This window comes from Pogona vitticeps, chromosome 2, assembly GCF_051106095.1.
Source record: "Pogona vitticeps strain Pit_001003342236 chromosome 2, PviZW2.1, whole genome shotgun sequence".
NCBI lineage: Eukaryota > Metazoa > Chordata > Lepidosauria > Squamata > Agamidae > Pogona > Pogona vitticeps.
The window spans coordinates 192297062-192440186 of record NC_135784.1 but is presented as its reverse complement, the minus strand read 5'-3'; the positions used below and the strand labels follow the sequence as shown (position 1 = coordinate 192440186).

Genomic DNA, 143125 nt, shown 5'->3' with positions numbered 1-143125 from the left:
GTCTCTGTGGCCGGCAGATAACTTCCCTCTTCCTCTGTTGCCCCAAAGGGAACAAAGCATCTCTTGTACACCCCGGAGAGTAACAGGTTTTCTCTGCCACCAGCTTCGATGGCCACAGCCCACTCCTTTCGACGCACGAAGGGGGCAGGGGCTTGAATGTCGAGGACTGGAGGCCCACGAGAGCCCCACGGAGCAGCCCCTCAGAGGGACCAGAAGCCTCTCCCTGGTGCCACTACTTGTTGTCCGTGAGGTAGCTTTTGTCTCGGTCCAAACCAGAGGACGCCTCGTTCCGCCCGACCTGCCGCTCTGAACTTCCTCAGGCCAAAGCCCGGGCCCTGAAAGGGCAAAGCAAGGCAAGGCAAGGCTAGGGAAGGCGCCCTGTGGTGCAGAGGCCGCCCAGACCAAGGGAAGACCCTTCCGAGAGGGAGAGGGGAGATGGTCGCGTGTTGCTTTCTTTTCTCTCGGTCAAGCCCCACCGCAGCTGCACCAGGGAGCAACGGCGCGAGATCCGCAGCTCGCCTCCCCACCAACTCCGCCGAAGTGCCCCTAAAGTTCCTCGACGCCCAGCGGTGCGCGGGTCAGCACCGCGCGACCTGAACCTCTCCTCCCGCCACCACCATCACCACCACCACCAAATCTCGGACACCCTGCCGCGCGCACACACACACACACACACACACGCACGCACACCTCCCCTTCCCACACCGCGATCCCCTCCCCTCGGCTGCAGCACCTGGCGCCGGCGCCCCTCGCATTGGCTGCGCGCGCCCATCAATCAGCGTCGGGCGCTGCTGACATCATGCTGCAGTAGAGGGGCTGGGCCGGGCTGGGGCAGAGAAGGCAGGCAGCCCGAGGAAGCGGCAGGCAGGCAGCTCCCGCCCTGCCCAGTCCAGTCCAGTCCCGTCCCGTCCCGGGGAGCCACGCCAGCTGCGCGTGCTCTTCGTCCTCGGAGCCGCGCTTCGGCCGCCCCGCACCTGCTTGCCCAGAGGTGGGGTGGACGCCGTCTGCCGGGAGGGCCGGACGGGAGCCGTCAGGGGAGGACCAGCCAGCCAGAGACCGACGCCCCGCTCTAGGGAGCGGGAGTGCCCCCCCCGGGCTCCTAGCCAAGATGGGCTGGGGGCAGCCTCTCGTCTCCCTCGCCCTCTGCCTCGCCCTCCTGTCCGGTGCCCTCGGCAACAAAGGTGAGTAAAGGGACGCGCCCCCCCCCCGACGGCGAGCTCCCGAGGGAGATGGGCAGGCGGGGCGGCTGGTCCGGGGAGATAGGCGGGCGGGTGCGTGCGTGAGTAAGTGAGCGGGATCCCTCCGCGCCTCCCGGAGACTGGCCGGCCATCTGGTGAGAGGCGAGGCGCAGCTGTTCGGCTGCCTTCTAATCCATCCCATCCCCGGGGCTACTGGAGGTGGTGGCTGCGGGTGGGGGGGAAAGGGCTTGGCATTGGCCACCAACCCGGAGCCTCCTCGCCTTTTGCGTGCCAACCTCCTCCTCCTCCCCTCCCTTTGCTCCTGCTCCTGCACCCTTTCTCACTTGCTCCCCTTCTGCAGCTTCAAGCCCCTCTTTGCTTCCCAGGGGCTGCCCACCCACCTCTGCGCCTCCTGTTTATTTCCTTCCCACATCCTTTTTTCACTCCTTCTCTTGGCACACGCCCAGCGGCTCCCCATGTTTTGCCTGTTTTCCAAACCCTGTCGATCAAAACGTGATGTGGCTTCTTTAGCTGTCCTTCTCTGTCTGTTTGTCCATCTTGTGCTGCCTGTGCTTCTGCCTGGAGGCATCAGTAAACCAGCATTCTCCTCATTTTGTATTGTCTCCTTGAAGCCTTGGATCTTGGTTGGCTCCTCTTATCTGTCTTATTAATTATGATCTATGGGGAAGTGGAAGGAGAGAATTGCATATCTAAAGGGTGGGACTGCTGAACATGGAGAAGAAGGGGATGGTAGAACCATTTCAGCATTCCAGGCATGGACACTGAACACACACACATACGCACACACACACACACACAAATCTGTGCATAAGAAAAGCAAGATGTAGGTTAGTAGATCTATGGTTGTAGGCATCAACACAACGAAATGTATTTTAGGAGAATAGAGGAGTAAGAGAACTGGGGTGGGGTTGGGGGGGGTAGAGAGAAAGATCCAGAACATTCTGGGGAGGTGGAGAAGACCCTCTGACCTCCCTTCCCTGGGATGCAGCAGAAGGAAGGTAGGCAAGCCTGTTTGGACCGTCTGGTTTCTGTTGCCACTTCTCTCCTCCCTGAAAAATCTTGCATGTGGAGTGGAGCTATGCAGCATCATTAGGATTCTGTGTGCCTCTTGGTTTTGCAGATAGAGTAGACCTGGTGTTGCTTCTCTCTGATATCGCATTCTAAGCACATGCAACCACTGATGACTGGGTTTGCCTCTTATGGTAGGAATCTGCTTCGGTCCCCAGATAAAGAGGCTCTTTTCAAGAAATTGCCGAGGGCTCTTCAAGTGGCTGATGGGAACAGTGAAGGATTTATTTCTCTTCCAGAAGCTTGTTGCCCCAGCAACAGGAGTGTCTTGTATTGCAACAGCCTCCCCCCTTTTTTTTCATGTCTGAAACAGGGACATAGCATGGGGGCACAGGGTGAGGGGGGGTTGTATTATAGCTCTGTCCAGGAGAAAAGCAAAGCAAGGTGTATCATCTGCAAATTGCTCGGGAAGGAGAGGCAGTAGATCTTTGTCTGCTTGGTTTTGTAGGTCAACCCTGGAGTGGATCTGATGAAATGGTTGTCATGACTTACTGGTCCCTTTGTGACTTCCTGCCCCATGATCCAAATCCTCGGGCCCCTTCTTGACGGTGCTGCCTCAGCCTTTGCACACCTGAAGTTCTTCAGGTCTGATGTGCAGCTGTCCTGCTATTCCAGCACCAGGCTGACCGCAAAGGCTGACTGATAGCCCCTAGTCCCAAACTGCAATTTCTGCACTCCCTTCCCCCCCTTCAGCAGGTGTCCATCAGTGTCTAGTTCTACATTTACATAAGGTACAGGAGCAGAACTACCATGCTACTCAAACCATTGGCTTTTTGAACAGTGGCAAACTGATGGGGCTCTGTCCCTTTGGGGGTCCCCCCATCTCCTACATAAGATAGATGTATCCCATCCTATCCCACCTGTATTAATTTGTCTTAGCCTTCCCAAGAAAAGTTAGTGGTATGTTTTATAGTAGTGAATTCTATTAAAAAAAATACTTATGTGTGATGGGGACCTGCTTTTGGCTGTATGGAATGTGCTGCAAATCAATTTGGCTAGAGGACTAAAAGTTCTATCAGTGTGAGAGAGGGTGAAATTTTAATTTCTGTTTCTCCTCTCCACTCTGTTCAACAACCCTGGATTTGGCATGGACCCATCACCTGGGTTTTTTTCATGTACAATGGCATCCCACGAGAGAACCTGAGAGGTTCATGGCTAGTGGCAGCCTTGTAGCTGGGAGGAGCTCGGATCCAGGCATACATAAACATAAACAAATGGATGTCTTCACAAGAAGGCTTTTTAGGGTTTTTTTTTTTGCTGTCTTTCCTATGATTGGCATGGGACCTTTTAAGGTCCTGAACTAGCACAAATGGCAGAGGTTTTGGATAGAGTTCCCACTTCAGGCATTGGTCTGCACACATTTTTCTCCCACATGAGCATACCCACACAGCCTGGGTTCTTTGGAAGTCCAGTGGCAGCAGGATTAGCCTAAGGATCTAGTGCCTGAAGGAGGAAACATCAAGCACTTCCCATTCCTTTCCCACAAATTAGTACGGAGTCCAGTCTTCCAGAAAGCTGGTTATGAGTTGGTATGGGAACTCTATATTTTAAGAGGTCATCAGCCACTGGGGTGACATCTCAATGGGCCAGTCTTTGACTTGGCTTTTCTTGGTAGGACTCGGAATCCATTTTCTGAAGTGGCTTCCTCCCCTCACTAACAACTCTGAGTAGCCATCTTCTGAGGTTCTCTTGTGGAAGTCTCCCAATGAGAGCCGTGACTAATTCAAACCATAGGGGCTCAGAGGGTCCCCTCTGCTTGAGACTGGGTTTTTGTGGGGTAGGGGAATGCCCTAACGGTCCCTCCATCATCATAGATCCTGAGACCCTCCTTTCCATTACCAGGCAGGCTCACATTCTGAAAGTCCCAAAGATGGGCATGGAGTTGCTCAGTTGTGAATGGATGGAACCATGTCTCTGGAAGATAAGCCTAGTAAAAGGTGGGGGTTGTAACTAGGCCATTGTGATCTAATCCTGGAGACCCAATTTATTAGAGATTGGTTGTGAGTGGGGGAGGGAGTGTTAATTTATAATGATTTTTCTTTCCTTGCTTTCTCTTTCAACCCCCTCCACCCTCCTCTTGTTTCCCCTGCCCTGGAGGTTGTGCGATAAAGATTAATTTGCTATTTCTGGGCCTCTGACATTTTTCGGAGCTTTCTGGCGGCGTCTGCTTCAATGTTGAGTCTGGACCGGGTCCAGCCAACAAGATTAGCACTTCAGGCAATGAGGAGGGGCCAAAGGGAACAGGGCACATGCCAGGATAGAGCAAAGGATGCTGGGACTAGGTGGGATGCATGGAGGCTGCAGAACTGAGGATATTTCATTGGCGAGCACTCGGTCCCTCTCACCCATGAATAATAACAACCTGTCTCTTCCACCCAAGCATATGGTGAATTATCTGCCTGCTTAGGTGGCACAGAAGTGGGCCGCAGTCAACGAAATCTTTTGCCAAATGAAAGCAATGAAACTTAAGGTGCCACAAGACTTTTGGCTGCGGTTCCTTCAAGTCCTTGGCTTGATCCTTTTGCCCTCATTTCCATGGAGAACAAAGCCAAAATGCTGTTCATTCCTGGTTACTCTTGCTTCTCCCTCTGTTGCATCTTCCGCTGTTGAAATTGTGGCTGTCAAGGTCCTTGGGATCAAGATCCTGACAATTTATTTCTGAAATGCTCTCTTGCATGAGGGGGAAAATGCATGTCTAACGATGGATCTCCCAAAATGAAGGTGAGAATGATGCCTGTTATGGAGCCATCAAAAGCTGTATTTTCAGTCTTCTCACTGTGTCAAAGTAAGCAGAGTGTGGTTTCTGTAGCTGTCTCCAGGTTTAGCTTCTCTAGCTTTGTATCAAGTTGACTTCCCACTCCTACTCCCCCTAAAAGCAGGGTTAAAACCCTCACGTTTCCAAATCCTTGCCCATCATGGAGCTTTCAAATTACAGGGTTTATAATGTAATAAATATAGTAATGTTGTCCTTAGTAATCATTTATGTTTCATTGCTAACATTTAGATTGTGTGTGTGTGTGTGTGTGTGTGTGTGTGTGTGTGTGTGTGTGTGTGTGTGTGTGTGTGTTGTAGAATAAGCGAATATGTAAGGATCTCTTTATGCTATCTAGATTGTGATTCAGCTAGGATGTTTACACAGCCAAATGTTGCTAGATAATGACCAGGCATTTTTTTCCAAGCATTTGACATTGTGAGAAGAACAGGGAATTGTCCACAGATTTGATACTTACATTAATTGCAACAACCGCCCCAAGATCATTTTCTGTTGTGACCCAATGTCCCCCAGCTTTTTTAAAAAAATGTGACAAATTTGAATAGCCCTCAGATGTTGCCTGCTTAAAGAAGATAAGATGAAGCAAAAGGGAGGTCTGTCGGTTGGTGGAGGTTCGGCTTGGTGAGATCTTGATAGGCAGGAAAAAATTGCTGGTGATGTTTGCACCCATGAGAGCCACTGGCAGATCCCAAAACAAGCTGGGTCAAGATCTGCCGGATCCAAACCCACTCCATTTCCCTGAGTGAGGCTGAATGTGGCCCCATCAGTTATATTGGCCAGGAACGAAAACCCGCTTTCTACATCCTGCTTTTCCTGAAGGTGGTAGGAATTTAAAATACAGTAATTAGCCAGGCTGACCGTTCGTGAAGCTGTGCAACCCACGTCCCCACCCGCATCACTTTTCCCTTTGCTGGCACAGATCAGCCGAACTTCAAATAAAGAAATCTCTCCTCCCTGGATCTATGGAGAACTGTTAGGTCCTACGTGTTATTATCCTTTTTATTTTACTTGTCCCGATAGAGCCTGGGGTAGCCGGCATAGTCCGAATTCTCATTGCTTTTCACAATAACCCCATGAAGTAGGTCACGTTGAGACCCCGTGATGGCTCAACATCTTTTTAGCCTGTGGTCTAATATGATGCCCTCTCATATGAGACACTAGGCTGTGGCCTTTGCCACCAATTGCGCTTATGTTTTGAGAGCTCTGCATTGCAAGAAGTTTTACTAGGCGGCTGGGTTGGCCCCAGACTGTTTTCATGACAAGGTGTCCTTGTTCTTCCTGCCCCTGTTGACAAAACTAAGTTGTCGTGTGAACAAGGGAATTCTTAGAATATATAAGGTATTATCTGACCAATCTTCAGTCTGAATTTCGGTGTAACTGTAGTCCTATATTACTGTCAATGATTTAAGCCTTGTTGGTTTCAACTGTATGTGCTTCCCTATTCCATTCATTTTTGCACAGAACTAGTTTCAGGATGAATTTACTCCTAACTAATTGTTCAAAGGGGCACAATTAAGAAGACTAGGGGGAAAGGTCTTCTTTGTTTTTAATTTAAATAAAGCAGCTTGAAAGCTGTACTAAGGTCTCTGTCAGTCAGTTATGACTTAAATAGCACATAACATAACATAGAGATGTATCCTGAAGAAAGATACCCGGAGAATGCAGTTACTACCAGGAAGATGTGAAGAACGTTCTTACGAATGTTAGTCATCACATGGACATGACTGATTTTAATCCTGTTAACCACTCTTTTTACACTTTCAATTTTTGCAGCCAACAAGCACAAGCCCTGGATCGAAGCTGAATATCAGGGTATTGTCATGGAGAATGACAACACAGTCCTGCTGAACCCACCGCTCTTTGCTCTGGACAAGGATGCTCCATTGCGCTATGCAGGTACATGGATGAGAGATGCAGGAATGGAGGATCTTACTTACGCATAGCCCAAGTTTGATCAAATCCTTGGCGTGTAGGGAGAAATTTGTGGTAACAGCACTGGGGAAAGGCATGATCACATGTCAATCAGTAGCACAATATGATTACTTTGAAGTTACTTAAAATAATACACACGTTTAGTAATATAAATTATGACAGCATGTTTTAAAGGCAAGGTGAGCCAATTCATCTTTCTGGACTACAATTCCCAGAATGCCACAGGGAGCTGTGCTGTTGGGGAATTCTGGGATTTACAGTCCAAACTCCATAAATCTGCATATTTGAATTTTAAAATGCTGGGAGCCTTGCTGATTCCTGAAGGGTAGTGCCTTTGCATTCAATGGCCAGAAGATAGAACAGAAGATAAGACCTATCGGTCTTGGGTGGCCGTGCACGGCATAGCCCACAGCTTCTCTGAGTTACTCAAGCCCCTTCGCCACAACAAGGCAGTGATCCAGGAAGGGGAGATAGGACAGGAGGTTGTTTTAAAAACAACACTGAAAAACTAAGTACTCAACTACCTGTACGTTTGCCATATCTGCATAAATAAAGGCCCAGACTGGTGTGGTGTTAAGCAAGTGATTCATTCTTGTTTGGCTGATTTTGGGGTTACTAAATAGCAGTTTCAAGGGATGCTCAGACTCGGCCAAGATCATAGTTTGGGGTGAAAGATTTGATCCATAGTGGCCCCAGTATAGATCGGTCCTTGTGGCATTTTATAAACTGAAGTAAGCATGCAAAGGACCATTGCGCCTTTAATGCCATGTCTGATGGGGTCCCAGTTCTCCAGAAATGATGCATACGATTCAGTCTGTGACCTGTTTGCATGAATTCCTCAGTGCTTGCAAAATCATAACTCTTTGAATGTGGAAGAGATGCTGAGAAAGGGGGGCTAATGGTAGGTTTGGGTGGAGAGCTAGAATCAGGGGAATGTGCCATGGCCTAGATCAGTGGTTCTTAACCTTTGTTACTCAGATGTTTTTGAACTGCAACTCCCAGAAACCCCAGTCAGGACAGTTGGTGGTGAAGGCTTCTGGGAGTTGCAGTCCAAAACTCCTGAGTAACCCAAGGTTAAGAACCAGTGGCCTAGATGACGTTAAGAGGGTTTGATGAATGGGTGGTGGTGGTGGAAGTGCTGTCACTTGTGAGGCTGTCTTTGTCCCTCCCTCTTCCTAGGAAGAGGCGACCCACCCGGAAGGAAATCCCACTACCTCTGATCAGTGATTTGAGACAGCAGAGGTTTGGCTTATGATAGGGCATTGTACCCAATGCCTTGATTTCAAGGCATAGTGCTTAGGGAGAGGGGCTTGTTCATATGACCAGATAGAGGGCCACTGTAGACTAGATCAGCCCTGCAGGATGGATGTTCACCTCCCTCGTAGTGGGGGAAGCCTGTATATGGGAAAGCATTCAAGGAATGCAAATGAAAAAAATCAGTAAGTAGCTCTTTCTGTGAAAGGTACACATGGGAGGTATACAAGAGAGTTTTTGTGAAAGATCTGCAAGGAAGAAACCTGGAATATCTTTGGGGGTGCCAGCCATTGCTGCTCTCCCACTCCCAACACATTACCTCTCAATAAAATATACTTATTTTGTATATACTCATATACTAACCTGAGAAGCTCAAATTCAGGACAATGCATTCAGTGTACCAGTACAAATCTATAAACTTGCCTGCTTTTTTTGCATGTTTGGTCAAAACTCAGTACAGTATGTGAGTTTCAGATCAGCGTTGTTTACCCCACCCCACTGAGTATAGAAGCTAAAAGAAGGATAAAAGCTAAGGACTGAAAACACCTTGGTAGCAGGAAACCTCCCTCTTCCAGCTTCTGGTATGTGGAAGGCCTGCGTGAGATGTTGCGTCCTGCAGTAGTTGCATCCATGACTAGTCCATTCATGTAAACAGTATGAGAAGAGCCCTCGTCCATCATTAAAAATGCAGAATATTCACACAAAGAGGGGAGCGCAGCAGTCCCGCTCTGTCTCTTGTCACCTCAATTGCCCTCCTGCATGTGGAAACCAACATGTCTGAAGCTTCAGCTACTCATGGGGCTCTCCATGTGCGTCCGGAACCTGGACAATCAGATAGAAAAGCACTCACTCTTCCGACTTGCTTCTGTACATGGGATAGGCTGATAAAACCATGGATAGAGAGGAGCAGGCTAGTGTTCTCCTCTCTGTGCACCAGCAATTCATGTGGTTTTTAGTGATCGACTAGGGCTTGTATCGTTCTAAAGGTACGGAGGTCATGGTGCCAGTTTCCTGTAGTGAACATTTTTCTCCAACATAAATATTTTGAAAGTGGTATTGAGAGAAATGACATGCCAATGGCCCATTCAAGTGACAACACACTGAACAGAAGCAGATTGTTACATGGAACAGTTGCCAAGAGCTTGTAAATAATGAGTAACAAATAACACACCATCCTATAATGAGTTGCCCCCTTTTTGTGTTCTCATCTAATAGAACATAAGAATAATAAGTGTTGGGAGCTAGTAGGTTTTATTAACAAGTGATGATTTCAAGTTACTTTTTCTAGAAATTGCCTTTAAAGGGTATTTTAGAGTCATTTTGATTTGGATGGTTCATGTTTTATGTTACCGTTTCAGACGTTGCCCTGTACTAAACTCCCCTGAAATGAACATGAGCTGAACAACAGCAGTACCATTGATTCCAACAGTACTCGCACAGGGTACACCTTGAGGGAATCTGTGTAAAGTCCAGATCCCTCAGTTGCCCACGTCTGTCAGTGTGGAAGCCAGAATGGATATGGGCTGGTTGACAGGAACGGGATGGTACTTGCTACTGTATGTGTATCACTCTTTGCTTAATGTTCTTCTTAACTCTTTCTTTCTGCTGCTTCCTTCTGGGCAACCAGGTGAAATATGTGGATTCCGGATCCATGGGGCAGGGGTGCCCTTTGAAGCAGTGATCCTGGACAAAGCGACGGGCGAAGGGTTGATCCGGGCCAAAGAGCCAGTGGATTGTGAAGCTCACAAGGAGCACACTTTCACCATCCAGGCCTATGACTGTGGTGAAGGACCTGACGGTGCCAACACCAAGAAATCCCATAAGTAAGATTGAAGGCTTATCGGGCGCAAAAGGCTGCAGTTATATCCCGCTTAACAGGCCAAGACTCTGAAGGGAATATTGTATGTGACAGAATCCTTAACTAAATCCCACCATAGTACTGTTAATGGAGGAAATGCAAAGTGCTGATCCGTGTGGGGTTTTTAAAAATATATAAGGTAGACATGCTTTAATCTAGCACCCCTGTAGTGCTGTTTTCCTTCGGATGTCAGCAAATTCCATTAACGCAGTCGGTGTGGAATTATTCCTATGATATCAGTACTTAGTTTTAAAATATACTCTCTTTTTTTCCTTTTTGATCCTCAAAATCTTTCAAAGCTTGAGCTGGAATGGTGTGGCATCCCAGAAAATGTATCGCCAAAGTTGTGTTTCTGAAGATCATGGGATAATGGGCTGGAGGAAGAGTGTGAGCAAAGGGAAGGCTTAATCTGTCTGGAGCCTATTCATTCCCCTTTTGCAAATGCTTCCTGTCTCCAGGATTGTCTGTCTCCAGCCTGACTGTGCTTGGACGGGTGGCAGCAGAAAATACAAAATACGATTAAAAATAGCCTGGGGAAATACATTTGTAGGGGAGAAATGATGGATCGGGGCAGTGGTTAAGGGCCTTTTCCTTCACAGGAAATGCTTCTCCATTAGTGTTATAAAGGAAGGCGGGGTTTGGAGTGATGTGCGTTTCCTCATAATGTACAGTTCCGGCATTGATAAGGTTTCCAATTGTGCTGTAAAATAGGGCCAGTATTATTAATGTGATGTTGGGCAGGAGTGGGATCAGGTGGGGGAGCTGATGCCGAAAGGTAAAGTCTTGTCTAAAGCCACCCCAGCAGTTCATGACTAAGCCAGAATCTTATGTGGGGACAGAAACAGCTGTCTTCTGTGGAAGAAGGACATCTCTATCAGTGTCATCTTGCACAGGCTAAGAGCCGCTATTTAGGATTTGGGATAGGCTCTTTCCAAGCCCCATCTAGTGGTACTGAAATACAAAGCACCTGCGTGCGGATCATAGCCTGAACCACCGAGCTACGGCTCCCCTTTCCTGGTTTGCTGCTTGTTCCCTTATGTCTTACACCACACAAGCTCATAGAGCTTTAATTGGTCACTCACTTTTAATTGTGTTCTGCACTGAAAGCTACTCCCCAAGGGACCTTTGTTGACATTGACGGAATCGTAATTCCTCTGCCCTTTTATTTTATTCTTGCGGAGTCTAGAAAAAGTGTGAGCCCTGTGTTCCCACTCTGATGTGTGTTTTGTGTTGCTAGGGATTTGCTTTATCAGTAGCACATGACTCAACCAGCATTCAAATTTAAGCCAAGTATTACCATAATTCAGCCCTGTAATCTCTAACTGCAACAAAGGCTGGCTAGAAAGCCTATTAACATAGAAGAATACTTTTGAGTAGACAGAGAGTATATTTCCCTGACCATTAAGTAACCACTGCCAACCCCTTTGTTTCTGAAAAGGAGGGAAAAAAGGAGGGGTCCAGCCTTCCAGGGAAGCTTGAGGACTAGCATTTATCTTCTTTAGAAGTACATTTGTAGACCAGCTCTTCATTGGCCCCCCTTTTTTAAAATCCAGGGCCACGGTCCACGTGAGGGTGAACGATGTCAACGAGTTTGCTCCGGTCTTTGTGGATAAGCTTTATCGTGTGGCTGTGACAGAAGGGAAGCTCTACGACCGCATCTTGCGTGTGGAAGCCATTGATGGCGATTGCTCTCCTCAGTACAGCCAGATCTGCTACTATGAAATCCTGACGCCAAATGTCCCCTTTCTGATTGACAATGACGGTGAGAATCTGAATGGGCCTCTGGCTGAGGAGTTCTCCCAAGAAAGTGAAGAATAATGCTGTGAAGCATACACATAATGGTATCATCATTGCTTTTGTCTCCCACTAGGTGGGAGAGATGAAACTGTCTCTTCTTATGTTATGGATGTTTGTTTTTTTAAATTAAAAAAAAAGCAACACCTGCCGAAGTCTTTCCAGTTTTCAGGGAACAGTGGCAGGTTATGATAGTGCAACGACTTGACTGTTTCCCCCTTCTCAGCCTGAAGCTGCCCCATCCCCACCTCAGCAACAGATGAAATGATTCAAGGACCGCCGTATGCTTCCCCCAATGTATGAGGAAGCAGCTTTATGCTGGTGGTTGTGAGTGGGACAGCGGCAGGAGGATAGAGAGCTGAACACCTCCTAACCTCTCTGGTGTGTTCACCTGTTCCCACTCATAGCATCTGATGATGTTTTTCAGGTTTTTTTTTTTTAAAAAAACAGATTCTTTACACACCTCTGACATACTACCTGGTTTGGCTTTTGTGTGATGGACCCAAGCAAGAGAGTTCTTGGCCTGCCCAATCTGACAGCCAGTTAACATTGAGCAATTTTATTGAAGATAAATTATGAACAAGTGAAAGGCCACCGCTTTGATTGGCTACGGCAGAATAGTACTGCCGCAGCATGAGGAGCAGATCACTGTGTTGAGTGACATAGCCAATGCACACCCATTACCATGCCCTTGACGGTTAACCAAGGATTGGCCACTAAAGCTGCATGTGCTGTACTGCTGAATGCCGGACCACTATGGGGACCCAATGGCATCTGTTGTGGGGGCTGTAATGGCCTTCCCAAGCCAATGTGCCCTTGTCAGCCCCCTACTCATTGATCCCCAGAGAGGAGGGAACTCAAGCCTACAGCCAAATGCTCTGGATCTGCTCCTGTACGGAGAACTTCCCCTCCCTGTATCCAGGGAAGTTGCATCGACACTTACAGACCTATACAATCTTGTCCTCTCCTGCCCCATTCCCTGTTACCCTTTACATATTATTCCTTTACAAGTGTGGGGTGGCCACAGCAAGTGTAGGTTGGCTGCAGAATGTACACCCTTGTAGTGCTTCAGCTAATGCTGGCTCTTTGATGAGTTTATCACACTCACATTATCTAGTGTCTAATTCTGGGACCCTACCATTTCTGCCAGGGAACATTGAAAACACTGAGAAGCTGCAATACAGCGGTGAGCGCCTGTATAAGTTCACAGTGACAGCCTATGACTGTGGCAAGAAACGAGCCTCTGATGATGCTGAAGTGGAGATTCAGGTGAAGCCGACCTGTAAACCCAGCTGGCAAGGTAGGAGCTCCTTTTCACATGCATAGGTCTTCTCCATTCATCCTTTTAACTCCCCCAAAGTACCAATCAAAATCTTTGGCTTTCGTGTGTAACTTTCTATTTTCCTCAACCGGTGGTTGTTTACTTGTCCTAAATGGCCTGATTTAATACATTATATGATGTTATATTTAGCGCAACTTGCCTATGTGTCATATTAGCAGATGCCGTCTTGCCATTTTCTCCTGAATGGAGATAGAGGACTGCTTGTTAAGACGAGAGCTGTCAGATTGTTTGTATCTTTTATTTAAAATTATTAAATGATCAACATTTTTACATAAATCTGCTGTCTGCTCTGTTGGAAGCAGAGTGTCAGTCAACTGAAAGAGATTTATTTATTTAATCAACTAAACATTTTTGCCCCAACAATATATGTTTAAATTATAAGGGGCTTAGAGATATGGTCTCTTTTTCTGACATGTTCCTCTGTTAATTAGTGTGGGGTTGACAGCCACATAAAAATACCTGGTGGTGGTAATTATGACAATGATGTGGGCAGTAAATTTTTGCTGTCTATCTTTTGTCTATCTTTTGTTTTACTTTTCTTTTTACTTGTCTGCTTGTTTAATCTCATAATTTATTCTGTGTTTTCATCAGGAGTGGAATTCAGAGAAGGCCCCATGTGGTCAAACCGTCATAGCAGGCTCCCTATGTGGCCCTTCTGCTTCATTTGAGAAATGTTGCCATTCCTTAGACATTTCCCACCAATGTTTCTCAGGCTCCAACTGTGAGGCCTCTCTACTATTGCCAGATTCTTCTCCTGCTTAGCCTATGACAACCACTTTATCCACTGGCTACAACTAGCCTTCATAATTCTTTACATAGCAGCAAAGTCTGGACCCTGTAATCAGTACCCATTAGCAGCCCACTTGCTGAATTTTGCAGCATTTGGAGTTTTTGAAAGGACTTCCAGATACAGGTATTCAGGCTGCATTCCTTTATCCAAGATTAAGCCCCATCATAGACATCGGCAGAGCATGTGAGAAGCTGTGTTCAGGCCATGTTTCTCTAGGAATCTTGGATGCAGGGAGATTTGGGCTCAACTGCCCTGCCCAACCATGGTGATCTGGGGAATCTTGGTCCGGTTATGAGGCCTATAGCATATGGGGCATGCATGGGTTGGTGCATGGCACTTTAACCTCCTTGAAGGAAAAGGAGACTCAAATTGCTATTCGTCTGTTGTTATAAAGTAGGTGATCATTTGATCCTCCATATAACTCACAGGGAGGCTAGGTGCCTTGCCCAATCCGTGCTGCCTCTTCCGTCTAGGAATTTCTCCAGTCTAGGTCCTGACATCATTTACTTTTCCAAAAATCTCCCAAAAGGTTGGAATAAAAGGATAGAGTACACCCCGGGCACGGGCACCCTGGCCCTTTTCCCTAGCATCCACCTGGAGACGTGTGATGAGCCCCTCTGGAACATCCAAGCCACTGTAGAGCTGCAGACGAACCACGTGGCCAAAGGATGCGACCGTGACAATTACTCTGAGAAGTCACTGCGCAAACTCTGTGGTAAGTATTCTCTTTAACATCTAATCAGGGGAGGAAGGGGGAGTGGAGGAACTGGGCATGGGGGCTAGTGGGGCTAGTGGTGCAGGAGAAGGACAGTGAGGGTGGGATCTTTTAAAGGGGTTACGTGCACAAATCATATGAGCCCCCATATCACACGGGTAAGCAGTGGGTCAGTATCTGTACGGTGTTTCTCCCAGCAAGACTGAAAGTGTTAGTCTTGGGGCTCCTGTACTCTCCTCCTACCAATGTGACAAACATCTGGTGTGATATTTGGACATCATGATGTTCTTGGAGTAGACTCATTGAGAGATTCTTGTGTGCAGATATGATGAAATGAGTAGGAACCACACAAGAATAGTGTAGCAATATTTCCTGGGTCATTGCTGTTTATTTCAATGAGAGTTGCTTAAGAAATCTTTCTGCCAGATGATACCCCTGTATTAATTAATGGGAGTGTGTATGTCGTGTGTGTGTGTGTGGGGGAGCCATTTGGATGTTTGAGGTCAGGCATCCAATTCTCTTGGCTCTCCTGGGTCCCTAGTGAAGGACACCATTCAGCACCCTTGAGATCAGTCTTCTGATGCTCCTCTCTTGTTCTCAACAGGAGCTGCGACCGGTGAGGTTGACCTGTTGCCTGTCCCTAGCCCCACAGCCAACTGGACAGCACGCCTTTCGGTCCACTACAGCCAGGACAGCAGCCTCATCTACTGGTTCAATGGCAGCCAGGCAACCCAGGTGCCCATGGGAAGTGGGACCGGGGCCCTTGAAGGACTGAGCGACCATTTTACTTTGTCCCTGTGGATGAAACATGGTGTGACGCAAAGCAAGAACAAGAGGGAGGAAGAAACAGTGATCTGCAGCACCATGCAGAGTGGTAAGACCTCATTCCCTTCCTCAAACCAGGACTGGCCCTACCGTTAGGCAGGGCAAGACTCTTTCCAGCATGAGATAGTGGGGAGCAGGGGGAGGAGTGACAATGAGAAGACCGATCTGTGTGAGCTCCACAACCGATGCTGCCTTGGTTGCAGTGGAGAAAGCTCTTCTGTTCTGATAGATACCTATCAGAACAGAAACCTGAAATTCTCAGGAATTTTATGCTCAGTGCCAAACTTCCTATTTGTTTGGGGTGGATTTTTTTTTGGGCGGGGGGTTTGTTTTTGTTGTTGTTTTTGGCAGTTGTGCATAATTTTGGAATGCAGGCAGGCTTAGGAATGGCTACTTGCCGACTTCCTTGTGATGGCACAGAATGTCGCCTGATGAGCAAACCGTAAAGACCTCTATAAATTTCTTTTTTTCAGGATGTTGATATACCATAAATGACTAAAATCAGTATGCTGTTGCAGGCAGGCAGGCTATTGAAGAATTATTTGGGCTAGTAGCATTCCTAGATTTATTTTCAATGCTTCCATAAAGTCTTAATGGACTACAAGAGAAAAGATGTAAGGTATAGGAACTATTGTAAAAGAAATGGAAGTTCAGATGTTTCCTCTATCCCAAGCTAAAGGAGCCGTCCCTTGTATTATGGAAGTGGATGTTCCTCTTGCTATTATTATACAGAAGACCACAGCCAGTTGTCAAGAGGCCAAGCCATTCCACATTTCATGGATGAAAACAGAGAGGTTGTGGTGTGTTTATAATGTTCCTCTTCTCATACATACGTCTCTTTGTGAACTTTGTGGAAGACTGTTATATAATTTCCAGTTGAACATTGCATTGCATTTTTTGCATTGTTTCTGGAGCAGGTGTGCTGAACTGATTGTAACAGTGTAGATTGCTTAACCTCCCAATGCATCTATTAATAGGTATTAAATTATATTTGTGATGCAGACAGCGGCAATGTTTATTATTCATGTAGGTGGCTTGGGTGGGTGAGTGTGAAAGGGAAGCAGGATGATAATATTTTGTTTCTTGGTTTGTAGACATGGGTGCTCCCCTGGCTTAAGTATTTCTGTCCCACACTAAAGTCTCTCAGCTCCAGGTGCCCAGGGGAAGAGGTTTGTGCACTGTTGCAAAACGTTGGAATTAATTTTTGACAGATTGTCCCTGAAGCAAAGCAGGACAGAAGCAGAGCACTGAGGATGTTTGCATGAAACGAGAGAGCAGAATTGCTGAATATTCCGCCTCCTACTGAAACATAGAATATTTGTATGGGTCGCTTGGTCACTTCCATATGGCTCCCTTTAATAATGGGAGGTTAAATGGAACTTACCTGGCAGCAAATATGTGGGATTCTGCCTGAACTGGGAGTCCTGGCTTTTTACTCCTACCTAAGCTGGGAATGGTAAAAGTCAAAGGATGAGGTTGTCTGGTTTGTAACTCTCGCTGTTTGGGGGAGTAGCAAATTAGTATTTTTAAATAAAGGATAGGCAGATATCAAATTGGGACTGCCCCTGATGAGCAGGAACAGATGGAGTGTAAGAGAGCAGGATAGTCTCAGGGCAGATTAACTAGAATTGTGCTGCTGGTTAATCTGATGCCCCTCGTCTGTTCCTCTCCAGAGGATGGGTATTCCCATTATTCCCTCAGTGTGCACGGCTGCCGCATCGCTTTCCTTTACTGGCCACTGCTGGAGAGCGCAAGGCCTGTCAAGTTCCTCTGGAAACTGGAGCAGGTGAGAAAACAGGTGCTCTCCCACAGCTCCCTTTCCCCCAGGCCTTTCCTTTCTTGAGGACACCCTGGTCTGGTCAATCCTTTCCTTATGGTTGCAGGTCTGTGATGACGAGTGGCACCATTATGCCCTGAACCTGGAGTTCCCCACGGTTACACTTTACGTGGATGGCGTTTCCTATGACCCTGCGCTGATTCATGACAATGGCCTTATCCACCCCCCACGGCAGGAATCTTCCCTCATGATTGGAGCCTGTTGGGCTGGTGAGCATCCCTCCTAGGTTGCAGACTTCCGTTCAAAAACTTTGGCAACGGTCAGGGAAACAGGGGTGCAGGATTTGTCCATTTTTGGATGCTACGGTGTGGGGGAGGGAAGGTGTCCAGAAGAGAATAACAAATAACAACCTGCTGGAGACCTTTGGGGGAAAAATGAGGGTAAAGTGCAATAAAATGCCCTGTCTAACAGTTAACACATGAAATAGTGTGGGAAAACTGCTTACAGGGAGAACAGAGACTCCCTGCTGTAAGCGGCTACGGGTTCGTTTCTGGGGTCAATTCAAAGTGCTAGTTTTCACTATAAAGCCCTAAATGTCTTGATCCAGGATACCTCAGTGGTGTAAGATTTTCAGGTGAGGCCTTTATCTTGGTCCCACAACCCTCACAAGTGCACATGGCGAAGACATAAGGGAGGGCTTTCTTGGTGTCTGTTTTGAGGTTGTCGCGTACTACCCCTTCAGGGGGCCAGTTCTGCTGTGTTTGCATCGGGATGAAAGAGTTTTCTCTTTCAGGCAGACATTGAGTAAGTAACTGACAGCCAAGGAAGGGATTTATAAGTAGGGGATGTTATATCTTTTATCTCTTCTTTCTTTTTTTAAACATGCTTTTTTAATATGTTATAAACCATTTTATTCAATAGTTTTCGTATGTAATAGTTTTAATTTTGTAATGTGTTTTTAACTATCATAATGTTTGTATTTCTTATAAATATATTTTCCAAGTTGCTTCAGATCCCTTTATTACAAAAAAAGTGCATGGATGAGTTTGAATGAATGAATATGAAAAGGCTTCAGTTAAAGGCAGACAGAAAGCTTCTTTTCATCCACAAGGGCTCTAAGTATTGTTTGGAACTGAATTGACAGAGGCATCTTGGCATTTACTGGCTGGAGTGGTGGTGGGAACACATAGTGTTTCATTAGCTTAGCAGGAATAGGGTTCAGGTTTCCAGAAACCTAACTTGGAAACTCTGGAAAGACTTTGCGTTCCCTATTTTAAAGGGCCACTTAGTTCTTTTGGGTTAGTGCTATTGGTTCTCCATCCCATCCCCTCCTTTTCTAGTAAGCTGTATGTAGAAAAGAAGCCCGGTCGTATGACAGTCGCCACTGCAGGGCCTCCTTGGTGTGCAAGCAACTCTCCAAGACAGATTCTCATGCTCTGAGTTGTCTTTTATTTTGCAGAGGAGAGAAACAAAGAAAAAATAAAAGGGAACGAGAACTCCACAGACGCAGGGCAAGGTATATGACATTCTTTGTCACCAAGCACGGCTGTCGCCCTTCCTCACGCATGACATTTCCCCACTTCCCCACAACCCCTCCCCTTTCCCTTACCTGTGGGGAAAAAGTCTTGAAAGCTTGACAGCTTGGCCATGCAGCTTCTTCTGGGCAGGGTGATGGTTTTATCTCTGTGGTTTAGGAAAGGGCTTGAATCTGGGACTGACTGCAGTTCATCTTTGCATCAAAGCTGGTCTGTGAGAGATGTTACGAAGTGCTACCATCTTGGCCGGTGCCCACATTTGCCTTTTACTCTTCCCTTTTCCACCCACCCACCCAGATTGTCCTTCTCTGAAACCACAAAGAGGAAACAGGGTCTTTACCCTTTATACCCACCCACTCCAACTTTTCTGCTGTGGTCTTTCTCTCCCTCAGCTGGCTGCACATCCAAGACTTTCCGCACTCTCCTTCTGAATTCCTCAGACTTTCCTCCTGTTCACATGATCTGCTTCCCTTTTTTTGCTGTCTTTGTTGTTCTCTCCCCCCCCTCCCTTTTCTTTTCGTCTGTCTCTCACACCATCCCTCCTCCTGTATCCCTCTTAGGAGACCCTCTGCCGATTCACCACTACTTCCACGGTTATCTGGCTGGCTTCACTGCACGGCCCGGCAGCCTTGAGAGCCGGGAGGTGATAGAGTGTCTCTATGCTTGTCGCGAGGGGCTGGACTACAGCGACTTTGACAGCCTTGGCAAAGGGATGAAGGTATACCGTCTCCTGGCCTCTGGTGGCATGACCTTCCCTCCCTCTGCTTGCACCTTGGCTTGGCTTCCCAGGTTGTGCTTGCTCCTTCCTGCCTCCTGCAGAATCTCCTTATGTCCTCCTGTCTGTCTCTTGACCACCGACTTCACTGTTCGCTAGGCGGCTCACCTCAAAGCCTGTTTCCTTCTTCCCTTGAAGGTTCATGTCAACCCATCTCAGTCTCTTCTCACCTTGGAGGGGGATGATGTAGAGACCTTCAACCATGCAATCCAGCACGTAGCCTACATGAACTCGTTGCGCTTTGCTACTCCTGGAGTCCGACCCCTCAAGCTGACCACTACTGTCAAGTGAGTAGCAACTCTTCATCTGTAAAAAAAATCCTGCGGATGTGGAAAGTTACTTCCTTGGATTATAGCTCCCAGAATAACATAGGTAGCTTTGACATTTGAGGGCATATACTTCTCTGCTGTTCAAATTATTATTTTACTAATTTGTGCATCACTTTGGAGGTGCTTTATAGAATTAAGAATTCTGGCTCTGTAGAAAAAGTCAGAACAGGTTTATCCTTCCTGGCCCCTCAGAATTTGCCTTTTGGAAATGGTCATTGCAAGAGCAAAGGCAATGGTTCCAGAGGTAGGCAGGGAGCCCTCCACGGTGCCGTTGTGATCCAAAGTGGCTATCGCCATGCCTTGAGGTTGCTTGAGTCTCTTGAATTCACTGTTTCGGTTGCTACACAGTATTGCTATCTTCATCCTTTTATTTTAAATCATTGTAAACTGTTCTGAGCTATGAAAGGGGGGAGGATAAAAGTTTTCTTTCAACACCCTCGAACATACATCTTCAGTAAAAGTGTTCCTTGATGCCCATTAAACACAAAGGAAATCTGCCTCCTTCAAGACTGAGTGACCGACTCTTTCTCCTGTTAGGTGCTTCAGTGAGGAGTCCTGTGTCTCCATTCTGGATGTGGAAGGTTACGTGGTAGTGCTTCAGCCGGATGCTCCCCAGATCTCCTTAAGTGGCACTTCTCACTTTGCCCGGCCAGCCTCTGATTTTGAAGGACCCGAGGGAGTTCCTCTCTTTCCTGACCTGCAGATTTCCTGCTCAATTTCACACCAGGTGCAGGCTAAGAAAGATGAGAGTTGGCATGGCACAGGTGAGTTGAGCATTTCAGGCCGGATGTTGTGGCCCACGGGCTGGAGAGTGATAGACCGAGGAGTGTAGACAGGCAACCATTTTGCTACAAGAAGAGAGGGTATAAAAATTTTGGAGGCCATTTTTAACATCTGGCAGTTATAATTGCATAGAAGGTTAAGCACTGCACCAAAACAAGCGTATAAGAAGGCATCTATTGGTTTTTACATGCTTAATTTTCCCAAGGAGGTTTGATGGCAAGAATTTTGGGAATTGTGGTTTGGAGACAATGCTAAGAGCCTTCTCCACAAAACTCCAGTTCCCAATGTTCCCCAGGACATCAGGAAAAGCACAAGGACTATCAAGACTCTGAGGAAATAAAAATAAATGTGAACCACATTTGAAATGGAATGCAGATTGCCCCTGAAACAGTTTAACAGTCCTTTTGTAATTTTTGAAGTGACATGTTTTGCTTGCTCTTGCTATAATATGAGATGGAATCAACAAATCAAGGTTTTTAAATGTAATTGGTTCATTGGTGTCATATAAAAGAGCTATATGGAATTCCTAGGCACCTTTGCAATATGATGCCTATGTGTTTTTATCCTGGCCTTTGGCTAAGAAAATGTTACTTGCTGGGCTGATACTTACGGCCTTTCAGGCTTGCTGGGAAGCAAAAATACAGCTTGGAGCTTCGTGGAGGGAGGGTGGCCTGTGGAAGGTGTAAATAAATGAGTGAGCCATCGCCCTCCCTTCTCTTACAGCTGCCTAAGCTTTTTCTGTTCTTCGCAGTGGCCGACACACGGATGTCTGACGAGATTGTTCACAATCTGGATGGTTGCGAGATCTCTCTCATTGGAGAAGAGCTGGATCCTGAGAGGGAGTACCTGGTCTTGGATGGGGCCTCCCTGCAGCAGCGAGGCCTAGAGCTCATCAACACCTCTGCCTACCTCACCATCACAGGTGGGCACCTTCGGGACAGATTTTCCCTTGTCTGGCATCATCCATCTCCTTCCCATCCCAGCCCTGAAAAGCTGAAAGAGGCCCTCCGCAAAAGCCTCTCCACACCAGCTTGATGGCATCCGTATGTCCCAGGCAAAGAAGCTGGGGCTGTACCAGATCCACATATTAAAGGCTGTGTCTGCCCTGCCAGCATGAAGGGAGACAAGGAGGGGGTGGATAAGATTTCAGCCCCAAAGGCTGCTCAAGAGGAGGGTGGGTACGTGCTCCAGACAGGCAGGGGTTTACCTTCCCATAGCTGGTTTCTCCAAATCTCTCTTTTCAATGCTTTTGAGCATGGGGAGCGGAAGCGGGTTCTGGTTAGTGGGGAAGCAGCTGGGGAGACTGCAGGGAGGTGAGCTGCATGGTAGGGAGACACCTGTTTCTCCACAATATTTTTATGTTCTTTTTAACTGGAACTTCAGTGACCTGGATGGTGCTAGAGTTCTTTCTTTTTTTAGGTAAAAACAAAACAAAATAACAATTAATAAAAATAAAAATAAAAAGGACAGAAACGTGGTGACCTTAAAGACTAACTGCTGTATTTTTTTTAATGTGAGCTTTTCCTCAGACATAAGAACTCTTGTTATTTTTATTTTGTTTTAACCTATACTGCTTGCACAAACTAACACGGCTACCTCTTCTAGAACTATAACAGGTGTATGGGCATTGTTTAAAGATATGGCAAAAGGATACTTTTCTTAGGCAGTGCTTGGGCTGCAGTGATTTAAAGTTTGAAAAGCAAGGGCAACTGATACCTTTATTAGACCACTAATGCTGGCTTTGGACATATATCAGTTGTCATAAGGTTGTGCACCAATATATTGTAATTCACGGAGGGAAGAAACCCTCACCAATGGCCACAGGGGTGTAATTTGAAACCCACACTCCTGACATGTGTTTGCAGCCTGCTTTTTCTGTAATTCATCTTTAAGAAATGGATGTGTCACAAACATATGCTGTGACTTTTTGGACTTCCGTATGTTTTCCTTCCTGCATTATTCACGATATATTGACGCAGAGCCTGTTATACATTGGACTGTGTATTACATACACTGAGAGCTAGGAAAATTTCTAAGTTTATTTCTAGTGGTCTAATAAAGGTATCACCTGCCTTTGCTTTTGCATTGTGTAAGGACCGCATGGCTTTGTTTGTTTGTTGTTTTTTTTTTTTAATTTTGATTCTCTCCAAGGTGCAGTAGTACCAGCTGCCTTGGCTATTAATAGACACTTGCTGTGCTGTTAGTGAAGTCTCTGGGGAGGTAGTGAATTCCTTCTGCTGCAGTCATTGTAGCTGTTGCAGGAGAGCTCTTGGGTTGCTTATGAGTTTGTGCTCATCTTCTCCATCCCTCCCCTGGCTTCTTTCTGAGATTCTGTTGCCAGAAATGAGCCTGTTCGGTCTTTCTGGTCACGGATCACCCTCTCGTCAAACGCCTGCGTCTTCTCCCCTTTATCCCACTCTATGTTTCTGCTTGCATTTCAGTGTTTCCATGCCAAGGTATTTTCTTCCTGTGGCTCCATCTTGCCGAACCCAGTGAAGATTTTCTTCTGTTTGAAGAATCTCTTCAGTTTCTCTTGGCTCCTGTGCTGGTCTTTAACCCTGACCCACACCAATTGTCCCCTTTGCCTCCCCTTCTTATATAAGTAAGAACAGCACAGTCATCATCATCGGATGCACCTGGCTTGTTAGCCCATCAAACTGCAGATCTGCTGGACTTCATCTTCCTCCTTTTCATTGCTTATTCACTTGCATGGCATACAAAGAAAATGAAGGAACCAGCTGGCACTATGGAGGCATCTCCTTAGAAAGGGCAAGAGAAGGGGTCCAGGCACTACTTGAAGCACTAGATGCTCTCCAAGACCATTGGGATTTTCTTACCTACATTTGCTTACGAGGTTTTCTTAGCCCCTCAGTATGTGCCCTCAGATCCAGCCCTGAGCTCAGCCAGCCTGGAATCCCCTGTCACCTCAGCGTTAATCATCTCTTATATGGGCAGGTGTGGAAAGCATTGCTGTCTACGAAGAGGTCCTTCGCCAGGTGTCCTATTGCACCCGCCGTGGCGCTGCCCTCTACGAGAGGAAGTTCCGACTTTCTTGCACTGAGATGAATGGCCGCTACTCTAGCAACGAGTTTACTGTGGAGGTGAGTCGGTCGCAAAAGCATGCGTAGAACTCAAAACTGATGTGAATACCACTGTTATCTGAAGAGTCAGTGATGGCAAGCGGAAGTCAAGTGGTTTTTGAGTTCACAATGTGACATTTCTGTTTGCAGGTGAATGTGCTTCACAACATGAACCGAGCTGCTCACCCCAACCACATTATGAGTGCCCAGCAGTTCATGCATCGAGGCCACCACCTGCCACCAGAACTCTCTGGCCACAGCCTGGCTAATGTCCATCGGAACTCTAGTATGTCCTGATACGTGCCATATAGATTGTAAAAGGATGATGAGAGAGTAGGATGGCACACAGAGTTTTACGGGGCACAACAGAGGGAAATGTGTGAGGGGATTTCCCAAAGTACTTTTCATTTTTCCAATGCAGTTGTTAGGACAGCTTGGGGAGCTGCTAATTTCATCAGGCTATTCTCTAATATGAAAAAGGGGTCATAGAGGGGGAGAATCTTACTCTCATTATAGAGAAGAACTTGAGCAGAATGGAGAGAGGAAATGAGGCCAAAGAGCAGGGCTGTTCACCGAGGGTGGTTGGTTTTGTTCTTTCATGCCACCACAGAACTGTCACAAAGCCAGCTTGCCTCAACCTCGGGGTGAAACAACCAATGCATTCAGAATATATTTGAGTGACAGTGGATAACTTCATCATGTCCTGTGACCGGGGCAGGGGAGAATGGGAGGCCCATCTTCCCTCATCATTGAGCTTTTTCGTGCTGCTCTGATAGCACCAAAGCCACCTGGAAAGTCAGGGTGCTCTTTCTTCCAAAATCACCGGCAGGCATTTCTTCAGATTCACACCTAGCAATGATCGCTCAGGCCTTAGTGAGTCCCAGGCAGAGCTACTGTAGAATTATTTGGGAAGCTCTGCTTGAAGGCTGGGATATGGCTGCCTGCCCAATGGCGGTAAAATCTGTGGTTAGTAGTTTGTACTAGTGTTACAACAAAGTCCTACCTCAGACTGCAGAACAGTGAAGGGTTGTAGCACCGTGGAAGGCCATTTGCTGTGCAGGCTGCCTTCTCTCAGGTTCAGTCCCCTGAGGCTGGGAATGGGCTCCGTCTGACACCCAGGAGAGCCATTGCCAGTCAGTGCAGGTAACATTTATTTATCTATTATATTATAATTGTCTCCAGCTTTTCCTTCTGTGAGCTCACGGAAGGGTACATGGCTGTCCTTCTCCCCACGGTTATCCTCACAACCACCTTGTGAGGTACCTCAGGTTGGGAGTGTGTGACAGGCCCAAGATCATCCAGTGAGGTACATGAGGGAGTGAAGATTTGGACCCAGCTCTCCTAGTCCAACACACGTGCCATTAAACCACATTGGCTTTCTGGCTGAGGCTGAAATCTGACTGGGTAAAGGATGAACGGATAGACATACATAAGTTAACCTAATAAAAGACTGCTAGCTAGCTTGCTTGAAATAATGGTGGGAGAGCAAGAGGTACTGTATAGTGAAGGCAAGTGCTAGATGGAAGCCAAAACGAGCCCAGCATCACAATATGGCTGAGAAAGTAGGGTGAATTTTCTTAGGGTTGTACATCTATGTGCCCTTTTTCCCTTTGAAGAGCCCAATAAGCTGTCAATGACGGAGAGACCCACATTCTCCTCATAAGCATTGGTAGCCATGGCCTGAGCAGGGGGAAGAGGTGGTTTCTCTCACCACAGGCAGAATGAGGTGATCCCATTGCTTGGACCACAAACTGCCAGTATCTGGCAGAAAATCTAAACCCTTCTTGTGCTGTTTTTACTTCAGAAGATCTAAAATAATTGGTTCCTTCTCTCTTGCTGTAGAGGGTTTTATCTTTTAAACATGCTCAGACTTTCATGAAAGGGCATGATGTCCCTAGAAAGTAATGCATAAAAAGGGAAAGATAAATTTCAGGGTGAGCCTTTTGACTCTTGACCCTGGGCCATCTGTGTCGTGATGTTGGCTGCTGCTGCTTCCGCAAAGGAGGCATGTTAACCACTGGCCATTTCCACAACCCGATCTGGTAGTCCCTGGAAGAAGCACGGGGAGAGTTGCAGGTAACACACAAGCAGCAGCCTCTGAAGCTCCTCGGCTGGCAGGCAAGGAAACCAGACCTGGCTGAGCAGGTGTCCTCCCTTCTCTCCCCTGCAGTGGTCCCCAGCGCTGCCACGATCATCATTGTGGTGTGCGTGGGCTTCCTGGCCCTGATGGTGATCCTGGGCGTCCTGCGCATCCACTCCTTGCACAGGCGAGGGGCTGATGAGCGCGAGCGCACGGGGGAGTCGACGGGGAGCCAAGGAGGTGCCCGAGGAAAGGAGAGCGAGATGTTCTGGGATGACTCGGCCCTCACCATCATCGTCAACCCCATGGAGGTGAGTGGAAGAGTGCCAGGTGGAGGATGGGGGGAAGAGGGCAACGGGTCCCCTGAGAGGGAGCTCAAGGTTGCTCTTGTGCTCCAATTCTTTTATATCTCTCCCAGTCGTATCAGAACTGCCAGGAGAGGGCAGCAGAGAGAGCGGAAGGTAAAGCCAGAGAGGTGGCTGAAGAGGAGGACAGCAGCGACTCTGAATCTCCCGACAGCCCTGGCAGCGACGCGGCCGACGACCAGCGCATTGTGGGCAAGCATGATGCCCCTTGTCGCTACTAGAGGCCCGTGACCGGTGGGGAAGACAAAGTGGAGGCTCTGCTTATGTTTAATATTGGGGATGGGGGTTGGGGAGGGGGTTTGGGGGGTTGGCCTGCCTTGCCCAATTGATTTCTCTTCCCATGCCTGCCCCACCCCTGCTCTTTCCTCCAGGCCTCTTATTTTCACAGGGGAGAGGGGCTCAAGACATGCCCATTTGGCACAGGAGGCGGAACGTCCTACTGGCACCTTCCCTGCCCCTTAGCAAAGATGGGCTGCCATCTTGTCTGCCAGGGCGAGTCTCCTGGAAAAGAAAGGGGAGCTAGAAACGAGACAATCCTTGGGCTTGGTGGCGTCCTCACATTGGTTTACCCCAAATTCTGCTGCCCAAAATCTGCCTCTAGGCTTCTCACAGCAGTCTCTGGGGAGGGACCTCTGCATTTCGCAGACTCTGGCCCTTCCCAGCTGCTGGCTTGAATTAAAGTGGGCCGGGCCTCTCCCGGATTCCATCAGCCCGCCTGAGGATCCCATCTCATCAGGCAGGGGGACGGCTGAAATGGCATGTAGGAATATGGAGAAACGAGAGGGGGACAGGGGCAAGGAGGAGAAGTGAGGTGCCCTCAGAAGCCCCCAAATACTATATATATATATTGTATATTTTTTCAATGTTGTTGTTTGAGGTTTATTCTTGTTTTCTTGTTTGAGGCAAAGAAACAGAAAAAAAAACCTGCAGCTTGTGTCGCTTTGTAAAATTGTCAATAATAGTCAAAACAACCAGAATTTAAAAAATAAAATGATGTGGAAAAGGGAATGGAGCAGATTTTAAAATAAAAAAGGATTTTAAAAGTTTCGGAATGCTGGGGGGGTCTTTCTTCAGAGACAAGAAGCGTTTTTCTTTCAGAAACCCTTACCGTGAGCTACAAAATTAAGACTTGAGTGGAAGTGAGATGATGTGCTGCCTAGGGAACTCTTTTGAGAGTTGCAGTCCAACAAACAAAATCCTGCAGACTTCTAGAAGTGGAACTCTCTTTTTCCCTAGGTCACAGCCAGCTACACTCTGGTTCCCATCTGGTACTTTCAAAAGATCCAGCACCCTGGAGCGGGGGGGGGGGGGGAGGCTGGTTGTAATTGCAAGTCCCCAGGCACTATGAGAACTAGAGCAAAGTAACAGGGACAAGGTCATGGGGTTGGAGCTGATGAGCAGTGGCAGAGCACATGCTTTCTATGCATAAGGTCCCAGATCCCTGGCATCTTCCACTCTGTCACATGTGGATCTCTCTGGCAGGTAGGTTGCCCCAACCGCTGCTTCTTAAGATGGCCTAGGGACGAAGACTCATCAGGGTGCCATGACTACTAATGGAGATACCCTGGGACCAAAGTACTGAGGCAAAAAACCAATGTTTATGCTTTGGTGTTTTATTAATAAATTACGAATACTTTTAGAACTTCCAACAAAAAGAGTTGCACTGTATACACTGTCAAATCATTAGTGCTTTGCATCATAGGAAGCTGGAAACCCATGCACAGGCCCTTATAACAAAAGGCACCAGTGGATGCCAGCTTCAGGCTGCTCTCCAGATCACGGCACAGAGCAACCTCCCTTCTCTTAGGAAACCATCCCTTAGCAGCTGCCTGGATATTACTGCCCCACCCCCTAATTGATCCTTAACTTCCTCTATTAGGGAAGCAAGACCTGCAAGCGAACCTGGGTAGCCAAGGCTGCAGACACAGTTCCCCACAAGGAGAGATATGTCTTGGCTATGCTCAGCTTCTCCACTTTGCTTATTTCTTTGTCACATTTATAGTCTAACTTTTTCTCTAAAAGAGTTCAAAGCGGCATACATGGTTTTCTTCTCCATATTTATCCTTCTGGCAACCCTGGGACTCAAGTCAGCCGGTGAGTTTCATGGATCACTAGGGACTGGAAGATTTTCTCAACACCCAGTAGAACTTCCAGCCACACGCTGCGCTGGGTCTCACCCCAAGCAGGAAGGAGACATGTTTGGATCAAGGAGTAGAAGATGTCCTGCTTGCCTTTGGAGGACGGCAAGTGGCCTGCCGCAGCAAGTCAACATCAAAGGAGAGGCAGGGGAACCTCACTGGTTATTTTTTTTTTGTAAAACCCAGGCTCTGAATACAGAGTAAGGCAGGCGGAGAAGAGATCTACTCTGTGACATAACATGTGATGCAGCATTTGCTCCCACCAGAATTTTCCACTGTTTTCCTTAACCAACTCTGCCTCTTCTTGGCCAGCTGGCCCACTTGGCTCAGGCCCCAGGGGAAGTGGAGTGTGACACTTGCGTTGCCCTACCAGCCTGCTGGGGCAACTAGAAAAACCATCTGCCTGCAAAACAGGAGTTCTGGTAGCTTCCTGAGGTACACGTTTCTGTGCTACCGCTTCTGTTTGACAGGTCTAGATTTTTCCAACAACCTCTCTGATCCTCCCCATCATCTGCTGATACCTTAAGACTCAGCACAGTTAAAGACCTTCACCTCTTATTGAGTCCTGAGGACAAAGTGTTGCCAACGGGCTAGTATGTGCCAGTCCTTTTGCTGTGGCTGGTGCACAACAACGGAGTGGGGAAATGCGCCTGTTATATAAAGGCATACACCCACACCCACGCGCACTGAGCAACGGTCAGGCAGGAGTCACATTTTTGTTGCCAAGTGAATGATCAGCTCATAGGTAACCATGACAATGGCCGCGTTGGGAATCTGGCGAATCAGATGGGGCAACAGCCCACGGTAAAGAGCCGAGGGACCCTCTTCTCTGACCACAAGTTGGAACGTTTGGAGAAAAGAGCGGTAACGGCAGCCTTCCTCTCGCAGCCTCGTCCGGATGACCTCTGCAGAGAACACACACACAAAGTAAGGCAGGTGAGCAGGCTGGACTTCCCCTCTTCTGAAACAGAACTGGGCAAGGCTGGCAGGGAGGGAGGGAGGGAGGGAGATCCTGCACTGGAAACTATGCTACACTCCCCTCCCTCTCAAATAAAACAGGAAGTGGCTAGAAATCCATTTCCATCTTTGTAAAACCCCTTTTTGTCAAGGCAGAACAAGGCATAGAACAGAACGATGCTTTGTTTTACTATGAGCTGCTGTTTCTGGAGGCTTTCAGGAGTGGAAATTCATAGTTTGGACTGGGGTTTTTTTCCCCCCTATGGGGAGGGAAAGATCCAAGAAGAACCCAGGGAAAGAACCCAGGGGAATACAAAAATACCCTGGGGTAGGGAACGGTGTGCATGATTCCCAGCCCTGTTTTAGAGGTGGGCGGGGGAATACTCAGACCCTCAATTCCAAGCCAGAGAGCTTTTGAGGTGAGTGCAAAAGTCCAAACCACTCACCATGTGGGTAGGCAAGGCAGGAGGCGCACGTTTTGGAGAGGGCAGCTGCTGCCATCAGCCCACAGAAGTCCTGGCTGCTGGGTGAAAAGGGAAGGGCTGGAGCCAGGAATTGCTGATGCTCTCGGAGCCGCTGCTTCAGTGCCTCGTAGATAACAAAATGGATTATGGTTTCGGAGACACCCGCGTAGGAGGCTGTAATCCCACGGTAAAAGCCTCGCAGGCCCTCAGTGTAATAAATGCGCATAGCACATTGAAGGCCGCTAGTGTGTTTCTCGCCCTTGGCTCTGCAAAAGAAAAGGAACTGTTAGGAATAGGCCCAACTGAGCTCCATCCAGAACCACAAAGCCGTGTGTTCCCTGTGCTAAAAGTAAGCCCAAAGGTCTGTGCCCCAAATGTGAAATTCTTAGCCAAAAAGATCTACATTTTCTCAAATCCAAAATCGACAGACAGTACATTTATGAGGATCAAGTATAAATTCACCAAATATGCAAGCTGATGAGAACACTTCATCAGACTAGATCTTAAAAAAAAGGGGGAGGGGGAAGGAAGGAAAAAGAGCACAGAAGCCTAAGCACCTGGCTAGGTATTTTAAGCCATGGAGAGCCGCAATTTAATTGTGCTGCAGAGAAGGGGAATCTCCAGACTGCCACCTTCCCTTCTTTGCAAGATACTATATGATACCTGAATGACATTTTGACTTACCAAGCTCTTCATACTGGCTTTATACAAACTTGTACATTTTGTGAATGTACAATTGATCATAATGAAGATACTGTACTGCCTTTACAGTGGTGCCTCACTAGACTATTACCTCGCAAAGCAACGAATTCACTAGACGATGACTTTTTTTGAGCGATGTTACGCTTCACAAAACAATTGTTCCTATGGGTGATTTCGCTGGACGATGTTTGGGTCCTTGCCCCACAAGATGGGGGATTTTTTTTACCCTGTTTCACAAGACAGTTTCCTCCCCCCATTGAAACACATTAATTACATAAGACCTACTTTTTTATCCCAAAAAAGGGGGGGAAGTGTATGCTGCTGGCTTTCCAGGGTCTGCCTCTTAGAAAGCGAGCAGCGTACTTTCTCCCCACTTTTTTGGGACAAGCACATGCACTAGAGGATTGTGGGAGGAACGCCTAGCCCCTGATGGGGGTCCCGCAGGGCACCCTAAAAAACACTGAGGAGCTCTCTTGGCCTCTGGCAGGCCTGGGGCTGTGCAGCCCTGAGTGGGAGGTGCAGCCAGGGAGTCACCATGCCTTCGGGTGTCGGGACAGAAGGGATAGGAGGTGCAAGGGCCATTCCAATTCATACCTTGCAGGGGAAATACCATGTTATGAAAGTGGTTTCCCAGGGTGAGGCTCATCCATTGCACCTTGGGTGTGCTGATCCCTATGATTTCCCCAAATGTGGGGAACTCAACTGCATAATTTGTTAATGGGGGGTTGCGTTTGTGATTTCCCTGGTCTTTCTAAAATCCTTTTCATCTCTTTTTTTCCTCATCAGAACCTTTTACAAAGGCAGCAAGTCCTGGTGATCTCTTGTACTGTATTGCTTTCTCCCTCTTTTTCTCCCCAGTGGTAAAGGAACAGGGCAAAAGGAGTCACCATTATCAGGAGCCAGGGGGCTGCTTCGACTCCTTTCACCCTCCTTCGTTGCTGCTCAACAAAGAGGGGGAAGGCCATCTGAGACCCATTGCATTTCCAAAGGCAGTGCAGGTGAGGGGATTGCTTTTCCCCAATATGGTATGGGGAACTGTGTTTTGCAAGATGATATTTTCTATGGACAATTTTTGCAAGACAGTGATTTTTTTTCTCCATTGGAATGCATGAAATAGATTTCAATGCATTCCTATGGGGAACTGCGTTTCACAAGATGATGTTTTCGCAAGACGGATTTTCACGGAACGAATCAAAATCGTCTTGCAAGGCACCACTGTATTACTTGTGAAAATATCTGTGAATTTTGTATTTTGTTCCTATGAATTAACACATCCATATTCCTTTCTTTGTAAAATATCAGGCGCTTCAAGCAGCTAATTATAGTTATCTCTTATTTTGCATGCTTTGCTCTTCAAGGTTTTCAAGTTTATCCTCATCCTAGTTATAAGTCAGGGAACCTTCTCAGTATGGACAAACCCACCCAGTACAGTGGTGCCTCGCTTAACGAGGGCCCCGTTTAACGATGAATCCGCATACTGATGCGGATTTTGCGATGAAAAAACCGATCGCATTGCGATGTTTAAATAGGCTAAACATCACATTGCGATGATCGTGGGGAAGCGCTTCCCCACGATCATCCCAAAGGCCCCACTGATCAGCTGTGTTGCGGGGTGGAGAGAGAGAGCCCTGAAGCACAGCTGATGGGCGGGAGTTTGCGAAGATTGCAGGAAGCCAGCTTTACAAAACCCCGCCGACCAGCTGTACTTCAGGGCGCTCTCTCTCTCTCCCCTCGCAACTCCAGCCTGGGCAGGGAGACTGAGGCACCTCACTGCCACCCTGGCCGTAGCGGCGCAGTGCCTCGGTCTCCGTGACCAGGCTGGACCTGCAAGGGGAGAGAGAGAGCGCGCGCGGCAGCGGGGGTTTACGAAGCTCGCTTCCCGGTGATCTTTGCAAACCCCCGCCCATCAGCTCTAGAGAGCCAGCCCGAAGCACAGCTGATGTGTGGGGTTTTGCAAAGATTGCAGGGAAGCCAGCTTTGCAAACCCCTGCTGGCTTCGGCACGCAGGTGCTCTTTCTCTCTCTCTCTCTCCCCTTGCAGGTCCAGCCTGGTCATGGAGACCGAGGCACCGCGCGGTGCCTCGGTCTCCCTGCCCAGGCTGGACCTGCAAGGGGTGGAGAGAGAGAGAAAGACCGCCTGCGCGCCGAAGCCGGCAGGGGAGAGAGAGAGAGAGAGCAGATGATCTTTGCAAAAGCCCTGCCCATAAGCTGTGCTTCGGGCTGGCTCTCGGAGGGGAGAGAGAGGCAGCCCGAAGCACAGCTGATGGGCGGAGTTTTGCAAAGATCGCGGAAGCCAGCTTTGCAAACCCCTGCCGGCTTTGGCGCGCGGGCGCTCTTTCTCTCTCTCTCTCCCCTCGCAACTCCAGCCTGGGCAGGGAGACTCAGTCACCCTGGCCATGGCGGCGGGGTGCCTCAGTCTCTCTGCCCAGGCTGGACCTGCAAGGGGTGGAGAGAGAGAGAGAGCGCGGCCGAAGCACAGCTGATCGGTGCTTCCAAAATGGCTGCCCATTGTGTTGCCTCCTTTAGAGGCACCGGCCGGATGGCGGATTTTCGCTCAAAGGTGAGTTTTTTCCCCATAGGAACGCATTAAACGTGTTTTAATGCATTTCTATGGGGTTTTTAGTCCCGCATAGCGACGAATCCGCATAGCGAAAAATTTTCCAGAACGGATTATCGTCGCTATGCGGGGCACCACTGTACCTGTCTGGCTTCTGCAGTTTACCAGGCATTAGCTACATGTCTAAGCATTATCAGCAACTCTTAAAAGGGAAAAACTCGGATCCTTCATCTTCTGAATATTAGCTCTGATATGAAATTCAAGCATTTGTACAGCTTGCCAATGACGTGTCTTCCCACATCTGGCCTTGTTTACCACCAGGTTACCAGACTAGGATCGAGTTTTGTCAAAAAAAGTAAGGCACAACCCATGTGCCTTAGAACGATGCTGTGGACAAGTGTATATCCTTGTTCTCCTCACCTGGATTCCAGCTGCATTCTGGTCTTTACCACCCAGATGGGACTGGTCAAGGTGGAAGACGTCACCCCTGTGGAGAGGAAAAAAAGGTCAAGATGGCAGTGGGAACTTGGTAGTTTGTGAAAGATCCTGAACCCTACATTGGTGACCAACTCTGGTGGTCAAGTAGGAGCTCAATCCAGCCATAATTCGATGCTTCCATATCCAGCTAATTTCAACAAATGACGACAATAGGTTTAACTCTTTCATGCGTTTCAGTGATGTCTCTAAGCATTTAACTCAGGCCGAAGTATTCCTATGGACTCTAGTTTGATGTCTGCTTTCCTCTCAATGAGAATCATCACTGCTGCTTGACTGCATTGCTTGATATTTTGAAGCAGACAGCAGAAAGCCTTGGGCTCTCAAATGTGACATTTTATCCATTTAAGTGCAAGGAGGAAGGCATGCATAGTCATCTGTGCTGTTAAATGAATGTAAAGAGCCCACAGAAGCCTCAACAATTTGGAAGCCTGCACCTTCCCAAACACGTAGAATCATAGAAAAGTGAAGCTGGAAAGGCCTACAAGGCCATCAAGTCCAATCCCCTGCTCAACACAGGACTACAATCAAAGCATATCTGCCAGGTGATTATCCAAGTTTTTCTTGAATGCCTCCAGTGTTGGCGCACTCACTAACTCCTGAGGTAACTGGTTCCAGTGTCATACTGCTCTAATAGTTAGGAAGTTTTTCTTGATATTCAACTGAAATCTGGCTTCCTTTAACTTGAGCCCATTGTTGCATGTCCTGCACTCTGGGATGATCAAGAACAGATCTTGTTCCTCCTCTGTATGATAGTCTTTCACATACAGTGGTGCCCCGCATAGTGACATTAATCTGTTCCAGGATTAACGTCGCTATCCGGAAACATCGCTAAACGGAACTGAAAACCCCACAGGAACGCATTAAACTCCGTTTAATGCATTCCTATGGGCGAAAACTCACCGGTAAGTGAAGATTCCCCATCCGGCCGCCATTTTCGCTGCCTCGGTAACGAGGGCAGGGTGCGAAAACGGAGCGGGCGGCCATTTTATTCTTCCGGCGGCCATTTTGGAACCGCCAATCAGCTGTTTTTAGAACATCGCAATGCAAAGATCGGTAAGCGAAATGCTTACCGATCATCACAATGCAATTTTTGACCTATCTAAACATCACAATGCGATCGCATTAGCGATCGCAAAAAACGCATCGCTATGCATGCCCAATTCTTTCAGCCTTTCCTCATAAGGCTTGGTTTTCAACTGTCACGCAACTCTCCATACAAGAACAAATGCCCCTGGAGTCACTGTTCCGTTTCTAACTCCTGTTGAGTAATTCCCCCCCCCCCCCGAAAAAATCTTCATCTTTCATTAAAGCTTAGAGCACAACACATGATTATGGTCCAAGATAGCTTAGCATACTCCTCTATCGGACAAATATTTACCTGCACAGGCTGCTGAAAGCATATGAACTTTCTTGGACTCTGGCGCAAATATGGTGTTGAATTTCTCCTTGGCTCCTGAATAAGCAGCAAAATATATAGCCCTAACAGAAAGACGGAGAATTGGATATATTTAAGTCCTTTTTCCAACAGAAGGAATGATAGAATCTCATAAAAATCTTGCTAAGATCCAAAGGGTCAATAGGCACAAAATGGCCCTTTCTCTGACTGGTTTATTTATAACATGTATGATTTTTTCCAAGGCCAGAATGCTCATTTGCATTACCAACACCTCTCCTCTGCCTTCTCCTTTGCTTTAAAGATCAACATATGTGTGCAGGAATAGCAAGAGACCTCGTATAAAAATGTCAACCAAAGGCTCAAATAGAAGACATGTTTGGCCAATTGACAAATTTGTTAAGGAAAATTCTCTTACAAGTCAGATTCCATATTTTCCATAGTGACACGTGTTTTTCCCCCCAATATGAATGTTTAATTGTTTTGCCTTTTAATTTATTTCTCTTTTAATATTTGCTCTTATTTTGCATACCATTTGTTTGGAGACTGGCAGAGGATAAATCCTGTAAACTAACACAAACCAATCATTTGGCTGCCCAAAAAGAGAAAAAAAAAAAAACACAATTCAAAAGGCCAGGGGAACCAAATGACACCATTTCCTCCTCCTCCTTGGAACCTGCATGGCTGGTTGGAGGAAGGAAAACTCTGTGAAAGTTCTTCCTGGGCTCTTGGAGATGAAGCCTCATCCTTGCATAACAAATTTACCTTGAAGGGGCAACCCCAATCAGATTAGGTCCGAGGCCACGGAAGAGGGAACGGACGCCTTCCTTCTCCAGCATGGTTCTGTGAAAAGGGAGAACGAATGAGTTGGGGTGACCGCGCTCTCCCCTTCTTCCCCCTGGGTCAAGGGGGTGCAGATGTGAAGCAAAGGATTTCTGCCACCCCAGGGCGTCTGTGCTGAGGATGCCGGCAAAGCCGAGAGCCATTTCTTTTCTCACCTTAACAGCCGAAGGACTCCTATCGAAGGCAGCTCAGGGCGGACCAATGTCCCGTTCAGCCCCTGCAGCTGGACTGCAGGCAAACAAAAGGGCTTCAGGGCCCAGGAGGAAGACTGCAGGCGGGTCTTCACCACTTCCAACGGGCAGGTCAGGATGGCCCCGGCTGTGCCGCCAAATCTGGGGAAGGGAGACAATGAAATCCAGAGTCGGCATGTGTTTAAGCAAGTGAGTTCCCGAGGGACCCCATCCCACTGTAAGGCAAACATCTGAAAAGAGGAAATCAGATGTGGAGAACAGGTATTGAAGTCAGATATGGCCTGTGACATATATGGACAAATACACACTAAACTTTCTATGTTTGGTGCATTTCCAAATGAAACAGCAAATTTTACATTACAAAGGTTTGTACATGAATAGCGTCTTTGACGCTGGACAGACCAAACCCCTGTAGTTTTGCCAGAGGATGTTAATCTGATGAATGCTAACTTCTATTAAATTACCTACAATCCTAGTCTATACTGTAATATCTGTAGTCATACTACAGATATTACAGTATAGACTAGGATTGTGCGTAACTGTAGTCCACCCAAACTAGGACAGGAGCTCCCCCTCCCACTTCTGCCTCTACCTTTCCTCCATGCTTTTTCTTTGCAGTGCCCTGCTGTAGGGACATGCGTCACATTTGAACCCTTGGATTTGCAACGGACTCAAATGCTGACGTCTTGCTTCAACGCTGTTCTAAGCAAGGCTGCTGCCCAAAGCTCTAAAGTCCAAGGGGGGGGGGGAAGAGAGGTTCAAACGTCATGACCCTTGCAAAACAAGAGTTACTCAATATTATTTAGTTCTGCTGCACAAACCAGTGCTAGCTCTGTAGTTCAGAACCTTGTCCCTGGTCTCTTTCCATCTCAGATCAATCTGAGATAGCTCATGACACTGCCATGGCTAGTTCTGAAAAACATGGCCCTGTGTACCATAGTAAGAGTCTGTGGGGTTCAGGCAGTCAGGCACACCTGTTGCTACTATGTGCAGTTCAAAGGCTGCCATCCTCCAAAATATTCTGATGAAAAAACTAGACGTTTCGAAAACTGGTTAGGTTTTATAGTCAGATTGCTTGCCTCTGGCATGGGAGCTGCTGGCATCTCCTGTACCTAACTGAACAAAAAATGCTGTATGATAACTGCCTTTAAACCCTTATCCCGTGCATGACTGTAATCCAGGCTACCTGCAGTCACAAAATGTCCACAGGCATTTAAATTAAGAGTATGATTGGCTTTTCGACGAGATCCATACTCTTATTATTGTGCTCTTTTCTAACACAGCCTTTCACCTCACCTTTCCGAGCGTATGATCGGAAACAAAAGCAAAGAGAACTGAGCCCTCCTGTTGTTCTTCTTCTTGCTTCCCCCACCCGGCCCTTGACAGACTGGACAAGCATAAGGATAGCGGCAGGGAGGGAAGCTCCCTGAGGGCCTTTTCCTGTGGTTTTGGAAAATCTGGAACCAACATTCCTAGTTGATGAGGCAGCCAGGTGAAAAACATCACCTTCCAGGTACAAAAAAAGTGAACTCTTAAATAAATAACACTGCCTGTGGCTGCCTTCCATTTCATGTGGGTGCATCGGAAGAAGGAAAGCAAACACACAGGGAAGAAGGGATCCCACGGACTGAGGAGAAAGAAAACAAGGTCCTACAAAGAAGCCATCGGTGCAAACAATAAGACTCCCTGAGATAAAGATGTTTACACACAAACAGAATATAGCAAACTATTTAAATGCAGTCAAGTTGAAAGCTCTTTCATGTCAACAAAGCCAGAGAGGAGAGGGTCCTGACTTGATCTAAGGGCTGTAAAGAAGGAAGTACTGCACTGGAGGGAAGTGTGGGCCTCCCCATGAGTCGCCAGCAACACATGCAAAGAGAAGCTTGAAGGATGTGATCCGTGCAATTCCACCTGTTGCCACATATATGCCTTCCATTATTGGCTGGGGAAAATCAACACTTGTGATGCAACGGACAATGGTATCTGCCAGTGGTGCCTCTGAGAGGGTATGCTCGGAAAATATCTGCTCCTCTCTCTTATTTTTGGCTCAGCGTAAGGCAAAACCCCTCCAGAGGGATGTGCGCTGGCTTACTGCGTCATTGATCAATCAGTGGTAAGAGCTGTCCTGACATAAGTGTGGACAGAGACTATGTAAAGTCCAAAAGGTAGGCTCCAAGGTAAATAACACAGGGAAACCAGCTTGATATATCAGCCGGCACCAACGAGTCTTGATAGGATGCTTCTGATGTAGAAATAGCAAGGACAGGGGAACAGAGGAACCAGTCTTGGCACCAGCTCGGAAATGGGGCAGAAAAGAGGTACCAAAGACCAGTGTAATTTCCAGAAGAACAGGCACATTAACTTGTTTCAGAAAAAAGACATCAGAGCCTTGTGGTCACTTAAAGCCTGGCATTAAATCTGTAAGACTGGTACCCTTTTTCTAACACATGGTTCTTCTTGTCACAAAAAAAGAAAAAAAATTAATACAAAAGTGCCTGCTGCAGAAATTTGTTAACAACTCTCAAAACATTGTTCTTTATGAAAATCTCCGTTTCACCTTCACCCCAGGATTTCTCCATGGCTTCGTGAGTGGCACATGTGCTCCTTTGAGTACCCAGGAAGCAGATTGTTTAAATCATGGGGGTGGGGGTGTCTTCCCCCTGCTAGTTTAGAGTACTTACACTAAAGGTATGGCCTAAATGTGAAAAATACTCACATAACCCTGACAATCTAGGCGGCGGATGCATTTACACATAACCAGTGCCCACTCTTAATAGGTGCATACAAGCATGCATACTCAGGGGTACCCAGAGTCTCCCAGGGCTGGAGAGCAAGATGCTCCCGCGCTGGCTTTTGCTTTCAGGTGACAGCAAGATGCAATGGGGAAAGGTTGGCTGGCACCTGCGCTCTTGGCTCTATGAAATACTGGACCACTGCCCACTTAAGTTACATAACAGGCTGCTCACTAAGAACACAGTTGCCCAAGTCCGATGGGTCTCTTGCGTCATATTTCAGCCTTTCTCCCTCCTCTTTTTAAATACAGTTTCTAAATAGGGTGAGGCCAGTACACTTACTCAAGCACGTTGATTAATATGCATCTAATATGGCTTACTTTTTCAACACAGGTTTTTTTTTTCCATATACTGAAATTCTATTGCAAGGGGCAAAGGGAAGATCCAGTGCACTGGCACCAGAGAATGAAGTGAAGTCGTTCATGTCACAATGCCACTTGGAAAATGCTTACTTTGTCCAAAGCGATTGGACTTGAACACAGACAGACAATCAAACACATCTCTAAAGAGATTTCTGGGGACATGGCGGGGTGGGTGGCTAACCAACATGAGGAGTCTTCTGCCCTCTTAAAGACTAACATACATAATTATGCCTAAGTATTTTTGGACTATACAGTGGTGCCCTGCTTGACGACGATAGTCCGTTCCAGCAAAATTGCTGTAGAGTGAAATCGTTGTCAAGCAGAAAAAAAACCATTGAAATGCATTGAAAACCAGTCAATGCGTTCCAATGGGGGAAATACCTGCTCGTGCAGCAAAAATCCTCCATGCAGCAGCCATTTTGCGGTCCCTGCCTTGCGAAGAATCCATCCTGAACACAGTGGGGAGCCATTTTGCGACCTGCCGATCAGCTGTTTTGAATCGTCGTTAAATGAAAAATCGGTTCCCGATGCAGGGAACCAATTGTTGGAAAGTGAAAAAACCCCTTTGAATCATCGTTTTGCCACCGCTATAGCAATCGCAAGAAACTCATCGTACAGCGGATTTGTCATCAAGCAGAGTAACCGTCTAGCGGGACACCACTATTCTGGAAGGAAGACGGTCCATTTCTGAATACAGTGGTGCCTCGCATAGCGAGGTTAATTGGTTCAAAAAAAAACATCGCTATGGGAAAACATCGTTAAGTGAAACGTGTTTTCCCATAGAGATGCATTGAAAACCGGATAATCCGTTCCAATAGGAACGGATTATCCGGTTTTCTCCCCCACTATCGGGCGCAGCCCTTTGGGAGAAGCCTCGGGGGAGGGGGGGAAGACGGCATCGGCTCCTGCCTTCTCCCCCACCACCTGGCTTCTCCCAAAGGGCTGCCCCGACTGTGCTTGCAGCAGCGGAAGAGGTGCCCGGTGGAGGAGAAGGCAGGAGCCGATCTGTCATTTCTCCTCCACCGGGCACCTCCTCCGCTGCTGCAAGCAACTTCGGGGCAGCCCTTTGGGAGGAGCCGGGCTGTGGAGAAGAAAGGGAGAAGCCCATCCGATCTCCCCTCCCAACCATCGGGAGCAGCGGGAGAAGCTGCCCGGTGTGGAGGGGGGGGAGATCGGATGGGCTTCTGCCTTTCTTCTCCACAGCCCGGCTTCCCCCAAAGGACTGCCCCGAAGTTGCTTGCAGCAGCGGAAGAGGTGCCCGGTGGAGGAGAAATGACAGATCAGCTCCTGCCTTCTCCTCCACCGGGCACCTCTTCCACTGCTGCAAGCACAGTCGGCCATGCCTCCCACCCTTCTCAAGCCGCAGGAGGTGGGTGGGAGGCATAGCCGGACTCCTTGGCAGGCACCGCGGCTCCGATCCGATCCGAGCCGCGGTGCCTGCCGAGGAGTCCGGCCATGCCTCCCACCCTCCTCAGGCCGCGGGGGTCCGGCCATGCCTCCCACCCTCCTCAGGCCACGGGGGGAGGGTGGTGGGATCCATCCAGATCCCCCCACCCTCTCCCCGCGGCTTGGATCCGACCCGCGGCAGGCTACCCCATGCATGGTCGGACTCCTGAGAGTCCAACCATGGCCGGGGAAGCCGGCCGCGGGGAAGGGGAATCCCAGCGGTGGCCTCGGAAGGACCCTTCGGAAGGGTCCTTCCGAGGCCACCGCAGGCATTTTCCCCCAGCTGAGCTGCGGGAGCACTCCTTCGGAGGCTCCCGCCGCTCAGCTGGGGGAAAATGGTGCCTATGGGGAAAACATTGCAAAGCGATTTTTCCCCATAGGCAACATCGTTATACGATCGCAAAAGCGATGGCAAAAATGCCATCGCTATGCGAATTCATCGTTAAACGGGGCACTCGTTGTACGAGGCACCACTGTATCATCTTCCTTCTCCTTCATAGCAGAAAATCCCAAAAGAGCTGCTTGTCCCACCCCTTCTTAAAATTCTCCAGTAATACAGAACCCATATTCACACATAATGAGTCCATCAGATCCAAGAGAAAAAAGCTAGAGACAATACTACATCTCATTAAAAGATTACCAGAGGATTATCTCATCTTTTATGTCATCACATCCACTCTTCTTCATATTAAAGCATTCCACTTTATATGAATTTTTTAACTCTGCAGCAAAAAGAGGCTTTTCATCCTGGTAAAGAAGCAGCCAGCCGTTTTACCAGTCTAAAATGCAAACAAGACCAAACAAGCTTAGCATCATGGAATGTAAATTAACTGGGAGACTCCCCCCCCCCCGAACTGCCCTGGAAACCCCATTACAGACCAATATCAATGTCAAATACAGGGATGTTCATCTCCTGTTCTAAGCAAGCATAGGAAGGCCCAGTACCAGATATTCACAGCCAATCGGCCCACAATCAAGACCTATGAGTTATGGCACCTAGAGGAAGTTTTCTACTCTCTCTGGCCATCAGCAAACACTGTCACAGACCACCATGCATGGCTTCTGCTTCATTTCTGTGAGCAGCAAAGAATCTCTTTCAGCCTGACAGATGGATACGAATTTAAAGAAGGGGGAACTGGAGGGAAGAGACATTTTAGTGCTGGGTGCAGCAAAAGGTTGGGACATAAAACATTTAGGCCATATTTTAGCCTATATCTCTCATAAAGAATGGAAAGCCACCAAATAATGGTGTCAACTGGAGAAGGGTAAGGTTACCTGGAGACTCTCAGAGGGATGGACAAAAGCCACAGGAAGGCCTGATATTTCCTACCCCTGACTGTGTCACCTTTCTTCATCTGAACACCGGAGCGCCTTGCTCAAAACCCACAACTAATTTATTCTATTAGAGGACCTACAATCCATTCTAGCATTGAGGCATAAACATTTTAATTGCTTTAAACCTTTTGTAAATAAGGAGTAACTCCTGCAAAAGAAGGGAACATCTCCTGAGCACAAGCCATTTCTTTAAGAACTCATAATGGTTCAAAAGAAGCAATGCTTCAAACACCATCACCACACAACTCCTTAGATGGTCTATATTAGAGACCATTATCTACACCTGCACAGGTGGAGATCATGAGGATCCACTCACCAATGCGCTAATGCTGCGGGGTCTGCACTGCCATCCTATCACTCTGGAGATCACGATCGCCAAGCCACTCCTGGAAGGAGGCGAGATGACAAGCCTCTCTGCCAGGTCGAAGAGTAGCTCAATGATCTCGATCTCTGGAGCAAGAGGACGGCAGTGCGGACCCCGTGGCATTTAGTGCATCACTGAGTGGCCCATCCAGCGCCATGGGGCTGGACCCTTGTTATCTCCACCTGTGCCCATCTCTAGTCCATATCTATTTGTGAAGTATTTTCAGCTTTCCTTTGTTCCTACACTGCCCTCCTCCCCATTTTGTTATTTAGGCTCTTCGTCTGGTTTGGGTTATTTATATGGATAGCCAAGTAATGTGGTATGATTTAAAACGAGGCCTTTGCCTTGAAATCTCCCCATCTCATTGATGGAAAGTTATAGAATGTCCAAACAACATATTCTTCTATTTTTTAACCTTCACATATTTTTCCAGTAGTTCTTCTTTGCTCTCCACAAAAAAAACCTGTTAAGAATGGAATGATAGAAAAGCTGCACAATACCTTTTGATCAGCTGCAACATCATCCAGAAGCACCCACAGCCAAAGATACTCAGCAGCCAAAATCCTATTGTTCAGTGTAGTAAATTGCACTAGAGTAGTCCCAGTGGGAATTTAGAAGCTCAACTCCTCCACAGGTTCCACTGATTGAAATGAGCCTAATTTAATTGTGTTTACCTTAACACACTAAATTGCAGTTAGAGTAGGCCCATATGAATCAGTGGAACCTACAAGGAGTTGATTCAGCTGAATCCCAGTCGATTCAGTGAGCCTCCTTTAGTGCAATTTACGTACTAGAGAACAGGATTTTGACCAGTGAGTCAGTGGCAGAGATGAGATCAATAGGTAGATGTCAAGAAACATTAGCCTAACAAGGACAGGAATATACTGCTCACCCAATCCATCCTCCCTTCCAGCACACTCCTTGCCTCAAGGGCAACACCTTCAAAACAGCTTCAGATGGAGGTGTGCAGATGCCTGTCTCAGAACTACTGTACAACTAAAACTGGGAATTCTAGACATCGTAGTCCGAAAACACAAACCTGAACACTTCTGACTTCTGACATACTCACGGCACAGAAGGAAAGAGGATGATCCTAGTTTAATCTATGCATGAAACAAAGGGTGAAGGGATAAGGTTTCCTACATTTGAAAACAGAGTTGCAGGCATCACATGAGAGTTTTTCATCTAGAGCCTGGATTTCATGCATATCAAATGGTGCACCATATCAGCTTTATTTAAGATAAAGACAGAACGTTCGCCCCAGAGAGCAGAGTTTTCACCTAGTTTTCTTCCTGCTATTCCTGCTTCCTACGCGCAGGGATACTTTTTTTAAATTAAATGGAAGGACACCCCATCTTGTGAGCCCATCGTCTTTGTCTGCAGCATAGCTTTCCAGAAACAGGATTACTCCTTTGCCTATTCTTTCCGAGAGGCAAGGCCTATTCAGTTGTTCTTAAACACGTGCTCTTCCCATACAAAGACACAAGTGGATGGCACCAGGGCCCACCACGTCAATATAACAGGGGAATACTCAGGGGGAGTGGCTGCTGTATATAAGTAGGCCTCTCACATGTGAATCAAAGCACACAAGAACCTGTTACTGGCCCACATGAAATGTCCCCACGCTACCCACCCCACTCAACAGCCGCTTGCTTTTATACGTTGAAAAGGATGATGGAGGGGCCAGAGCTGGTGGGCTTCCTTCACAGCATGTAGAAGACACACTGTTTAAGAATAACAGAATAAGAGCTTCAGGTCTCAGACATATTTCCAATGCTGGAAAGGATTCCTAATTCTATTCTGCACTTCTAAGATGATGACTGATCTCAGGATACATTTGTTTCTTAGCATGCAATTGGACACACCAAATGTACAGTTGGAAAAAGAAGTCTATGTTGTTGGAAACTGACAGGTAAACCCTGACACCTCAGTATTAGAACCACTTTGTGTTCAATTGCATGCTAAGAAACCTCCCATTACAATCTTTCGTGTGTGTGTGTGTGTGTGTGTGTGTGTGTGTGTGTGTGTGTGTGTGTGTGTGTGTGTGTGTGTGTGTGTGTGTGTGTGTGTGTTTGTGTGTGTTTGTGTGTGTGTTTAAAGAAAATACAGGGTATAAACTGCCTTGGCAACTCTGCTAAATAAACATTTTCTTAATATAAGCATGTACATCATTTAAATAAATGCATAAAATAAAACCAACAAAACAGAGAAATAATTTTCGCAAAGAGTAGCAAATAATTACAATAATGCATCAAGGAAATTGTTTCCATTGGATACAGCAATCCCTATAACATTAAGAAAAAACTACTTATTTATCTTTCTACTATTGCTAGGTGGTTTGCTGAAAAAAGTCATATTAACATTACAAAGTCTCTCCTTACTAGATTGCTGCTTTGGCTGTCCAGTTCTTGCAAAAATTTTGACAGAAATTGATGGGAAACCAGATCATGCTTGCTTGCTTATTTATTTATTTTATTTGATTTGTATACAGCCCATCTGGCAACCCAGACCAGTCTGGGCAGTTCACATGGCACAATAAAAAAGACAGCTTCCAACGATACTCCTTTTAACTCATGAATGAAGGCCAACCCTTTCGGGAGTCCAGTGCAGCTTACTTCATAATGCACAGTACTTGAGGGTAATTAAATTTTGGGCAGGCAATTAAGAGCCATTAACCTTACAAAAGACCTGCTCCTTATTGGCTGATATGGACTGATTCAGTGATCTGTGTTTTTAGACTCTCCTGGGAGGAGGGATGACTACAGGGAGTGCCATGAAAAGCACTTACATTTACAAATCTATGTCAAGTCTAGTGTCAACAGCATTGCAAAAACGTGCAGTTAAGGAAGAATGTGAAATAGCAGAAGAATGGTTGGGTAGAAAGTTGTTGAGGAGGTGGAAAGAGGCAAAGAGCGATGTTCACCACAAGCTGCCCAACTGGTTGAGCAGGCCATGGCACAGAAGAGCATGTACATCCACTTAATTCAGGTGCTTCAACTGTCCTTACCTTCTGGGGATGCTCCCTACATCTGGTACCTCTTCTGGCAAAAGTATTTTCCCTACTTTGCTTTAAAGCAGGGGTGTCCAACGTTTCACCTTCCCTGGGTCACATTAAAAGCAAAGCGTGCTGCTTATATACCGCCCCATAGTGCTTCAAGCACTCTCTGGGCGGTTTACAAGTTAATTATGCAGGCTACACATTGCCCCCCCAGCGAGCTGGGTACTCATTTTACCGACCTCGGAAGGATAGAAGGCTGAGTCAACCTTGAGCCGGCTACCTGGGATTTGAACCCCAGGTCGTGAGCACAGTTTTGGCTGCAGTACAGCGGTTTAACCACTGTGCCACATTAGAAGATGAAAATTTGGTTTGGGCCGCATGGGGGGACAGCCCTAGATGTCCTCCACAGCCCCGCTCCAAGCGCGCTTACTGGCAGCTGCGATCTCAGACAGCAGAGGCTGCCAGCTTCAACTCCGGCAGCTTTATGGGGCCGGGAGGGGGTCCACCTATAGACGGGGATGGCACAATGCAGTCATGCAGCCCCCCTGTCTCCTCCCCTCCCACTCCTTCCTTCCCTCTCTCCCCCTCTACTGTTGTGACATGCCCCGGCCACATTCCAGCCGCAAGGACCAGCAGTGTACAGTAACTTGAAACTTTGGAATTTCTTTAAAAATAAAAAATTGCACTGGGCCGCATTACGAGCTGACCAGGGCCGCATGCGGCCCTCGGGCTGCAGGTTGGACAAGCCTGCTTTAAAGGATAATTTTGGTTAAACTTTCAAAAGCATTCAGTAGCTGTGCAAGGAGTCTGGAGATCCTTTTCCTGGGACATCAGGTCCTCCCCAGCATGTCTAGAGATAAGAAGCCAATGCCTGAATGTGACTAGTGTTGCCTCGCAAGATGAGCACCCCTTTTAATGACGAAATTGCATTACAACGAACTTTTTGCGATTGCAAAAGTGATTGCTTTACGATGGTTTCAATGAGGGAATTTTGCTTTGCAATGATCGGTTCCCTGCTTCGGGAACCGATTCTTGCAAAACGATGATTTTCGGCCAGCTGATCGGCGGTTTCAAAATGGCCGCCGGGTAAAAAAAAATGGCTCCCCGCTCTTTTCTGGGACTGATTCCTCGCTGCACGGGCAGCGAAAATGGCCGCGCTATGGAGGATCTTCGCTGGACGGTGAGTTTCAAGCCCATAGGAATGCATTAATCGGGTTTTAATGCGTTTCTATGGGCTTTTTTATTTCGCATTACGACGTTTTCGTTCTACAGCTATTTCGCTGGAACGAATTAACGTCATAATGCAAGGCACCACTGTAGTTGGGACACAGAGCAAGGCGTCGAGCTGGCTCAAGACTGCCATGTTGCCTGGTACTTCTGAACCCTTTGGTACCTCACGGAAGGAGCAGAAGAGAAGCCTCATCTCAGAATAGTAAAAGCAGGCACCCTTCTCCTTAGTCCTCAAGCAGATCACAGGTGAACCCCCTTTCCCTGTGCAAACATCTAGATGGGTCAAAGAAGTGGACTGCAATCTACAAAAAGTTTATGGCAAGTAAAAGCTATTAGTCTTTCAGGTGTCACAAGGGTTCCCTTTGTTTTTGCTGCAAAAGCTTAACAAGGCTAAGCCTTTGGAAATCTCCTCAGGAAAACACACACACACACTGAAAAGATGGAACTTCTGCAGTTCCCGTTCATTTTCAAGGTGCTTATAAGGAGGAGCATATTATTGCGTTGTGCCATGCAGGCGCACAGCTCACACAGCCTTTTTCCCAAAGCAAGAATGAAGCGCTTTGCACAGACAAGAGGGCATCACTGAAATAAAGACATTGTTTTATGAGAAGCTGTATCCCAGGAAAGGAAAGCAGGACACACTCTGTCACAACACACAAACACCCTCATGCCCACTTGTGAGGAAAAAGCAAGGAGTAATGTATGTCTGGGGGGGGGAAGGTAGCTGCATACAAGTGAGAACCAAAACACACACAAAGGCAAATCATAGGCCAGCAACAGTACTCTGTTAATCTGTTTGTGAGGGGCCAACAGGAATATGGCATGGGGTGCGACTGCTTAACTCTTTTCCCATTTTTTGTTTTGGATTTTTTTTCTCCCTAAGGTGCTTCCTCTAGGTTTCAAATGTATCTGGTACAACATATTCTGCATGCAATGACATCATGAAAAGATCTTGTGCTGCACAAACATAGATAAAGTATTGGCTGTGAGGGTGGCTCATCTCAAGGACAAATTAAAGGCGCAATCCTATACTCCACAGTCCCTTCATGATCAGGACAGCCCCCACCTTTGAAATTTTGCAGTGAGGCTCTCCAGAGCGCTCCCCCCCAAGCCACCCCTGCTATGCCCCTTACCCAAGTATGTGTGCCCCAGCAAAAAAACCTCAACACATTAATTTTTAGCAACCGTGTTTAGGATTTTATCCTATACAACCAGGTGGTTTTAGTCAAGTGACACTGGCAAACAGTTTCGGAAGACTGCTGCAAGGATTACTGGGGTGACATATGTGAAATGCTTGAAACTGGCTACAATAAATGCAACGTCTAGAGACTGACAGACGGTCTGAGGATTAAAATTAATTATTTGTCAAAGTATTTCGCTGCAGAGCAACCGATGCTGAACTGACGTCCAAGAACTTTTTTTAAAAATCCAACATTTTTACAAGCAACTTTAGAACCAGCGACCCACCAGCCCCGCAAGGTGAAATCCCACAATCATCCGAGCTCTTAGCTTGCAGCGCCTTGACTTGGCTGCCCGTTGCTCGCTCGCTCTCTCTCTCAGAAAGGCGCCATTCCCCGGGCGTGCAAGTTGCAGCCTGCAACTTTTTTTACCGACTGCAGTCATGCACCCTCGTACAATCAGGCCCGGCCAGACGCCCGCCCGTCGCCGCCCTCTGCCTCGCAGCGAGTCCCGCTGGACAGATGCGGGGCTTCTCTCCTCTCCCAAGGGTCCGGGCCGCGGGTTCTGCCGGTCATTCCCCGCCTCCGAGCCCCGGCCCAAGACTCACCCGCCGGCCACGAGGTGAAGCGCCGTGCTCCGACGAGGCATCCTGCAAGCAGGCCTGGCCCCCGACGCGTAAAACTGGTCCCTCCCGGCGGGTTGCAAGACGGGGCTTCCTCCGGATCGAGCTAAGGCCCCACCTGCCTTCTGGGGCGCTTGCAGTTCCGGCGCTTTTGGGGTCCGGTGCTTGAGGTGACGCCCCTCTCCTTGAGCGCGGCCCCCAAGGACTTCCTCGTGGGTTGGCCACGCTGCCGGGCGGGCCTATCGGGGGTGAGCCACAGACCGCCTCCTCCTCCGGCTGGTGGCAACGGAAGAGCTCCTCCTCTGGCCGCCATGTAGAATTGCAGGCCTCGAAGCGGGAGGCCCTGTTTACGGCTGCATTCACACTCCCTCATGGCTCGCGCCTTTTTACTCCTTGAGCAGTATCTCGTTTTGGTCCCGTGATCTATACCCCGCGATTTGCGTTCTCACTTTTTTTTAAAGTGTCACAATATTTTTTTAAAAAAAGTATGTGGTACCAGTATGTGAGGAAGAGATACTGCTACCTCTGTAGCAGAACACATCCCTTCCTGTTTTTTTAAAAAATCCCTCCCCCCCTTTTTTTTTTAAAAATCTGTTACATCCATGTGTGGAAGGGCTGTGGACAACGACAAAAATTTACCAGCACATTAATGCTGCGCACCCTGGAAAATTATAAACAAATGAAAGACAGGCAGCCGAAAGACATCAGTGGCGGGAACAACGCACAGCGGCTTGCTCGGAAATGTCTCAGGATAACTGTTCACATGTTGACACTAAAATTTTTTTTGCGTGATAAAAAAAATGAAACAAAAAGTAGTAGCTTCCCGGCGGGTGGGATTTGGTGCGGAGATAGCACAGAGGCAGAGCAAAAGAATTGGTAATGGTTGTGTGTCTAACCCCAACCCATCAGCAGTAACTGGGCAACATTTTGCATGTGACTTTGCTGGAACTGAAAAGTCACCATATGCTCTAATACCTTGTTTCAGAGTCAAGCAGTTCGGTTATTCATGCAAACTGGTCGGCTCCAGATTTCAGCTCTGTACAGCGAAGATGCATCAGAAACAGAGCCAGGAGCGACTGCTTAAACGCCTCCCTCCCACATATTTAGGAAAGCTGAAAGCTGCTTTTGACAAATAAGGATATATTTTTAAAAATACACCAGGAGGAGCCTCACAGGGTGAGGAAAGTGGCTAACGAGCAGGATGCAAAAAATTGAGAACAGATCACGAGGTCTCCAATGGAGGGGCATGGATAGTGGTGCAAATACGTATTCAAACAACTCCCACTGCACTTCCTGACAGATCTCTACAACCAAAATCCCTATTGATATGATACCTTTCATGTGCTGTGAGTCAAAAGGAGATTAACAATGTGGAAGCTTTTGAGAACTCTGGATCTCTCCTATGCCTAAGGAGATCTCCTTAGGCAAAATGGTAGGAAGGAGGGTGAAACAAGACAATATCAGAACTAGGGAGGAAGAATATGCAGAGATATTCACATAAGGCAGTACAGTACGTAGTGTAGCACAGAAGTGGGGAACTTGTTTCCAGGCTACATCTCTTTACAGTCCAGACCACTATGGGGAATAGTGACATCACATCTATCACTGTCAAACTGACAAATTGCTGCCTTGATTGTATATTATTGTGTATTCCCCAAGACTTGACAACTGACATGCAATAGTATTTTGCATTTTATCGCCATTCCTTGCAAGAATTACATCCTGCTGTCTTAGAAGTTATCGATTCTCTGCTGAGATCAGAACTCTCTTGATCAGGACTCTTGCTTGGGTGAGGAGAAAACTGCATTTATCAGCACTGCCTTTGCACCGGGATAATATGTGTCACCCAAGGCTTCCTGGATCTGAAAAGTCACTATATGCTCTAATACCTTGCCCAAGAACCAATAAAAATTAAAATAAGAAAGGATTCAGACTCCCCTAGGAGTAACAAATCTCTTCAGTGAGCTTTTGTAGGTCACAGACATATTTGTTAGACAACTAGGAAAGGCAAAGACAGGAGGGCCTGGCGTGCTGTTGTCCATGGGGTAACGAAGAGCCAGACACGACTTAACGACTAAACAATAAAGGAAAGGAAAGGATCAAGCGAACATGTATGGGAAGACAGGGGGATAAGTCCAATTTATGCTATAGATCTCAAAGCAAGCACCTCTCTGAACTGAGCAGAATGCTTATTTTCCCCCAGTGTGTAATGTGTGTAATCTTGGTGAAGAGAGCAAAAACAGTGATAAATCCATGCAGTTGCCTACCTCTGCCAGATGGTGGCATTAAAATTCAGCTTAGATTTAGTCCACCAAGGGCTGGTGAAATCCACTGCCTGGGTATTACATTCTGGGTTTTACAGCAACCCATATTTGTCAGAAAAACTTTATACTGTAGAAGAGTATTAGTGGAAGAGGAGGAGGCATGGGTTGTGAAATCTGCAGACTGCATCATGAAAGAGAAGGCAAAATCCGGACTAGAGATGTCAGCATTGGAAGCACACCCAGTTGCAGTAGGGCTCTCTCCCCACCTGCTATCGCTTGTGCCTTGGATCTTTGTTGGGAAAGGGAAAGGAAAGTGGCACCACACATCGCTGGGTGGCCGTGCCAATGCTAGTGGACCAAGATGGATTTGCCTGCCAAGCAAATTTCTGTGGGAAAAAAATTAGAAAAGGAAACATGAGCTGAATTTTGCTGAGTACCTGCCTCTTTGGTGGAGCCAGTAAGGAATGTAGCTCACAGCGCTTGTGCTTTCAGGGGAACCGGACAGTGGCTGTTGGACAGTTTCCTCTGTGACCCATGTCAAAAAATGAGTCATATTTAATTAATTAAAAGCAATTATTTAAAAAAATTAAAACTTTGTATTTAGTATGTGTTCTTTATATGTGGCTATCCTTGGAGTAAAGAGTCCTTGCTTTGTATATTATGTAAGCAAATACTGTACGTAAATTATTTGATTGTTTGAGAAATTAAAACAACTCTTTCATTATTTAGTAACAAGAATTAAGATGCTAACTGACCATTTTGGCAACACCCTTTCTCACTTTGGCCATGTTCCTCTTGGGAGTGCAACCCCTGAACTGCTGAAAAATGGCCCTACCAGAGTAGCTAATTCACGCAATACTGTATAATAATTATGCAGGAGCAAGTCCCATTATGCTCAGTTGATCTTTCTCCCAGGTGAGTGTACTTAGAATTGTAGCCTTAAAAACAAGAGACACTGGATTTTGGGGACAGAAAATTACTGGTTTTGTTATGAGGACATAATTGTTTTTCCACTCATTTTGTTGAAGTCGGTAGCCTCACTTAACCAGTGAACCTGGCTATATTCCCTGGCTATATTCCTCTGTAAATGGGAATGTAATTCTTTCACATCCTTTGTTACCCTGCATTGTAAAAAAAAATGTCTGCATTAGATTCCAAATCAACGTATGGGATATTATTAGCTGTGTCACCCACAAAGAGATAAAAATCCTGGTGACAGGAGCTATGGATGCCTTAAGAGCTGAGACTGGCCGCTGAGAAGTCCGGAAGCCAGCTCTTTCTTCTGTGTGGCTTGTAGTATGTATAAATGGGGTGAAGAGGCCTCATCTTGCTGATAATGCACATCAACACGAAAGCTACAGGACTGTTTATACTTATTGGAGTCAAGCAGTGGGGCCAAGATTTGCAGGGCCAAAGCCCAAGAATTTTCTGAGTAGCAAGGGCTATATAACATCACCTGTCACCCTCGGTAGGCTTCTTGGCTTAAGTGCAATGCCACAGGAACTAGGAGAGAAAAGGATTTTCCAAGGAACAGTATACTGTCACAAGCTATCCCTCTTGTAAGCAGAAATAGATGTTTTGATCCTCAACAAGCAATTAAGGGCTTTTCACTTTACAAAAGCGGTGCCTCCTATTTGTTGATAAAGTCAGGCCCAGCTGGCTGACTTTTGGACTGTCCTTTAGGGAAGTAGCCCCATGGGTTGTCACAATGCATCCCTACACTCACCAATTCACCAGTACATCACCACCATCTCACTAGTGCTGGGCGTTACTGAGCATGCTCAGTAAGACATGCTCACCTTTGAAGAAAAGGGCTCAGCACCAGGCTGCTTGGCACCCTGCGAGATCCAGCTGGCCATGCTATACACACGATGGCTCTGAATCCTTCCGTGTGATGTACGAAATGGGTGCCAACAAGCATGTAACAGGCTCCTCTTTATTTTCCTCTGTAAAAGGCTGCTGTGTTCGCGTATGTAAGTTTATTATTTGGAGGCTAAACTGAGTTCGGTGGCACTTTGAAGGAAGCGTGCTTAAAACTAGTCCGTGTTACGTCCGCCTCCCCAGTTGTTTGGGACTACAGCTCTCATTATCCCCTGTCAGCATGACCCATGGCTGTGCAAGCTGAGAATGACAGGATGGGAATCCAGCACAAAGAAAGGTTGCTTGAGCCATAAGCCATGCGCTAGTTCGCTGCGCAGGCAAACCTGTTCGCTGCCTGGGCAGCTGCCTTTCTGAGGTCTGCAAAGGAAGGCTCGGCTGCCTGCCAGCATGTTTCCTCGCACGGAGGTCTCCCTGAGTCCAACGGGACGTGCTCCCCCAAGCAACCCCGAATCATAAGCGCAGTGGTTAGCAGCGAGTGGGATTCGTTTGGGGTCGTCAGTGCGCCGAGTTTCTCGCCAGACCTTGCGGCCATTTCGGGACGCCTGGCCCTTTAACGGCTGGCCCCGCCCCCCCCGCCTTTTTGGCGAATGTTGCCCGAGCGAGGCCAGCAGGCAGCCTTGCGTGTAAGGTAGGCGTTGCGTAGGGCGAAGGCGGGGTAAGGCGCAGGCGCTCGAGGGCCCCTCCGGCCGCCGCCCCCCCACCCCGCGCACCTGGCGCGCGACCCCCCAGGTCCGCAGGCCTGCCGAGGGAGTGTCCCTGGAGAGAGAGAGAGAGAGGCCGGGAAGCCTAGGCTGGGCAGCCGGCGGGAAGCGAGGCCTTGCAAAGCCTGGTGAGCTGGTGGGAGAAGCAGCCTTGCCGGGCGGGCGTGGGAGTCGGCCTGGGGTCCAGCCCCGGGGACCGTGGCGCCGGGCGAAGGGGAGTCACTCCTGGAAGGGTTATCGCCCTCCCTCCCCCCCAGCCTCGGCGACCGTGGCGTTTCTCGGGGTGTGACCGGAGCCCGCGGATAAGCCTCGGAGCCTGTTCCCAGTGGCCCAGGAACGTGTAAAGTCGCCATGGAAGGAGCACTTCCGAGCATGGTTAGAGTTGCATTTGGCTTCCTGCCGAGGAACCAAAACCCAGCCTGTAGGTCCAGCAGAGGGCGAAAACTACGTTTGCCGCCACTGGCCATGAGCTGATGAGGAGAGGTGGGCAGGCCGGCTCTTGAGTATCGCATCTGGAGGTTGCATGTGCTTGGGACATTCACACGTTATGTATACAGGGGCTCAAGGGGTGCAGTTGTAGTGGTGCAGTCTCTTTTTGGGCTTGTTACCCCAGCATCTTCCTCTTTAGAGGTACTCCTCTAAACCTACTATTAGGTTTTTTTTTTGGTTTTTTTTTTTTAGCAGGGGACAGTTAATCAGGATGAATCAATGCTGGAGCTCAACTTCTCATGGGCTGTTGGATGCATTTGGGAAATCAGCTCTGTAGCTGAGGCACAAACATGCATCAGGTCATGCAGCCCCCCCATAGATAGTTCCTCATCACTTTCTGACTGTACTTATCTTGCCACTGTTTCTCCTCTGGGCAGGTGAGGGTCGTGTGGGTGCCGTGTTCTCCTGCTGCCTGCCATGGCCATGAGAGAGCTGGTGGAGCCAGAATGTGGGGGGTCCAATCCTCTGATGAAGTTGGCCAGCCACTTCACTCAGGACAAGGGCCTGCAGCAAGAGGGGCTTCAGGGCCCCATGACTTGGCCTCCCACAACACCGGGGGCTGAGGTGGTAAGTATAACAGAGGTGGAAGGCGTCTATAATTTCCCAGGGTCTCCTATTTTGGAGGTAGGGTGGGAGAAGAGCTTCCTGGGAATACTGGGAGCGTTGCATGGGAAGTGTGGAGGTTATCTGGCTCAAGGTGAGCATCTAGCAGTGCTTTAGGGGCAAGCTTGATACCATTTGTGATGTGTGCTGGTTGAGGAATTGCCACTCATCAGAAGAAAAGTGATCTTTTGAATGATGGTTTTTAGAGCTGTTACGGTGTGGTGGTTAGGAGAGTGAGCTGCCACTTGGTATGTATCACTGGGTATGCCCTTAATCTGGGGTGTAGAACTGCATAAGGATGATACTGTCTTGTCATATAAATTTGTTGTAATTTCCAAAGCAATGTATGCCATAAGTGAGTTTCGAGACAGAGGGTTTCTTCTTCTAAGGAAAGAAACACACACAAAGTACACACACTGTGCAACTATTCCATATTTCCTGCAAACATCCCCCCCAAATAAGAAAAAAAGTAGTTAAAAAGGGATGGGAAAATATAAGAGAGCTGCAAATGGAAGATACTACCATTTGGACCTGGTAAAAAAATTCCAGAGATGAGGCTGTGCAATTGTATTCTATGTAGAAGCCTCGTCTGGAAGTACACTAATAGTTGTGGGTTAAGAACATGCTTATATCCCTTAAACACATCTTCCTTGTAGCCAACAGTGGAAGTTTCTGGAGGTAGCGGTTGCTTGTTGCTTGCCACTGGGTGGGTTGCTTCCTTGGCCAGTTCCTATGTATAGGAATCATATCGACCATATAGGCGGGATATAAATAGAATAAATAAATAAAATAAAATATAATTTCTCCATAAAAACATTCCTTCTTCCCCAAGCCACCCTTGTCTGTCACTTTTGGAAAGCGGGAGGGTTGTTTACTGTCATTTAGCTCCTGTCTGTTTCCTCTGTTTAAGCTCCTTATGTTTCTGATGCCCGATTTATAATCAGGTCTGCCAGGATAACACATATGTATGTATAACCCAGTGCTGTTCCTGAGAAGTGGTTGACAATCTTCTCCCCCGTGTTAGGCTTTGAGCTATTCAGGATAGGAGTGTTCCTGCAGGGTGTTTATGGTATTGCTTATATCTCAGAAATCCACTGCTGAAATGTGTCCATCTCTTGCTGGGTAGGGCAGGGTGGGGCATCATCTCATCTCCAACCCCAGGCTTGGTGCAGGAGAGGAGGGGAGTGTTCTTATCTTAGCTCTTACCTCACACCACTTTTCATGCCTTTCCTATGTATCAGAAGTACAAAATTAAAACAAGCCTGTCTCTTGTTCGATGGGTTGGGGTGAGGGCATCATCCTGCAGTTGCATAGCACAGGAGAGGCACTCAGTGTTTCAGAGGAAGTCTGAGACCTCTGCTTACAGTAGTGAACATGCATCCCCAGGGGATTGGCATTTGTGAAATTTACCTTTTCACACTACCCTGTAACTCTGGGCCCTGTTCTTGGTGTAGAGCTGGTAGTTTTGCTCAGGCCGGAAGTAGGCTTGCTCACCTCCCATGTGTGTTGGAGCGGGGCGGAGATACTGGGTGGGCTTGTCGCCTGATGGGGATGTCTGTGGTGCCTGAAGAACTCAGATGAGTGAAGTTGGACATTGCTCAGTTGAGGATACCAGGTATTGGTCAGAACCAGTGATACAAACATTCTGATTATATGTCTACTATATGTTAGTTGAGAAAACAAAAGCCATAGTAGAAGTAGGTGTTACTGTTTCCTAGTATGAAGGCAGGAGGCCTGTTATCACTTTGCGAGATGAAGAAAAGGACATGTGAGAAGGAGGAAATTCATTGCACTCATGTCCTCTGAAGGAGATGTGGCATTTCAGGGGAGATGAAGGAAAGTGAAAATTCAAATCAGCTTCACATCATATCCCAATGAGGTTATCCTTTGCAATTGCAGTTGTAGCACCAGCTAACTCAATTTGTTGCTTTACAGGTGTCCAAACCTCTTGGAAGAGCCTCTGAAGATGAAGTAAGACCTTCTATGTTTCTTTTCCCTGTCCCTTACCTATGTTTTCTTTTCCAGAGAGAATAGTCTTAATAGCATTTTAGAGACTACTAAGTTTATCATGGCATACAAAGGTACATAGATTGCCACTTGTTTAGTCTAAAAAAGGATGCTGTAATAAAATGTATTTGTTCTTGAAAGTGCTGTGAGATTCTGGCTGAAGTCCAGTTGGCACAACTCTGCCAGGTATGATGATGATGTCATCATACAGGGATGTTAATCATGATTTTAATTTTATTAAAAAAATTTATTCCATGCTTCCCTGGGGCCAACTTTAGGTTCCAAAGCTTCCTAGGAACCCCTTTTTTTGCCCTGGGGAAGCCTTTGGGATGGGTGGTGGATGAGGAGGAAGTCTTTAATATAAGAAAAACACATTTACACCTGATGGAGATGTGCAACTGGATTTCAGCCTCTGTGCGGCTCTATGTTGTTTCCATCACCATATGGTTGTTATTCTTCACATGTACGTTCCTTTTAGCTGGTGGCTGAGTTCCTTCAAGAGCAAAATGGCCCCTTGCTGTCCCGAGCCCCACAGACATTCAAGATGGACGATCTGCTGGCTGAAATGCAAGAGATAGAGCAGTCTAGTTTCCGGCAGGCCCCACAGCGAGGTCAGTGTGATTAGAGAACAGGAAGAGCCCCAATGCTGACGTCAGTGATAGAATTGGGCTTGTTAGATGGGAATGTGTATGTAACTGAGTAAATTTGAGAAGAAGAATGGATTCTGCCCTGTGCCACTGTTTCTTTCACCCGTGTGAGTGGAGCAAAGCTAGTACTTAGATACACATTTTGACTTATTGCCCCATGTTCTTCAGCTCCTGGGGTGGCTGCCTTAGCTTTGTCTGAGAACTGGACGCAAGAGTTCCTTGATGCTGCTGACCCTACGGTTGATGTTGCCACGGATTACAATGAGGCTGACTGGTCCCAAGAGTTCATTGCTGAAGTTACAGGTCAGGCTGACGTTGGGAGGGACTGGGCGTTTTTCATACTGGAGCTCTTTAATGTCTTGGCTCCTTACCTGTTAACCGGGCTTCTGTCTCTTCTCATGTAACTTCCTGTGTGTTTGTGTACTTATTGCCTTTTCAGTTTGTTCTGGTTGTCTGATAAAGTGTCTGAGGAAAAAGCAAAGGCACTGTACTAATGAAGCGTTCTTGCACGAATGGTACTTTGTTCTCTGTCCTTGGCCGATTTTGTTTTTAAAGGGCTAGCTCAAGGCATTTGGTTGTCTGAGGTGGGGGCAAAGGGCAGCCTTCACTGTTAGGGTGCATAGTCCTTAACGGCAAACAAGTTATTTTGACACAATCACCCCTTCCTGCTTCTTGGCAGTTTAAAAAAAAAAAAAAAAAGACAATCACAATAATGAAACTAATAATAACTTCCTACCTTTTTAATGATACCAAAAATGTGCTGCCTCACTTGGCCTAATTATAAGACTACTTTTGATCCACTTGTTCTGAGTAGCCTTGCTTATATTCATTTTTAATATTGAGGTTCTTCAGGCACTCCAAGGGTGCAGTTGTGTTACACTGTCCCAGCATCAACCACAGTGACTTGTAACAAAAGATGATATTTAGTATGACACAGGTTTTCATAAACTAGATTTGATGACATCAGATGCATGAAGGATTATCCTCAGATGGCCTATATAGATCTTCTTAAGCGATTGCTGAAAAAGTGTACGGTAATTGTACTCCCCCGTGCCATTCCTTTTAAAGATCTGCTGGGATTTTGTCAATTTCTAAGCCATTCTTACCACTTGACATTTTGTCTATATCTTCGTCTCTCCCCTCCCTGGTAACCTACATATGTCATGGGTGCAGTCTGAGCTACTTTCCTTTTGTCCTTCAGTCATTTCAGAGATCAAGAGCTTTGCCTTTTTACTATGGCTGATGCCAGGTGGGTCAGAATTGCTGTTGCAACCCCTCCTTCCTCAGTCTTTTCTTCTTTGCTCCCCTGAATTTCTCCATTCTGGCATTCCAGTTTCTTTACAAAATCTCTGTTGCTATTATCTCATCTCCAGTTGTGTCTGGAGGGGAGCAATATTCCAATTAGGGAGCTCAATTAAAGTTATTGCTGATTTTATTACTGTATCTTAGCTGTCACATTCACCACCTCTGATCCAAGTAAAACTATTAAGAGTCCTACAGATTTTAGTAGCTGGAATCCTGTTTATGTAAATGATCATGCAAAGATGATCACATATGCATTCTCCCTCTCTTATACCTTGTGTTTATGAGCAACAAGCACACAGCTGCTTGTGTGACTGATCACATGAAGGGGAGCCAGCAGGAGAGTGAGAAACACTGAGTGATTCCCCTTAAGCCATGGGTTTTCTCCAGTTGGATTTTCAGCAGCAGGTTATAATTGTGACTGAATTGTTTACACCAGGGACCTTGTTTTGGCTACGTCTAGCAGTTCGAAAGCATGTAAATGTGAGTAGATAAATAGGTACCACCACGGTGGGAAGGAAATGGCATTCTGTGTTTAGTCGCGCTGGCTACTTGACCACGGAAACTGTCTATGGACAAATGTTGGCTCTACAGCTTGGAAACGGAGATGAGCACCACCCCCTAGAGTCAGACACGACTTGACAATTTGTCAAGGGGAACTTTACCTTTACCTAGCCAGAAAGATGTATCTGCCTGTTCAGAGTATCTAATTTATAATTATGTCATCTTGTTATCTGACATTCACCTGCTTGGCAAAGTCCCTGGTAATCCTTGGTATCCTTGTTAAGAGAAACCCAAGTAGAAGGGCTGCATTTGGGAAGAGCACTTCTGGGGGCCCTAGTGCAGTAAGGTCAGTGGTCTTACATGGTCTAGAACAGGGCTCCCCAACCCCCAGTCCGTGGCTTGGTGCCATTCTGTGGGCTTCCCAGGACTGGGCCACGGAGACAGATCTCCACCGTCTCCCCATTCCTGTGCCCCTGCCCCCCCCCGCGTGTGGAGCCCGCCCACCCAACCGGTCCGCGGTTCCAAAAAGGTTGGGGACCACTGGTCTAGAAGACAGTCCTGTGTTGTGTTCATCCTCAGTGATTGTTGCTGTTCTCAATGGTGTTCAATAGCTCACCTTACCAGCATCAGAAAGGAGGAATCGCACCATCTCTTAAATCCTCTTTTGAAGTCTCTTCTAATTCTGTTTTTTTTGCAAAGATCCCTTGTCTGTGTCTCCTGCCAAGTGGGCAGAAGAATATTTGGAGCAGTCAGAGGAGAAGTTGTGGCTGGGAGAATCAGAAGACCAAACACTGGCTGACAAATGGTGAGTACTTCTCTAGTTTCTCCTTGTATTTTAGAGTGAGTTGTTCAGGATCAGAGCTGGCAGATCCCTGTCTTGGACGTTCTGGGTCTGTAAGAGTTCCAAATCACTTCTCAGAAGATTCAGATTATCGGAAATTAATGACTTTTTTTGGGGGGGTGTAGATTATAATAAATATTAATTAATTTTACTCCCTTCATGAAATAGATGTGCCTGTTGTTCCTAAGGGAATGTACATGAAGAGTGGCCAGATGATCAACAGCTGGCCAGAACAGTGTTTGATCCCCTCTTGGTTTCTCGAGTAAAGTGGGCCTGATCAGCTGTCTGTGAGGCCAAGGGCAATAGCGCAAGCCTTTTCTATGTTCCTAGGGTGGTACCATCATAGGAGCCTAAGAAAAGCACAAAGTAGGTGTGAGTTTCATTTACCTTTGGATCCTGGCCTGGAGGCCACAGTGAGGGCAAAATGTTAACACTGTTCCTTCTTTCATACCATACTCATCGTCTACATTGCCTCCACCTTGGCAGCTTTTTACTTTTTACTAAAGAAAAGACAAGTGTAGAGGCTATTTCTGTCTTGCCCAGTTTGGTCCTAGGACGCCAAACATACACCCCACCCAATAGCCAAAACCGGATGGTGGTTCTAATTATACATTCCTTACCTAAATGGTATGATGTCTGTCTGGATTGAGTCCACTGGTTGCATAGCGGATATGCTGCTATACTCCCACTCATCCTCTGTAGTACTAAATGTGGCACACTGTAGCGCAAATGGGAAGGGAAGAAGGCTGTGATGCACAACCTGCAAGATGGTTTGTATTTGCTTTGGACATCATCGGATAAGTAGTATTTCCACTGAGACTCCTCCCAGACAGAGAGACTAAAGCCCCTTGTATCCATATCCTGGGAGTCTGTAGGTCAGAAAATGTAATGTTTTGTGTGGGGGAGGTGCCTTTCAAGACTGCTCCAAAAATTCAGCTGATCCTGAATAGAGCTAGGCTGATGGCCCAAATAACCAGAACACATCTTGCCAGTGCTTACCAAATATATTTCCTGGCTACTGATTTGTTGCTGAGGCTCAGTTCAAAGTGCTGGTATTTGCTTTTTAAACTGTCTCCAACTGGGAGTTTGGAATCTCAGGGATCACCTAGTTTCACATAAACCTGCTTGAATACTGCAGTCATGTTCTGATTTGCTTCGCTGCCTGACCTGAGAGAGATGTGATTCTGGAAATTCCTCCCCAGCATTGAGCCTTCTCTCTTCCCAGTTCCATATGTGGAATGTGTCTTTGTCCATTTTCACTTACCTAGGCCGTCTAATTATTTTAAAGGATTAGAAAAACTGTTCTTGATTTCAGCTCCTTTCTGCTGATGCGTTGTTATTGGAATGGCTGTGTTTTGATTATTTCAGTTTGAAAGCCCTCTTTGCAACTGTCGTGCAGACTGGAGCCTGACATTATCTATGATAACAGCATATGTTATGTTTGTCTCAGTATAGCTCTTAAGGCTATGAAAACTAAACACCTAAAACTTAGCATACCTACTAGGGCCCTCTAAGCATGTGCATGGGAATGTTATTTGGTTTGTAAGATATATTTAATCAATTAAAATTAACGGTATCCTTATATTTGAAGCTTGCACTAGAACCTTCAGCTTTGAAGTGGTACATTTCTCTGATCAAGGTCTAGGTTTACAATTGATATACTTTGAAGCCAGGGACGGTAATTCAAGAGGTAGCGTTAGAGGGCTGACCTTGCCCCCATGTGGGTTAGTTCACATTCATGGACGTGGAGTGAGTAAATCTGTCCCTCTGGGGATTGTAGTGGCCTACTATGCCAGAAAAGCTGGCCTGACGGACCTGCATGACATGGATTTCTTCACCTCAGGTGAACAAGTATGTGGAATTCCAACAGCTGGATAATTTTGCTCAGAAGTTTTAGCCTGTCAAACGAGCTAATCTAACCTCTGTGAAGCCAGCTACTTTTACTGTTAAATCAAATAAGTGAATGGAGATCTTGTAGTACTATGTGAAACCCCCATCTTCACTGGTTTGAAGCATAACATCATTTTAGCTTGATTTTGAATCAAGTTTGTTCTTTCTGACCATAGGTATGAGGAATACCAGCCTGAAGATGATCTCAAGAAGACTGCCAATGACTTTCTCTCAAAAGTTGATGATCCTAAGCTGAATGACTCTGAGGTAAAAGGACGTCCTGCATTCTCTTCATAGGGCACTTGGCATATTTGTTACACTAGTAGGTGGAGAGAGAACATTAGCGTGTGTGGGCATTTGTTCTGTTGGCTTCCTTTTTCTTGCTTGTGGTCAGCCAGGCCCACAGGCTATCTGTTGTTGTTTGAATGAGGCTAGTCCTTATGTGATGACTTCATCGGGTTACTTTTAATAGAGGGAAGTATTCCTGAGGAAAAATGAAAATGACATTCACATCTTCAGACAAAATAGTTTTCATGATCATTTTTTTCAGCATGAAAGTGCTCTCTCTCTCTCTCTCTCTCTCTCTCTCTCTCTCTCTCTCTCTCTCTGTCTCTCTCTCTCTCTCTACTTTACCTCATAAAGGGTAGGGTACCTAGAATGTGCTAGACTGTCTGATACCCAGTATACTGTAAGCCTATGCAGTCACGCTAAAAATGGGAGAGTCCTAAGCGCTGCCCGCTCAGGCTGTGGTTCCATTGTCCTCTTTTGCATGGAGGGTGACAAGTCTGTCTGGGATAGCCTCTGGGTTCTCATTCCTATTCCCCACGGATACAGTACCCTTCCCCTTTCAGATGCATTATCCTTCCTGCATAGAAAGCGATGGAAATGACTGGAAGGGGACCACTGCTAAGTCTTCTGCTACTTGCCTGGTTAATTTCCAAGGATTCAGAGCAATGGATTAGAGGTCTTGGCTTGGACTCGTGGGGTCCTTGCTCATCTTGTGTAGCTATGAACTCCACTGTGATGTTTTGGTCGATCTGTTGACTGGTTGCAGAGATAATTAAACCTGCATAACCCAGAGATCCATTGTGTAAGCAAGCATGGGATCGAAATGTGCTAGCCTGGGAACTCCTCATTTAGCCATAGGTTTTCAGCTTCCAACACTGCAGCCATGGTAGGCTCCTGGTATAGGTACCACCTCTTGATCTCTTTTCAAAATGGTTACGCAGCTGGAAAAATGCAAATTGATCCACTGTGAAGTCAAACCTGGGAAGTTGGGTTTCCCTGGTTTAATTTGTAGTTGATGGCACGGGAATCAGCAGGGATAGCAGGAGAGAACTGGTACTCAGCCTTGTTTGCAGGTGGCTAACAGTTTGAATCTGCTGCTCCCCCCACCTGCTGTCTGCATCTGCTTGTTTCCCTCTTCCCTTCCTGTTCCTGTTCCATTTCCTTTCTTTTTCTTTGATTTTAAGGGATTGCTGAAATGGCACAGGACTGATGGATAACTTCCTCTCCAATCTCTCTGCCAACTCCTCACTTCTTTTCTTCCTTTGGTCATCTAGCTGCCGTAGTGTGTGGGCAGCAAGCCTTAAAAGAAAAGAAAAAATCGGAACAGGAAGGGGAAAGGAAGAGGAAAACAAGCAGACCCAGGCACCCAGTATGAAAGGGAGAGGATTCAAACAGCAGCCAGTTCCCCCCCTGCCTTGCCTCTCTCACTGTTGCTGTAACTGGGTGGAATGGCTTTAAATAGAACAGCTACAAGCTCCTCTACATTGACTCAAGTAATCACACCACCTGAACCAATGCAAATGTATTGGATTCCAAAAATTCAAACCTCCAGAAGTGAAGTTATCAACTATAGATGGGGTTGGAGAAGAATTCCAGGCGGATTTACATTGACTTTTAATCACGCGATCAATGGAAAATAATGCGAATCAGACCGTCCCAATACCAGAGCAATTCCCACATTATTTGTCAGTTTAGTCACCACCATACTCTCATATAGGCCAGAATACCCTTAGTGTTTTCATAATGTTTGCATAACTTGTTGTGTGTGATTGAGGTGCTGCAGCAGTCCATGGTTGTGTGCCTGGTCATGTACCTGATTGCACAACTGAGGGGCACCCCATAGCTCTGTAAGTTGATCACAATTAGCTGCAGCAAGTTATGCAGATTTTCTGTAGACATCATAGGATTCTGGCCATAGTGTCTTTCTCTTCCAGCCTCTCTGTTGCACTCATTTGTTGTTGAATTGCAATAATATATTCTTCTTAAAGTTAGGAATCCAATGTACTCAAGTCAGATCTGCTGCTATTACTTTTTTTTATAAGTGACCCAGGACAAAATGGGATTGTAAAGTGGCAGCATGACCCAGAGGTGAGAACTGGGCTTCGTTCCTCCACCCTCCCTTCTTGGAATAGACTTCCAGGAAGTGCATTATTTATCCTGTGCAGTTGTTTAAATGACCACCTTGTGATTCTTTGAGGCCGACTGAGTTTCCTCTTTTCTCCTTTCCTCTTGGGTCTGCTCAGTTGGGGGTCCGAGCTAGCCAAGGTACAAAATGGTTGCGAAAGTGTCAGGCCTGAACAGTGATGCTCTCTGCCTATGTCTCCTTTCTTCATGCAGTTCCTAAAGTTTGTCCGCCAGATTGGAGATGGGAGGGTGTCCATCGAGGCAAATCGGGTGACCATTATTCCCAGAGACCAGGATCAGGCAGAGCAATGGGCTACTGAGTTTATACAGCAGCAGGTAGGACTCCTTGCTGCTCAGGGGGCGTAAGTTGCCTTGCAGCCTGCTCTGTGTAGCTAGTAAGGTACCTTTTCACTGATGCAGGACAAAGAAGTAAGATTGTGCAACTGGAGCAGAGCAGCATGTAGTCTAGGCCCAAAGAAAAACCCTTCTAGTCATAATTCTGTTTTGATGGTCCCAGTGTTCCTCCCTTCATATTTCCTGCTCAGAAACAGGATCCTGTACAATGTGTTTATTCTTAACAGGGGGGAAAGTCTCTTCCTGCTATATTCTCTTCCTAGAATTCCTCTGAGGCCTGGGTTGATCAGTTTGCACGCCCCAGAGATGTGCTGGGCTTGGATCCAGAGTTTGAACAAGCCAAGACTGCTGTGGAGGTAATGCAGCCTTGGGGAGACAGAAATGAAGCCCCCCTTCAAAGGGTTGAGGCTTTTGATACCGGAAACCAGAGGGAGCCTATTTGAGATTCCTTTTTTTCACTTTTGTTAGTCAGATGTGGATTTCTGGGACAAGCTGCAGGCTGAGTGGGAAGAAATGGCCAAGCGAGACGCTGAGGCCCATCCTTGGTTGTCGGACTACGAGGATCTCGCCAGCTCCACTTACGACAAGGTATTGATGTAGAGAACGTGCAATCCCTGGGGCTTCCGCCTGTCTGCAGCAGCTGCTGCTGCTTCCACTTCGCTGTCTGTCCTCCTGTTTCCTCTTGGCTGTGCAAGTGGGGAAGTATTTTTCTACATTCTCCCCCTGGCCTGATCCCACATACTTTTGCCCTCCTCACTGTTCACATGAACACACTTTGGTCATTCTCCTGCCTCCCCCTGTCTTTACTTCCTTGTTGGATCCTGTGGGAAGGAAGCAGCCAGCAATTAAAGGATCCAGTTAAGGGATGTTTATGGGTTCTGGATGTTGCACAGGTGTATCCTTCGGTAGCATTTCCTCCTCCCCACATGCTCCCATGGAGTGAAAAAGTGGGAAGGGCTCTGCCTGCCTACCCGGGCATCTTCCCCAGCAAGGACAGCAGCAGCTGCTTTGTTTTTCCCTTTGCCTGACAGGGATACCAGTTTGAGGAAGAAAACCCTGTGCGGGACCATCCTCGTGCTTTTGAAGAAGGGCTGAAATGCTTGGAGGAGGGAGATCTCCCCAATGCTGTCTTGTTCTTTGAGGCTGCTGTTCAGCAGAGCCCTGATCACATGGAGGTGAGCGAGCCGGGACGGGAGAGCAGCACTCCGGGTTACGCTTCAGTTTAATGGGATCAGGGCTGGTTGGCCTAGGGGTAGCCCCTTGTGTGCTGCTAGAGAACGCTTCATACTGTGACTGTGTGATACTGGGATAAATTTGGGGCTGCTTTGAAACCGCACTGCTTTTCTCTCTTTGACCAAGCAGCCATTTAACACAGATAAGGAACCACTTAAGGCAAATGCAGAGATGTCTGGGTTGGCCATGGTAACAGATTCCAAATAACTCTTAGTAATCAGTTGCTTCAGATTTCTCAGGGAGCAGCATAATGACTTCAAAGCATCCATTGCCAACCAGTTTATTTGTGGCATCCACTGATGTTTCCCCCTCTCCCTGCCTCCCCAGTATCTCAAACGATGGGCATGTAGAGAAAGGATGGAGCAAGAAATGGGGCTCAAAAGTCTGTTCCCCATCTAGCAGAGCAGGTTGCTTTAAAAAGCTGCCTTGTGTTCCTTGTCCTGTCTCTGTTAGGCCTGGCAGTATCTGGGAACGACGCAAGCAGAGAATGAGCAGGAGCTTGCCGCGATCAGCGCCCTCAGGCGGTGAGTAGCTTGCATGGCAGAGGGACTCCTTGGTGTGGGCATATTTAGGGTTGCAGGGAGACAGTGGCTATCACTAGCGGTTCTGGTATAAGAGAAGTTAAATCTGACTATTTCATGATTTACAGATAAAGCCTCGCTTCTCCTACATGTCTGAAACCAAATCTATCAAAGCATCTGTAGCTGCTTGCAACAGATGGTTTGATTGATTCTGCCCCAATAATGCAATGACTACTGATTATAGATTTATATATCACCCATTAGTGCAATTAGTACTCTGGGTGGTTTACAAGCTATCAGAATCTCTGTCGGGAAGAATCTTGGAACAGAGTTATTTCCAGCAAGCGTATTTGATTTAGCAGCCGAGAAGCATCTGAACCTTCCTAGCCAACAGGACTCTTCACTGGTTTGCAATGATTAGCAGCAGCAAGGTGACCGTGTTAGGGCAAAGATGGGCAAGTTGTTGCCCCCCAAAATGCTGTTGGCCTGCAGCTCCCATGAGCCTTTCCTGCTGGCTATTGTATTAAGCGTAGTGCCAGATCACAAACAACTCCAAGTTAGGATGCTTGCAATATAACGGTGCCAGTTGTGGGATACAGGATTTATTGTAAATGATTATAACAATGTACTAGATGACTGTTACAGAGCAAGGTGGTATCATCTTGTGTGGCCCTTAGTGATCCAGCAGACATCCTTCTTTGGAACAGAAGAGTTGCCTGAACAGCAGCTGGCTCGTTGGCCTGAACAGGAGGCCAACACCCAACAGGTTAACAGTGGGGTCTATACCTTAGGCCTGTCTGATTTGGAACCTGCTAGAAGTTTGGAGTTAGGAGAGGCTGCTAGCTTGTGTGGGCATCGCCTCCTAACAGGGATTAGCTAGACAAGTTATTTGGCACCTTTCTTGGCAATGAAAATTCACACTTTGGGCCAGTTTTCACAGTTATTGAAGCTAGAGTTTCTGGGTCTTGTCGTCCAACAGTATCTGGATGCAAGCTGTCCACCCCCCGTTTTAGGTTGAGGCAAGGATACACCAGTTGTGTCCCAGCTGTGTGCTTTTGCCTCTCTCCCACAGGTGTCTGGAGTTGCAGCCTGGAAACCTCACAGCACTCATGGCCTTGGCAGTCAGTTTCACCAATGAGTCATTGCAGAAGCAAGCCTGTGAAACCCTGCGTGATTGGTTGCACCACAACCCTGCCTATAGTCATTTGGTGGGGAAGGAGCCTGAAGCAGAGAGCGTTGATTCAGGTCTTGGGCCCCCCAAGCGTATCCTGGGCTCCCTCTTGACGGAGTGAGTTCGAGGGAAGGGAAGAATGGGCTGGAACTGGGCAAGAGGGGCCGTGGTGGCAGTGAGACTTCAGTTGGGGTAGGATTTCATTACCATGCCTCTCTCTTTTGGTTCTTTCCACCTCCACCCCCTAGCTCACTCTTTGTTGAAATCAAAGAACTGTTTTTGGCAGCAGTACGGAGTAACACTTCTGCTGTGGATCCAGATGTGCAATGTGGTTTGGGCGTTCTCTTCAACCTGAGTGGGGAATATGAGAAGGCTGTGGACTGCTTCACTGCTGCGCTGAGCACCCGCCCAAATGTAAGGAAGACACAGGGAAGAGGGTGGCAGGATTAGAAGGCAAAGTTGTGAAACAGGGTCTTGTTCTAAGGTGGTTCTTTCTTTTTGTCTTATTTGTCTTATTTTCATTGGATTCCATATCCCAGAATTCTGCAGGAATTCTCTGCTGGAATTCTGGGAGTTTTGGTCCACAAACATACATTTCACTCATCTGGCAAAGAGCCGGCCTTGGAGGCTGCATGGGCTCCTCTGCCCTATGCTTCCTGTTGTTAATGTTTAAAAATAAAAAAGGAAGCTATTGTGGTGTTCCTGGGAGTTGTAGTTTGGGCGTCTAGTAAGCCCAGAATAGAGAGTGCTTTCTGAAGAACTGTGGTCTCGGAATTCTTGGAGAATTCTAGGAGTTTGGGAGCAAAAAAATATATATGAAAGAGCAGATCCCAAATGAATTCATTCCTGATTAAAGCTATCAAAAAGTGTCCCCAATTTCTTCTTTCTGCACAGCAGAAATAGGTTTTGGGGGCTTTATTAACAGACCAGACACATGAGGTCCCATGGTACTTCTGTCAGAGCAGGGTGAGAACCATGTGACCTTCATTATTATTATTTTTTGGAGTGCCATTCCAATCAGCCTTAGCTAGCATATACAATGGTGAGGCATTATGGGAGTTACAGTCCAACAAGAACATTTGGACAGCCACATGTTTTCATCCAAGCATTAGATGATTTAAAAAAACAACTGTGGAACTCTTAGAACTGTGTTTCAGGCAAAGAGCCCACATTCTATGACTCACCACAAAAGCCTCACAATCACTTTCCATAAGGAAAGTGGCTGTTGAGTGTCACAGAAAGAAAAAAAAAACTAGGAGTGGATTTATCATAGTTTGCTGCTGCAGGTTATCCAGAGGGAAACCAGTTCATTGATATCTAAGGCAGGAGTCTGAAAATATTGAGCAGTTATATAGCACTACCTGAGGATTCAAGAGTGCTCCCTCTATGTCATCTTAGTCAGGGCAACGAGGCATGTGTATCAGTATGCTCCCTTTTACCAATGAAGGACTTGAAGTTGAAAAACGAGCGTCTTGCCAGTTACAATCATGTGACAAAAATGAGATGTGAAGTAAGAATGTCTTAGTGGACTGTTCATGTTCTTAACTATTAGGTTATACCAATGATATATCTACATATTTGCAGAGTAAAGGCACGAGAAGTTAATGAGTGGAAGGATGAATCCTGAAACCTGTGGAACTTGCTGAGGCTGTGATGCCATTACATGGGGTGTGGCACCTGTGGATTTTCCTGTTTTTTCCCAAGTCTGACTGTTTAGCTCCTTTCTCTAGGACCATCTCTTGTGGAACAAGCTAGGAGCAACCTTGGCCAATGGCAACCGCAGTGAAGAAGCTGTGGCAGCCTACAGGCGGGCCCTGGAGCTGCAGCCGGGCTACATCCGCTCCCGCTACAACCTGGGCATCAGCTGCATCAACCTAGGGGCCCACAGGTAAGTTGGGGGTGAATAGGGGAAGGTAAAGAGTTGGCAAAGTCGCAGGGAGAGAAAAGAAAAGGCAGAAGAGGTCCAGTGTTCGAAATTTGTCTGATTTGGTGGAGCCCCCAAGTCTCCTGTGGTGATGGTGTGCTCGCACTTGTGAATGCTGAGGATCGTAGCTCACCATCTCTCTGTTAATGTTCTGGAACATAGATGGTTCTGTGTTAATTGTCAGCTTATATATCTCCACCTGTACTAGGTTAAGTATGAAAGCACATCACAAGAGGGATTTCTATAATACGAGTTAGCTAGTGTCAAAATGCCACGTTCACTCTCTCTTAGAGAGAGAGAGAGTGAACTCCTCAGCTGACTAGTTCTGTTCCCCAACTTGGTGGCCTCCAACTGTATTGCCTGGGGTGATGAGACTTCTTGGGGTTATTCTTTCTAATACATCTGGAGGGACCAAGTTGAGTTAAAGATAGGACATAACCACACATTTGTATAGCCTAGATTCTGTCCTTAAATCTTGATAAAGAGAGAGTAACAAGTGTATATTTTTCTGAAACCTTTTTTTTTTTGTAGCTTAACATTCTCCACTTTACCATTTTGTAATGTTCAGGGGAAGAACTGTCTTAAATTGGTGATGCTTCTATGTATTTGAGTTGCAAGATTTAAGTTGGGAGTAGAGCCAGCATGGCAGCATTTATTCCAATTATACAATTCCTCTGTATGGTTTTATAGTGTTATGGCTGAGAGGCACAAATGTACTTAACTTGCTGTTTTGATTGTGATGTCCAGGCAGATGTTTTCATTATCACATAACCCTCCCATATTCTCCTTTCATCCTCTATCAGAAAAGAAACAACTCTGTTAGGGGAGGGAAAGGTGGGGTGGTTACATGATGCCTTTTGATTGGCAACCATAGGAGCCCTTTGATGGGGAGCACCCATGATGCCCAGTGTTTGCAGCGAATCCTGTCTACTTGATTTTCATTATCTTATCTTGTGGTCTTGACAGAGAGGCTGTGGAGCACTTCCTAGAGGCTTTGCACATGCAGCAGAAGAGCCGGGGCCCACGAGGCCAGCAGGGTGCCATGTCTGACAACATCTGGAGCACTCTCCGTATGGCACTCTCCATGCTGGGCCAGAGTGACCTCTACGGGGCAGCCGATGCCCGAGACCTATCAACACTTCTACAAGCATTTGGTATCCAGCAGTGACTCCTGGATGGGCTCCCCTGTGAGTGCAGGATGGGCCCTCATCACCACTGATCTCTTTGTTCTTACCCCCTCAAACGCACACACACACACACACACACACACACAGAGTCTGTAGTGCAGCAATCTCCTTCCTGCTCTCAGAGAAGTAGCCATTCATCCACGTTGACACTCCCTGTCGGAATGGCCTCCAAGAGTCACTTGGGCGGGCTGCTATCTCATGTCCTGCGTTGGACTCTCAGGTGTAGAATTTAGCTTCCTGAAAACCTCTGTTGTACAGAACAGTTAACTGGCTGTCAGCCAATTCCTTTGATGGTACAGTACTTATTATACCCCACACTGATGTCCACCAGGCACAACTTTAAAATAGCAAGCTACTCCTATAGTCCTGGGAGTATACAATGAATAATTTTTGGGCCCCAAGAAAGGGAACTAGATCTTTGTGCTGGCATTGCACAGACTGCTCATTTTTAAATATGGTATTCTGTTTAAAGGAAAGGATCATGATGTAGAACTCTGGTCTCTTGACTTCAAAGGTGCTGCTAAAATGAAAGGTACAGCATAAACTGATTGAAAATATCTCATTGAGCCACCATATATGCAACAGCAGTTGTTTCTTCCCCTGGGGAAGTTGGGGGAAGCAGTTCTTCAGCTCTGCACTTAATCAAAGAAGAATTCTTCTGGGTTGTTGGAGTGAAATGGGGTCTAGCAGAAACCCCTCAAATGTGCAGGGCGGGACCTATGTCTTAATTATTCTTCTGCTAGATTGTTCTTGTAAAATAAAAGGAAGCTGGTTATCTTTTGTGCATATGATTTCCCCCCTTCTGTGTAATTGGCTCTTAAAATATAAATATATGTATATGATTTTTGTGGGGAAAATGTTTTTAAAATTGTAAAATATTTTGTATAATACAAGGGAAAGTAATTAAACCTGCCAAATTAGTTTGTCTGCTGTTTTACTTCATGCATGAACATTTTCTATTGATAGTGTCAGCTTCCTTTGTCTTTACCACTGCATATAGGTACAGTGGTGCCTCGCTTAACGAGTGCACCGTATAGCGATGTTTCCGTATAGCAATCCCTTTTTCGGGATCGCTATACGGAAACATCCCCGATCGTCGCAATGGGGAAAACCCGCATTGCGAAGATCGGGTATTGCGGCGGCCATTTTGGAGCCGCCGAACAGCTGATCGGCGGTTCCAAAATGGCCGCCGGAAGCCCGGAAATGGCTGCCGGCAGCCGTTTTCGCGCCCTGCCCTCGCTTAGCGAAGGCGCGAAAATGGCTGCCGGCAACTGGAATCCTCGCTGAACGGGTAAGTAACAAAGGTATTGGAAGGCATTAAACGAAGTTTAATGCGTTTCAATACATTTCCCCTACCCGTTTAGCGACGATTTCGCATAGCGAGGGTTAATCTGGAACGGATTAACCCTCGCTATGCGGGGCACCACTGTATATAAAACACAGAGCAGGAACAGACCATTTCCCTTCCTTCTGTGCACCTAAAACAATTAAGTTATGTCTGCTGCCAATTCTGAAACATATTTTTTTGTAATTATAGAGAAAAGCAGCAGCTTTGTATCTGTCTTTGCTTTTAAAGTTTCTGTTCTTGCCGTCTTGCATAGTAATCTGTAGTTCGTACTCTTTCTTTGACTTGGAGGCTCAGCTTTTCAAGGTTAGGTTCATGGGTTCTTTGACAAAATTCTATAATCAAGCAAAGGTTTTATCTTGGAAAAAAGAATAAACTTATCTCCACTTGTGCTTTTAAATACATTGGTGCCCCGCATTGCGACGATAATCCGTTCCGGAAAAATCATCGCTATCCGGATTCGTCGCTATGCGGAACTGAAAAGCCCATAGGAATGCATTAAACCCCGTTTAATGCGTTCCTATGGGCTTAAAACTCACCGTTATGCAAAAATCCTCCATACAGCCGTCATTTTCGCTGCCCGGTATGCGAGGAATGGACGTGAAAACACTGCGGGCGGCCATATTTTCCGGCGGCCATTTTGGAACCGCCGATCAGCTGTTTTTAAAACATTGCTATGCGAAAATCGGTAAGTGAAACAGCTTGCCGATCATCGCAAAGCGATTTTTTGCCATTAAAAAGATCGCAATGTGATCGCTTTTGCAATCGCAAAAAACAAATTGCTATGCGGATTCTTCATTAAACGGGGCGCTCGTTAAGCGAGGCACCACTGTACTTTTTTAAAGTCCTCAAATGCTTCCTCAGGGATCCTTCTCAAGTCCAGCATTCCTGCCCCCTTCTCACTAAGGGGGAAAAAGCAGGTGCTTGTATGTAAGGCCAGCTAGTGAATCTAGGGGTGAGGTTGGAACTATTCAGAAACAGTGCTTTTTCAAAATTTCATTCAACATGTTCAGTTCTTATGCCAAATTTATACTGACATTCTATGAATTTTTAGAAGTGTCTCAAATGCAAGTCAACTTGAATAGCAGACAGTATTCTAACAGGTTTCTTGTTATGTAGTGATGGTGGTGTGAAATCTGACAAATTAGATGCTTGAGCTTCCCGTCTCAGTGACTACCACTGTTAAAAGGAATAGGAAAACGTTCTCTAATTGTTCATCTGACCAGTAGCTGAAAGAATAGCTCATTAACATGATACCTTTTCCTGGCTTATCTGATCTCCCAACACGTCTTTCAGTACTGAAAGCTATAGAAAGTACACTGAGGCTACCATGTAATACTGTATCTGGAACAGCTTGTATTTAGGTGGATTCTTTTAAAAATTATTCTAGAAGACTAAGGATACTGGGGAACAAGTACATGTATCAGCATATGATGAAAATTGGGAAGAAAGTACAGTAGTCCTATTTTTAACAAGGTGACAGCACCGAGAACATTGCGTGGAGCAGGGGATTTCATGCAAGCGTATGGAAAACCTGTTTCTGCCATTATTCATATGTGCCTCACCTCCTGGGTAAGCTCTTTTTATTCCCATTGTTTTTTAATAGGAGACACAGACCTTTTACTTTATTGTAGGAAAGTCTTCGGTGTCTAAATATCTTGCATTTTAGGCTGATGTAAATGTCAAAGAAGAGCCTCTTAAGAAAAAAAAAATAAAGATAGTTTTAATGGGATGGAGAGATTTCCACCAGAAAGAAAGAAAAAAGAAAACCATGCATGCGGAAAGCAGGTATTATGGAAATGCCAGTGCTCCAATTCTCCCCATCCACAAATAGCTGGGTTTTGGGGGAGGGGGAGCTCTGTTGCTTGGAAGTCTTTGGCCTTCAATGTTCTTTGTTCTCAAAAAACGCCAGGCACCGATGCTCCAGCCATGCTTCCAATATATTTATAGCCTCACTGCATTCTCAAAGGGGCTAACTCATTGGTAAAAATACCATCATATAATACAGGCACTATTAGAAAAAAAAAAGTTGATTTAATCTCACAATCCAGTTATAGGGCATGACTCCCATCTGATGCAGTTACTCAGTGGTACTTCTCTGACTACATAGGCTGAAACTGAAATATGGTGAGCAAAATATCTATAGCCAGTTGCAGCACATATTTAATTACAAATTCAAACAATTTTGCAAGTGATGGCTATTTAAAATGGTAATAGGAACTCCATGAAATAAAAGAAAAACATCTCATTTCCCTAATTTCTGCTTTTTGCTTACAAAAAGCAGGAAAACTGGAAGCTTTGTTATTATTTCATTGATTTGATAGAGAAACGAGTCCAACAATTACTTTGCCATTGCATGCACTGTTCTAGAAAATGTCATAGAGCTGTGTTACATATTGGTTTACTTGCAGGTTATTTGGGCTTGATTCAAATATTGCTTCTGTCCTAGAAGAATGTCCTCTTTCTCTGCTTCAGCCATGTGCATACAACACAGTAATATATATTGATTTACATTACAGAAATGATTTAAGGTTCACTGAAATACAGTATTGTGTGAAGTGCTTTGAACACTGAATCCACACTATAGGCCAAACAATTTAAATGGGTTTTCTTCAATCTTTGAATTAAATTTCAAGAAAATTGTTTCTTCAGAACTTTCTTAATTGTAATGTTTTCAGATTGCCTTTTAAATATATTTCCAATATTCTGTTACAAAGATTTGTACTGTACCTTGTTTTTCACCCTGGAAATACTGTAATACTGTATAATGACCCAGAAGACCTAGCTTTTAACCTCTGCCTAAATGAATGTGTTTTGAAAGGTTTGTAAGGAAGGACTACATAAAAGCAGGGAGGGTAGAACACTAAGTCTTTGAACATGGCAAGCTGCCTTATGATGACCCTTTTCAGGATTTCTAGGTAGAAAGTGTGCTCAGAAGTAGTTTCCCTTCTTCTGGGGGCATCCTGGGATGGTGTAGCTTGCCCAAGACAGATTGTTCTAGGAGGCATAGTGGGGAACTGAACTCCCACCCTCTGGCTCCACATCCAGATACCCAACCCACTGAGCAATCCAGCCAGTGGAATATCATTTAGTCCTAACAAAATAATAATCCTGTGTCTCTAAAGGCAATGACATTTTGGCCAAAATCCTCTTGCACAGTTACGCTGGCTTAATGCAAATACAGTAACTTTGAGACTGGAATTGCCTCCTATTAAGAATTCATTGTGGACATTACTGGTTGTACAATGGTGCCTCGCTTAACAATGTTAATTGGTTCCAAAAAACCCATCGCTATGGGAAAACATCGTTAAGCGAAACACCATTTCCCATAGGAATGCATTGAAAACCGGTTAATCCGTTCCAATGGGAACGGATTACTGTCCTTAAGCGAAAATCGCCATAGGAAACATCGCTAAGTGAAACAATGTTTTCCCCAACGGAAAGCCATTCAAAAGCATTGCAGCCGGCTGCAATGCTTTTGAATGGCTTTCCAATCTCCGTTTTCGACAGTTCAATGGATTTAAAGGAGAAAAACAAAAAAATCACCAAAAATTAACGAAGACTCAGAACAGAGCCAAATTAAGTTTGCACATTTTTCACAAGGTGGACTACCGATTCCAAGCATTTAAAACAGGTTTCAAACATTTTAAGACACTTAAAAATGAGTGAAAACGGACATCGTTAAGTGAAAATCCCTCATAGAGAACATCGTTAAACGATGCGGAAAATTCCTCCAAGAAATACATCGTTAAGTGAATTCTTCGTTAAACGAAGCAATCGCTAAGCGAGGCACCACTGTACTATGTAAGAGAATATTGACTTGTTTATTGGAATTATTTGCAACCTTTGTATGTTGCTTTTAAGAAGTTTTGGCTGGGAGGGACCTTTCTGGAATGACTGTCAATCAATCCAACAGCCGCCAATTGTTCCGTCACTGCCTCAGCATTTTGAAGAGAGCCACACAGGGTAGAGGAGACACAATAGTTAGCATGGATTGTGTATAAGGAGACGGTAGATTTTGTCCCACTCCTGTAACACTAGAATTCACAATCACCTAAAGAATACACTAGCAGGGGATTCAGAAAACGCAAAAAGGCTGCTTCACATACCGCAAATTTAATGTGTCATTTGATATATGGCATACTAGATGCGATTACTACTGGCTTCAGAAAACACAGTCATAGAAATTGGAATAAAAGAACTTGTAGCAGCTGGACACAAGTAACAGGATGGCTATAACATTTGTACATAGCTTATGAGCTTCTTGGATGCAGTGGGCTGAGATAGGCTGGAAACAGGATGCTGTCCTAGATGAGGATTTGATCTAAGTTCTTGTTTTACCTTCTTATCTAAGAAAACTGTTTTTCATTATTTTAAAAAGTGCTAGAAAAATATTTAACAGGAAGAGTTAAGATTAATAAAAACCATGCATTGTTAAGACATAGTCCTGCAAAAAAAATATATCTCACTAGTTGTTAAAAAACAGCTGATTGTCGGGTTTCAAAATGGCCCATCACTGTTTTCTGGACCTATTTCCGGAAGACAGCGACCGAAAATGGCTTCCCCTATGGAGGATCTTTGCTGGACGATGAGGTATTTCACCCATTGGAGTGCATTGAACCGGTTTTTAATGCATTTCAATGGTTTTTTCTTTCGCTTGACGACGATATCGCTTAACAGCGATTTTAACGGAACGGATTAGCGTCGTCAAGCGGGGCACCACTGTATTAGTACAAGGAAATCTTTAGCACTCCCAGAAAGAAATATTTACAAAAATTCAAGATGGGAGACCAGCTTTGGTGCCATTATTTTCCTTAACCTCAATATGAGGTGTTAGGTCCCAGTTCTCTAGATCCACATGTACTGCAGACACCTGATGGTCAAGTGAATCCACTATTTTAAAATTTCTAGTGAATTGATGAGGAAAGAACATATGCCTGTGATCATACTGTCATTACATAATTCATTCTTGATTATTACTTGCATCATTATATTGACCATACCATACTAATATATTCACAATATATTAAGTTAGAAAAAACGAATACATTTCCCCTACTCCATGTAGGACACAGTGGGGGATACTGAATCCATCTTTCTTAAAAAGAATGGTTACCTATTCATCCTTGTTAGAAGCAAGACTGGCACAAATAACATTCCTAGAATGAATCTGACAGTCTCTTATGTGCCCTTATTTCTTCAACATCTATCCATTCAGAAATAAAGGAGAAATAATGGAGGAGGGCCATAATTTTCTTTTCTTTCTTTCTTTTTCATTATCTAAAAGCATTTGCTGGAACACAATGATTAGATCTGGCCAAGTTTAACACTTTGGCCCCATGGCATTAGGACGGCTAGGAGACGGGTAGGGTTAAATTAAGAGTCACAGCATGGGGGAAGCACTGTATTCCTAGCTCCCAAAGCCCAACCTGGTACATCCCACAGTAGTTTCTAACCAAAGAAAAAGGTACTGGTAGATCTGGTCTTGTCCTGTAGTTGCATCACGAAGCAATTGCGATCTATTTGCATTTTTAACAGTGGGCCATTGTTTTAATGGTTAAAATATGCAGGTACAAGTGCAAGAGCAAGGCAGACCTCAGGCTTATTGAATCTACTGTGCGTTTTACTAAAAGCCCAGGTTCCAACAGTTGGATTCGGATGCATGAGAAACACATGGAAGGCAAAGGCATGCCTTATAGTTAATCAGCCATTCCAAACTGGAGTGACTAAACAGCGAAATAGGATCCTACTTATAACTGATAAACCAGGGCTCCTGTATATCGTTGGCTCATTGTATCATGTAGACTTTCCCCTAGTGTGAATAGCCAGGAGATCCAGCTGGGGCAGCTGAAACACATGTATTTCATTTCAACTTGTTTCACCCACAGAAAAAAATAACATTGCCCACAACTGCAGTTTCCTAGTCACTTCCTTTAATTCTTCCTAAAGTCACAAAACAAGATTTATACATCTGTACATTTTCATCTGTCCACCCCATTATTTACAGCTTCCATTGGAACATATTTTTTTAAAGAATCTGGTCATGTAATATGTATATCTGAATATACTGGATTATCAGCAGCTTTCAACAATACTAGTTTCCCAGATGTTTATCTCTAAAACTATCTTCAGCGCTCCGAGACATGACTGTTATTACTTCCTTCACCTTTTTCTTACCGCTGTTATCAACATACTGTTTCAACATGTCAGACACACGAATTCTTAAGTCTGCTCTTCTGTACATCATGCAGCAGCAAAAAAATAAAAAAAATAAAAAAAATAATTTTTCTTTGCAGCTATTTTAAGACTCATTGCACTCATTTCACACGCTAGCAAGGTTATGCTCAAAATCCTCCAAGGCAGGCTTCAGCAGTATGTGGAACAAAAACTCTCAGAAGTACAAGCTGGATTTCGAAGGGGCAGGGGAACTAGAGACCAAATTCTTAACATGCGTTGGATTATGGAGAAAGCTGTAGAATTCCAGAAAAACATCTACTTCTGCTTCATTGACTATGCAAAAGCCTTTGACTGTATGGACCAAAGCAAACTATGGCAAATCCTTAAAGAAATGGGAGTGCCTGACCACCTTATCTATGACCTGAGAAATCTATATGTGGGATAGGAAGTAACAGTTAGAACTGGATATGGAACAACTGATTGGTTCAAAATTGGGAAAGGGGTACAAGACTGTATATTGTCTCCCTGCTTATTTAACTTATACACAGAATATATCATGTGAAAGGCTGGACTGGATGAATCCCAAGCCGGAATTAAGACTGCCAGAAAAAATATCAACAACCTCAGATATGCAGATGGAACCACTCTGATGGCAGAAAGTGAGGAGGAATTAAAGAACCTCTTAATGAGGGTGAAAGAGGAGAGCACCAAAAATGGTCTGAAGCTCAACATCAAAAAAGTAAGATCATGGCCACTGGTCCCATCACCTCCTGGCAAATAGAAGGGGAAGATATAGAGGCAGTGACAGATTTTAGCTTCTTGGGCTCCATGATCACTGCAGATGGTGACAGCAGTGTGAGAGGCGGGACGAGAGCATAGAGGCTTTTGTTGGAGTGCCGTCTCTCAGTAAGTTGTCTAAAGAAATAAAGACCACTCCGCCGCCAACCACTACCAGAATGGTACACCAGGGAATAGATGAATCTACAGGGTCTGAATGTGTCTACACAGACAGGTCAGGATTTGGCGGGAAGGGACGAGCAGGGGCGGTCCGTAGTTGAGGCGGGAATGGGGGATATAAATGTGGGGTGCGACAATATACCGGGGGGTTGGGAACGTATCTGGGTAGAAGACCCATGGACTGGGAAATGGGAAAAGATCAAAGTACCCAAAGAAGAACCTGACTCGCTGTCGCAGAGGGCTTCCCCAATGTCATACTGGGGCGAGTCGGAGGCAAGGGAGTGGAGGAGGTGATTGAGGGAGGAATGAGAGGCGGTAGCCAGGGAAGCTGAAGAACACCCGACATGGCAGGCCAAAGAGGCACGGGGGATGAGGTACCTCCAGGACCATGGGGAACCTTTGAGGGAGAAGGAAATCTGGTGTGGGGAGATGAGCGAGAAGATGAGGTCTTACCATTACTGAACGATGAAGTAATGGAAGGAGAAGTGCCTGATTATGGCCTGTTTGTTCCGGGACCTTGGAAAGTCAAATCGTTAAACCCTTTTGATTCTGAAATGTGGTTGCCCTTGTGGGGCCCGTTGGCTTCGTAAGAGAAGTTACCGAAAGATACTTTTAAAGAAGTTTTGCTATTGTCAACAGAAATAAATACAAGTGTGGACTTTGGTTTAAAACCGGCTCCTGATTTATTTGAGAAAAAGTTGGAGGCTCATGGTGAACCCTCACAAGCAGCCATGAAATTAAAAGACGCCTGCTTCTTGGAAGGAAAGCAATGACAAACCTAGACAGCATCTCAAAAAGCAAGGACATCACCTTGCCGACAGAGGTCTGCTTAGTCAAAGCTATGGTTTTTCCAGTAGCGATATATGGAAGTGAGAGCTGGACCATAAAGAAGGCTGACCGCCGAAGAATTGATGCTTTTGAATTGTGGTGCTGGAGGAGACTCTTGAGAGTCCCCTGGACTGCAAGGAGAACAAACTTATCGATTTTGAAGGAAATCAAGCCTGAGTGCTCACTGGAAGGACAGATCCTGAAGCTGAGGCTCCAGTACCTTGGCCATCTCATGAGAAGAGAAGACTCCTCGGAAAAGACCCTGATGTTGGGAAAGTGTGAAGGAAGGAGGAGAAAGGGACGACAGAGGACGAGACAGTTGGGCAGTGTTATCAAAGCTATCAACATGAATTTGACCAAACTCTGGGAGGCAGTGGAAGACAGAAGGGCCTGCCATTCTCTGGTCCATGGGGTCACGAAGAGTCAGACATGACTTAACAACTAAACAACAGCAGCATCTTAAGACAACACTTTTTAAACATTAAGAAATAACAGGAATAGCTTCAGAATTAATATCATCATGTGCTGTCAAGTCAATTCTGACTTCTGGCAACCCTTTTCAGTGTTTTCCAGGTAGAGAATACTCAGAAGTAGTTTCCCATTGCCTTCTTCTGGGGGTGCCCTGGGACTCTGCAGCTTGCCCAAGGTCACACAGGCTGACTCTGCTCACAGCAGGCACAATGGGAAATCCAACTCCCTACCTCTGGCTCTGTAGCCAGATACTTAATCCAGCCAGCTAACTTCAGAATTATGAGCTGATAAAATGTTGCCGCTGCGCAAAGAGCCTTCCCATAGCTAAACTGTGAACAAATACGAATCAATCTGAAACTTGAGAAGCTGTGAAAAATTTCAGAGATAACTAGTCCTCTTAAGTCAGTTCCACCTCAAACTTTGAGTCTTATCTGCCACAGCCAATTAAGATAGCCTCCCTCCCCCCGATTTCTGGACTTTTCACCTTCTTACAATTCTTTTTCAGTTTGGTTGCATCTGAAAATGTCCTGGAATAGTTGTGTAAATAGCTACAGTGCTGGGTTTAAGTATAAGCTAAGCAATATACAGTCAAGAGCCTTAGTTTGCAATGGGCCTGTTTATATAAAAAAACATACGTTTCTATTAGAATGATATATGTTTTTAATAATGCCAGGAGCCTCTTAAACGTGATAGTGTAGGACCTCAGCAGTTCTCAACTTGGCCTTTAGTAGTTCCAGGTTTAGAGAAGCTGACACAGCACAATGAGGTGTAAACTATTACAGCTAGATATCTTACAGGAGAAAAAACCCAAACCCAACCCTCAAACTGCTGCAATAAGACTTCAACAGAAGCCTAAATTAATGGACACATTTGACTGAGCTCTTTATATAATCTGTAGGATTACAAATTCTCTTTCAGCCTTCAAAGTGAGCAAGACCTGGAAACAAACCTCTGGGGAAACTTTGTTTCTGTGTAATGCAGAGATATCTCTCATGGGCGCAATACATTAATTCCTCATGTAAGGCACTGGCAACAGCGTTAATTGGCGTGTCTTTTTATATACATACAGGGAGCAACATCTAGGAATTTAAATACATTCTATGTTCAAGCTCCTGGCTGAACGTAGTTCAGCAATTTCCTGGAGATTGACGGTTGCCTAATTGAAACTAGATGCCCTGTTTTATGTAAAGCAGCACGTATTTCCTTTGTTGAGCCTAGGCAGTTTTACATATAAAGTTGAACCATTATACATCATATGAAGAAAAGGGATAATATACATCAATGTAAAAAGTGGAACATGTTACTGGAACTCCCTAGGTATGTTCACTAACCAACATGTTGGTGGCCTAAATCACTATAGTGAAATGGTGATGACAAAATTTTGCTCATACGCCAAAAATCTCTCTTCATCCTTCCAAAAGTTTTCTTATCCTTGTATCTTCCACAACCACCACCAAATTCCACTGAAAGGCTCACAAGATGCACGCTTCGGAAACTGCCCCATCAGCTTTTTCTTGGAGGTGCCTGATTCTAACAGCAAGAAGTGGCTGGCTGTGCTGCAGATGGACCCAGTCCTTTTCTCCATTCAAAAGAAAAGCACGAGTTTATTGGTTCCTCCTCCTTTGATTACGAATGGATGGCATTCTCTATGTTGGAGTCATTGCCTACAAAATCCCGCAGGTATGAAGCTGATAAAGGAGGTTGGTCTTCTTCTAAATTTTGTCCTTCCTGCTTGTTTTCTCCAATTGTTGATTCCTGGGTGTTGGAGCCTTGATTTGAGGCTGTCTGGAAATTGGGCTCACTACCTAGAAGTTCATTAGATTGCAGAGGAAGAAGGGCCTTGTGCCGCGTGAGGCTATCGTCGCTATTTTGGGCTTCCAAGGAGTTCCTGTGCTTTGCATTTCTGTTGGCTACTGCATTTTTCTGATGCTCCTCAAAGCTCAGTGAGAAGGTGACAGTCCCACCACCAAAACTCACCTTTTGCCTGCACCCATGTTGTTGCTGTTGCTCTGTAGGGCTTGGTAGTGCAAAGGGGTCTTCGTGGTTGCTTTTGCCACTAATGGATGAGGATGGGGTAGAGCCTGTGGACCCCCCAAGGCTGTTGGATCTCTTGCGGGACACATTGCTGCGTCGTAGTGTTGCCCTGGCTGCCACTTTGAAGGCGTGAGCAGCCGTACTACAGCGTACCTCCTCAATAGTGTTGCGTGAGGGTTTAAAGAGAATGATGTAGACCTTGTTGAAGAAGATGCAAGCCAGGAGCCCAAAACTGGCAGCCAGGATGGCAATCACCTCCACAGCAGAAACAAACTTCCCATAGGTGCTTGCGTAGGCTGGAATAAAAGAGATCCAAACAATGAAGAAAATCAGCATGCTGAAAGTGATGAATTTGGCCTCGTTGAAGTTTTCAGGCAGCTTGCGGGATTTGAAGGCAAAGAAGAAACAGATGGCGGCCAGGAGGCAAGTGTATCCAATCAGGAAGCCCAGTGCCATCAAGGAGCCCTCGTTGCAGGTGATAAAGATGATCTCATCCTCCAGCTCATGGTTCCGAAAGCTAGAAGGGGGAGCTGTGTACAGCCAAATGACGCAGATAACTATCTGCACAAATGTGCACAGGAAGACCAGCAGGAACTGGAGGTTGAGGCCCCACCACTTGCGATGGAGGCTTGTGGGGATTTTGGCCTCGAAAACCAGCAGGACGCGATTGGTCTTCACCAGAATGCAAGAGATGCAGAGGACAAAACTGATGCCAAAGGCTGGCTGTCGCAAGCGGCAGTTCCAATCCTGGGGCTCGCCAATGAAGAAAAGGGAACTGGAGAAGCAACACAGCAGAGAAAACAATAGAAGATAGGAGAGTTCTCGATTTGTGGCTTTGACGATGGGTGTGTTGCGAAATCTGGTAAAGACACCCAGGACGAACGAGGTGAGAAAGATGCCTAGTATAGCAAAAAGGGTGAGAGCAATCCCAAAGGGCTCTGTCCAAGAGAGAAATTCTATTTGCTTGGGAATGCAAAATGTGTGGTTTTCATTGGACCAGAAGTTTTCTGCACACTTCTCACACGCGCTGGCATCTGGAAAAGACAAGACTCTCTCAGTTAAAAAGAATATGGCTGAATACAGAAAGGAATGGCTTGCATCCTTCTTCAAGAAGAGGAACCATGTCAAACGCATTAAGCAGCACACTGCCAGGCTCTTGCATGCATCTCACTCATTTCAATGGGATTTGAATAGTTAAAACTCCTTGTGGATTGTGTTCAAAATAAGTTACAGTTCTTTAAATCTAAAACCTAAACCACCTTTGTGAGGCCAGTTCCCCTTCTACTTCCCCAACTCTTGCACCTACTATTATCTGGTTAATAAACCATGTTTTCTGAAAATATACTATCCAGTGATGCCCTCCTCTTTTCCTCTCTTCCCGTCTATGCGAAGCCAAATTTTTGTCCCATCCATTTCCCACCCAACATATGCCTCGATTGTGCTCTTCTGCCACTACACCTTGTTTAACCTAGGCTAGGAATTAATCCACCCTATGATTCTGGAATTGAGAATCCCATGACCTCCCTTTCAAAATCCAGCCACGTTTTCCACCACTCTTATAAGAACTGCGGGATAGCCTAAGGCATTTTGGTACCTGAACAGAAAATCCTAAATGTAACAAAAACTTAAAAAAAAGAAAGAAAAGAAAACAATTTAATGACAGTTGTTCTTCCTAACGTTTCGCCAGTCTCTGTGGCCGGCATCTTCAGAGGACAGCCAGAGATGCTGGCCACAGAGACTGGTGAAACGTGAGGAAGAACAACCTTCAGAACACGGCCAAAGAGCCCGAAAAACCCACAACAACCATTAGATCCCAGCTGTGAAAGCCTTCGCGAATACAAATTAATGGCATTTTACTGGGAATCCAAATGTCAGCTGCCTGAGGTGGCTACCTCAATTTTGACCCATGTGGGGGAAGGACCAAGCCCTGCAATAGGCAGATGGGACCGTATTGCTTCACTTCTCTCTATGTGTTATGTCTATGGATAAGTAAAGGTCAGGCACTGCAGTTCTTGATTAGTGCCAGAATTGTATCTTTCTGTGCATTCTAGTTTGGAGGGCCATAACCCTACAACTCAGTAGTGTCACCTAGTGTCATGAACTACTGGAAGTGAAGGATTGGCCAGCTGTATGCTGTTGCCCAGAGGATACCCAAGTGTACTTGCAATGCCTTCCCACTCCTCCAGGAGGCTCCTTCTGTGTCCTTCCAGAAGGGCTCCACTGTAAACTTGCCCATGAGCAAAATGACTCAACAGTCCTTTTAGGGCCACAAATGACTACAATTTCTATTAATATAGAGGGCATCTCTTTGAAGAGGAATTCTTAGTTTCCCATGAACAGAAATGTGACGTCCTTTGTATCTAATAAATGACTACATGCACTTTGTGGAATAGAACACTCCTATTGTACTTGAGGAGTCTGGCACTGGCTGTGGATTATAAGAGGCACCTTTTTAGAGTTTTCATAGGTGTACATTCTATTATGCAAGCTCCCAGTGAAGAGCAACATCAAGAAGTATAAGGTCTTCAAATAAAATACCCAAACTCTAATAATGTATTAAAGATGCTATTACCACAAAGACATCTTGCTTCTCTATTTTGTTGCAGTGTCGTGTGAAAATTGACAGGCTTTCTTTAAGGAGGCAACTAAAGAGTGAATTTCTCTTTGTTGACAAAATGGAACATGTACTTTCTTTCAGCGAGCAACTGAGAGTAAGCAGCGATTTTTCAGAACATGTTGACCATGGGCCTCTACCAGCAAGAATCTCAAAACAGAGATGACAGCAGAGTTCTCTTTGTCAAGTGTCAGATCATACCTGTCTCGTCACTGATCTCCCCATCAGTGCATTCTACGCATTCAAAACAGCATGTGGGCTCTCCTTCGATAATGCCCTTCCTTTTGCCTGGCTGGCAGTCCCTGCTGCAGTTAGAGAATGGCACCTAGCAGAAACAAAAACAATCTGGTTACTTTAGGAGAGGCAGGCAGAATATGAAATCCTAGATATATTCAGTGGTGGTTCATCCCAGGCAGAAAGCTTCCTTCGGTGTTGTGCAGAAGCAACCACATGCCCCTCCCCTCCACCAAGCATGAGGGACATGATGTGAGACATGGCACCCTGAGTGGAGGTCCAAGTTCACAGCCAGCCAACCTGCTTTTCCTAGTCTCTGCTATGAGATGCCAATGTTTATCGAGAAGCGCGAGGCAGGTAGAGGCAACCGTTCTTTGCCACCGTTGCCAGTCCATTGCTTGCACAACTGGCAAGAATCAACATGACTCATAGAGTAATAGCAGTCACTACCACTCAGAGGGGAGAGGGCCAATTTGTGGGCATGGCTGCTGTTTGCCGTTAATGCCACTTGCTTACTTGGTGAATAAAGAGGCTACAGCGCTACGGCTGCTGTCCCCAGCCCCTCTCTCCATGTAGTGGCTGTGGGAAGGGTTGTTGAGGGTACATGCAATGGCATGGTGCCAGTGAAGGTGAATCACCCAAGGGGGCCCAGTGCTTACCACTAGCTGGGGAGGGGGGCAGGTGGCAGTGGCTGCTTCTGCTGCTGCTCTTTCTCAGATATGGTGGCCAGGGAAGGGCCTTCCTGGGGCCCTGAGGAGCTGCTTCAAAACAGAAAAAGATCGTATGAATCAGGCTGATGCACATATGGGCCTCTGAGATGAATACCCATCTCATAAACTGCATGATGTGTGTGTGTGCATGCACACACACACTTCCACTCGCATCTGCCCTTCTGCTATGTGAGAAGGATCAGCATCTGCCAAGTGTATGAACCAGGTCTTAGAGTTCTAGATTGATGGCAGTGATGAAATGCAACAATTTGGGCTTGGAATAATGGTGTGCACATCCATACCTTGCCAGCATGCAACACTGACCACAACTTATTTTTTTTACTCCCCACGGCGAGAAAAATCCAGGGTGATATAGCTCTGAATATAGTTGGTATAAGTTAATGGGCCGAAGTGACTGGCTGCTGAGCCAGGGTCTGGGAGTTTGAATCCTTAGGAATCCTTAGGAAAAGAGCCAGCTGATATCTCCTGGGGCATGTGTGTCTGATGGGTTACATGCCCTACCACCACGTGGCCTTAGGCAAAACCACACAATCCCAGAGCACAACCTGAAGTTTGGGTTGCTGCAAATTGGAACTGATAGACCAGCACTTCGCTCTTATTATGAAAATATTCAAAAATATGAAACACAGTAAAAAAAAGACAAAAGAAGAAACAATCAGAAAAACATTGACTGGTATTATGTAACAGATACAAGTTTTAACCAAAACATAAGTACAGTGGTGCCCCGTATAGCGAGGTTAATCCGTTCCGGATTAACCCTCGCTATACGGAATCATCGCTAAACGGGTAGGGGAAAGGTATTGGAACGCATTAAACTTCGTTTAATGCGTTCCAATACCTTTGTTACTTACCCGTTCAGCGAGGATTCCAGGTGCCGGCAGCCATTTTCGCGCCTTCGCTAAGCGAGGGCAGGGCGCGAAAACGGCTGCCGGCAGCCATTTCCGGGCTTCCGGCGGCCATTTTGGAACCGCCGATCAGCTGTTCAGTGGCTCCAAAATGGCCGCCGCAATACCCGATCTTCGCAATGCGGGTTTTCCCCATTGTGAAGATCGGGTATGTTTCCGTATAGCGATCCCGAAAAAGGGATCGCTATACGGAAACATCGCTATACGGTGCACTCGTTAAGCGAGGCACCACTGTACTGTATCTGTTAAATATTGGTGTAACATGTATGCTGTTCCTAATATTGCTGTTTTTTCCAGCTCAAATTGTCTCATTTTAGAGCTCTGCAGCTGGTTATAATATTTTTTAATATCCTGTGCTATTGTTCCCAATGCCCCCAATAAATATGGGGACCACTGAAATGTATTTCATCCACAAGCAAATTATTTCTACTGCCAGGTCTCTGTATTTTGTTGATTTTTTTTCAATTCTTTATCTTCAGTTCTGACATCCCCTGGAATTGCAATGTCAATTAGCCAGGTGGTGGTGGTGGTGGTGGTGGTGGTGGTGGTGGTGGTGGTGGTTGTTAAAAACACCAGACACAGTAAATCAAAACTGCAAAAACATTGACTGGTATTATATAACAGATATATGTTTTAACCAAAACCTAAGTATATGTTAATTATCGGCACAGTATGTATGCTGTTCCTAACACTGTCGGTTTTTGTAGCTCTGACGGAGTTATTTCTGAGATCTGCAACTGCTTATAGTACTGTGTGAAATTTCTTGATATTTTTCCCAAATCCCTAGTGACTACGTAGACCGCTGAAGTGTGTTTCATCCACAAGTGAGATTTTTTGGGTAGTAGTAGTAGTAGTAGTAGTAGGAGTAGTAGTAGTAGTAGTAGTAGTAGTAGTAGTAGTAGTAGTTGTAGTTGTAGTTATTGTTGTTATTGCTCTGAAAGACAACAGTATGTCGATACATTCAACAGCTGCTAGTGCTCCATGGATCAGAGAGGAGACAGACCTAAAATCTACGTTGTGCACCACCTCAATAATCTGCCATATTTCCGCAAGGAACTGGTGTATACAACCAAGCTGTACTTACATGAAACAACCACAGGATGGTGGTAGAAATTAGCATTGCTTATTTTTGAATTGGCTGTGTTGTGGTTGAAAGTTCACAGCATTTGACCAATGTCACAGAATTACCTTACCTTTCAGAAGCTGTGAAATTTGGCCAATTATGCATTTAAAATTGAAGCAATATAACCAAGAAATAAAAAGGAAACAACAGTGTGATACATGTGTGTGTCTTTCTCTGAAAGCATTGTTGAGATTGAAGCTGACTGGGCAGAAGGGCACAGACGTAAGTATCTGTTGACCCCTTTTATTTGTTTGCAAAACTAAATAAAACATGTAAACTTAAACACATGAGGAAAGCAAGTATCTGTGCGGGCAGAAATCTGCTCATCTTCAATACTAAAACATATCATTTCCTAACTGAATTTGGGTAAGCTGAAAATGTCTGTTTTGAAAGGTATCCACAGAGAGTCAAATGTTAGCGGTTATTCTACCACAAAGCATAAGGTCTGGAGGAAAAGAGCAAAGCTAGGGGACCACACAGCAGCGGGAGGGATGTTCAGGGACTCAGAAAGTTGGGAATGGTTTTATGGGTCTTCTGGGCAGAAACAAAAGTTAGTTTCAGGATGGCGTCTCACTCCTAAAGAGGCAGAATTTATTTCTGTGTAGGACTGCATGACACACGAAACCACAAAGTAGAATGGTAATAAATATACTTATTAGCACACAAAGTAGTCCACTTTTACGGTAGCACAACATAATGGGAATACAGTTGGGAAAGTAGGAAACTTTGCACACACAATATTACCACCTTGCCAGAGTGCAGAGAGTGAAAGTTCAATAAAGAATCACTGGCATGTTGCCGTGTCCCTTCAAGCCCCGCTCCCTTCCACAGTACCAGCAAGGTACTTGTACAGGTTATCCAAAGGCTAAATGAGCCGTCCTTTTTTTCATTTGCTTTACTGTCTCACGTAAATCAGAAACTCTGCTGTGGTTCTTCCCTGTCAAATCAGAATTACTACCTCACAGCAAATTGTAGCTTATGATTCTAGCTTGTGGGAGGAGAGACAAACGAGAGGTCATGCTGCGCCTATCACACGAAACGAACTACAGATAGAAGGTCTGCCATTTGTTTTCACCCTTCTTTTGCAGAACAAGCCATGTGGAAGCAGTTAAGCAGCATGCAAGGGATTGAAAAAGCAGGTGCTTACCATGACGCCTGTATATGATTGTATGCAGGCTCTAGTGTTTGAGTCAGAAAATAAAAGCAGCCACAAATTGGTTGTGCCACTAAGAATAGTTAAATAGAATAAAGCACTTCTGGAAGGAAATGTTTTCCCTTCAGACTCCTTGTGAAAATGGAGAGGAAGTACTTGGGATGGACTCTATAGAAGACATTAGTTGTAAAAAGCCAATAAGGAAATCCATCTTCATTAAGATGCGAGTACAAATGAGAAAAGAAGTTCCTGCCCGTTTATCGGAAGGAACTAGGAATCTAATTTTGGTGACTGATGAGCAGGAATGTCTCCAGCAAATGAGTTACACTCTGGATTAAATTCCAGAATGGCAGCCATGTTAGTCTATTGTCTCAAAAGTAACAAGGACTCTGTGGCATATGAAGGAGTAATACCTATCATTTGCCATAAACTTTCATGGCAACTGAAAAAGAGAGCTGAGGTCCATGAAATCTTTTGCCAAAAACACCTGCTTTTATTTAAAGTTACTTGTTATGATTTTTTTTAAAAAAGCAACTAGAATAAAAAGAGGAGTGTCTCTTTCAGTGTGAAGCCAGACTGTGTCCTGCCCGGGTTAAGGAAGGAAGAATAAGAGGAAGTGGAAATGTTGTTACGAACTCGCATGCATGCACCTTGTTTGTTGCTCCTCCACTATAAGTCGGGTACATACATGTATTTATTTGCTTTGTGTGGAACAGAAAGAAGAAAGTGAACCTTGTTCACTTTAGGGAACAATTTTTGCCCAAATTTATGCATCTTTACATGATCAACACTGATATAGGTTGAGTGGTGCTTGACTTACCTCTCTGGAGAATCCACTCCATAGGATCTTGTTTTCATTGATAAACAATCTTTCTCCTTTCTTGGCAAAGACGTTATAGTGTCCAACCTCCTCAAACGCAATAGAGCCATCTTCTGGTGACAGGTGCCAATTGATTATGGAGTAATTTCCTATTAGGCCCCCAGACTCATCAAAATCCACTTGCTCCCCCATATTATTAGTGAAGTTCAAATGCCGCAGATGCTTCAATACCTATAGAGAGAAAAACAGAGATGTGCTGGAACCGAGAGCAAACAAACCCTTGTGTGTTGAAGGTAAAAGCAACAAAATACTTGAAACAAAGCAGAATCGAAATTCGTGTAAAACACTGGTAAAACACTCTGCACATTTCAGCCTTTTCATAACGCTTATTCTACTTCTTTTGACATCCAGCTGTATAATAACATCATCAGGATTAGCAATTCACAACCAAAAACTTAAAACATATATTCAGGGCTTGAAAAATGCTCTCGTCCACTCATCTGTGATGAGTGAAAAATGCTGCTGGATGAGTCACAGCTCCCTCTTTTTGCCTGCCTCCTTCCCCTCCACCTCTCTCTCTCTCTCTCTCTCATCCTGCAGTCCTCCCCTCCCCCTCCCATTGCAAAAGGAAAACTGCCCTAATCTTGCGATAAAAGAGTTCAAGCAGCACATACAGCTCTGCAGGAGAATGTAGAGTAGTTCCATGCTGGAGAATATTGAGATTCCCCGCTTCCATTTTCAACCAAATTTGGACACATCCTGGGGTGGGAGGGATCAGTAGAAATAAGAGTACAGTACTTTAGCCTCAGGGGTATCTCTTAAACTGGAAATTATAGCCCTTATGAGCATCATTTCTGCCAGGGAAGATGGGATTTGTAGTTTTCTCTTCCCCTCAAATTGAACAGCTGGCTATTACACATTTATCATTAATGTTAAAGTATTCTGTCTGTTTCAGAAAAAAAGACATAGAAGTAGAAGTGGATGCCCTAAAATCATCTGTTTGGGATCTCACTGAAAATGGTTCTGAAAGGTTCTCCAAAAGGCCAGGAAAACACATTAATGCACATTTGCAGAGACCACAAAGAAGAAACTTTGGTTCTTTGAGTATTTACTTCTTGAGGGTGTAGGGTTGAACTAATAAACTGTATCTAATTTTTTTAAAGAATATGTTTGGCACTAGAGCTGTGAACTGTGCTTACAACTAGACTCAGCTCAGCTTAGAAGGATTGGCACACTGTGTTCCATTGATCTGGTCCCAATTAGAAATCAGGTGGCTTTTAAACTAACTGAGAAGTCTTGAAAAGCAACCCCATGCATAAGACATAACAATACTTTTGTCCAGACTCTTGAATATACTATTAAATATCAGTAGCAATACTGCATGTCAGACAAATGGTGGCTACAACGCATTCGAAAAGTAATTGGATGAAACTGGGAAGGCCCTTTCTTCATCTACTATAGGCCAAGAAAAGGTGGGTGGTCTAGAGGAAAAGGCAGATACTTTGGATATAGAAGTCCAGTGGTCTGACAACGGAGCAGAGTTTCTTAGAGGATTTCTTTAGCTGCCTTGGGTTCTTTTTAAGAAGAAAGGTGGGGTAAAATTATTTCAAATAAATAAATATAAATAAACTAGGAGACTGCTTTGGCAAGAAAGGTTGGAAGGTGACCTTGTCCTTATGGAATTCCAGAAAAGATGGATTGCCACACAAGGCAGTCTGTTCTCTGGGCCTGTGGCGGAGGTGACTAACCCCAGGAAGTCCACTTTGAGAGAAAGAAGGTGGAAGTTGCACATTGCCACAAGTTTAAACAGGTGGCCTTGCAGCCTAAAGAGGACAAGGGGGAAGTTTCATTGGGGAGATATGATGGGGAGAGGGAAGAAGGTCCTGACCTGTGTGAGGGGAAACACGGAATCTCCAGATGGACTTAAAGGGATGCCAAGGAGAGATCTTTGGAGCTTTAATGGGCCAGGCATGATAACATTATTGATTGTAGAGGTTTGGTTCACTGAATGAGGACATTCTACCACTTAGTACAGTACAACCACCATGTGGATAGCTTATGGGAAAAGAGGACAAGAACAACTTCAGGTGGGAAGGGTGTGGGGAAGCAGTATACTAGGGTTTGAGACAGAGGGCCCATAAATCTGGATAACAAACACATCTCCTGTGTCAGGAGGTCCTGTATTGGGGAAAGGAAATGATAGCGGTGATCAGAGAGGGCGGATGAGGCCACCACAGGATCATGAGGAAGCAATGTGTGTGGCCATCTTGAAGCCTAATGATTATCCTGGTGATCGGGGTTATAGTTGCAAACAGACAGAGAAGTGGGACCTGACTAATGTATATAAATGTGTTCCTTAGGGACACTGGGTGGTGGTTCGGGTGTGGATCAGTGAGGAGATGTCCCCGATGACAAAATAACTGACAAGCAACTTGGGGCTTAGTTGGCACTCATGGGATATTGTAGTGGATTGGCTTGACTTAGCTGTCTTGTTGCGATCACCAGGGAGGTAGATCAACTGATGGCAGATGGATCTTAAAATGCACCAATGCCATATTGTCAGGATAAAGTTGAGCAGTGAACACCAACCTGCTTTTTGAGATTTAGCATAACAGTTGTATTGTTTGTGAGGATCTGGATCGTGACCATGGCTCATTTGTTTGAAGGCCTGAAAAGCTTTCCACACTACTTACACCTCAAGGGTATGGATGTGAAACCCATGTTTCACTGGTTAGAGAGGTCAATTCCCCACTCCAAGAGGGAGACATCTACTGTGAGTAGGGTTTGTGCATCCCAGTTAGGATATGATGGGTTCTGTCTACTGGTAAAGGGAGTTCATGTCTGTAACAAACAGAGCAATAAAGCCTGCTGGGATCATCTGTGAGAGGATTGAATGAGCAAGGAGACAGTGTTGGAGCAGCCTCATATACAAACTCATGTAAGTCAGTAAATTTATAGTGGCTGTTATGAGACCTAAGAGATGTTGGATGAGATTGACAGGAGACCAAGGTTCCCACTAAGCTAGGTGCGTGCACGCATGCACACAACTCTGCTTCCCTCTGCGCAGCTCTCTTCCTTCTCCATGCAGCAATCGCGTTAAGTTCTGGTCACAACGGAACCCAGGGTGCAGGGGGACAGAGTTGCACATGCATGCAGGGGGTGAAGCAGTGCATGAGAGAGGCGAAGCCCCACCCAGCAGGGCTGCAAAAGAGAGTGGGTATGTTCCAGGAGACTGATGAGAGGATAAGATGTGGAGTGCAGCCTAGACCAGCTTGAAATAGATAAAGTAATCAGGGAGTCCAGTGTAGCACCACTGAACTTGAGGCACCTGGTGAGGAGAGAGTAATATTTTATAAGCAGCCACTGCTGTCGTGTATTTGGTGAATATCCTGGGGACAGTGGCAAGGTTGGACAGAAGGCCATAGAACTGGTAGATGGAGGGGCTCAAGGTAAAGTGGAGGAAGTGCCAGTGGTTCGCATGGATGGAAATGTGGAAATAAGCATCCTGGAGATCCCTTGTAGCAAACTAGCCCCCATAGTGGATTGCTGCCAGCATTACCTTTCAGAACTGTGAGTAATGATGATGCTGTTGAATGTGTGAAAGTTAATACTGGGTTGGAGATCTCCATCTCACACGGGGGCAATGAAGGAGCAGGAGACGAAACTCTTGGATACAGATTCGCACGACATGGGTTCCAGGGCTCTTTTGGACAGAGCTGAAGGATCTCCATGTGCAAGATGGACAAGAGAGGAATGGTGTGGTGAGTGGAACAGAGATGAAGTGGATGATGTATGAAATGAGGCAGAGGACCCAGTGGTCCGTAGTGATTGTGGTGCAGGCAGGAAAGTTTAGGATCTAGGTACCTATCAGAATGCCTGCTCTCAGCCAGATCTATCCATGATACCCGTTCTTCACAGGCAGGGCGGTTGAGGGCCTTGACCCTGAAGGAGGCCCGGAGGGAAAGAACGAGAAACTGAGCCTTCTTGGTGGTTGCCCCCCGCCTATAGAACAACCTTCCTATTGAGATCCGCCTGGCACCCTTGCTGGATGGGTTCAAAAGAGCATTGAAGACCTGGTTCTTCTGCCAGGCTTTCCTGGAGCTCTAAGATTTCGGCCTCCCTTTTTACCATGCTTTTTGCCATCCTCTCCATCACCGTTTTTGCCACCTTTATTGCCATCTGTTTTAATTTCCCTATTTGTTATATATTAATTTATTTTTTCATATTTTTAATATTATTCCTTATATTGTTGTTAGCCACCCAGAGTGGCCTGGTTGCCAGATGGTGCAGGATATAAATTCAAATAAGTAAGTAGGTAAGTAAGTAAGTGAGTGAGTGAGTGAGTGAGTGAGTGAGTAATGCCAGAGACAGTCACCAAAGCAGGTCCCACTGAGATAGATAGAAAAGGTGCTCCTTATGTACCCCCACTCTCCTTTTTTGGAGGGAAGTCTGTTGGCTAGTGGCATAAAGGATCTCTTTTGAGTAGTTGAGGAGGAAAAGGTACATAGTTGGCTCTGGAAGTGAAAGGAATACAGAAGTTTTGAGGTTAGTCGAGTCAAGAGGGCTTTGATTCTGAATACAGGTAGACTGGAGTGGTGTAACTCATCCTCCTGGTTGTTCTGCACATCTCCTGGCTGTAGTGAAGTCCATCATCAGCATTTTTGTGGAAGTCCAAATGTAGAGTGGGTCTCTGAGAAAAGGTCGGAAGATCAGAGTAATGTGTGGCAACACAAAGTGACATCAACAGCCAGCGCCATAGCTTCGAATTCTGCTAAATGGCAGGCTGTGGTGATTTTCAAGGATGTTGACAAGCCTTTGGGTCTGAATCCCAAGTCTGAGTCTGAGTCTTTGGTACCAAGTCCGAAGTTCCAAGCCCCAAATCTGAGTCCGAATTAAAAACAAAAAAATTGCCTAGAAAAAAGGCAGGGATAGGTGGGTTCCAAGTTGCAAGTCAAGTCTGAGTCATGGGGGGGGGGGAACACCCTGAGTCACTGATGTGACTGAAGTCTGACTTGATAGCGAGTCCCCATCCTTGGTGATTTTCTGAGCACTCAGATGGTAGACATCAAAAGGATGGTGCATACAAAAGGATGTCTTGAAAGAGAACGGGGCTCAGCACTGATGATCAATGAATGGTGATGGACATGGTCCATAAACAACTGAGTGTCATACATATGGACCATTTAGGTATCCAAACAACGGGTTTCAGTATGGAGGAGACCGTACAGAACAGGATGAGGCCAGAGATCAAGGGCAAGGTTGGTGCCGGAGTGATCAGCATTGGCTCTGGAGTTTTTAAGGTGAACTGCAAGACAGGCTCCACTGAAGTGATCAGAACCATTACTGAGGTGAGAACTACACCCAAGATCAAGAACACAGGCACCACAGAGATGTGGGAGATTAAGGACCTGAATGGAGATGGAGAGAACGTATGTATGAAGATTGTCTCAGTCCTGAGTGGGCTGCCATGAAGTACAGAGGCTGATAGGAAGGCACATGGACCTTATTATGGCTGTTGAGCAGGTAAATGGGATCAGATGTTGGTGGGGGGGGTATGGGAATGATATCTCCAAGATACAGGTGGCAGTGATCAGGACTGAGCTTGAAACAAGATGGGAGATTCACTAAGCTCCACCTCAGAGGAAAAGCTGACAATCTAAATGTGAGATAATATCTCAGTCTTGATGGGTTGCAGCTGTCGGTTGTTGCCCAGTGTGGGAGGAGGGCTCCCTGGTACACTCTGAAAATGGAAACAGGAATCCTCTGAAATTAAAGATGGTAATTTTCTGTTAATATAAGTGGGAGAAAACACAAAAGAAGCTCTTGGTTTTGTTTCTGTGTTCTTATTATTAATTCTTTTGTTTAGCTCTTCTTTCATCTGTTTTCTGTCAAATCCCCCAGGAAATATTTCATCTAATAAAGCAGCCCATCAGAACGATCAGAGGGGCTGAAATTCTGAAGCTGCAAGGGCTTGGATTTGTTGATCCCAATGAAAGTGTTTTTGTTTGTTTAACATGATTGGTTGCCTTTGTGCCTCTATCTTGAGTAGATCCTTTCCTTTTTTTCCCCCTCAGGTTTTTGGAGGATTCTCATCTCCAAAAATTATTTGGGAATTATTTCTACTGCCGCCTACTGGACTCAGAGAAAAGAAGAAAAATAAGACATCAAGAGGTAGGTGAGAGAGAAATCTCCTCATGTTTTAGTTATTTTAGCTAGGGGAGGGACTTTGTTTTTATTTTTAAATTGTATTTGCTTGTTTGCTTTTCTTGATTTTTGGGAGAGAGGGGTGCATATGTACATGTGTTTTATTTTACTATTTTCCCATAGAGTGCTTTCCCTGTTTGATTAATTTTAAAAACTGTTATTTGGTTAATATATTGTGTGTATTAATTTTGTTATTAAAAATTATTATTTCATCATATACTCTGTGCATTTATTCTGTTGCATACCCAATATCATGTAGTGGACAGAGTGTTAGGCTGGGGGTGTCAAGCAGGAGGCCTGGATTTGAATGTCCACTGAGCCATGGAATCTCACTGTGTGTACAACTGGTTAAACTACTCCTTAACTGTCTCACTTACCTTGAGAACCCTATTAGGGTCACTATAAGTCAGTGCTGACTTGATGGCAAACAACAAACAATGAAAGGACAGGTAACAAAAGATACAAAAACAAAAACAGAGATCCACCCCCAAAACAAAGATGTATGATTTTGCCATGCACATCTCTATCTGAAACCCCATGGTTTGGTAAAATACCATCTAATTATCCAAAAATATCACCTGATTGTTCTACAACTTAAGTTCATAAAACTGCATGTTTTACACATTTATTGTGACGACTTTACCAATTTATTTAATTAAACAACTCTGCACAGTTTTTAGACTGGATGTTTATTTCTAGAGCCAGAGTTGAGTTCTGATCACTGTGGTTTATTGAGCTGTGTCAGAATGGCTATAGCACAGCCTAGTAGACTTGTCATCAAAACTGATTTTGATTACAGTATTTCAAATTTCAGGGCAAATGCATAATGGTGTCCATGCTGCTTTTAACACCTACATTTAATGCTAATATCAAAGGCATAGCAGCAAGGTCAATAAAAGTAGTTAAGAATTAAAGTGACAAAAATACTGCTTTTCAAGGTGGGCTGGTAGTCATTCAGATCTTTCAAAGCACAAAGGCAAAGCAGCAGAACCAGAATGACTGTGATGAGGATTTTAGAAATTACTGTACTGTATTGCCTAAAGACTAGTTATGTCACTTAATTTTTTACATATTAATAGAAGTAGCTATCTTAAGCAATTTACTGGACATACATGTATGCACATAATGGACAAGATGATGACAACAATTTCTTCAGCCTTTTGGATATACTGTAACAAACATAGCCAGTACAGGTTGCTGCATTTCTGATTCCAGTTTAGCCTACAAAAATGCATGTGAAAGAGATAACATTCAAATATCCCAGATAAGTCTCTGATTTTGAAAGTATAAAGACTCCCTTATTAAATGGCATTAAGTTCCAGTTTTGTCCAGCACTCATTGCTGTTGAACTTCTGCTGCAATGGCACTGGCAGAGAGTAAGTAACAGGTGTAAGAAAGGTCATTTCTGTAATCACAACCTCTGGCTGGAAGCTTTTAATTAGTCTGCCATTTAGCTCTAACTCTAACTGCTCGCTACCTCAATTAAAAAATAATTAGTGGAGATGCTCCAGAAGTGTTGATAACTAAACTATGATTTACCCGAGTTCTGTGCAGGTGCAGATTAACCAGTTGTGGGATTCAAATAAATTAACAACAGGTTCTATGCCCAAATGGCAAATAAATAAATAAATAAATGCCCAGGACAGTGGGATCCGATGAGAGTTTCTTCTACAGTGGTCTCCCTACTGCCTATCATCACAACTACTTCTCACATGATTAAGATATCTGGATAAGTGTATCTGTTTGGACATGCCGCTGCTGTTAACCTCACCATGGGCATGTGCCAAACACACACACACAAACACACACCTCACAGTGGGTGCTTATGACCAGGTTTGACAGAGAACTGACACATCTCTCCTTCCCTTTACCTCCTATTTCACCCTATAGCTCACCAGTAAAAATTGCTTCCATCCCCTTTCCTGCTCCTGAAATGACTGATAGCCCTGCTTGTTGTTACCTGGAGGCTGCCTTTGCACACCTGTTGAGGAGTTCTTCTCCCCCCCCCTTCCTTCTGGCTTGGAAGGTATGGTCTCTTTTCAATCTGTTGCCACTCCACCTCAACTCCACCACCTCAATCGGTCCAGAACACTGCCAAAGAGCCCGAAAAACCCACAACAGCCAATATCAACAAATGCTTGATTAGTATGCTCTCATGTATGTCTTTTCTGGAGAATGCTGCCTTCTCATGATGGTCCCTCCCCCTCGGAGTCCCCCCGGCCCCCACCCCCCCATGTTGACCTGTGGTCAAGATGCGTCTGAATGTCTGGAGAGAAGAGTTTCAATTCCCCTTATCTATTGATATGTTTATGTGTTTTCCTTTCTTGGCCCTGGATATATGGCCTTCAAGAATAGTAAGTCTTACTAGTGTTAAAATACTGATATTTTGGGCCATCTCTGTGTGCCATTTGTCTCCCGAAATTGTCAGTTTTGGGGCAGGATGAAGAGTTCTTTGTTACAGTGGGGTCTTGACTTGAGAACTTAATCCGTATTGGAAGGCGGTTCTCAAGTCAAAAAGTTCTCAGGTCAAATCTGCATTTCCCATAGGAATGCATTGAAAACCATTTGATCCGTATCTGCTCTTTTCCGTCCATAGAAACTAATGGGAAGCTGCTATTCCTCCTTCAACCACTAGAGGGGGATATTTTGTTTCTTTTTTTCTTAGGTCAAGAAAGGTTCAGGGAAGGCAGGGAAAATACAGTCCAGGCAGTCCAGTACCAGGCAGTCCGAAGACTGTCTCCCAATCCACTCTCTAAACGCTGGGAGGAGTGAGGAAGCAGACAGGCACCCTTTTCACTGGCCAACAGTTAACTGAAAGTTCAAATTTTGCACTTTCCCTGCCTCCCACGTGGTTTTTTTCAGTTCTTAACTCAAATCTAAGTATGTAAGTCAAGTCAATATTTTCCTATGAGAGTAGTTCTTAAGTCAAAATGTTCTTAACTCAAGCCGTTCTTAAGTCAAGACCCCACTGTATTCTAAATGAGGCTTGGAGGTTTCATCTCTTTGTGGTGTGAGTGACTTTTCTACTGCATACCTTGCTTGCGTGGATCAGTGAGACTGTCACTGGTTCATGCATTGGATATTCTCTGGGATTTAAAAAAAACTGTTTCTAGGCAGAGCAACAGTCTTATGTGGTACCTTTAACTTGAAAAAAATCATAGTAAAACGAGGACGGTTGTTTGTTTGACTGAAGCGGTCTCACCCCAAAACTTTTTTTCTCTGTGTCCTGCCCTCATGCCTTGTCAATCACTCCCCCCCCGCCTCGAGGCCATGGGCTTTCCTCCAGTGACATCAAGGACTCATCCTCCCCCCTCTTTCCGCCAGTGACACCTCTGCTCTTTCCTGGGCTTTATCTCTCTCACCCATATCCCACCTCATACGGCTCAGTGTGGAGTAGGAAGGGAGGCAGTTAATTGTGCCCCCTCCCCCTCGCTCATCGCTGGTCACCTGGCCCCTCCTCCTTCATTCATCTCAGGCCAACAAACGGTTCTAAGAACCAATAGTACATTTAGGAAGCGGTTCTATAGAATAGGTGAGAACCTGCTGAATCCCACCTCTGAGATTAACCCATTCATGTGCATTCACAGAGACCATGAAGAAGAAGAAGCATGTAGCCACACATGTATGCTTGGTTTTAGGAAAGCGATTTTTTTAAAAAAAAAAAATCAGAACAAGAATAAATAAGGTCACATGGTAGGACATCTTAATAGAAAAAGGAGTTTAAGATGGATGGAAGCTTCTTAAAAAGAAAATTCTAAAGGCATAACTACAAACAATTCCAACAAGAAAGAAGGATGGAAAATAGCAAAAAAAAAAAAAAAAAAAAAAAAGACCAATGTGACATCACAAAAAGCTCAAGGGTGGCCTGAAAAAAAAAACACATACAGGAATTGGAAAGAAGGCCAGGCCACTAAAGAGTACAGACAAGTAGAAAAGAATTGCAGGGATGGCATTAGGAAGGCAAAAGCTGAGAATGAGCTGAGGCCAGCAAAGGATGTTTAAAACAACAAAAAAGGCATTATTCAAGTAAATCAAAACTCTGCTCACACTCTGTGTCCGATCCCAGTGGATTCAGGCAAATGGCTTAATGTTGACAGCCTTCTATCCTTCCGGGATCAGTAAACTGAGTATCCGTCTCACCAGGGTCGGGATGGGGAGATGACAATGTGTAGCCTGTATAATTAAAATTGTAAACTATACAGTGAGAGGTTTAAGCATTATGGGGCAGTAGCCACATGATTTGCTTAGCTTTTGCTTTTGGCCTTGAGAAAAAAAGACCGAGGGGAGTTATGATAGCACTTTTCAAATCCTTGAAAGATTCTCATATAGAGAAAGAGTAGGATTTGTTCTCAATCATTCTGGAGAACAGGACATGTAAAATGGTCTCAAGTTATAGGAAATCAGATTTCAGTAACAGGAAATTTTTCCTAACTGTTTGAGCAGTACAACAATAGTACCAATTACCTTGGAAGGTGGTGAGTGCTCCCACATTGGAGCATTCAATCGAAAATTAGACAACTTTCTGCCAAATATACTTTGGATTCCTGCAGTGAGCAAGGTGTAGAACTCAATGGCCCTATAGGCCCCTTCCGACTCTATTATTCTATGATTCTACATATCTACAGAAGGATTTGTTCAAAATTCCTAAAAAGAGGTGGATTGGGGACTTTTAAAAATGAAGTTTGGACATGAATCCTGGAAAGCCTCATGCTCCTCTGTGATGAGCAGGCAGAAGGGGAGGTAGAATTCCCCATCCCATCTGGAGGAGCTCTATGTTGTACAAAACTGGAAGGTGCTTTCTCTCTCTCTGTATGTGTGTATGTCATTTGAGATTCATAGTTTATAATCTCCTTCTCCAAAGAGGAAGTAATGCAATATAATTGGACTGAATTGATAATTCTCAGACAGGGATAGAAAACACCAAGAAGAGTGCACTGCAACAAATTATATTGAGAAAATATTTGAGTCATATCATATTATTCCCTCATGCCAACAGAATGGCAATGCTTCAAATGTGGGGCATATGTGATGCTGAGGATGTTCCTGTGTAGAATGATCACCCTGTCTCTCAACATAAGATGGTGATACTGTAAAACCTCTCTTCAAGGTTTCTACTGTTGTACTTTCAGCTACTTTGATTATGAGCAGACGTTGTCTGGGGGGGGAGGTAAAAATCGAATAACTTAAATAAAATAAAATACTATGGATAAGTAAATAGGGAAAAACAATGCTTCTTAAAATACTATTCCTGTGTTTTAAACAACACTCTCACAGTCAAAAATATGAAGAATGAGGCTTCCAACATTCATAAAAACAGGTGCGTGGCTATTTGTGACCCCTGGAATGAGTGCATGCTCTGACTTGTTGATATGTGGAAATATGATATAGTAGTTCTACTGTGCAGGAAAAAAAGTTCATATTTCTTGAGGTCTAGAAAGAAACATCCAGTATTATGTAAGTTTGTGATACACAGTGAAGAAAGCATTGTTTGCATGTGAATTGTGAATGTCAGCTATATACGGGAACTGTATAATTTCAAAACTGCAGATAGCACAATTTTATTCTCTCAGAAACAACCTCCACCCCTTTTAAAAAAAGCTGTTTCTTAAGAATACAATCATTTTCTGAAAACTACAGCTAAGAATGCAATTTCTTCCTATGTATACCTTTCAGAGCTAAATCTCATCGACTACAATGGTTCTTACTCTCAGGTAATGATGCTTCTTGTATTCTTATCTAGCAATAACTCTAACTGGGATAGATGGGGCTTTCTTTTGAGAAAACAGGATATGGATTTTATTATAAACCAGAACTGTGGTCTCCATAATGCACTTGCTTGACCTTTGCAAGTTAGATTCTACCTTTATCCCTTTATATGGGTTATTTGTAGAATTTCTCTGCCTTTTTCTTCCTCTAAAGAGCAGAAAGCCAATGGAAAAAAAAGTTGAAGCACTGAAGTAGAATTCCTTTCATTATTACAATAGTAAATAGAATCCTCTTTCCTTTGCATTAATGGTCCCATTAACTCTGTTCATGTTTGTGATAAATGATTATAGCCTTTGTGCTATCAGAACTTACAAGCAAGAGTCACCGGTTTTGCCTCTCTCTGTATTATGTGCCATCAAGCTGCAACAATAAGGCTTTCAAAGTAAGTGAGCTATTTGACAAGTGGTTTTACTGAGATCTTTCTTTCTCACACACAGACACATGTGGGTTTCCATGGTGGACTGGGGATTTGAATCCAAGTCTCCTGAGTTGCTGTAAAAAGGTAAAGGTTCCCCTTGACAATTTTTTTTGTCCAGTCGTGTTCAACTCTAGGGGGCGGTGCTCATCCCCGTTTCCAAGCCATAGAGCCAGCGTTTTGTCCGAAGACAATCTTCTGTGGTCACATGGCCAGTGCGATTTAGACACGGAATGCTGTTACCTTCCCACCGAGGTGGTCCCTATTTATCTACTCGCATTTGCATGCTTTCGAACCACTAGGTTGGCGGGAGCTGGGACAAGCGATGGGAGCTCACTCCGTCGCGTGGATTCGATCTTACGACTGCTGGTCTTCTGACCCTGCAGCACAGGCTTCTGCAGTTTAGCCCGCAGCGCCACCACGTCCCGCAGCGCCACCACATCCCTGTATGTGACACAAAACTTAAATACCAAAGTATGCCCATCCACTACACCACACTGGCTACACTAACATAACCAAGCATCCTTTGAGCTGTAACTGAACCAGAGACCTAAGGACTATCGCATAGAGTAGCATCTCTACAGTCCTTCATTCTACCAGCTAAGCATTCAAAGGAGCACTTATTTAGGTGGTAGAAGGTTTCAGCTCCTGACTGCTAGAGGGTTGCAAGATTAAATATCCTTTGTGGCCAGCATCTTAACAATCGGTTCTTTTCAGCCATTTACTCCCAACACCACCTCCAGCTTTTATAAATAAAGCATTTGTTTCATATTACGATCTTAATATTTCATCTAACTGTCCCTTTAGCCTCTGCTCAGACTTGCCCTGAATGAACTGGGCTTCTCTTAAAGGCTGTTGAACTGATTCTTTGGTATTTAAGTTTCTATCTTTAGTTACAAAACATACATGACAAGCTTTTAACAGTGACCTGTTTTGGCTAATCATTCACAGCCTGTAACCTATAAAAAGCAACAAAAGTCACATAATGATAAGGACAGAGGATGTAGATTTTTCAAAATGCCTTAAGCATTCATGAGGAAATGAGTAATAATTTATAATTAAGTAGAAAAATATTCCATCAACATCATGGAACCCCCTAAGTTTTCTCTCACTGGAATTGTGTCCTCACGTGCAGCATTTTATTTTTCATTACAGAAAGAAATGAAAAAAAAGTAAAGAGATGTACATGGATCAACAGCAGGGTGGAGCTTATACTGATTCTTATTGTGAGTCAGGGTGCAACAAGACAACCGAAATGTCCCAGTTTAAATTGGCTAAACAGGTTTATTTTGAGATACAGTATGCCATTTGGGGCGATCCTTGCCTCCACGTGCAAAGATTGGTTGGTTTTGGAGCAGGAAACCACACCACACCTCAAGTGAACCTATTTAGCCCATTCCTTCCTTCAAAAGGAAAGGGAAAAACCCTTTCCACTCTGTTTCTTCTCCTGCCTCTTCCTCTGTGGGGGAGTGGAAGAAAGCAGCATTTTTTTAAAATTTGTAAGTGGCATATCACTAAATTGGCTTTGTGCTACTCAAGTGATTCAGTGATGTATTTTAAAGGAATTTTTTAAATTTTTTAAAAAAATCTTCCAGAGTTCCCTTGTGCCTCCCCCTTCTGTGAGTTGTTTTAGACTTAGTAATGAAAATTATTAAAATTATTAAAATCTAAGTGGCATATTTTTACTTTCCACCTGTATGAAGTCAGATCCTGGAGTGATTCGGCACGCTATTATATTGAAAAATACTTTGAAATTTGCATAGACATTGGCATGGGTGAATTTAAAGTATTTTTTGACGATCACATGGCAATGTAAAACATCCTGTCAATTTTTTTTTATTTCAATCCAGACTTTTTCCTCTTGTCACTGGGGGTTTCTTCTCTTTTCCTAACCATAATGATTCAAATGGTGTTTTGCTTGTGTGGTGGTTAGTTTTGTTCTACAAAAGGATGTGGAGGTTGACTTTGTGTGGTTTTCAGGTGATGCAATTAAGTTGCAGTGTGATGTTTTGGAATAGCAGGAACACCCACCACAGCGATCTTTCACCCTAGTCACTCTGAAATATTTTTTTACTAATTTTTAAAAATAAACTATTGAGTCTAACACTAGATTAGCTTATCACTGAATAGCTACATTAGTTTCCAGCTAGATCACCTCTGCACAGACAATACAAAACAAAGAAGATAACTGATACAGAAATTGAAACAACTCCAACAAATTCCAAACAGACTGCAGTGTTTCCATAGTATGTGTGCATGTTAGTATGTACACGGAGAACTATGGGGGAAAGTCCCTTTTCCCCTACCACTATACAGATCTTTAAACAGGTTGTCATGTATGTTTTAAACAGTGGTTTGACAGGAGGCCATAAAAGGAGATCCAGGGATCGGCTGGACAGGGGCTGTGGGCACTGGTCAAAACATATTGGATTGAGGGGCTAATGTGGGCACAGGCACCAAAACAACTCAGGGTCTTTGTGCGACCACCTAAATTGAATGTATCACAAAACAGACTGCAGATCAAGCTGATGCAAAGTCAGATCACTGTGAACTGGCTTGCCAATGTAGTTACACTCTTAATGAAGTGACTGCTAAGGGATCCACTTTGGTTCAATACTGGAGATCACACATGCCAGTACCAAATCAAAATGTAGTAGCACTACCTGCAATAAAATAACTCAGTAGCCCCAGCCTAGGGCCCAAAAAGGTGCAGGTGGGCATGGATAAGTGTTGGGCTGGTTTGTGATTGCCAGTACATGATGTGAAAACCAGTCCGTTCCTAAAGAGGTCCAAACTTCTGGATAGAAAGAGCCACCCAATCCCTTGTGTAGAGCAAAATGTAGCGTTGCTAAAAGAGGTGAATGGCCAGAGCTTGAGATAATGGCAATATGCACATCCAGGAGTTAGTCTGCCGTTGAATTAGGGACGAGGAAATTAGGAAGTGCCACTATTTTTCATCAGCCACTATTTTCTCAGCCCTATCCCCTCCTCTGAAACATACGGATGTAATGATAGCCCACCTTAAAGCATATTTATAATGACTGTAAAGATAATGTGAAAAGCTCTTGAAATGTTACTCAGATGTTCTAGTTGTGCAAAGTCATTAATGTAAAAAATATTTCCAAATCTTTTAAGAGACAAATCTCTTTTAAGGTCTGGAATGTAATGAAGGGTTCCACTTTTATGATTTTCAAAGAGTATGGATAATTTAGACTGGAAAATATATATATATACTCTCAATGACCCTGATGGATTGCAACTGAGGTGACTCAGATCAACTATAGCATATCTTTCTTAAGTGCTAGAAATGTTTTTGTCCCATGCATAGAAACTAATTATGCATTCTTCCTTCACAACTGTTCTAGAAAGATTATTCAGAGATTTTTAATAGAGAAAGTAACTGCTCATTCTTCTGCCTAAAATGCTACTTTGTGTGTGTGGCACTGTACACACGTTACATCAGGAGAATATATTCCGCCGCCCCCATCTAAATGAACCAAACTCTTTGAAAATCTTAAGGTGAACTCTTTCATGTTATTCATTTCAGTGGCTGTGTTTTGATGGCTTGGAAGGTGAATTACTAGGATGAATTTATTCTTCCATAATTTATACAAGTATAACAGGACACTGATGTCAGCAACAACATGTTACAAAACATATCTAAATATACTAGGACTGCTGCCCATATATATTAAAGAGCAGTATTTGCCTTCCTTGTAGCAAATGTACACTAGCAATATACTCCATATCTTAAGAACTATTTCCTATTCTGTTATTTCCAATGTATCACTTTACTCTGTGTTCTACTGAAACTCATCCAATTTCTGTTAAAAAGCATGTCAAACACTCATCACATACAACTTGTCCATTTACACCGTATATTTATACATCAACAGTACTTCACCCACCATTTCAACTACAAACCCCTACTATTCTCCTAAATGTGACAAATAACTTATATGAGAGGTTCCCAAACTTTGGGGTCTGGTGCACAAATCTGCCACAGATGTGTGTCCATCCACAAAATGACTGTTTTGGTGGAATGGTCAATCAATATCATCACCATCTGTAGCAGCATTTCCCAGAAGGGCAAATAGGGCTGAAAACAGTAGAAGATAATGAGGGCTGAAAACAGTATGAAGATAATGAGTACAAGGTAGAAGAGGAATTTTTCCCCAGTTCCCAGTTTTATCACCTCTAACACTATCCCATAAATTCTCTCTCACTTACTCTATGATGAAAACATACTGGATTCTCTCTTTTCTGTGTACCTCTTACACATATGCTATTACCCACAAACATGACCAATTTACTCTATTAATCCATCAAGCAAGGTCACAGACATCTTTCCCATCTTTAGTCCTCTTTACCTAGCTATGGTGCAGTTTGCTCAACAATCTTGCCTATCTACGCCTCACAGCCCTCTCCATCTATTCCCAATCCATAACATCTGGCCTGATTTTGTGTTTTCTTCCCTGTTTTTGTACCACTTATCCTGATAAAAAGTTTTGGAAAACTCAGAAACTTGCATTATTCTGGCGTTTGAATTGGTCCTAATATAGCAAGCTGGATAGCTCAAAGATTTAGATGTCTGGGTGCGGAGCCACAGACTGAGAGTTTGATTCTCCCCTGTGCTTTTCCTAAGAGAAGATCTGGCCTGCACGCCTGCACAGCCATGGGCAAGCTGCACAGTCCCAGGTGCCACAGAGTACTCTCTACCTAGGAAACCCTGGGAAGGGTTGCAATAAGTCAGAATTGATTTGATGGCATGCAATTATTTATTATAATTTATTATAAATCCACCATCTGTGGATTTTATTTTGTGCACTTCTGGCACTTTAGAGGGCTTCACCAGAGTGCTTCACTAGGGCTGAGGAGATCCATTCACTGGGGCTTAATGAAGACCTTAGGCCACTCTGTCTCTTAACCTCATCTCTGCTGGCTGATGCACGGATAAAATGTGTGAATGGATACAGGGGACACCATGCACTATGCTTGGAGCTCCTCAGAGAATATCAGGATAAAAATTTAATAAATAAATACTATATTTCCAGTTGGAGAACAGTTTACCTGTAGCTATTTCCTCCTTCCTCGTATGTGTTTTTCAGAGCAGATGCTCCATGTTCTTTCCAGTGTAAACTCAAGTCAAAACTAATTTTCTTCTTTTATTTTATATCAAGGTTCTCTTTTTTCGAGATGTCCAGCGCCCCGCCTTGCCCGGTAATTCTCGATTCCTTTCAGCCTGTGACGCCAGATTTGGTGGACAAGGCACTTGATCGCTGCCGGGCCTCCACCTCTTCTCTCAACCCTTGCCCGGCCTGGCTAATCAAAGCAGCCAGGCCTGTAACAACAGAATGGGCCACTGCAATAATTAATGGGTCTCTCCAGGAGGGCAAGGTTCCCCTTGCCCTCAAGGAGACACTCATTAGGCCCATTAGGAAGAAACCAAACTTGGCAACAGACGACACTGGAAACTATAAGCCCGTCACCAACGTTTCTTTCCTGAGCAAGGTAGTTGAGAGGGGGATGGCAGATCAGCTCCAGGCGCTTCTGGATGAAACCAATGCTCTGGACCCATTCCAGTCGGGCTTCAGGCCATGCTATGGTACGGAAACGGCACTGGTCGCACTGATGGATGACCTGTTGAGGGAGGCCGATGGGGGCAATATTTTCTTGTTGGTCCTCCTTGACATCTCAGCGGCCTTTGATACCATTGACCACGGTATCCTCCTGGGGAGGCTCTCTGAGTTAGGAATAGGTGGCCTAGCGCTTGCTTGGCTCGGTTCCTTCTTGGAGGACCGGCCCCAGAGAGTACAGCTTGGGGAGAGGGTTTCGACCCCATGGAGCCTCAATTGCGGGGTTCCACAGGGGTCGATCATCTCTCCAATGCTGTTTAACACCTACATGAGGCCGCTGGGGGGTTCATCAGGGGGTGTGGCGCTTCATGTCACCAGTATGCTGATGACACGCAGCTCTACATCTCCTTTTCATCTACCTCAGTGGATGCCGTTCTGTCCCTCCAGCGCTGCCTGGAGACTACTGGAATGGATGCAGTTGAATGGGTTGAGGCTGAACCCGGACTAGACGGAGGTCTTGAGAGTGGGTGGTCCTTCCGTCAGCAGTATAGGTAACTCCCTTTCTTTCGGGGGGATGACCCTTGCTGCAAAGTATGAGGTTCGCAGCTTGGGGGTACATCTGGACCCGGCGCTTACCATGGAAACCCAGGTGGTGTCCGTGGTCCACTCTGCCTATTTTCATCTATGGCGGATTGCCCATCTGCGTCCATATCTTGATCGGGGGGCCCTCACTACTCTAGTACATGTGCTCGTAATCTCAAGATTAGACCACTGTAACGCACTCTACGTGGGGCTGCCTTTGAGGCTGATGCAGAAATTTCAGATGGTCCAGAATGCGGCAGCCAGGCTCCTTAGTGGGGTGAGAAAACAACAACACATCTTCCCCACTCTGGCTGCTTTGCACTGGTTGCCCATCCGTTTCCGCGTCAACTTCAAAGTGCTAATGATCACTTATAAAGCCCTAAACGGTTTGGGACCTCAATATTTGGCAGATCGTCTTCTCCCACCCATATCTACCCGGATCACCCGTCATAGCCAGCAGGGACGGCTGAGGGGCCTGACATCGAGAGAGGCCCGGAAGGAAAAAACTAGAAACCGGGCCTTCTCGGCGGTGGCCCCTTGGCTGTGGAACACCCTCCCAACAGAAATTCGGCTGGCACCCTCGCTGGGTGTTTTTAAAAGACAGTTAAAAACTTGGCTATTTAGGCAGGCCTTCCCTCCAGTCAGCTAAGTCTTTTTTATTTCTTCTTTCCTTATCCTACCCCATTTTGGTAATCCTTTCTTAAATTAATTGTTTTTAACTAATATAGTAATTTTATTTTTTATGATTATATATATTTTATATTGATATATTTTATGCTGTAAGCCGCCCCGAGTAGACATGGTCTAGAGGGGCAGGGTATTAATTAATTAATTAATTAATTAATTAATTAATTAATTAATTAATTAAATAATTAAATAAATAAATAAATTTTCCCCAGGTTCTATCCTTTGATATCACTTCCTTGTTAAACCCTTTCTCTCTTCTGTTGAGTGGGTTGCTCAGGAAAGGACAGCTTACCTTCCCAAAGTTATAAGCTGATTATTTGCAGAGAGATGTTAAAACAGGACAAGCCTGGACTATATAAAGTTATAATCCAAAACCATAGGTTCCTATTCACATGTATCATACTTAACTTGTACTGATGGAATGGACCAGCATTACACAGTAACTATTTTCTAATATATCCAAAGTGGCAATTATTTTCAGCCATCAAAGATATATTTTATTGAGGGAAAGCACTGATCCATCTCCTTGGGACCCGAGTTTGCCTCATGTTCTCAATTAGACATCTCTCCTTCACTTACTACCTGGCTCCCTTTTAATTTGAGATCATAGGAAATGTAAAATGCACAAAAATGTAAATAATATATGCTTTAAGATTGTACATAAAAACTGTAAGGAAGGTGAATTACAGTTTTAAAATTACCTCACCTGAATGAACCCATCTATTGATTTATGGAAAGGCAAATGTCAACATGTGAAGCATAAATGACATTCATTTATTTGAAATACAGAAGTGTTTCTGTCAAGTCAAGTTTTTTATTAGATGAACTCAGTGACACAGAGTCAATCTACCAGCATGCTGACTGCCTCTTTAGGTGACATTTCACGGATGAATTGCAAAGCCATTTGTTTAATTCCACAGAATTTAAATATCAGAACAAAATGAGCAGTTCACACAAACGGCATTTATTTTTTGCACACAGTCAGATGGAGAAAAATTAGTGTGAGGTATCCACTTACATGAGGATGACTGCACTCAACACAGGGCCATATGCACATAAGGGTACCCTCAGTGAAAAATCCTAATCACATTTTTCTCTACTATGGTATAGTGTCCAAAATCCTCTTGCTTTGCTGTGGCATAACTTTCAGAGGTGAACTGCCTTATTGAGTTTAAATGTGGGGCCATAGGTTTTTGGTGGATTTTAATTGCTGAGAGAAAACGGGGTGTCTATATTTGGATGGTGAAAGTTGTGTATATTTTAACTTTTTTTTGTAGTGTTGTCCAGTTTTACCTTGGGGAAGAGCACCTCATTTCGTTGCACCCACTTGTGAGCGCAATGACAAATAAATTTCTTATGTCTTATGTCTTATGTCTTATGTTAAGAATCTGTACAGACATTATCTACTGCATACTGTGAGATAAATAGCACAATGTAGTAGCCAAAATCCTGTTCTATGGGATTTATGTGGGTGTGAGGCTAATAGTATAAACCATAGTGGTGAATTACCACTAATTACTATATACTCGAATATAAGTCTAGTCTTTCAGCACAATTTTTTTTTTGCTGAAAAGCACTCCCCTTGGCTTATACTTGAGTCAGTGTCAAAATTACATGTTCTCCCCTGCAGTACATGTGTTCTCCGGACTCCCCCACTCATCTATAGGCGCCTGCAGCCTCTGTGGGTGGTCCAATGACCCGAGTTAAGTACATATTCTATGTACCCATCTTCCTCCTCCCTCCTCTGTCTCCCTTCATCTTGTTATGCAGCAGTAGAGCAGTAGATAAGCACAGCATCCGGTATGAGTCTTCCCTCCACAGGCAGTGAAGAGTGTCTCGCAGCTTAGAAGGGCAGTATCTCCAAAAACATTTAACCTACTGATGCCTCAATTAATGTAATTTTATTGGTATCTATTTTTATTTTTGAAATTTACCAGTAGCTGCTGCATTTTCCACCCTTGTCTTATACTCGAGTCAATATGTTTTCCCAGTTTTTGTGGTAAAATTGGCTTATATTCAGGTCGGTTTATCTCAAGTATATATGGTAATCAGTTGCTGTTCACATTTCATAAAACTGCTGAGTTGCATAAATAGCATGTGACAAGGAATGTGAGTGCCAACTCATTAATTAGCAACAATTTACATGACCACAGTTCTGCCAACAGGATTCTCTTGCCATTGCTTTTTCTGCCATCTTCAGAGTTGCTTCAGAGTTATGGTGACCCAATGAATCAGTGTGTGATCAGATGGGCATTTTCCCAGTTTCTCCAGCTGCGGAGATGGGCTTGTTCACAACTTTTTTCAACTATCAGATGATGTAATGACTGGAGCAGACCAGCTCACCACAGAGTGTTCTTACCTAGACCTTTCTGAGTCCCTGTGGATAGGATCGCTCTGTTTTGATTCATTTCCAGTGTATCTGATCACTGGAATCATACCAAAGCAATCTTTTTTAGTTCCCCAGTTAATTTCAATACCCCATATCATTAGTGGATTAAACAGACATCTCAACCACTTAATGATACAGGGAATTTCGGAAATTAAATTGGAAAATTAAAAACATCTTTCCTCTGCTCCTCCATGGATTTTATTTAAAAACAATTAAAGAACATGGATGTACTGTACCACTTACAGAAAAGTAAGAAAAGAAGATGAAAAAAAGAGAAGTCTTCCTCCCAGAATCATGAGGAGACAAGTGGGAATGAAGACAGATATTTCTCCCCTGTCTTTGCTTTCTTAAAGGAGCCAGACCAAATAAGATAGCTTGAAAGGTTGTGTTGCCATTTTGATGCAAGTACCATACCAAATGGCAACAGACCTCTGTCCAGTCTTAAGCAACCCTATTTAGCCTGCTTCAACCTGTTCTAATTTCCATGTAGAAAAGCCTTTAGTGACCTCCAAAGTGTTCCATCACTAACAGCCCCACTCAAATCTTCCAAATTCAAGGCTGTGGTCTCCTTGATTGAGTCAATACATATTATGTTGTGCCTTGCTCTTTTCCTGCTGCCTTCAACTTTTCCTAGCATTATTGTATTTTCTTCTGAGTCTTATCTTCCAATTATATGCCCAAAGTATGATGGCCTCCATTTTGTCATTTTCACTTCTAGAGAGCTCAGGCTTGATTTGATCTAGGACCCACTTGTTTGTCTTTCTGATAGTCCACAAACAAACTGATTTTTTTTCCAAAAAAACTGAATTTGTTCATATCTCAAACAAATTGAATGTTCCCTGTCAACTTTCTTCAATTTACAAAAATACAAAGTAACTGAGAATACCACAATATGGATGATGTTCTTATTTTCCAAAGAAGATTATTCTTTGTACCTGTAATTCCTCCAAAGCGTCTCTTCCAAAGTTTAAGTTCTCTGATTTCTCAGCTGCAGTTTCCATTTGGACTGATGACTAAACCAATTCAAATGAAATCTTTAATAAGATTCTTGCTATACACTAATAGGCTGGTCATCACCAGGGATGTTATTTTTCTGGGGTGTGTGTGTCTTTCACAAATGCCTCTCTTGTTTTTTGTGTTTCTGGTCACTGGTCACTTGTTTTAGATGAAAGTGCACTGCTGTTTGGAGTTGTTTTGTTTTGGGTTTCCCATTTGTATTTCTGATACTCCAAAAGCCCTACAGAACTTTCAAAAATTACTCAGAAAAGCAGAGAGGAAAAGCAACAGAGAATCAATCTGCTCAAAATACAGGAAACAATAAATGAGATCTATACAGGCATTAGTTTCTAAAGAAAGCCTCTGGTAATGCCCACACTTCAGTAGACAATATCTCAAGATACTCCTCAAGGCAAGAGACATCACCACCACCACTCTTATGAACAGATCAACAGGGGGGAAAAAATCACTCATTCAACAACTAATTCAAAGGGCAGTAAAGTATTCAAAAGCTAGAAAAGAGAAAACAACAGTATAAGTCCAGCACAACACAGACCCTCTGGGCCCAGGCAGGAAATCAAAAGAAGGAAAGAAAGCAGCCAGACAGCCAGGCACCATCTGCCTGGAACATACAAAAGGAATCGACAACAACATAAAACCATCCCCACAAAATTATGCACCATTAAAAAAATAAATATACGGTAAATTAACAAAAAATATTTTAAAAAAATCAACCATCTAGGCAGGGCACCCATATAAACACACATCACAGAGGGAAAAAAAGGCAAAATAAACACACACACACAGCTCCTACTTCTATATTCAAGAAAAGTAACCAAGCACGTAAAGGCAAAAAGTACAATCAAATTCCCGTGCAAACCGAAACTACTAGAATACTGACACCATATTTACTTTACTTTATTTATTTATTTAACTTATATGCGGCCCGCTTGACCCAAAGGTCTCTGGGCAGCTTACAACAATCTTCTCTTCTTTGAACTCAGTCAAGAGCAGCAGCAGCAGGGCAGGCATCACCAAAAACAATCCAACGAAATTGGGGGGGGGACACCCCCAAATCACAACCTTATGCACCTGAAGTGACAATGAGATATAAACATTCAAAATTCTTCTCCTAAAGCAAGGGCTCCCAAACTGTGTGTTGCAGCTCCAGGGGGCACTGTGAAACCCAGGGAAGGGCGCAAGGGGAAAAGGGATGGAACAGAGAACTACGATGGCAATAAAGGAGCTCCTCTCCAGCCTTCATAGCATTATATCTAACAGGATCAGGAGGTGGAGGCCATGTGCCTGCCTCTCTTTTCCCTGTCTCTATGGGAGTGTTTGCTGGATGGCCTTGTGAGCTTCCTGCATCAGGCCCTGGAAGGGGCAGGGCCCTCGGGGATATTCAGAGAAGGTAGGAGAAGATGGTAGGGTATGTGTGTCAAGATCCTGTTCCTGGTGGGAGAGAGAGCCCAGATGGCCCCTCTAAGCAAGGGAAGCTGTGGGGAGGGGTCAATAAATCAGGGGAGCCATGAGGCCAAAATGTTTGGGAACCACTTTCCTAAAGTTAAGCATGGAAAACTCAGGAGCTTATACAGTATTGCCACCAAAAGAGTTTTTTATGCACAGGTCAAATGGTGGTGTGATAGAGGCCACAGGAAAGCCTGCACCAGTTTCTTCTGACAATCTTCTAATTGTTGTATAAAATATATAATGCTCAACAGCTTTGAAGATACCAAGCATTATCAATATAGAATTCAGTGAAATAAACATGTGTCCTCTTGGAGCCAACCATTGAGTCTGGTTTTATTTTGTGTTTACATTATGTATTTTATTTTATTTCCTGTTTTATTATGATGCTGTGATTAAAGTATAGCTTTATTGTACAAGTTGTTTGTTTTCATGGTTATCTGACCTGTGAAATATGAAGCCTACGCTTACTTTTTATATTATGCCTGTGTGAGACCCCAGTCATATTTGTGCAGCTTTTTTTTTAAAATCCACATTCCAGCAGGTGATTCTAAAAATGGTTGCAGTGCAAAAAACACATTCAAATGTAAAAACTGTGAATTACATTAGCACCAAATATGATACATTAGGAGAAGACAGTTTGCTCCTGCCCTGTGCCAAATCTGGGACATTTGGGCAAAAAGGTTTTTGACTTAAAATTTTAAAATAACTAACACTGCTGTTACCTTGTGCAGAACCAAATGACTAGAAATCTCCAGCTGATTTAAAACATATCAGATACATTGATAAGAGAAAATAAGCATGGGGGGGAGTATTCCTGCTGTCCGCTTTTTTTATTTCACAGAAATTAACCCAAACTTGGCTTTAATAGAGTTTTGGAAACTAATACTTTTGAAGCCATAAAAATGCTGAGTTTACGAGCTTTATAAATTCCCCCAGATTTTTAACAGATTTAATTTTTGACCCTGCCACATTGAGCAGACTCTGAAAGAAAGCAGTTATCTCCTACTGGGCCAAACATCTTAAACTGCTTCCTGTGAAAATCTTTAAAAAGATATGTTTTTAAAAGAATAATATTTAGCAGCTCACTCATTTAAACTCCTACCACTCCCTGCCAATTTCTCCCTTGTATCTACCTTACTCTTTTAGACAATTGAAATTCTACTTGTAAAAATAACCTTATAGTCATTATGTGTTTTCTGTTTCATCAGTTTTAACATTCAGTGTTAAAAACAGCAATGTTTTTGAATGAGCACCAAATAATGGAATTAAACTTTTTGCTTGGCCTTGAAGAAATGAATTCTCAACCCAGGAGACTGAACTACCACTACTCCTTTTGATGAACTTAGCACAGATGTTTGGGCAATTGTTCTTTTTCCACCTAAAGGACAATGTTATCCATCTTCTAGGCATGTCAGAAAGAATTAAGAGTTGTAAATATCAATGTACAGTACTCACAATCCCACAAATTGTCTCTTTAAAGGAATATGACATGGTCACTACTACAGTTGTCAGACCAGTAAACAGGATCTCATAAATTGTTGATACACAGCATTTCCAAGGATATTTCAAGTTACATGATCACTGGGAGGAAGTCGTAGATAAATAAGCCAAAGAAAGATGAATGGTATCTGCTTATGTGTATTCTCAAACAAAAAATTTCTGATTCTTTGAATAGATTTTGTAACAATCCAGGGAACCTCTGAGGGGCTGGGAGTCCTTGGTTCACACATCCTGATGTTTGGTGGGCTGCACCATAGCCTCTCGATTTTTTACCTCTTCCCTTGTATTTAAATGGCAAAACCATTTGCCACTTAAATACAACACATGCACCCTGGCTAATCAGAAATAGGAAGTGACAGGCTAGTCCCATCCAGTTTCTAAGAAAGGCTCTAGATTAAATGAGACCTGAAGGAAAATTACATTTAAATGGCATATTTCATCCCACTTAAATTTTAGAGGGAAATCAAGGAGTGGGGCTGGGAGACTGAGAGAAGAGCCTTCTGGAAGATCTTAAAAAGCAGATCGAGTTGGGTGTCATCAGCACACAGTTGGCACCAGACCACAACATTCTGGACAGCCTCTTTCAGGTTTTTCATGCATAGGTGAAATAGTGGGGAATCATGGAACCCTGAGACATTCCAGAGGCTAATGGTTAAGGTGTTAAACAAGAGTCCCCCAACACCACTACCATTCACAAAGGGACATCATGCAAGGGGAAATCCCAGAAGCAGACTCCTGTGTTCATTTGTCAACCACTTCTCACCCAAACACAAAGCAACTGTGAGGGCTATTTTTCAACAAGTGTGAATGGTAGTGAGCAGAAGAGGGTATCCTGTAGTGTAGACCAGTGGTCCCCAACCTTGGGCCTCCAGATATTCTTGGACTTCTACTCCCAGAAATCCTGGCCAGCAGAGGTGGTGGTGAAGGCTTCTGGGAGTTGTAGTTCAAGAACATCCGGAGTCCTAAGGTTGGGGACCACTGATGTAGACAATCCTGACTGCTGCCATTGGTGTTGTCAACATTCAGGCTGCCCTTTGCTATATAAAGCTTGGCATCTTTTCTCCAGCCGGTAAAGCGAGCATAATATTTTGAAGCATATCGGGCCACTTCCTGACTTTTTGAATTGTGGGTACAGAATCACAGTGTCCCATATTCATAAATAGGAGGTTTTCTGACGAAATGATTATTAAGAATACTCATATCTCTTCTTTCCAGTTGAAAATCTCAACTACTGAAAAAAAATCTAACTAAGAAAATTAAAAACCACAATGGAAAACAAAAGCAGCTAATGAATTGTGGCACTGGTATGAGATTCTGAAATAGGGGACAACCAGCCTATATGCAGACCAAAAAATAAAATAAAATAGGCGACTGGAAACTTTGGAGACAAAAAAATCAACCATTAAGTGTTAGTGATTTTTTTTACTGAGTCAGACATTGAGCTCATTAAAATAAAAATAATAACATTCCTAACAGTTTCCTTTTCTATCTCTTTCTACATTTCCTTTTCAGAGGATGATTACTGTAGATGTGACCATGGGAGTTCCACATGGGTGACCCAAGAGGAAAAGGTCCTTTCTGCACTCCTGTGAGCTGTGCCTTGGATGCTACGATACACAGATATCTTCACTGGACAGACAGGGTCATATAGGTGAAATAGTCCTTTAAACACAGAAGCCTACAAATGATTGGATCATGAGCGAAAATGAACCTACAATTAAACTAGGTGATGTAAAGGAGGAATCACATGCCTCAAGAAACCAGCTCTGGTCAGCAGACTGGAGTCTCACATGCCACCAAGCTGCTTCTGATGCATGGCGACCCAATAAATTTGCTCTTAGAAAGAGTTCTGTCTTGCTATGATCCAGCACCCACTTGTTTGTCTTCCTGGTACTCCACACTATCCATACAACAATTCTGCAAACGCATATTTGGAATAAATTAATTGAACTTTTTTCTTGTCAGCTTTTCTCATTCATCAGCTCTCACATCTGTACAAACTGTACACATCTTTTTATTTAAGAATCGTTTCTAATCCCTTTATAGCTCCCTTTCCAATCTTAGGCTCCTTCTAATTTCTTGACTGCAGATTTCATTTGAACTGCTGTCTCAACCAAGGTACAAAATATCTTTAATAGTTTCAATTTCCTCATTGTTAACATGAATGTCACATTTTTCCTTTCTTGTTATTCAACTGCAATTTTGCTTTTACACTTTTGGTTTTCACTTTCATCAGTAGCTATTTCAAGTCATCATCATGTGTCATCAAGTTGCCTCCAATTTATGACAACTTTATGAATAAGCAATCTCGAAAATGTCACATCCTCAGGCCTCCTCAGCTCTTGCAAAGTCAAACCTGTGGCTTACTTTAGGGAGTCAATCCCTCTTGTATTTGGTCTTTCTCTTTTTCTGCTGCCTTCCACTTTTCCCAGCATTACTATCTTTTCCATAGAATTCTCCCTTCTCATGATGTACCCAAAGCAGGAAGTCCTCGGTTTCAAGATAGGAGATGCTAAGACATGCAGTCACTATAGGACCATTGCTTTAATTTCCCATGCAGGTGGATTGGTGCTCAAGGTGCTGCAATGAAGACTTTTATCTTATATGGAGCAAGAAATTCCTGATGTTCAAGCTGGATTTTGAAAAGGAAGGGGCACTCAAGATCATATTGCAAATAATTGCTGGCTACTGGAGAGTGCCAGTGAATTTCAGAAGGATCAGTCTGTCCTTTATAGATTACAGCAACGCCATTGACTTTGTGGATCAATGGCTTGTTGTGAAAGAAATTGGTGTGCCTCAAACTTGATTGTCCTGTATTGTGTACAAGAAGCTATCACTGGGACAGAATATGGAAGACAGAATGGTTTCCTATAGGCAAAGGTGCATTTTCTCCCCTTCTCTATTCAATCTGTACACAGAAGATATCATATGGAAAGCCAGTCAAAATCCTAACAAGAATATGCCAGACAAATATGGAAGACAAAACAATGGCCTACAAACTGGAAATGTTCAATATACATTCCAGTCCCTTTCTTGGGCATTTCCCCTTTTACCACTTCTCACTGTGCCAAGGCTTGTTCCCTCCTCCTCTCTCGCTCTCCTCAATATGAAGGCTTCCTGGGAAGTCTCTCTCGCCTCCATATCTCCACTTCTTCTCTGGGCACCATTAACTTCTATTTTCCTGTCCATGAATTCTCCAACTCAATCCATTCCCAGCCCTCTGGTAGAATTTAATTTTTTTTTTCATCTTCTCATTGTCAGTGTCAGACCATCCTGTCTGCTCAGTCTCCTCTTACGTTCCTTCTATATATACTTCCTTTTCCTCCTCTCCTTCCTCCTCTCTCTCTTAATCTGCCTTTCATGCCTTTTCCTCTGAACTTGTGCTGTCAAGTTTTTTCCTGAGTTTTCTTCCCCCACTACACCTCCAAGTCCTGGGGCTTGAGTTTCCGAGTAACACCCCCCCAACATACTTTTCCAGGTTAAGAGGGGACAGTGCATGAGTGGGAGGCAGCTTCCTCTTACCCTTTTTCTCACATAGGTAAACCCCACAGTACCTGAATCCTTCAGGTCAGGCAAAAAAAAATGTTATGGCACTTAAAAGACATTTGTGGATAAGTCCACTTTATTAGACATCTTCTGAATCTTTCAGGTTCTTTTATTTCATTCTTCCATTCTGGTTTCTAGTGTTAGACCTAATTAAGTCCTACAGAATCCTGACAATTAGTCCAAAACAAAACAAAACGAAAAAAACCCAGGGGTTAGGCAACAATCAAATATTCCAAATGTGGGCAACAACTATACATGAGAAAGAAAAATAAGTCATCCATAGATGTATGCAGGCACTAATGGTACTTTAAAGTTCACATTTATCATAATTACCATTTTTAATATTGTTGTTCATACTATTGTTAGCCACCCACACTGACCTGGTTGCCAGATGGCGTGGGGTACAAATTCAATCAATCAATCAATCAATCAACCAACCAAGAAACAAACAAACAAACAAGACCACCCTTGTCATCCTCATTCATTCATCAACAAGAAAAAGACAAGGAAAGGGGAAGAAGCTGGCAGGATCAGTGGCGCTTTCTGTGGCAGGGAAAAGGCATAAGAAGAGTGCCCCATATCCCATCTAAATCATTTTGAGGGTTGAAAAGGGGCTATAGTCTTTACTCCATTTTCCCACCTTTAGATGTTCCAGTTCTAGGAAATGATAAATTAAGCGATTTTAATTGCAGAAGGGTTTTAGGATTACAAGGCAGGTAGGATAGTGCAGGTTTTTTTTTCCCCAATATGTCTGCTCTTCATTACATTGCACTTGGCACATTGCACTGCACATTGTACTGAACTTCCAAACTATGCATATGATAGGCCAGAGTCCCAGGAGGCTAGTTCCTTTCTCGGGGGGTGGGGGGGAAGATTGTGTGTGTTACTTATGATTATAAGCATGTCTTGTTTCGGTGTGATCAATTTCCTCTTCAAAGCTTGGATGACAGCTTAGAGTTTCATCTTCTTCAGCATTGGTAGTTTGAGCATAGACTTGAATCATGGTTATGTTGATAGGTTTTCCATAGACCCTGATTGATATTAACGGGTCATTATAGCCCTCAAACTCCCTGTGCTATGTCTTGCCTCAGTATATGAACCACTCCACTGCTTCTGAGTTTATCATTTCCACAGCAGAAGACTTTGTAGCTGTCTGACTGAAAATATCCTATTTCAGTCCACTTTCATTTGTAAAAGACAGACAAGCAGCAGTAAAAAGTGGCAGATACCAGGTCCGTACCCTGAATGCAGTTTTTCAGCAACTGTCAGGTAGAGACAAAGAGAACTACTACGACAATAACCAGTGCAAATAGACAGAGGGAAATTTAAGCCTAGATTAGGAGCGACCAACAGGGAAACACACTGTCTGACCAGGAGAAAATCCCTCTCCAACCTGAGCAAAAACTGAGGTCAGATATGAAAGCCTGGGAGAACACTGGGAGATACAAGGGGACAAAGAGCGGTGGAAACAGGATCCAGTGCCTTTGCTGCAGGTGTTGGCTGCCAAAGGAATCCAACACCTGGACTGAGAATAAAAGGAGAAAATCCTTGAGCTGTTGACAGTATCAGAAATGAGAAAAGCTCTTGGAACCAGTTGGAGTGTGAAGCACCGTTATATGTAGAGAATTTAGATGTTGCTCCAGCTGGGCTAAATGCCGACTGTTTCGAGCAAGAAAGTGACTTTGGCTTTATCGGGGGTGAGAAAGGGTGGTGGCGGCAGCGGCTGTACGCGAACCTTCTCACAACCTAAAAGATGTGTACCCAAAACATCCTGAAACTGAAAGAGGAGCCCCTCAAAAGCCCCAGAATGAAAGAGAGTGAAAATTTCTCACAACACCTCTCTAGCAGAAGCATGGTATTTGGGTGTGGACTAAAAGAGAGGTCAGGAATGACAAAACAATGTTGCATTAACTGAAAGGTAGGCATGAGCCTCCTCGAGTGTTAAGATCATCAGGAGAGGCCTTTCTCTCAGTCCCCGCACCTTCATAGATGCATCTGGTAGTGATGTGGGAGAAGCCCTTCTCTGTTGCTGCTCCCAGACTTTGGAACTCCCTCCCATAGGAGGTCAGGCTGGCTCCATCTTGCTGTCCCTCCACAAGCAGGCAAAGACGTTTCTCTTCAGGCAGGCTTTCCCTGAGTGACTGGCTCTCTGAATGGGGTTTTTTTAATGGATTGTTTTGCTTTACTGCTTGTGAATATATTTTGGTGTTGCTTATGTTTTTTGTATGGCATTTGTTTGGGTTTTTTTGTATGTTATACTCACTGTTGTTAGCTTTAGCATTGTCTTTTAATGATGTAAGTCGCCTTGAGTTCTTTTTAAGGAAAAAGGTTGGGTACAAATATTTTAAACAAACAGATAAATAATTGATCACTTCCTCTTTAGGTTACTTCAAGGAAATTATATCATTCTTAAGGGAAATAGCTCCTCTTTCTTCTGCAATTCAGGGCTGACCATGAGGGTGCTTCTATTTTGTGATTCAATACATTTGAACACATACATGGCAGCCAACTCTAGGGGCTTCTATACTCATACTGTCCTGTCGCATCCTGAATTAATTTCTTGCAACAATAAAGCTATACTTTCCCTTTCACCTTTGTTTTGTGATGTGAGTGGGTTTCAAACACAAAGCTAGGGACTAGCCATCCCCGACTGATAATTATCTGAGCTCCAGGGGAAGCACAAAGAAGGCAGATGTGGTTTTTAAAAATAAATAAATGAAACCACTCTTTGTAGCCAGTTACAACATGAGAGTCCCGGAGCACTCCCAAATGCAAATGTCATTTTCCAAGGGAAACAAAACCTCATCCAAACCAGGCTACAACTCAGATTCAACAGTCTTCCTGAACAGGATTTCTGCCTTTTAAAATACTTCAGGTTTTTGGTCCTTCCCCATCTTAAACTGCTTCTCCCACCCTTGTTAACTCAATGAGGAATAGAAGATACAATGGACATCTGTATCTGTCTCCCCACCTCAAACTTAGAGCAACTTTGAGAAGCAGAGGATTTGAATCTGGGAAAAGACACAGGGAAAAGGGGTTAAAACAACAACACATCCATTAGGAGGCATGCTCATCAGGGATCTCCAGTGTCAGATCTAGTTTGGACTAAAGAAGAGGGTGGCATGCTAGAACAGCATATTAAATCTTTTTAGAAGCAATAAAGTCTCTCCTCCAAATGTATCATCTGGGGAGAAGGGTAGGGGGAAGCCCAGCCCTGAGTAGTATTTCCAAGGATTCCACATCACCCCCTGGCTGGGTTTGGCAGCGCACCAGGGTGCTGCAGCGCACAATTTGGAAACTACTGATGTAACTGAATATTAAACTAGTTGTCTCCTTACTTGGGGATTTTTTTAGAATTGCTTCTTGGGCACATCTGATATTTACAACTACAGAACAGCACCAAATTCAGTTTATAGTGCTTGTAAGCTGTGGTGGGCAAAGTGCAGCCTTATAGACGTTGCTGGACTATATCTCCTAGCCTCTCAAAGTCACCATAGTCTATGGTGAAAAACACTGACAGTTGTACTTTGCCCATCCCTGTCTCAAGCCATCAGAGTTTTATATATATTTACTTGGAAGGAGTAAAGCAGAGTGGAACAAGGCAATTTGAACTGTTCATGATTCAGTGTTTAAAAAGCACTATCCATCTGCCACAGCAGACTTGATAATTTGTTTATGTATTCAGGTCTTGACCATGAAGTGCTTTTAGAAATTTTCTATGATGAGAACAAGAGGAAAAGAACAGAAGAGAAAGGAATATAATTAAAAGGCAGGATAAATAAGGACAAAGGAAGAGAAAGAGACCAGAATTATATATAAAATATTTTGGAACAGAATAGCAGAAATGAAGGGAGAGAGTGGAGAATTATATGAATAAATTATTATTTTGCAGAACATAAGTTAAATGTGTTCAGAACAGGGGAGAAAAATGGACTTGAAAGGCCTGTACTGATAGGTATGTGTCCTTTCCGCCTTATCACCCAAGAAGAAGCAAAACCCTCTTTCTTCATTCCTGTATGATTCACAGACACCCCAAATGATCTTTGCCAGTACAACTGGCAGGTCTATGCATGCCTGGGTCTACACAGTATGGGCCTATGAATACAAAGGCAGTGTATTCAATATCCCATCCTTGTCATAGTTGCACTCTTTCCCGAAATTTTGAAACATACTTGCCTTTAGCAGTAAAGAGATACTATTCTCTTTCCAGTCTGTTCCACAAAAACTCCATGTAAGTATTACCTATTACAGCAAAAAAACTTACCTGCCATGCCTCAACCTTCTTGATGTCTGCACATGAGCCATTGGAGAATAGCCCTTTCCCAGGAGTACAAGTATATATATCCTGTAAAGCATGAGCAATTGAGTATACTGCCAAGTACACATTATAAGATATCCGCAGATGGGTATAATCCATGTATGGGGTCTCCACACTTGTGATATTTTCTTCTCCCGTACATGGAAGACGGAAGGCAGCTGTTCCATTTCCAGCTCTAGAGCCTTCCTCATGGACCTTGTGCAAAGAAACAGGACTTAGAAAGTTTTTGTTTCCATCTGGCAGGTAGCAGTTAAAAGTCTCTTCCCAAAACTCTTTGATAAATCCATTGTTAACAGATTTCTTAGGATGTACCTTCTGCAGAAATTCACGAAAGCCAGGGATCTGTCCTGCCTTTAGAGCAAATCCAATGGTGCCGCCCATGACGTGAAAGAATTCTGGCATGGCTATGAGTGAAGAGCTGGCCCATGCTTCACTTGCTAGCCAGATCCTGCCAGTAATGTTGTGTGTGACAATCTCTTTAATCAGAGGTTCCAGGTCTGGTCCACTAGAAAAGACAACAATCACTTTTGATGTGGAATTTTCGATCTCACTCACCACCTGCAAAATCTGGTCCTCAGGTAAGTACTGGGCAATGAGTACGCTGAACTCGATACAGATGTTTCTCTCCTCCATCTCTTCCCTGAACTTTTCAATTCCTGGTCGGCCATAATTGTCATCTGCTGCAATGGTACCCACCCAGTTCCAGCGGAAGTACTCAACAATGTCTGCCATGGCAGTGGCCTGGTGTTCATCATTAGGTATAGTACGCAGGAAAGATTTGTATTCATTCCTGTTGCTCAAGAGTCGGCTGGATGAAGCATAACTAACCTGGAAGGGGAATAAAGAACAAGCAGTAATCCACTGTTAAACAAAGTGAGCATAAAGAAAACGAAAACAAGACTAATTCTGAATGATTTTCATTGTTTTACCATCTTAGAATTCTTGGACCACATGTATAAGAGATGCAAAGCACCAAATTTCAGGATACTCTTGCTTTGTAAGTCAAATGAGACACAAAATGAGCAACCTGAAAGCAGACAGACTCATACACAGAATTTATGTGGGTGATAACAACATCCAGTAAAGTAACTGAGCATTTTCTCTTTGGTTGTTGTGGGTTTTTCGGGCTCTTTGGCCACTCTGTGCTCTGGGGTGCTGTGCTGTCCTCTGAAGATGCTGGCCACAGAGACTGGCGAAATGTTAGGAAGAACAACCTTCAGAACACGGCCAAAGAGCCCGAAAAACCCACAACAACTATTAGATCCTGGCCGTGAAAGCCTTTGCGAATATATTTTCTCTTTCACTGGGAAAAAATTAGCCAAAAGAAATAAATGCTACTGCTGCCCTGACTAAAACAGATCAGGGTGATCTTGTGAAAGAGAATAATAAGAGCAAGTCATCCAAAAGTTGAGGAGGGAGTGTAGCAAAAAATAAAAACAAAAAACCATGACTTCCATTGCCTTTATACTGACAGCCTGGGTTAAGTTCATGTTCTGGAAACAATAAAAATTACCTAAGTGTTTGCACCATATAGCAGCTGGCCAAAAAACCAAACAAGAGGGAGATTTAACTCTAGGTTTAATCATAAATGGAGTCCAGGACCACCAAGTCTAGATCTAACCATGTGGTTAATAAGTAGTCAAGAAAACTATAAGAGCCAAGGAGGTTTTCTTTAGAAAATGGAACTCCTGTCTAAGTGATGATGACAACAGCAGGAAAAACAACAAGAACAAAAGAACAGATACTTTGGCAAAACCGTTGGGCTTTCTAGGTAGACAACATTCAGAAGTGGTTTACTACGTCCTTCTTCTGGGTGCAGCTTGCCCATGACTGCACAGGTTGACTCTTCTCTCAGGAGGCACAGTAGGGAATTGAACCTCCAACCTCTGGCTCCGCAGCCAGATATCTAAACCACTGAACTATCCAGTCAGCTAAGAGTCAATAAGGCAATGAAAAAAATCAGAACCATGTTGCAAAAACCCAACAACATTAAGACCAACCATAAAAACAGATTGAATATATCGGAAGCAGCAAAGTGTCTGCAAGGTACATAGTTGGAATGAGATTTAAAGACTGCAAAAAAGCCTAGTTAAATGTTTTCTACCTGGCTTTGTTGCAAAAGAAGTAAAGCAGGAACTTTTGTCTAAACTTAGTGGTGACAGAAAAAAATTATCTAGCCCTGACTAATAATTATGATTTTTTTTAAAAAAAAATCTATGCATATTAGGATTCAGGACATTATGAAATGTTTAGCTTAATGCAGGCATGGGAAATATGTGGTTCATCAGAGGCTGGACTAAAACTCCTCTCAGTCTCAACTTTAGCTACGCTGATGGTAGTTGGAGTTCAACCTCTGGAGGACCATATGTTCTCCACTCTTGGCTTATATTGACTATTCTGGATAAATGGATGGAAAAGGGTGTTTTTAAAGACACAATCATTTTTTTTATTATGGTGCTAGGCAGGTCAGGTCATAGAGAGTGGCGAATCCTCCTAAGCTAGAAATGAGCAGTGAACTGGCCCAATTTTCAAATGACACGAAATTATTCATGGTGGTAAAAACAAAAGGGCTGATAATACTATATCTCCAAAAGGCACTCTTCAAACTGGATGACTGGGCAACAAAATGGTAACGTAAATAAGGATAAAGTTGTACACACTGGAGCAAAAACTTGTAACTTCATGGATTCACCAGTGGGGTCTGAGTTGGCCCTAACTAATTAGGAAAAAAATATTGGAGTCATGGAGCAGAGCTCAGTAAAAAAAGTAAACCCAGTGTGATCCATTAGGAATGCATCATTAGGAAAGGGATCAAAAATAAAACTGCTTTTATACTAGTCTGTGATGGGATCACTCTTGAAATACTGTGTTACTGCACTCACATCTTGCTTGTGATTTTCTACAGGCTTCTGGCTATCCACTGTGGAAGTATAACACTGGCGTAAATAGGACATTAGTCTGACCAAGCACAGATCTTATGTTTTCAAGAGGAACAATTGGTTTATCAGATTATCATCCTAATTTAGAATCTTGATTTTTAACAATCTGTTATCTTTTTCTTGATGGTTCCTGCAAGGAGCAAACCCTTTATTTGTGCTTCTTGCGTGACTTTACATGTCCCTTTAGCTTTCTTCTTTTCAAGTCACTTTGATCTTTTAAAACCACAGTCTGCAGGTGGATCCAAAATCTGTTTCCTCTGAAGGAGCAACTGCAATAAATGAACAGGGGAGTTTTCTGGAGGAGAGACCTAAGAGGCAAGAACGTAATACGCAGCCATCATGACAACTGAGAGATGGAGAATACTGCACTTTGTGAAAGTGGGTTGCATTATTAGACTAAGAGCACAATCTGTTTACTGAGAACAATCTCTCACTGACCTGTACCTGCCCTCAGGAATTTGTCTATTATTTTTGTTTAGTCTTTGAAAGTTCAGATACATGGTGCAAGCAAAACAATACAAGCCAATCCATTGTTTAAAGAAATGTTTTATTGCTTTAAAGCAACTTTGAAGATATTCTGAGTGACAGTGGGTAAGGGTAGTCTGCTTAACTCTTTCTCAATGTGCAAGACAACTGGAATAATTAGCAAATCATCTAGCTCTTGAATGTGGGCAAGTATCATGTAGTAACTCCACGGATCTGTTGCCTTGTGTTACTGGACAGCAGAGGGTCCCTCCCTATGTGATTCCTCTTTATAATTTGCCTTCAACTTCTGGAATTGATGCAAACCTTGCTATTGGTAGCTCCCATATGACAACATGAGGGAACTGATTTTTGCCTACAACAGGAATAAGGAAAATGGTTCTTGTGGGCCATGTTGGTCATGCAGGGCTATCCTGTGCCCCCCAACCTTTCTCCAATCCTTCGTGCCATAATTCCTCTTCTTACTATATCTCCAAATAAACAATCATCTCCTTTTAGGAGGATGACTGGCCATTACTCTGCATTTTTAAGGGGATAACCTCTTTTACTGAAGTTTATTCAAATCAGGAATAATATTCATATTTAGTAAAAAGATCCCTATGAACCAGATCAGGTCAAGGGAGTCTAATAATGCCAAATGACCAATCATGGCACACGAAGGTTTGAGTGGCTGTCTGGATATTTTTTTAAGTATTTGGAGTAATGAGGGCAAAGGGGGGGATGCCACCGAATTGTATGGAAGAGTCCAGAAACTGAATTCAGGTTAGGTTAACTGATTGAAGCTGAATCCAGAAAAAATTAGAGGTGATGCTTGTAGAGTTGGTCTTCCAGAGAAGATGAAAATGCAGCTTTATTCACTTTCATTTGACTTGCAATTGTTGTGTTTTGTACACCACCTTAAGAGGTTGGTAAAGTAGATAACAAATAATATATTTATATTTATATAATGACAAAGTTCCCTTGGAATCTATAGCTTCAATCAGGCATGGGAATCAGGCAGCCCACCAAGATGAGTTCCATAGTCTCTGGAGCATTCCAGCTCTAATAGCTGTAACGTGGCATATAAATGCTTTCCTAAATACATTTAAAATTCAGTTGAGAAGAGGTCCCCATTCAATACCTATCCATCCTAACTATGGAAAGTGAAAGCATGCATTCAATACCTGAGGTATGTAAAAGAGGCCCAGAAGATTGGCCACTGCAGTAGAGATCCCAGAGCCAGTTGCTCCCACTACTGCGATTGTGGAAGGTATGTGATCTGAACAATTGCAGAATTCATCCAGATTCAGGGAGTCTATCTTATTTTGGGCCACAAAACTCAGTGTGGCCTCCAAGGCTTTGGAGACTGTGTTGCAGGTGTCAAATATGCTGTATCCAAGAGTTATGTTGGGAAGAAGAGTTGGACTGTTATTAATCTCCTCAATGGCAAAGATCATTGCCTGAAGCCAACGGAAACCACGGAAATTATACCTACAAAAACAAGAGGAGATTAAAGTAAGCACAGCTGGCTGTTATGTAGGGGAGAACAAAAATGAAAGAGAATTATGAAAGATCATATTTCCTGAAGAGATGCATACTGGCTGATTACAAAACAAGGGTATTTTGTACCATACAAAACACACATACACACTCTGATCTCATCCCCTCCCTTTGCCCCAGATAAATCAGATCAAGATCCTGACAGTGATAGATATGTGACTGTATTAATTCCTCTGGGCTTCTCAGAAGAATTTGCTTTTGATGCAATTGAGCAAGGTACCCTTTTCAACCATATCTTACAGATAGGATGGCGGGTGTGTGTGTGTGTGTGTGTGTCTTATAAGTGGCCACATTGGCTGAAATCCAGTAGTAAGTCATAGTTAGAGTAAGCACATTAAATCAGTAGGTGGATCCAAACTTCTTCTTAAAGGATTAGGTTTGTGCCTTGGACTGAAGCTTGACTCAAAGTACTGCTGTTTGTCTTGCAGAATTAAAGGTACATACGGTGCACATAGGAACCATGTTGCCAACCCAAGGTTAAAGGCTGGGCACGGAAAACGTCAGACACTTTCTGCCAGAAGAATCACTGAAGAGCTCAGCATCTTCCTGGCCTGGAAAGTAGGGCATCTGCATGAAAAGGAGGACAGGGCTAATGAATTTGTAATAGTTGCATATAAGAAGGAATTTTAGCACACAGTCTGCTGAAACTTCCTCTTCCAGACAACAATTAAAGATACAGGACCCCTGTCTTCTTCTTCATGTAGCCACTACAGGAATCACAAGATACTGGGAGGACCAGTTCACCCCCTAGCAAGTATGAAAGCTCTTGTGACTTCTGATTTCCCAGTCTGAGTAATGTATCACTTGGAAAGGGCACAGTGAACATCCTCCTGCACACCTGAGTACTGGTCAGTTGGCATGTTTCAAGTTTCCCCATCTGCATCCTGCCTACCTCCAAGATATTGTTCTCCATTGGCCCTGAATATGAAGCATGTAGACCAAACTCCTCCCAAAAACTATATTTGGAGGCATATAAGCTCTGATCCTCTTTGCACAAAGAATTAATTTAGGCTTGCTACCAAATAACTATTCAACAGGTAGTGACAACCAGCCACTGCTTCCTGAGAAAAGGGTTTGTCACATTGATTTTTTCTAATGTGAACCTCAAATATCTTACAGGTCCACATAGCAAAAACATGTCATGTTTGCAGTAGCCTCAAGAGGACAACTAGTTCATATGTATGGTCAAAGCATGTGGTGTGTGTGCCATCAAGTTAATTCTGACTTACATTGACACTTTTCAAGGTTTTCTAGGTTGTGAGTACTCGGAAATGATTTACCATTCCCTTCTTCTGGGGGCATCCTGAGATTGTGCAGCATACCCAAGCCCACACAAGCTGCCTCTTCTGGCATGCACAGTGGGGAACTACAGTCCAAACCTCTGGGTCTACAGCCAGATATCTACTTATGGAGCTATCTAGCCGGCTACAATCACATATTAATCTCTGTCAATGCCACAACATGTGGAGGAAGACTCAGCTGGTCAGCCAGGCAGTAGGAATGTATTGGAAGCATCAAAGGGCTGTCTACTTACTTGGAAAAGTAAGTGAGGTGGGCTAGAAAGACTGATACTAGGAAGAATTCACGGCATTTTCTCTTGATTGATAATTGTATGATGTATACCCCTCCCCAAAATGTCTGAGAAACTTTACTTTTGGACTGTAGCCTTCAAAATAACAAAGCTGGTTTCCCATCTCTTAACAAAGTGATGATGGCTGGCAGAACAGGCATGTAATAATGCCTTGTTAAATTAGGAATATTAGATCATTACCAGGCTGACAGATTTTGGCAATCAGTCTGGTAGCCCCTTTTGCATATGTTAATTCATGTGTATATATGACAAATTTAAAATAATTCCTATAATTTTAACAGAAATATAATATGTCTCTCCAAATGGACATTAAGGATTATGTAACCAAATGATCTATATGCTTGCTCAGTCTGTTTTCCTTGGCTAACTGGCAGTGGACAACTTCGAGGGCCCTGGTCTTTCTCCTTATAGTTCTGTATCTTTATATTTAAACTAGATTTATAGTAAACAGCCCTTTGAATAGAGGGTACCCTCAGCTGAAGGGTATCTTCTGTAAAATATGATACATAGCTATACTAGCAATCGCGTGTCAAAATATCCATTCTAACATAAAATTTCCTTTTTTACCTTATTTGTTGCCTTCTCTCCAAACAAAACTACCTTTCCTAATCTGAAAGCATGGGTGGCTTATATCTTCATTACACCACTAAAAATCACAAGCACAAGCTAGTTTTTGCTAGGTCTTAATCACGCTGGATGTCAGAGAGCTGTAGGTAGTGCAGAAGAGATAGGAAAGTTTTAAAAAAATCATAGCCATAGGTGTGTGCAACCGGCTCCTTTAAAACAAATTTCAAAATGGGGGCTGCACACTCAGATCAAAAATGTAGGTCCCAGTTTTTACCCCTGGTGTTGTGGATTATAATGTATTTCCCAATCATTTCAGACAAAGGCCTGCCAGCCATTCAGTCCCCTAAATAATATTTTGCTATTATGTGCCATCAAGTTACTTCCAAGTTACAGAAATCCTAACAGGATTTTTCAGGTAAGAAGGTTACTGATGAAACCTGGATCCATATATGTTTGAAAGCTAGCTATATTCCAGAGAGAATCTAATAACCAACTCTTGGAAGAGTTGGACAGCGAACCAACTTTAGCAGAAATAAAAGCGGGCTTGGACTCCCTCACCTCTGGCAAGGCACCTGTGAAGGATAACATCCCTGCTGAAGCGCTGTAAAGAGATCATCACCACCGAGCTGTATGAAATCTTTTGTCTTTGCTGGAGGAAAGGTGGAGTACCACAGGACATAAAGGATGCAAACATCAGCACATTGTACAAGAGCAAAGGAGACAGGGGTGACTGCAATAACTACCATGGCATCTCTCTTCTTAGCTTTGTAGGGAAGCTGCTTGCCCGTGCTGTGCTGAAGAGACTCCAGGAGCTTGCAGACAGAGTCTATCCAGAATCACAGTGTGGATTTCAAGCTCATAAAACCACCATTGACATAGTGTTTTCCCTCAGACAGTTGCAGGAGAAATGTAGGGAACGACAGCCACTCTTTGTGGCCTTCATAGAAGAGTGGCCTTCATAGATCTCACAAAGGCCTTTGATTTGGTTACTAGGGATGGCCTTTTTAAAATACTGCCAAAGACTGGATGTCCACCTTGACTCCTTAACACCATCAGGTCTTTTCACAAGGGCACTGTAGTTTTTGATGGCTTAACATCAGATCCCTTTGTCATCCAAAGCGGAGTGAAACAGGGCTGTGTCCTCTTGCTGACCCTGTTTGGGATCTTTTTTGCTGTCATGCTGAAGCACCCCTTTGGAACCGCAACAGGTGTCTATCTCCAGACTAGATCAGATGGAAAGCTCTTTAATCACTCTAGATTGAGAGTGAAGACCAAAGTCCAGCTGAAATGCATGTGGGACTTCCTCTTGGGCGATGATGCAGCTGTTGTTGCCCACTCTGCTGAAGACCTCTAACAACTCATGAATCATTTTAGCAAGGCCTGCCAAGATTTTGGATTAACAATCAGCCTGAAGAAAACCCAAGTCATGGGCTAGGGCATGGACTCACCTCCCTCTATTATCTCCACACAAGAATTTGGAGGTTGTTCCTGACTTTGTGTACCTTGGCTCAACGATCTCTGACAGTCTCTTCCTAGATGTCGAGTTGGACAAATGCATTGGCAAAGCAGCTACCGTGTTCTCTAGACTCACAAAGAGAGTATGGCTTAATAAAAAGTTGATGGCATATACAGTGGCACCTTGCAAGATGATTGGCTCGCAAAATGATAACTTCACTAGACAGTGACTTTTTGAGCAATGTTGTGTTTCCCAAAACAATTATTCCTATGGGCAATTTTCGCTGGATGATGTTTATGCTTGCAAGACAGTTTTTTTTCAACCATGTTTTGCAAGATAGTTCCCCCCCCCCCAATTTGAACACATTAATTACATAAGACCTACTTTTTTTATCCCAAATAAGCATATGCTGCTAGGAGCAAAGTGTATGCTGCTGGCTTTCCAGGGTCTGCCTCCTGAAAAAACACCAGGATATACTTTCTCCCCCACTTTTGGGGATATAAAAGTAGGTCTTATGTAATTAATGTGTTCTGATTTAGTGGGGGAAACCATCTTGTGAAGCATTGCTAATGGGGCTATGGTTGCAAATTTAAATGATAGAGTAGTGAAAATAGCCAAAAACCAAACAGTAAAGTGATTATAAAAAAACAGGGAAATCATAAATGTAATCCTCTCATTAACAAAAATCATACAGCTGAGTTTCTCACATTTGGGGAAATCACAGGGATCAGCAAGATACCACAAATGCAATGGATGAGCCTCCCCCTAAGAAAACCATTTTATGACATGGTATTCTCACTGCAAGGTATGAGTTGGAATAGCCCTTGCATCTCCTACCCCATTCTGTCCCCTAACCCCCCAAGTCATGGTGACTCCCTGGCTGCACCTCCCACTCAGTACAGGGCTGCACAGCCCAAGTCCTTCCAGAGGCCAAGAGAACTCCTCAGTGTTTTGGGGTGCCCTGCGGGACCCCCATCAGGGGCTAGGCGTTCCTCCCACAGTCCTCTGTGTACTAGAGAATTGTAGGAGGAATGCCTAGCCCCTGATGGGAGTCCCGCAGGGCACCCCAAAACAGAGGAGTTCTCTTGGCCTCTGGCAGGACTGGGGCTGTGCAGCCCTGTACTGAGTGGGAGGTGCAGCCAGGGAGTCACCATGACTTGGGGGGTTAGGGGACAGAATGGGGTAGGAGATGCAAGGGATATTCCAACTCATACCTTGCAAGGGAAATACCATGTCATAAAAATGGTTTTTTTTTAGGGGGAGGTTCATCCATTGCACTTTGGGTGTGCTACTGATCCCTATGATTTCCCCAAATATGGAGAGCTCAACTGCATAATTTATGTTAATGGAAGATTGCACTTGTGATTAACCCTGATTTTTCTAAATTCTTTTTCATCTTTATTTTTCCTCATCACAATTTATTTCACAGGCAGCAAGTCCTAATGATGTTTTATATTCCATTTTTCTCTTTATTTCAGTTGTAAAATGATCAGGGCAAATAGAGTTACCATTGTCAGGGGCCAGGGGGCTACTTTGACTCCTTTTATCCTCTTTCTTTGTTGCTGGAGAGAAAGAGGGGTAAGGCCATCTGAGACCCCTTGAGTTTTCAAAGGCAGCGTAGGTGAGGGGTTTGCTTTTTCCCCAAGATGGTATGGGGAACTGTATTTTGCAAGATGATGTCTTCTATGGATAATTTTTGCAAGACAGTGATTTTTTCCCCATTTGGAATGTATTAAATAGATTTCAATGCATTCCAGTGGGGAACTGGGTTTCACAAGACACTGTTTTTGCAAGGCAGTGATTTCCATGGAATGAATTAAAATTGTCTTGCGAGGAAATACTGTACCAAAATCCAGGTCTATAGAGCCTGTGTCCTGGGTACACTCCATACTGCAGTGAGTCCTGGACCCTTTGTGCATGCCAGGAGAGGAAGCTGAACACGTTCCATATGTGTTGTCTCAGATGCCTTTTTGTTATCACCTGGCAGGACAAATGGAGTAGTCCTAGAATGAGCTGGAATTTTTAGCATGTATACATTACTGAAACAGTGACGTCTTACATTGGCTTGGGCATGTCATAAGAATGGCTGATGGTCGGATTCCAAAAGATCTCCTGTATGGAGAATTAGTGCAGGGAAATCACCCCAGAGGGAGACCACATCTGTGATGCAAGGATATCTGCAAGTGGGATCTGAAGGCTTTAGGAATGGACCTCAAAAGATGGGAAACCTTGATATCTGAGCGTTCAGCATGGAGGCAGGCGGTGCATCATGGCCTCTCAAGAGACCCTTATCCAGCAGGCCAAGGCAAAGAGGCAGTCCCCAAACCAGCAAAATCAGGGAGCTGGACAGGGGACAGACTGTATTTGCCTTCAGTGTGGAAGGGATTGTCACTCTCAAATTGGCCTTCTCAGCCTCACTAGATGCTGTTCCAAGTCCTCCATTCAGAGCACGTTACCATTGAGACTGAAGGATGCCTAATCTAAAAACTCTAGCTTGTTTGTTTTCTCCAGGTATCACTCACATGGACCACACAGCCAGCTAATCAGCTTGCCCACCTGCTTGCTTTCCTGTTTACTTGTACTAGGTTTTTTGGAGGCCGTGGCAGCTCAAGTGATTACAAAAATCAACACCACCCGTAATATATTTCATATTGTTTCTTGGCCTTTTGGGTAAGATAAAGAGTCCTGCATTACATGAAATATTTAGGGAGAAGCAATGAAAAACAGATAACTAATCTTTATTAAGAGTCTTAGATTTAAGATACAAAAGCTGAAACCAGTTAAAAGTAGACTGGCATGTGCCTTAGAAGGAACATAAGCAAATGCATGTCTGTTCTTTAAAGAATCAAGAAAGAAACATCTGGGAAGTCAAAGATGCTTCTTCTTCTTTGCTTTACAAGATTGTAAAGATGAAATTTCATATTAAAAGCTTAGCAAGCATGTTAAAGCTTAGCAAACATGCTTACTTTGCAAGGATGAGAACAAAGCATGAATGATGAAGACATAGTGAAGAAATGTGATTTTGCAGTATTGTCTGCTATTTAGAAGCATGCCTGACCAGAACAGTGTCTTTGAGTACTGAACTTTACACATACTAATACAGAGGGCTTGGATTAGCTCATACTCTCAATGAAGTTAGGGCTCTATCTACACCAGTGGTTCTTAACCTTTGTTACTCGGATGCTTTTGAACTGGAACTCCCAGAAACCCCAGTCAGCACAGCAGGTGGTGAAGGCTTCTGGGAGTTGCAGTCCAAAACTGAGTAACCCAAGGTTAAGAACCAGTGATCTACACCATGGCTGAAATCCAATAGTAAGTCACAACTAGAATCAGCCAATTAAATCCGTGGAACTTAATAGATGCTGGTTCACCAAATCACCAATGATTAAATGGGCCTCCTCTAGTTTTGCCTTACTACTAGATGTGATATAGTTCTCCTGGGCTGAGAAAGTGTAGGAAATTGTCTCTAGATATCCTTACCAATTAACAGGAATGGATTAAAAAACCTTTGCAGGAAAGTGATTTATAATCACAAAAATGCATGCACACTTTAAATATTATCCCTCTGTTTAGGGTGTCTACTATTGTATCACTAAAAAAGAGGGCAGGCATCACCAAAGAGGGAGGAGGAGAGGAGACAGAGGACAAATTTCCATTGGATTTGCATATGTTAGTTTAATAGATATGTAACTTCTAGTTATAGATAGACTTACTGGCCCAAATCCTTTTGTGTACATAAAACAATATAACACTTATGGCATAATCTTCAGAGGCAAATTACCTCAAATAAAGACATTTGTTTTGTACTGAGTTGCATAATCTATGGTGATTTCTTGAACTGACAATTCATTGCCAAAGATATACTAAGTAAGAGGATATGGGCCAATTACTATAACTTGACTGTAAAACAAAATTCACAAAGAATGTTAGACTGTGATTGGAGCAAGAGACTGGATGATAAATTTTTGTAAATTTAATCTTGCTGGGAAATGCTAAGAAGAGTACTTCACCATTACAGGGATTATCATTTGATCCCATTATTGCCAAATTCAAATTCAACTTTTTCTTATATTCTCAGGACCACTACATAGATTCCTTGCAGATACCAGCTCACATAATTGCTTCATTTCATTCAATATCATCTAATAATAGGACTAGCAGCAGCTGTCAGAGTGTAAGGTGAGATAATTCTAAGCCATTCTCTCTCTTCCCTTTACATTAAACTCTCTTCTGGACAGCTGAGGGGATGGCACACTTTCCTTTCTCTCTTGCTCACAAAGGTACAAAAAAAGGAGGAGGAGAGGGGATAGGATTGTTTTTGTTTTTACCGAGACAGGCATTTTGTCATCTGGAAGGAGAAAAAAATTACCAAAACTATCAGCAACAAACCACGTATTTTTATATCAACTAATATTCCATCTGGATGAGCTCTTAGGCAACACACCATGAGCCCTGTTCTTTAATACCCTTCTTACAAATTCCTGCGGTATGGATGCATGCCACAATTGTATATTGTGTCTGTCATCTGCCCCCATCAATTGAGGTACAGTACTGATAACTCTCAGCAAATCAACAGTACTTTCTCCATTCACCAAACTGCTTTGCACTCTAGGCAGCCCTTTCCCTCATATATCAACTAGAGTTTCCCTCAGGCAAAACCACAAAAACCTTCTCATATACTGCTGCTATTAATTAGTCTACTGTAGAGACTTGCACAACCTTTCCCTTTCTCGAATCTCAAACTACTTGCAGGGACATAGGTCAGGGTTGGTACTAAGGAGTAAAGGTGGCTTTGACTCTTCCTCAAAGTAGCTGGCAGGCAAAAGAACCGGCAACTTATCAAAATGTACACACCCTCCCCTTATTCTGATAAAATGATTATGTTTTATATTTTTGATAATATAACACGTAAATTAGAGTCAATGCCATTTAACATTTCCAAAGTTCCTTTAAAACAAATTATCTCCTGATCTGGTGTAAATGTATACTGAGGCACAAAACAGAACTGAAACTCTAGTTATATAATTCTGAAAGAGGGATTAAACTTGGTGGTTACTCTCTTAATGAGAAGTGCCTATTTTATAACAGGTTTGTTGATTCAATGTAACAACAAGAACTCTACAAAGACTGTGCACTATTGAACAAAAAAGCTAGTTCCTTCTAGAAAACTATTTTGCTTTTATTAGCACTTAACAATTACCCTTAGCCTCTTCTAGGATCTTTCCTTAACCTAAGGAAAATATGAAGATTAACCCTTAATCAGCTACTTCTGTAGGAAAGTTCTGCCTGGCAGTTAAACTGTCAGATCCACCTTTTGAATTCTCCTGCTCCAACCTGATTGGCTGGGATTTTTCCCTGCTGCAACTTGGTAAGAAAAGGATGGTGATCTGTCATAAAAGGGTACTCCTGTTTCCAACAACTTCTTTCCCTTACAAAAGTCACAAGTGTCACACAATCTACAGTTTTCAGTCCAGTCACATCCGATTAACAATTTAGCAAAATCAAATATAATAGTTGCCAGAGATGGCATATCAGGTTGCATGGGAAAGAAACTCCACATAAAATTGATTTTAAAAGTGAGTCAAATAACAGCTGTAACTTCACTGGTTACAGCAAAATAGTACTAGTGCAGCATAGGGACCATATCCAAATATCAAGTGACCGACTTGTCAGTCTCCCCCTACCCTCTGTGTATGACAATGATGGGATATGCTGCCATTTCTTGTGAAGAACTGAGGCCCTCCTGAGTCAGGCATTTTGGAGTCTCAATCTTCATTTATTCCAAGCTCCCTGAGAGGATGTCCCATGTGGGGAAGAGTGGCTCAAATGCCCCTCCTTGCCATACTGGATCCATCCCAGCATGAGGGGCGTAGGAATTATGTGATTACATGATCAATATAAAAATGCTGGACATCATTATGGAATATTCTGACATCTTCATCAAGATTTTTGGAAATATAACATTCACAGTCCATTTTGTTTTCTTCAGGAGCAAAGTAGATACAATATTAAATAATTGTGCTCTGCCTCTGGCATCTTGGGAAACTGCAGAAACTTTGCAATGCATACTTTACTCATAACTCAAATGAACATTTTGTTTCTGGGCGATAGTTAAACTGACAGAGTGACAATCCAAAATAGCTATTAATAACTATGTCTAATTTCTGGAACTAATAATTTATTTCCTCCTCTTATTGGGAAGTCATGCCACGGCACTTGGATCTAATTATTTTTAAAAAAATAATGAATTTCAGAAGTACTGTATTACAAATTAAAATAAATTACTTTTTTTCAGGAAATAATTCATTTCAAGTGCATAGTAGTGGGAATTTATTGTTTAATATCCATTAAATTACTACATAAAAAGAATATTACTTATTTTCCATATATATTCAGTGAACTGAACAAATGACAACAGATGAATTTCAAAGGATTAAGACTTCCTTCCTTCCATCCAATCTTTCTCCCAGTGTTGGGGCCCAAACAGTCACCTGATCAGAGTCTTCTGCATTAGGGTGAGATATATATCTACTTAATTTATAGTAATATTTACTTATGACAATATTTGCAAATATTCTTAAATTAATATATTCAAATTTAATTCAAGAATGTCTTCCTTTCTAGTTGTCCTTATCCTCTGTGTATATCCTCCTTTTGGGGAAATCTGTCCTCTTTGCTTGTGATGAATAAGTGACCACCCTAGTGAGTAGGCTCTCCAAGATCCTCACTTCAGCCTAAGCTAAGCCTATGAATTGGAACACTATACATTGGAAGAGGAAGGTACCAAATCTCTTTTCCAATTTGGTGGAAAATGTACAGTTCTAACCATTGCAGTGACAGTTTACTTAGTTCTCTTTTCCTTTATAAAAAAGAATTGTTTCCTTCTTCATATATTATGTACTGTATATGTAATGCTTGTGACTGTAGAAATGAAACTAAACGGTATAAATGAAATAGTTGCTCAGTAACAGTTTACATCTCCCTGCAACCCTTCTACTTCCTCAGCATTCCCTCAGAGATAAATGTTTCAACTAGCTGGTTATTTTCTCTGTATGCCAAACTATCATCTATGTATAGTTCATGATTCTCCTTATGAGCCTGAAGAAGAAAAAAAATAGAACTCTTTTGTGTTTTAATAGATTGTGCGGCCCCCTTCACAAATTACTGCCTTGTCATGGCGAAGGGGCTTGAGTAATTCAGAGAAGCTATGGGCTATGCCGTGCAGGGACACCCAAGACGGACAGGTCATAGTGGAGAGTTCTGAGCAAACGCGATCCATCTGGACCGGGTAGGTGGGGCTCATCAGTCTTGGAAGGCAGCCCAACTAGGAGAAGAAACACACTCCAATTTTAAACCTCCGCTGCCTTGTGGCTATATCCACGGATGCAAAAGGCTTCAGGAGTAAACCTCAAGGCAAAATCTGGAGCCAGAGTCCTGGAGGCAGTTTGTGTCATTCTGGCAACTCCTGCGACGTCGCTGGAACCAGTTGTATTGGCCCTTGCCTTTCCATTGGACTATTTCAGTGACGTGGAGAGGGGGATTTGCTGCTTGGGTAACAGCCTACTCTCCATATTATTCTACCCAGGCTTTGTGCTCCGGAGAGGGCACTCATACAGAGCGCGTTACCATGGTATTTCAAGACTGTAGGATGCCTAAGAAATGTTTCATATGCTATTGCCAGTTGGACTAAAGATCACTCAGGACTCCTTTTTGCTATCTGGTTCTGTGTGCAAAAAACTGCACATAAAATGTGTAGGGGAGAGTGAATGACTATTCCTCATCCAAGATCAGTGTGCTATCCACAGGGGCTATACTAGGGACAGACTGAGGGCTTGTCCACATGGTCTGAAGGGAGTGGACTGGTGTGGGCACACAGGGTTGCTAGGAGGTCTGGCATGCCATTTGGTGTGGCTCTATTTGGTCCACAGCCTTTGCCTAGGCAGGGTTACCACAAGCTGGAATTGTTTTACAGCATTTTTAAAAATATATAAATTATACATGATGTTTTGAAGTAACTTCAGAGTAGGGAATTGTAACAACTTTTGGGAAACAGGCATCTTCCTCAGTTAAACCACAAATTCTCCTCACTGGTTTCCCAAGAACTTAAAGAATGTCTGCTAGTAAGAAGATACTACTGAGCTAATTCCAAGGGGCTACCTCTACTGCATCCAAAATATAAGTGTTGGATAACATTTTAAATCATTATTACGTTTACTGTGATATAAACCATCAGACAGTGACATTTCATGAGTGCTATCCTCAGATTAATGATATGTAAAACATTGGGTTAGGTTGGCCAATTGTCTGACTCAATACAGTACAGTGGTGCCCCGTATAGCGAGGTTAATCCGTTCCGGATTAACCCTCGCTATACGGAATCATCGCTAAACGGGTAGAGGAAACGTATTGAAACGCATTAAACTTAGTTTAACGCGTTCCAATACCTTGTTTACTTACCCGTTCAGCGAGGATTCCCCTTGCCGGCAGCCATTTTCGCGCCCTCGCTAAGCGAGGGCAGGGCGCGAAAACGGCTTCCGGCAGCCATTTCCGGGCTTCCGGCGGCCATTTTGGAACCGCCGATCAGCTGTTCGGTGGCTCCAAAATGGCCGCTGCAATACCCGATCTTCGCAATGCGGGTTTTCCCCATTGCGAAGATCGGGTATGTTTCCGTATAGCGATCCCGAAAAAGGGATCGCTATACGGAAACATCGCTATACAGTGCACTCGTTAAGCGAGGCACCACTGTATGTTCATATCTTAAGATAGGCAGCAGCGTCAACTGCAGTGAGAAGCTATTGTTAAGTGTTTGTTATACAGTGGTGCCTCGTTTAGCGATCGCTCTGTTGAGCGATGCAATCGCTTTGTGATGGATTTTTTGCCATCGCAAAAGCGATCACTTAGCGATGGTCCCTATGGGGTTTTTTCGCTTTGCGATGATCACGGGGAAGCAATCATCGCAAAGCAACCCTTTTTAAACAGCTGATCGGTGGTTTCAAAATGGCTGCCTGCTGTTTTTCCTCGCTTTAGAGGCAGTGAAAATGGCGGCACTATGGAGGATTTTCGCTTTAAGGTGAGTTTTTAAGCCCATAGGAACGCATTGAAGGGGTTTCAATGCGTTTCTATGGGCTTTTTAATATCGCTTAGTGACGAAATCGCTTAGCAGTGATTTTTCCGGAACGGATTAACGTCGCTAAGTGAGGCACCACTGTATTTGTAGAATCAGGCTGTTAAATAATATTAAGATCAGTCCTATGTTTTACAAATTAACTCTTGAGTTACATTTGACCAAGAAGAACACAATGTTTTCAAAGTGAATGTAAGTTACACATTTTTGCTTGGGCTTACCTTATGCACTCAACTGATTCTGGGCGAGATTTCAGATCCTGGTCTTTAGCAGCCACTCCAAAATGAATGGGGAACAAACCACCAAGAATAATATCTCCTTTCTTCTGTGCCCTTTGATTTGGTCCATATGCAGAGGTATTCCAAGTAAACGCAAACAGAAGCAAACAGAAACTATATAAAGTCATCGTTCCTCCTTTTTCACAAAGGGATGATATTGCAAACTTCAAAATCTAAGAAAAATAGACCTAATAAACTTCAACAAGCTTTTTATTTCCTGAACATTGCACACTGTGACTTTGGTGGCCATATTTGGTATATGGTAAGCCATGGAGTAGCAGCTGTGGCTCTGGTATCTCCTTAGAGGTCTTCTCCACTGCATTCTCTGTATCTGACTGAGCAGTTCCTTGTTTCCTCAGGACCAGTAGCATATCAGATGGAAAATGTCTTCCAGACCTCCTAAAAATGAAACACAGATGTAAGAGAATCTGCTCATGTGTGCAGAGGAATAACTCTGCTTTCCCGTAGCGAAAAAATACTGGAAAAGTGTACATGCTATGTTACAACAAATTTTGCTCTGTAAGGTGCCACTAATCCCAGAATTGTTTTACTAAGTATGATACCCGATAATATAGATAAGTCAAAGGAACACATAGTTATATACATTATTACGGCAGCCAGAATTATGTATGCTAGAAATTGGAAAAGTCCAACGGTACCGGAACAAGAAGATTTTATTGAAAAGATATGGGAAATAGCCGAAATGGATATCTTATCAGAAGTCATGAAAGATCAACCCCTGCAAAAGGCAACAGAAAGATGGACTTATTTAACAAATGGACTGAATCAACAGGCAGTAGCTGAACAATATATATGGAAATGAGAACTTTATATAAAAGGCAGAAAAGAATAAATAGAATGACTCAAAATTTGACATGGCAAATTTATTTATTTATTTATTTATTTATTTATTTATTTATTTATTTATTTATTTATTTATTTATTTATTTATTTATTTAATATCCCGCCTATCTGGTCGGTTAAGACCACAATAGGTATAGATTGGATATTAGTATGTAATTGTCTCCCCTCTTCCTCATAAATCCCAACTCCCTTTTTCCTTTGTCACCCCTCATGTAAAAAAAAAAAAAAAGAAGAATAACTCTGCTTTCTCCACCTGGTGACCTGTCACCTATCCCAAGAATATCAGAAAATGCACTATGCAGCTTTCAGATTTATTCCACCCTTTATTTTTATCCTTAGTATGAACCTAGATTTTTCAGTTATGAAGCCTTTTGCTCTTCTCAACAGACGTAAATCTAAGCTGAGGCTCCTCAGTATTGCTGGAACTCAAATTCTGAATTATTCTATAATGTTTTTCTAAAGAAGAAAATGTTTCATTATTTAATAATTTATGTATTTATAGGTCCCTAGAATAATAGGAATAAAATAAAACAGATATTAACTGTTACAGAAACAGCAATACATGGTAGATCTATAAAATGCAGTAGAATATTCAAAATAACCATTTAAGCTTGCTAACAAACATATTGTAAAGGTGGGACAAATGAGACAGTCTTTGATTGCTCCTAAAAAGTCAGTAAACTTGAAGGCAGACTAAGGAGGATATCTGACATAAGAAATATCGTAAGTGAGAGAAATTACTTTCCCCAGTCAGTCATCGCCCACCTAACTTCACAGAGAGTGGAGAAGACTGGAGGAAAGCTTCTGCTGAGAAACGCAATACAGTATGTGGATAAATTTGTATACGTAGCTATTCAAGGCATCAAAGTTTACCACCAGCAATCTGAGCTACGCATGTTCCTCTATTCTTTATCATTTTTGGCCTCAAAACACACTTATGATTACCCTGTAAATCAGGAATGGAGCCTGAAAAAAAGTGGCTTGCTAAAGTATTAGGCCACGTCATGAGAGAGCACCATATTCTCTGCCAGTTCTGACCCTGGATCTGGGGTGCTTCTTGGAAGCAGAAAGACAATTAAAAGGGCAGGTAAAAACTCATAAACATATGCTGTATTTTAGTCATCATGATTCTCCAGCTGTTTAAGATGGCTTACAGAAACACATAACT

General features: G+C 44.1%; 4 protein-coding genes and 3 non-coding genes across 9 annotated transcripts; 4 read left to right on the top strand and 3 right to left on the bottom strand.

Moving 5' to 3' along the window:
- The first annotated feature begins 815 nt into the window (after positions 1-815).
- CLSTN3 (calsyntenin 3) lies at positions 816-27321 on the top strand. Its single transcript, XM_072991756.2, has 18 exons — positions 816-1181; positions 6814-6936; positions 9854-10049; positions 11638-11846; positions 13029-13178; positions 14540-14725; positions 15330-15599; positions 17224-17336; positions 17434-17596; positions 18787-18843; positions 19423-19580; positions 19776-19924; positions 20504-20730; positions 21501-21671; positions 23705-23850; positions 23980-24115; positions 26000-26220; positions 26328-27321. Exons 1-18 carry the CDS (start codon positions 1109-1111, stop codon positions 26493-26495), a joined length of 2916 nt encoding a protein of 971 aa, XP_072847857.2. The 5' UTR covers positions 816-1108; the 3' UTR covers positions 26496-27321.
- A 550-nt stretch (positions 27322-27871) lies between these two features.
- On the bottom strand, positions 27872-48583 carry LOC110084635 (solute carrier family 25 member 36-A). The gene is made up of 7 exons (XM_020804143.3): positions 48330-48583; positions 35981-36157; positions 35748-35825; positions 34968-35068; positions 33512-33578; positions 29816-30099; positions 27872-29317 (listed from the first exon to the last, which is right to left on the bottom strand). Exons 1-7 carry the CDS (start codon positions 48368-48370, stop codon positions 29121-29123), a joined length of 945 nt encoding a protein of 314 aa, XP_020659802.2. The 5' UTR covers positions 48371-48583; the 3' UTR covers positions 27872-29120.
- Positions 31122-31280, top strand: LOC144587645 (U1 spliceosomal RNA). The gene has a single exon (XR_013542817.1). It is a non-coding gene; the product is annotated as a U1 spliceosomal RNA (small nuclear RNA).
- Positions 48584-53068: 4485 nt separating the features above from the next.
- On the top strand, positions 53069-71195 carry PEX5 (peroxisomal biogenesis factor 5). 3 transcript variants are annotated; one of them, XM_072991782.2, is made up of 16 exons: positions 53069-53117; positions 54057-54246; positions 56218-56253; positions 56768-56900; positions 57105-57239; positions 59442-59547; positions 61650-61740; positions 64099-64221; positions 64503-64595; positions 64708-64827; positions 65271-65414; positions 65926-65996; positions 67066-67281; positions 67413-67578; positions 68895-69052; positions 70055-71195. In XM_072991782.2, the coding sequence occupies exons 2-16, from the start codon at positions 54097-54099 to the stop codon at positions 70254-70256; spliced, it is 1944 nt and encodes a 647-aa protein (XP_072847883.1). In that variant the 5' UTR covers positions 53069-53117; positions 54057-54096; the 3' UTR covers positions 70257-71195. The 3 variants fall into 3 exon arrangements, with proteins under 3 accessions (XP_072847883.1, XP_020659830.1, XP_020659832.1); XM_020804171.3 differs by lacking the exon at positions 53069-53117 and adding an exon at positions 53180-53318; XM_020804173.3 differs by lacking the exons at positions 53069-53117; positions 64099-64221 and adding an exon at positions 53180-53318.
- Positions 71196-80689: 9494 nt separating this feature from the next.
- CASR (calcium sensing receptor) lies at positions 80690-142195 on the bottom strand. Its single transcript, XM_072991781.2, has 6 exons — positions 141037-142195; positions 127702-128008; positions 123063-123944; positions 89668-89898; positions 84903-85026; positions 80690-83121 (listed from the first exon to the last, which is right to left on the bottom strand). The coding sequence occupies exons 1-6, from the start codon at positions 141219-141221 to the stop codon at positions 81680-81682; spliced, it is 3171 nt and encodes a 1056-aa protein (XP_072847882.2). The 5' UTR covers positions 141222-142195; the 3' UTR covers positions 80690-81679.
- On the bottom strand, positions 132339-132504 carry LOC140705181 (U1 spliceosomal RNA). Its single transcript, XR_012084664.1, has one exon. It is a non-coding gene; the product is annotated as a U1 spliceosomal RNA (small nuclear RNA).
- On the top strand, positions 132898-133065 carry LOC140705210 (U1 spliceosomal RNA). The gene has a single exon (XR_012084675.1). It is a non-coding gene; the product is annotated as a U1 spliceosomal RNA (small nuclear RNA).
- Positions 142196-143125: the final 930 nt, after the last annotated feature.

Bases quoted from the DNA above. Each gene is read 5' to 3' on its own strand.
- CLSTN3 (XM_072991756.2), top strand. From the start codon at position 1,109: ATGGGCTGGGGGCAGCCTCTCGTCTCCCTCGCCCTCTGCCTCGCCCTC. The intron at 1,182-6,813 runs GTGAGTAAAGGG...CAATTTTTGCAG, and splicing joins CGGTGCCCTCGGCAACAAAG to CCAACAAGCACAAGCCCTGG. The intron at 26,221-26,327 runs GTGAGTGGAAGA...TATCTCTCCCAG, and splicing joins TCATCGTCAACCCCATGGAG to TCGTATCAGAACTGCCAGGA.
- CASR (XM_072991781.2), bottom strand. From the start codon at position 141,221: ATGACTTTATATAGTTTCTGTTTGCTTCTGTTTGCGTTTACTTGGAAT. The intron at 89,899-123,062 runs GTAAGTTTTTTT...TTCTCTCTATAG, and splicing joins AGAAGGTTGAGGCATGGCAG to GTATTGAAGCATCTGCGGCA. The intron at 85,027-89,667 runs GTAAGTCAAGCA...TGTTTCTGCTAG, and splicing joins GGAGTGGATTCTCCAGAGAG to GTGCCATTCTCTAACTGCAG.
- LOC110084635 (XM_020804143.3), bottom strand. From the start codon at position 48,370: ATGCCTCGTCGGAGCACGGCGCTTCACCTCGTGGCCGGCGG. The intron at 35,826-35,980 runs GTGAGAAAAGAA...CCCTTTTCACAG, and splicing joins GGAGTCCTTCGGCTGTTAAG to AACCATGCTGGAGAAGGAAG. The intron at 33,579-34,967 runs GTAAATATTTGT...TCCTCTCCACAG, and splicing joins GCTTTCAGCAGCCTGTGCAG to GGGTGACGTCTTCCACCTTG.
- PEX5 (XM_072991782.2), top strand. From the start codon at position 54,097: ATGGCCATGAGAGAGCTGGTGGAGCCAGAATGTGGGGGGTCCAATCCT. The intron at 54,247-56,217 runs GTAAGTATAACA...GTTGCTTTACAG, and splicing joins CAACACCGGGGGCTGAGGTG to GTGTCCAAACCTCTTGGAAG. The intron at 64,222-64,502 runs GTAGGACTCCTT...TTCTCTTCCTAG, and splicing joins CTGAGTTTATACAGCAGCAG to AATTCCTCTGAGGCCTGGGT.